Source organism: Gavia stellata, chromosome 3, assembly GCF_030936135.1.
Source record: "Gavia stellata isolate bGavSte3 chromosome 3, bGavSte3.hap2, whole genome shotgun sequence".
Classification (NCBI taxonomy): domain Eukaryota; kingdom Metazoa; phylum Chordata; class Aves; order Gaviiformes; family Gaviidae; genus Gavia; species Gavia stellata.
The window spans coordinates 15173501-15317679 of record NC_082596.1 but is presented as its reverse complement, the minus strand read 5'-3'; the positions used below and the strand labels follow the sequence as shown (position 1 = coordinate 15317679).

The following is a 144179-nucleotide window of genomic DNA, read 5'->3' as shown; positions in this document are numbered from 1 at the left end:
GATCATTTGCTAACTGGTACGACAAGTGAAAATGTGAATTTAAAAGACACAAGAAGGCAATGAAGAACCACATTTTCTAGTGACAATTCAAAAGCCACTTACATGGTTGTTGGTGCATGGATCACGATTACTTTTAATTTAAGACTACAGGATGGCAGTCCCGAATCTCCTCTTCAACACAGCAGACTCCTCATCCCAGCCTCTGTCCGGCACACAGAGTCAGACAGAAATGGGAATTGTGCAGGAATCCACGCTCAGGATCCTCTGAAAAACTCTGTGTGAATGGAAGAAGGTTCAGATTTAAATCTGTACTTGTAGACAATTTTGGGGCGGGAAGGAAATGCACATACACCAGAGTGCTAATAAAAATATAACAGCTGTAAACTGCTGGCATACGTAGAAAGTTGTTCTTCCACAGCTCTTTAAATATAAGAGCCACTTCTGCTCATGCAGGGATTATCATTGGTATATATAAGCAGAGATAGGAGCCTTTTATGATTTGCACCACAGTATGAAATAATATTTTCCTTTCCCTTTTCAAAGAATTTCTTTTCCACTTCTATGACTATAAATGCATGAAAATCATTAAAAACCTGCAGGCTAAACCACCCTTGTGGGGGACAAGAAAAGAAACCTCTCTACTGTAGAGGTACGGACAGGGGGCTGGCAGCATGGCCAGGTGAAAAAAGCGCAGCTACCTCGGTCACCGGTGGAGCATACGCTGAGCTTTCCATGCAGCACTTCTATTTCTAGTTGCTTTTAAAAAAATAGCAAGTTACAAAATGTTAATTATGGTAGTCATGGAGGAATGTGAAAAGGTTCAGCTTCAGCTTGCGTAGACCTGCCGAAGAGTGGTCACTTCTCACCCTTCAGACTAGCGTCGCACTGTTTTCAGTCGGCTTTTCTCCCTCATGGCTATTCAGGAGGCCAGATCAGAAGATAATAATTCTTCTCTCTACCTTAAAAAGACAGCAGCAAAATCAGTGGGCTAGATCATATTGCCTTTACCTCCACTTGGTAAAAGCAAGCCTTCTTGAGGGCCTTTCTGTATGCAGAGGGCCAAATGAGGATGACTTGAGACAGCGTGGCAGGGGTCAGAGCTAGGACAGAGCCTTGTGGTGTACCCAGCTCCTTCCCTCACGGGTGAAATTTTGGCTTCCCTCAAGTCCTATTGATTTCAGAGAGGTTTTCTTTCCTCGGCTCCCTTTCCCACATCGCCCGTCGCAAGCTGCTTGCCTTATCCTGCTGAGAACTTGGGACCTGCTCTCAGTCCTACAGCTTTTTGAAGGTGCATCTCCACGCTTTGCAGGGGCTGGGGAAAGCAAGTCCAGGCAGCATGCTCCAAGCCACTTCAGCAGCTCAGGGACAGGTTTGGCCTGTCCAGCTACAGAAACACAGTGTGCTCTCCAATGCACGGAGACAGCCAATGCAATTAGCAACCGTACATAGTTGTTTTGGTTTTTTGCTGACATTGAAACGCTGAGAAGGAAAGAATGACTCTTGAAATAAGCATGTTTTGAAGGCACAGCACCTAAAAAGTGGACAAATTTGGACTGCTTTTATTTTGAAATAGTCATGATAGTGTTACTTCTACTGATTTTTTTCTTAACATCCTGAAGTAGTTCTGATTAAAGTCTTGCTCAAACTAATTTTCTTTCCTTCTACCCTCCACTACCTGCAAAGATAGCAAAAGTCAGGCCACCATTAGGATACTGAACACTGAGTTCCGGCAGCAAAATAAAGGTCCTTTTCCCCCACAGATGGTCTGGAAGCAAAGCAAGATTATATGGCTATTGCTGTATCTCCTGTTCTCAGGGTTGGTTGATGCAGAGCAAGACTTACTTACATTTGGATCAGAGATGCAGGTTAATGAAAAGAGAATGGAAAATGGACATTTGCACTACCACTGGTAGACAGAAATCTGAACTGATTTTATCATATATGTTTGGGAAAAAAACTGTGAGTATAAGAACTGGAAAAGAAACATCAATGTGGGCATAAAAGAAATCATTACTCTAGACCTAGAATCAAAGCCTGTAGTGCCCTACCTGGGACCTGATTTGCATTACGAAAGGTTCAGAGGGTGACCTCGTGAGCTGCTCTTCTACAGTGGGGAAGGTAAAATCTTTTTCTAAGTTTGAGATATGCTACTAAGATCTAATGTTGGGGGCCCCAACACAGGAAAGACACTGGCAAACTGGAGTGTGTTCAGTTGAGAGCCACTGAGATGTTTGAGGCAGGAGCACTTGTCCTTGAGGAGGGGTTGACGGAGCTGGGGTGGTTCAGCCTGGAGAAAGGATGGCTTTGTGGGGTACCTAACAGCAGCCCCCAGCTGGTTCCCATGAGGAGGCCATGAAGAACACAGGGAGCCAGGCTCTTTACAGCTGTGCCTGGTGGGTGGGTGAGAGACTCTGGGCATAAGCTGAAAGAGGAGAGGTTCGGACCTCTGGACTGTTCCCCCCCCGGGGGCAGACGGGCACTGGAGCAGGTTACCCCCAGGCTGTGCAGTCTCTATCTGCGGTGGGGGCAGGGGGGTTAACCCCAACTGGGCTTGCTCAAAACCTTGAGCAATCCGGTCTGACCTCAGAGCTGACCCTGCTTTGAGCAGATTGTCCTAGAGAGAGACCTCCTGAGTTCCCTTGCAATGTGAATTTTCCTATGATCTTATAACATTTTTCCCAAGGGTCTTCCCAGAGAACAGATAACAGTTATACCTAATCTTTTTAAACTCTGTTTCCAGAAACAAATTTCACCTACTGTGTCCAGCAAATTCCTTCCCCTGACTGCTGAAATTTGCTGATAAGTGTGTCCTTTATTACGGTGATTTTTATGATTTGGCACCACTTTCACAAAAACCATTCAGAAGCCATTTCATATCAAAGCGGGCAATCATACACAGTCATTTCAAATGGAAACCACAGGTCATGATGAGCTGGGCTATTCTCTGATTTTTGTGAATGAAAAATGAAAATTTAAATAGTCACCACCAAGTATTTAGTCTCCACATCCAATTAAATAGCACTTCTGTTTGATCGAGTATAGCTTACTTGACTATATTCAAGAGTTTTAAACTAACTTTTCAAAGACAAGTGGACAATTTATCATTAGAAATATGGGCAAGCACAATGATGCCAAGAAATGCTCCCAAAGTATTAAGCTGTTCTGAATAATATTTCAATACAATTGAAGCTGCTGTTTTCATGTCCCTGAAACAGCAAAACCAGAAATATTTGCAAGCTGTTTTGACATTCTTGAACACACCATTAAGCAACAATAAAAGAGGTTGTCATAGCTGCTGTGCCATAACGGAACGAGTTTGTCTCTCTTCAAGCTGGTAGCGGCATTTTTCTAGTCAGAACATCAGGAAAATATGTTAAAATCAGAGCCAGAAAAAAAAAAAAAAGACTCACAAGACAGTATAAATCATCTTTTGTTTTATCTTAGTTCAAGATTTATCCCCTTTTTCTTTCAATTTTTTAATCAATCTTTGAAATAAAAGCAGGGAAATGAAATCTAAACAAACCAAGATTAGTCACACAACTAGAAGAAAATGATTGTAGCCATTATTTCTCTGTCTTGTACAGCTTGTCAAGAGAAAGTTGGTAAAGCAAAGTTTTCTTTCAGTACTTTGCAACTGAGTTTGCATCCTGTACATTACCTGCCTCTCTTTTTGGACCCCACCAGAAGCACCTCACATGCATTGGCCTCTGTGGCCTTAAATTGCAAGTACCTTGTGCCCCCTTCTCTTTATGGGTTATGCATATCTAGAGATTAAATACTCAGAACTAAAATATAAACATATAGCAGGGAATGATTTTGATTAAATTATTGATGCAATGTTGTTTAGCACTGGATTTCTCACTAGAATTTGCTAAACAGTAAATTGTATTGAAAGTTAATCCCAAGAACAAGATTATGTCTGATATTAATAAGCAGTGATATGGAAGCAGCTAAAAATATGCATCCTTAGCATCCTTAATCACACATATCTTCATCACTAAGATTCTTATTTGACTGTCATGATTTCTGCTATCGTAATTCTATAACCAACATGGAATGAAATTGTTTTGCAGAAGTTACTATGCACTGAAGGTAATCCCCTTGCAGAAATAGGTTTCTTAGGAAAACAACGTCTTCTACGCATAATATTTATGCAATAATGTTAGAATTTTATGATCAGCAGCACACCTATAAGCATACCTGTTGCTAGAGAGACGTCTGGCAGACAGAGCAGAAAAAGGTACAAGATTTATCTTTTGGTTATATCAGAAGACAAGTTCTAATACATTAAATATAAAACAAGAGAGAAAATCCTAGCTTAGAAATCGAGTTTGAGGTACTAGACTGTTATTAGTTATGTATAAAATATAAAATATGCATGCTCAGAGTTGTACAAACACAGAAGAAGTTGTCCCTGTCTTGCTCCTTCCAGCTTGTGGACAGATCATAAGAAGCAGTGAGGAGAAACATCCTTTGAATTCAATAAGCATATTGATGTGATGAGAATTCTCCTAAATATGCCCTCAAATGGGCATTGGCTCTGTCATCTATCATAATACAGAGAACAGACAAACCTACCATGAAATTCTCTAAAAAATACACTCTCTTTGTTTTCATCCAACACTGAGTAAGATCTACAGCATTTACAGCATTCAGGATGAAGTTATTCAACAGGCAGCATTTTGGCCAAAACTGGGGAGAGAAGCAGGGACCACAAAAGTTGAGAGCATGGATCAGTACTCTGAGCGAGAGGCAGACATAGTGATTGCAGGTATGACAACTCAAGGCTTAGTACTTGGAGGCAGTGTCATGTCCTCTTGAGTAAATGTCAATAAGTACAAGATTTCCTAACTTCATCTTATATTTCCAAGTATCTCTGCCACAGAGCACAACATTTGTGGACAAATATCAGTTGCTTATACCTCAGCTGCAAGAAAAAATCTCCCTCTCTCAAGTCCCTTTCTTTTCCTGGACTCTCACTTCAGTGATGTTACAGATCCTCTCTCCTTTACTCTTTCACGCTTTGGGCATTAAAGGTGTTAGAAAAAATATGCAACAACCTAATATTTATCCTCATTTGATTTTCTGGTATTTCCCCACTTTACTTTCTATTAAATTTCTGCACTTAACCTGCCACAACTCTTTAAGAATTCATTGCAGTGAATGAGAAATTCTTTCTCTGGTTACAACTTCAAAAATATGATCAAGCTGTAAGGAAGGCAGTGTCTGAGCACAAGGTGGAAAGGGTTGAGGAGGTAAATGCCTATTATGGCTTGTTTCTTAAAGACCACCACTGACTGCAATTTCACAGTTTGCTCAGGCAATCTGTCCCAATGCTTCACAGTCCTCCCTGTTAAAAAGTTTATACCACTGTTAAGCCAGAATATTTCTTGCTGTGATTTAGGCTGATCATTTCTTGCCCTATTCACTAGAGATACTACTTTAGTCTTTGAAACTAATTTTTACATACTTGGAAGACCGTTAACCTACCTCCATGCTCAGCCTTGTCTGTCTTCAGTTAAAGAATCCCAAATAAGTCATCCTATCCTCGTACATCTTTGTTTCTAGCCCTCCAAGAAATCCTTGCTGCTCTGAACTTCCTCCAGTTATCTACACATTTCTTCAAAGGCAGTGCCCAACACCAGACACTGTATGCCCCTTGCTGAACAGAGTACCTGGATTATTGTATTTTGGAGGCCACACCCTTGTTTATACATCTCAGAATGAGGTTTGTCTTCTTCTCAACATCATGGCACTTTTGGGTCATGTTCATGTTGAACCTCTATTCCTTTTTTTAAAGATCAGTCACCTATCCAGCTGTTCCTACCCTGGGTTCATGCAATTGGTTGTTCCTGGTGATGACCTACATTGATTCCATTTAATTTCAGACCATCATTTTGACAATTTCTCCAATTTTTCACAATTTCTTTGAATCTTTATCCTGTCCTCCAGCATTCCTGAAGGATTTTCTCCCAGGTGCTTATCTTTGGCAAGCTTAATACTACAGTTCTCTGCTCCATCACTAAGTCAGTCATTTATTCCAGTATCGAAGATTTCACTCAACATATTGATATCTTCTCTTTGGGTTCCAACTCTGTTCTGTATGTGGGCATAACAGTTTCAGCAAGATTACATCTTCCAAGCTTGCTTGTCATTAATACAATTCAAATTGTCTCAGAATTAACCTATGTTATCTTTTGCTTCACTCATCCAGAATGACTTCTTTGTTATAGAAGGAAATTTGATGAGCTTGATATGGACCTTCCTTGACAAAACACATTGCTCATCCTCTTGTTATCTTCCAAATGCCTACGGATGGTTTCTTTAATTATCGATTTGTTCTAGAACACTTCAGCTTAACTGGAATTTCCCAGCTCTTTACATTCCAAGACAAGTACTGTATTTGCTGTTTTCATAGATCCAGCATTAAACTTGATCTCCACAGATTCTCAATGATAACTGCTAATTTTTTCTGAGCTTACTTCAGCAAGCTCTTTAGGCACCCATGGATGAATTTTGTCAAGCTCAGATGATTTCAAAACACCCAGCTCACCTAAGGATTCTCTAGTTTGTTTTAAGTTTGTTCTAGACTGAGGCCTTACTCAGTATTGGATTAGTTACCAGCTGATCTTTTAAATTATAATAGATGCGGAAAACACTTGAATCTTCTTGGTATCATCTTTTGCTAGCTCTCCTTCTCTTTAATGAACAGCAAACTGGAAATGCCATTGTGCTTCCTGTTAGTATTAGTGGATACATATAGAAATTAATATTAATGTATAATATAATATTAATAATATTAACTTAAAATAGAATACCTTCTTGTTGCTCTGCTGTCCCTAGCCAAGTATATTGGGTTTTGCACTTTGGCTAGTGCTATTGATTTAACATTAATTTATATGCAGACCAATTTAAATCCCATTTCCTATGTAATTCCTTCTAGAGTTAGATGTCAGTGAAGAGCTAAACATGTAACCAGAACTTCTTCAAACTTTTTACTCTTTCACCATTTTTGGACAGTTTGTACTTGTTCCTTTAGAACATTTTATTTGAAGACTTTGTGTATTTCCTTAACTCCATTTACCTTGGGTTATATCTTTATGAAATCTTACTTATGAGTCCTGAGTTTATTGATTCCTGCTCTCAGGAAGCCTCTCCTTTTCCTAAGAACAGGGAACTGACCATGTCCTTGCCACGCCTGCTGCCTCTCTCCTTCACATTCATAACCAGCTCCTCTGCTTTTGATTAGAATCAAAACCACAAGAGCATCTCCTATGGATGATTTAATTCCCTTCTGTCGTGAGAACCTACTCTCTTGAACAGTTGTTAATTGTGGATATCATAATGTTAAAGCTCCACTCGTTTCTATAGAACCGTTAGTGGGAACATCTAGTCTAGTTAACTATCCACTCCACGTGTATGTACTAAAATGTCAGACATAATAGTAAAAGGTGACATTCCGATAATGCTGTAATTGTATAGGTATTGTATTTATACTCTAATGTTCAGGATTGCTTCCCTGTTCTTGCATTTTTTAAACAACTATTAAAATAATATAAGATGCTTTATCTGTCTAATCAGAGCCCTCTATCAAGCTTTGATACTTCCTTTGAAAGTCTTTCAAGGGGTCAGTTTTAACAAAGTGGAGCCAGTTCTCATTTCTTTTAATCCTTTGCGAAAAGTGGTGCTTCTGCTGTTTTTACACCAGGTTAATTTGTAAAGAAATAACCTAGGACAAACAAAGACTTGATAGGAAAATTTCTACAGGAAATGGCCATATTAAAAAACCCCAATCTCTAAACAGGCTGGCATAACATATGCTGGACTTTAACAGCAACATCCCAAAAGTAAAGACTACATCTTTAGCCTTACCTAACTACAGTCATCCTCATCTTCAGTGGCTTCCAATTTCTCACTTCATCAGGTTCAAGCTCTTCCTCTTCCCCCTTCACTAAAATGGGTTTGTCAGTGCTGGGGTCCGACTGGTGGAGAAGGGGAAGAGCACAGTCAATAGAGAGGCTAGAGAGACAGGAGAGGTAGAAAAGGTATTTCTTGTCTTCTCTCCCTGAAAGGAGAGATGGTATTAACCTCATAGTCTTTGTCTAAATTGCAGGTCAGGTGAATATCACAGGGTAGATGAGGTCTCCCGCCCATTCAAGCCAAGGGGTTTGCTGGAGCACAAGCTTCTGGCCCAGAAGCCTGGATTTTCTCCCACTAGAAACAAAAGAAAAGGGGAGAAAAGTGTCATTCCTACACGTCGCCAAGGCATGGCTGAGATGTGCGCACAAACCAAAGCAGGTAAGTAGCACCATCCAGGCCCACAGCCTAGGTTTGGCAATGAGGAAAGCAATAAGAGAAACACATCTCCCTCTTCCTATTAGTACACTGGCTTATTTGTATTCTTAACCTCTTTATCAAACAGGTCTCTGCAAACCTGTTCCACCTAAAAGGAAACCAGTAATCCTACGCTGCCTGCACTCTCCTATCCACATAATATAGTTTAAGATTGAAAGACCAAAAAAGTTCTCAGTTAGATCCACTAAAAAGCTGAGGTAGAAGGAAGTGTCTTCAAAAACTTTGGGTTTGTATTAACACAGAGGTTAATGAATCTAGTTTAAGGCACCAAAAAGTCTTTTTTCAACTGACAGAAGCAACTTGAAGGAAAATTAGATAAATGCTATAGACAGGTGCCAAAATAGTTTTAAATGCAACTTGCAATGGACTTCCTGAAAAGGATTATTTAGCAGAAAAAGAGGTAGGATTTCATCCCTGCCTTTTTTCATGTCCTATTCTAAACATTTCCATAAAAATACTATAATCCAGTTCTTCAGGCCTGAGAAAGGGTTTTATATCTGCACTGTCTGACTTTCAGAGGCCTTTTAAATATTTTGGCAGTTGGAGGCATCATTACAGATTGGAAGTCTGTTGAAAAGATACCTTAGAGACTTTTGGCTTTACTTTGCATTCTTACAGAAAGAAACCATTCTGAAGAAAAAAGGGAAAGAAAATAAAAAGAACTTTACTGTCCTGCTGAGAGTCACTTTACCTGTTTTTCCCCTGACCAGGAATCCTATTGGAAAAGCATTGCAATGGATACCTGGACTCCAGTGATATCTCTTGAGCAGCAAATGGATTTTGGCATTTTCTTGTCAAAGTCTTGCTTTTTTCTTTTGCCACCTTCTGATAATGTCATTATAGAACAGACCCTTCTCTGAACAATTGGACACCCAAAGGTCCATGAGGGGTTTTCTCCTTGAATTGAGAACATTCTGCTGGGGAAAACAAGGAGATGGTGCCAGGTTTACATGGAAGATCCAGTAGATTGAGAAGTGGATTGATCCAGAGATCAACTCCTTCCAGCTCCAGAGCTATCTTGGGGAGGTCTGTGCAGCCCTGTAAGCCATGGTGTGATACACCTCTATCCCACAATCACCTCCATAGGGAAAAGAGTAACTCCTTGATTTCTTACCCGAAGTTGCTGCATAAGTTGCCTCTAAACCACTAACAACCTTTTTTTGTCTTCATGTTCTGCCTAATTTGCTATCTGATATTACCCTGGGACATCTGTCAGCACTGCTCCTCACTCCCTTCCACTCACTGATATCAGACTGCTTTCCCCTAGAGCAGAGGCTCTTGAATTTTTGGAAGGCCATCAACTTGGACTTCAGCTAAGTGTTGTATAATGACTAATTTGAAAAGCAATACAGCGCACCAACTTTTAAAAAGTCTTCTGTGGTCCACCTAAGAGTTGAGAAACTTCCAGTTTCCTAGGCCATGCTATGGGACTATCCTCAGGTGGAATAATATTGCCCACAAACTGTTTTTATCTGTATTTATACTTTTTATAATTGCTTTATATTGGTGAGTATCATCATTAGTACAAAAGATGGAGGAGTTCAGTGTGCCAAGATTTTAAGTGGTTTGCTTGGGATCACAGGAAGTCTGGAAAAGTCAGGATTTTCCCCTTGTTCTAACAGTTGTGCTCCATGCTTGTGCCTCCTACCTGCTGTTATTTAATACCCTAGAGAACAAGCCTGCCCCAAATCTGCTGATTTTGATGGAATTTTTTTCTATTAACATCAACAGGTATTGGATGAGACTCAGAGTGGGAGTGAAGACAGGACTGCTATGAAGCAGAAAAAGCAGAAAGTCAAAGAATTCAGGAAAGCAATATTTTTGAATGAAATATGAAATGACTGAAATGTCAGTCAAGAAAGAGAAAACATGAAGAGAGGTCATGAAGTTAATCAAAGAATTAAAAAACAACTGAATCCTGAGAAGTAAAAAAAACTAATGAAGAGATTCCTAGGCTTAATTACCTTAAATTAGTTAATTAAGAAACATGGTAAAAGGATATGAACTATACTCTCCACTGTTCGTGAGGAGAGTGTCTGATTTTCCCCAGATCAGCAAATGTGCTGGGCTTGCCATCTGTCAGGTAAGAACCTCAAAGCCCAATCCAGACATTATTTGTAAATGCTTTGGGATGTTTTTGTTTTAATTCCATGACCTTCTTTTGGAAACGGGATTGAGTTTTACAAAATATGTAGATCTCTTTTTTGCTGACATTTATATGGAAAACTCAGACAGCTGCATCCCAGTATTTGGCATCTCCATCTCTTTCCCTCATCTACACTTCAGTGGTTTGGCTCACACAGAAACAAGTCAGCCAGCCGAGGGACATGCTCAACGGAGCCCTGTGCTGGAAGTAGTTTTCATGCCAACTCCAGGAAAGGGCTTCCCAGCTGCACCCAAGTATTTGCACATAAGCAAAACAATGGATGAACTAGGTTAATTCTCCCCACCACCCTTCTTTTTGTCCTCCCTTATTTTTAACCTCCTTTTCCTCACTTTCCTCCTCCTCCTTCCTCTAGGCTCAAATATCTCATCCTTTTGTTTTCAAAAAAGCCTGTCTCTCCCTCTGATGCAGAGATCTCCTTGTTAATGTGGGTTACCAAGGTGTGAAGCTCCACAGGTTGGGCTAATTCTGGATGTATTGGCATGAGCACTCACACTGAAACTGGGAACAGGACCAGTACTGACTTCATTGGGAGCAGCGCTAAATCCACAGGACAGCTACAGAGGATTTCCATATCTAAAATTTTCCAATGGCTTTGAGACTTAGAGTGAGATTTGGATAACTAAAACATTCACAGTAAGATATAATACTTGATCCATTCTTTGCCCCGAAACTACTTGAATAGAAGTACTCTGAGAAAAATGTCTATTTTGGTAAAGTTAAAATCTGAAAAGTAGAAAGAACAAAAGTAGGTTGGGAAAAATTTTGGTTAACTTGGAAATCTACAATGTGGAGACCTTAAAACCACTAGTCTTTAAAGCAGAGTATTCTGGGTTTTGGAAATCATATGGGAAAAAGTAGAAATTAATTCATTAAAAAGAAAAATATTTTCCCCAATAACTGCATGCTAAAGAAGCAATTTCAAGCATGGTGTATTTATATTCTTGCTGTTCAGACTTTTAAAAACTGGCAGTTGTTACAAAACAGGATACTCTAAAGCTTTTTCAATTTTAAGTCAATATAGCTTCATCAAGATCCTGCTACTTGAAAAGCAGGTTCTTTCATTTCACAGAAAAATTTTCTCTTGTATGAAATCAAGCACTGGCATTTTAAAAAGCAATCAAAATATTCAAGCCATCACATACTTTGTGTGAGAAACAAACATATTTTTATTCGGAGAAAAAAACCCCACGTTTTTGGGCTCTACTCAATGCAAAATCAAAAGCTGAGCTGACAGAATAGAACTAAGACACTGATCGCATGATTGTATAACATTATCATATAAAAATTCCCTGAACAGAAGAATAATTATGGGAAATTCTGTCTCTTGTTCCTGGAATTCCTAGGCAGCTGGGCAGCCCGGGCACTACAACATCTGAGGCAGTGAAAATCATCAGGTAGATCTAGTTTTGGATCATTGTGTACATTTAAAGAAAGCCACACGACATCAGTGTCCTAACCCATTCTGCTAGATTTGGGGAGATATAGACTAGAAATCTATATCATCCAGTATCTTCTCTTTGTCTCCAAGAGCAAGTTCACCTTGTTTCAGTGATGAAACAAAGTGTCTTTACTAAACAAAAGGCATCTTTTCAGTATAGTGAACTGATGAAATCTAGACAGACATTTTCAGGCTTTGCCTGCACTGCTTTCTTCCCTGACTGTTTCATCTCCTCTGTTTCTTTAACATATTCAAAGCTTGCTTTCCAGGTACTAAAGACCAAGAAAACCAAGACAGACTATATATAAGCAAAATCTAATAGTAAGAAAAATCTCCCCAAGGAGATCAAGTGGTGTTATAGCAGGTTAACAGTTCAGCTAGTGGGTTGCTCCTATTAAGCTGTGGATCTCTGAAGCCTAGTGGACCTTGTCAGCTTTCCACCCATACCACAGTACAGAAACATCTGGGTGAAATAGCATTGAGCTTTCTCACTATGAAAACACACAGATGAACACTCACATAGCTCCTTTCTGATGTCCATGGCTGAAAGTTGAGCTGAAGTGTGAAACGGATTAAGCAAGCCACTGGTTTTGAACCACTCTGGGGAGCTGTTTTTCACTCTTCTGCAAGACAAACTCCTTATTGGTTGATGATGAGATGTTTTTCCATTCATATTTAACATGTTCATAAATGGTTTAATACCTTGTTTTTAAGGCTTTTAATACCTTGTATTAGAAAACAAGAGGGCACAGAGAATCCATGAGAGGAGCTTCTCCCCCCTCCTTTATTATAAGTCATAATTTGAATGTTCCTGAATAATCACTGTATCAGAGAGAGCACAAAGTTTTCACTGCTACTCAGCCCACGTAATTAGTTCCTTCCGCTGCCTCCCACTCCTTTGATCCCTGGTCTCTTTTCCTGACACTGCTAGCCGTGATACCTTTCATCATAATGGTATCTGTGATATTGTTACTTGTTCCATGGATGCTGAACTAGAGGTTTGTCTACATCACAAAAATAATATGTTCCTTCATAATCATTATAATTGGCTAAGCAAGACCATCAGACATGACCAAAACTTAGTTTTGAATTACATCTGCTAATCATACGTAGAATGGTTAATGCCTACATTTTTCTGTTAAACATTAGCAGCATAAAAATGACTACACATTTTTCTTCCAAATTGCTGCTCCATTAAGCCTCTTTACAAGTAATCTGTTTAATTGCCAGTAGAATCCTTATTTACTAAAGAAGACATTTTAGTTATTAATTGGCTTATTAATTTTTAAATGTAAAATTTACATAACCTAGGCTACTAATTTTTATAAAACCTGGCACCACCTTGCCACTTCTTCACTGGAACTAGTGCTATCTCTTCAGTAAATGTTTTAGAGCCAAGTTTGACCATTTTTGACAAACATGTTTTTGAGAAAAAGTATTGTCTTTAAAATGCTGCCAGTTTATTTCTGTTCACATGGAAGTTTAATTTATACTTTATATTAAAAACTCTCACTCTTACATGTATATTAAATGTCCTCAATTACGTTAACAGGAGATATAATCAAATCACTCAAATGAAAATATTTTAAGTCACAAAAACTGAATCAGTGTAGAAAAGCAAGAAATCACGTTATACAGGGAAGAGAGCATATAGTTTTGTCAAAAAGAGGAAAAGAAAATAGAGCATCTACACAACAAAGAACTCACAATCATTTAAAACAAGCTGATATTGCTGAGACTATGTTTGGATGAACAATATTTGGATGGTGCAGTACACACACTTTTTTTTATCTTATGCTATGAAACCTGGAGTCATGAATACATCAGTTTAGGAATGTCTTGCAGAAAATATTTGGTATCATCATAGATACTATAAATTCTGCTTTCAGTTTCCACTAATACCCATATGATGAAATAAGCTTAATTTTATTCAGGTTCAAAGCTGTCAGGATCAGGGATTGTGTCTTTTTCTATATCTATATTGTGCCTACCACATAGTATTCTAGGAAACTGCAATATTATCTATTAAAAACATTTAATACAGCACAAAGTTTCAAAGTTTGCTTTACTGAACTTTCTAAGTTCCCAAATTAGCCTCTAGTTTTGTCACGACTATTTTTGGAGGTAAGTTTTGAATGCCATCACAGTTGATTAAAAAGTTGCATTATTCTTTTTATTCAATATATGGGGTTTTTTCTGCCTGTATTTCTAGAACTTCTGTTTTCCTTTCTCCTGGTTTGTCCCCAGCCTCCTTTTATTTCTGTTTCCAGTTTATAGAAATTTTCCTCTCTTCCTGGCAAGAGGAACAAACTTGCAGCCTAGAGACTTTAAAACATACTTTTGTAGCCATGGATTTCACATACCTAGCCTGCTGTCTGCGCAGCATTTCAACTGAAAAGCTATAGTGAAGAAAATATTTCTGGAAATTTTTATGAACTAAAAGAACTTTACAGCCATTTATAATTGCCTGGCATTGGTACTGAAGGACGAACGGGTGTCAGTAGGCAGGACACACCAATGGCCTTTGCCAGTCTTGTTAACACCTATATGAGCTGCTGCAGAGATTAAAGAGCAGAGCAACGAAATGAAAGGAAATGGATCACAGCACAGCTCTGCTTTGCTTTACTATCCTCCCTTCCTCTCTCCTCGCTTTTTTTTTTGACTGCTGCACAGGAAAATCCAGTTGTGCTCAGATGGCAAGCAGACTGGAAGGAATGCTTTTCCTTTCATTAAACAAGCAAGGGAATGGCTACTTGTTGACCAAACGTTTCAGCCTTCCTCACTAGGCAGAGGTTTCTTAACTCTTGGTCAGCTGTCTTCACAGCGTGCTGGTGCTACACTGCAGTAATTAAGCAGCTACACTTGCTCCATATAAAGACTTCATGTATTGAAGCCTGAGTATCAGTTGTGAACGTACCCTGCTGCATCCAATTACAGTACCCTCCCTTCACCATCTCTCACTTTTCACCTTTGCAGCTGTTGTAATATTTTGGATTTCATCTAGATTCATGTTTGTTGAAGAACCATCATTCACCAAAGTCAATAGATATTAAGGACAAGTAGTATCATCCATTTGTAGATCTGAAGTTCCACACTTTTCTAAGAGTAAGGAAATCTACATTCACATTGCTGTGGTGATGACTACATCCCTATGTGTGGTGGGTTGACCATGGCTGGATGCCAGGTGCCCACCAAAGCTGCTCTGTCACTCCCGTCCTCAACTGGACAGGGGAGAGAAAATATAACTAAAGGCTCATGGGTCGCGATAAGGACAGGGAGATCACTCACCATTACCGTCATGGGTGAAACAGACTTGGCTTGGGAAAATTAATTTCATTTATTACCAATCAAATCAGAGTATGATAATGAGAAATAAACCCAAATCCTAAAACACCTTCCCCCCACCCCTCCCTTCTTCCCAGGTGCAACTTCACTCCTGATTTTCTCTACCTTCTCCTGCTCAGTGGCGCAGGGGGACGGGGAATGGGGGTTGTGGTCAGTTCATCATATGTCGTTTCTGCTGCTCCTTCCTTCTTGGGGGAGGGCTCCTCACACTCTTCCCCTGCTCCAGCGAGAGACAGTCCTCCATGAACTTCTCCAACATGAGTCCTTTCCATGGGCTGCAGTTCTTCATGAACTGCTTCAGCGTGGGTCCCTTCTATGGGGTGCAGTCCTTCAGGAACAGACTGCTCCAGCGTGGGTCCCCAACAGAGTCACAAGTCCTGCTAGCAAACCTGCTCCAGCATGGGCTCCTCTCTCCACGGGTCCACAGGTCCTGCCAGGAGCTTGCACCAGCACAGGCTTCCCATGGGGTCACAGCCTCCTTCGGGCATCCACCTGCTTCAGCGTGGCGTCCTCCAGGGGCTGCAGGTGGATATCTGCTCCACCGTGGACCTCCATGGGCTGCAGGGGCACAGCCTGCCTCACCATGGTCTTCACCAGGGGCTGCAGGGGAATCTCTGCTCCGGTGCCTGGAGCACCTCCTCCCCCTCCTTCTTCACTGAGCTGTGTGTCTGCAGAGTTGGTTCTCACATATTCTCACTCCTCTCTCCAGCTGTAGTTGTGCAGGGGTTTTCTTCCCCCTTCTTAACTCTGTTATCCCAGAGGCACTACCACTGTCGCTGATGGGCTCGGCCTTGGCCAGCGGCGGGTCCGTCTTGGAGCCAGCTGGCATTGGCTCTGTCGGACACAGGGGAAGCTTCTAGCAGCTTTTCATAGAAGCCACCCCTGTAGCCCCCCCACTACCAAAACCTTGTCATACAAGCCCAATATACTATAGCTCAAGTTCCGAATTACTATTTAATTGTGGCAGTGGGACAGTACAGAAAGCAGTTGCTGACAATCTGGTTTTATATATAGGGTATGATTTTCCATTCTTGGATCTTGTGACACCATCTACACTTTAGAGTTCCTAATTTCCTCCAACAAAACTGCCATGGGATGCCCAGCACAGTACTTGTCATGGGTCTAAGATCTTCATCCCAATCTCACCTATTATAGAGGTATGAAGTCATCAAATTACTGTCTTGCTAATATTAATTTGGAGATTTCCACCTTTTTTTGCTTGCAATCTGGATTTATTGATAATCTGGGCATTAAACAGCCAGTCACTGAAACTCACAATGGGACTCCTATTCTGCAGTTTTCTAAGCATTGCTTGCACATCACCATAAAAGTTCTAGCTGCTTTGTACATTACATGAATAGTCATGTGACCTTTTCAATGTGGCAGAAAGATACGATTATAGTGCAAATGCCCATGAATTCAAATGTATATGAATACTAATGCGGGGTGCTCCAGCTTCTGTAAATTTTCTTGCCGATGCTTCACACAAATGTTCAAAAATCGTGAAACGTGGTAATGTGTCAGTAATGAAAATCAATGCAAAATATCAGGAATGCTTTTCAATCTACTTCCTCAGCTGTGTGGACTGTCAGAAGATAATGGCTGGTAATGTTTCCAGCACATCACAAAATTTGCCTTTATATGCAGTAATAATCTAGAAAACTTCACATTCGTATTTGCTTAACATTTGCTTTTATTTATAGCGATCTGTTTAACAAACTTATTAAGCAAATGGGGTGATGTTCAATTTCAGAAGTGATATATCTTACACCATGTGCCTCTGCAAAAATGTTATGGTTGTAGTGTTCCAAAATAGAGGGTTTTGTGTGTCTAGCACTTAGTCTGTTAGGATACCAGTTTCTTTCAAGGCTAGAAGAAGTTGCTAAATTCTCACAAGACCCAACGTTATGTGCCAGACCAGGTGGCTACCACCTGTACAGTCCTTTCACCTTGGTAGATTCCCTCCAGTACTCTCTCCAGCTTTGGCAGAAGCAGTGATTTGAAGTTAGAAACACTACCCTGGAGCTTCTTGTCACACCATCTCCAGAAATGAACTTATGAAATAATCAGCTGAGTTGGAATTTTCCCCTAGTAGCTACACCAGCCTGTTCGCAAACGCTCCGCAGCTGCACAAGCCGTAGTAGTGCATGGTATCAGGTTGAGCCCTGCCCAGGAATGGAGCTTCCCTCTCATGTGGGGCATGACCGCTCTTCTTCCAGGACCTCCTGCGTCCCTCCCAAATCTTGTCTTTGAAGAGAAGACTAAAAAGTAATCCCAAATTTTACCCATAGACTTCTGGATCTTCTTTCCATTCATCAAATTTGGGAATGTTTACAGAGCAAGAGAATGTCCTGCTAACCTCGGTGAATATTTGCAGTGAGTTTATTTCGAATTTGGAAACATATGTATCAGCAAGCACATGTGTCCTAAGGAAAAAGCATGTGGAAAAAAAAGTTATTTGAATTCATATCCAGCTTCCATTTCCACAAAAGTGAAAACAGAGGGAGTCTGTCCTGGAAGCTTTTAGAGAGACCAAAGAAAGGAAAATGGGAAAAGGCAATGAATTGTGTTAAAGCACTATCTATAAACAAGCCCCTGACTTTGATTTAGAAAAAATGGCATGCTGGTCTGAATAGACTTTTTCTGCTCTATGGATTTCAGTAGGAAAACCTGGGTAGAATTTAGAAAAAAAAAACAGAAAAAAGCCTGAACGGATCATTTACAAGGAATATTGAAAGTATTAAATTATTTGAGCTTGGCTAAACAATGACACAATAGCATTTTCAGTCCACCAGTATTTTTAAACTTTATTTTTAAATGCTGTTTTTACAATGAGGCAGCTTATAAGTGAAGCGAGTATGTGGACCACTCCTTTTAATACAGTATCTCCCTGGCAACCAGACCAGCAAAAACAGAAAAAGAGATTAGATGACCAATCATTTCTTCCATCTCTCATGTCTTCGATTTCTTTGCTGGATGGCTGATAAAGTGCTCGGACTCTGTGACTCCTCTGGGTTGGTGAAGCTCAATTCAGTATGTTTCCTTTGGCGAGAATCAGTACATGCAGTTAGATGGTATGCTATGCTGATATCATATGGCTGTCTAAAGGAGAAAAAATCTCTTTGGAGTGCCAGCAGTAAAGTCTTGGCTACCACAACAAGACCAAAATTTCAGTATTTCCTCACGAGTATTTTTAAGCCCTAACTTACGGAAACAGCAAGGAGATTTTGGGAACATCAGACAATTGGTCCAGGAACTATGGCTACAATTGGTCCAGGAACTATGGCTGGGAATGGTTCCCTGGAAGGGCATCGAGCTTGCCAGCCCAAAAATTGTTACACACGGACAGTGCAGGAACTCAGAACAGACGGTGAAGAAAATGCAGACGTATTAATGACTGAGATAAATGATAGATGCGCATGTCTGAATTGAAATGTATTGTCTTCAAAATTATTCCAGCTAGAAGAAAGGAACACCTCATGCCAGGTTATGTCCCTGATAGAACCCTCTTTATGTGTACTCACTGTCCCCGCACTTCTCACTCTGAGACAGCATGGCTGTCATGCACTCTTAGGACCCCTCACGGAGTGCAGCTGCTACACAATGGGTCAGACAGCTTGTTATGGGATATTCCTCTGTAGGGAACGTATAATTCTTGTGCTGTTCTGTCTTCACTGGTTAGTCATTTGCTCTATGAGCAAAAGCCAGTTTTAACCTTAAAAACCTTAAATGGTAAGAACTAATTCTGAGACTGCCTCTACATATGTGGCACAAAGCAACAACAGAGATTATAAAAAGTGCTCAAGCTAAGAGGGTCCAATTTAATTGTACTGCATTTGTTTTCCTTGCCTTGCATTCTCAGTAGTTTACAGTTTCTAATTCAGAGCTCTCCCAATTCAAAACTTCTGGAACTGCTTGTTCCCAGGACACACTGTAAGATTTTGTTTATTCTCCCAAGTTTTTTCTTTTTCAATTACAGCCACAAAAGAATATGACAAAAGCATATTGGAAAATGAAATGAAAACTATAAAATATGTTTTCATTACTTACGGCCAGATTATTCAGCACTTGGCAGACACCAATGAAGATAGGGGAAACAGGCACAAAGGACAGCCCTAAATCATGCCATTTGGTAACAACACTTAATTGGAAATGTCAGGAACTGTCAATTAGCTGAATTAGGCTCTCACTAGCCATACCCCTTTCTCTCAGACATGCCCCGAAGAACGGCTACTCTTTAGAGAGGAAAAAAGATAGGGAAACCCCACTCTGCTGAACTAACTTTCTGATTGCAGAACACCCATTTTACCACCATTAGGTTCTTCAAACTGCCAGCCTCTTCTTCCCGCCCTTACTCACACAGGTATTATTATTCTCAAAAGCAATCCGAGAGGCAACAATGTAATAGATGTTTCATCCAGGAAGAGCCAAAAAACCCCCATATGTTCCTCATGACCTGTCCACATATCTCTTATTGAAGCTCTTGAAATAGAAATTAGGTGATCCGTTCCTCAAGGATCTTATTGGCCGTCTGCACCAAAACGAGTTTCACCCAGTGAATAAAGAAAGGAAAATTTCCCCAATTCTCTTTATCCATTATCATCTCATGCAGTAAAATGGACCCAATTTAGATTCTCAGTAATGTCAGTCTGGTAATTTCAGATACAAAGCATTATTATACATTTAGGATTAACAAACTTCAAAATCAAATTAAATAAGCAAATAAAGACTATCTCATTTCTTCTGAGAGCAAATATTAATGACCCTTTTCTGGCACAAGTCTCATCCCTTTGCTTCCCAACATAGTAGAAATCAGCACTACAGAACATGAGTATATGTTACTGAATATACACACTGCCACCCCGAACAGGAGCAGGCATCCATACCACATCCCATGGTATGCAACACCTACCCTCAGATTCCTTGCATAAAAACATCATTTTGGTGAGCTGCAGCAAAGCCCTTATGTTACTTCAAGCACTTTGCTCAGTCACCCCACCCTCCCCAAAATAATAGTTATGTTTTATGGCCATAAGGGAACAGAGAAGCCCAGGGAGGTGAAAAATTAAAAGCTAGTTAGTGTCTACAAAGAGTATCTGCTCTAAAGAATGACAGCCAACAGTGTGGACATGAGCCATTCCTACCCTACTATTTGTAACAGTATAGATACCATGTTTATGCTTCTTGGCTCTCTTTTCTAAAAACCTCTGCCCACACAAAACCACAGCAAACACTTCCACCTGCACTCTTCTGACTACAAAGGGCAAATTTTCTTGCTGCACACCATAGCTTTTTTGACATTAGAACCAATTATAAATGAGCAAATAATAATAGAAACGTTCTTAAAAACCTACAATTCCTCATATGTTCCCCAAAATAACAAAGCCATCATGTAGTAACTTCACCAAGTGAATTGTGCTATAAGTATTCCCAGCAGGCTCTATAGCTGAAATAGGTCTGGAGGAAAGAAATTGATGGAACTCTTTTGGTGGAACATGCAGATTGGAATAAACTGGAACATCTTGTGAATTTCTTTTAAGATCATAGAATTGTCTGAAGTCAAAGGTAATGATGCAACCCCCCCATCCCCACATAATTCATTTTGACATTTTCTAAATGATGTTTCAATTTTAAATGAAATGTTATTTCATTCCAAAGTTTTCTTCAACTGTATGTAAAAATATTTTTTAAAAAAAAAACCCTCTAAAGTATTTTGCTTCCATGCATTTTTTCCAAATTTCTAATTTGCCAAAACTCTTCTTTTTTGGATGACACAGGAGGCATATCTCAAAAAAAAAGAAAAAGTCCAAATCACTGTCACTTGCACAACTCCTAAGTATTGCAAAATCGATGGTATCATTGCATAGGCCCAATGGAATTGTAAAACATGACACGAAACACTGAATAAAAAGTAGTAGAATTCTTCTATAGGCAAAGGGATAATTAATTTTTAATCTCAACTCAAAAACACTACCATGATTAAGTCTGGGGTATTGATTCTGACAATATTGCCATTAAAAAACAATTACACCTTAAATCCTACTTAAAATAATGACACAGTTAAAAGTGGTAATCATTGAACAAACCAGCTGCTTTCCTGGAATATCCATCGTTCAGCTAAAGCAGAATGTCTTTTGAAGAGAGAAGTCATTGGGTTCAGTGCATGCACTAGTGGGGAAAATTCACTGGCCTGGTTTACTTGGCAAGGGCATGCCTGATCATATTGATCTCCAATGGCCAGCAATATCTTCATCATCCCTATCGTGGTATATGCAACAGGATTAGCAGTAAACTGTCTCAGCATGAACAGATCTTTTCAGAAACAGATTGTCTTACTCACGGTGAACTACTATTGCTCCTTTGACAATTTTCAAGCGGACTAGTCTTTTTTGGTTCAGGACCATTTTCCTTCTTAGAATCTTTCTAGTGGTGTAGTCAGGGTATTGATGGATATTCTGGGTATTGGTGCTATCCACTTGATCCTGCTGAAAAGGATATATACATCAAAATATAGAACCTCTTCTATGAACACAGTTCTGCTGGCTTATAGGAACAGGTGTCCTACTATGAATAGGAAACAATGAGCCTTGATCCAAAGCTGCCACAACCACTCGCAAATTTGCATAGATCTTCACAGGAAACAATCTTCTCATTTTTTCTCAATAGCTTGATGAGAAATAAAACAGTTCATTAATGCTGACATCAGAAGTAATGTTGCCAGCATCTGAGCCTCGTATTTGTAGTTCAGGTACCATTTTCAAGATTAATCACACCATTCATCAATATTAAAGCCCCAAATGTTGAGGATTAACTCAAAAGCCCAGTTAAATGCTCGTGTCTGGATTAGATCTTCTTGTAGCACGTATGGAAGTCAAGGAGGCAGAAGGCTAAAACCTCATGAAGTCAAACAGCAACTTCAAAACTCCACAGTACTTATAGTCTAGTCACATAAGCAGAGACAAATGTAGTACAGTCCATGTGAACTTTGGACAGGTCTATTCTGAACCACGATGACTATGGTACATACCTCAAAGCATGGCTGTAGTCAGGGAGGGTTGATTTGAATGGCTCAGGCTAGGTGAGAATTACCATCAGGATGACCCTAAATATTACTTTAGGTACCCAGTCATCCAAGTGAACAACACAGTTCACATCTCACAAATCTTCTTCCAGCAACTCCACCAGCTCAGACAGATAGGACTGTTTTAGTTACAGCGATTTAATCTGTGGCTGAAGAACCTCTTATGCTGCTACCATACGTTGAGGGAGGAACCAATGCAGTTTGCTGCCACGTCTGACGGCTTGATATTGATATGTCATAGAATCACTTAGTTTGGAAAAGACCTTTAAGATCATCGAGTCCAACTATTAACCCACCACTGCCAAGTCCACCACTAAACCATGTCCCTAAGTGCCACATCTACACGTCTTTTAAGTACCTCCAGGGATGGTGACTCAACCACCTCCCTGGGCAGCCTGTTCCAATGCTTGACAACCCTTTCAGTGAAGAAATTTTTCCTAATATCCAATCTAAACCTCCCCTGATGCAACTTGTGGCCATTTCCTCTTGTCTTATCACTTGTTACTTGAGAGAAGAGACTGACACCCACCTCACTACAACCTCCTTTCAATGTGTATGGAAAGCTGATAATATCACTGATATTATGAATTTACTGGGGTGTTTATATAATTTTTGTTTGTTCCACATTTAGGTCATGTACAACATTAACAGCCCCAAAAGATGTTAGGAATTTACAGCTGTCATCTAGGCTGAGAAGGGCTAGCTAAAAACCCAAAACTACAATATTTTCAAGAAAAATATTTTCAAGAAAAATATTGTGATTTGTGAGGTAGACTACCAGAGAGTGCATAAATTTATGAGGCAGTGCAAAGCAAGGGATGAGTCATCCACCTTACACTTGGTAAGAAATGGTAGGACAAAAGAGCAGAAAGAGAAAGAGAAGGATGTGGTATTTATGACAATTTTACTCTCTAAAAATTGCATCACTTACCATACACTAAGAACAGAAGAGAATTCTGTGGGGCTGCTTGTTGTGAAGCTAAAAGTTAAGCCAGTTTTATTTGTAACCTCCGCTTCCAGTCTTTCAGATAGAGCTTCCTTCGGCATTTCAATGGTAAAACTTACATAACCCATCTGGTGGTATGGAAATAAACAGGATGGGTAAAACTGACACATTTAGGGTTACTAGGTCTATGGAGGTAAAGATCTGAATAAAGATCATATCCAGACGACCATGCCAGAGATTCAGCCCAGGGCAGACTTATGGAACTCCAGGGTGAGAAATCTTTGACTGCAAAGGCTGATATTGGCCCAAGCAGGAGCTCATACCAGCTACTGCTGACTTTGGGCATACGTTGTCTGCAGTAAGTACAAAGCTGCATCCCTTCCAAAAAGAAAAGATATCTGAAAAGCACTTTGTGTCTTGACAATACTTAAATACAGCATTAGACACATTACCTGGCCTTCTTAACCATTCACAGCAACTCGAAGCTGAATTTTAAAGCTGATTAGAGATCACTTCAGTGTTTGTTCTCCTCTACAGCCCCTAGTAAGTATTTTATATACCTATACAAACTACGTCCCTAATGGTCAGAAATTACAGATAACTGAGCTGTTTTCCTCTTACTGGCTACCATGCAACACATTCCTTGGCTGCGACCCTGGTGTAGGAAAGCCGTTAAGTATATTCTTAATCCTGGGACTCTGCTGCTGGACTCTGTTCCTGAACTCACACCTCGACATTGTTCTCCGGCTGTGTCTTCCTGCAGAGTGAAGAGCAGAGGTTAATTTATTTACATATTAGGAGGGATTACTCTTTGCAACAGCTAGAGCCAAGGTGTTGACCCAAATATTAACTCACTTAAATACAGTTCTTTAAAAAAAGCAAACCCAGAGAAACTAAAATATTTATTTGTACCTACTAATTTTATATCATGAATAAACGTTATTCATCACCAGCTGAGTCAGAAAGAAACCCCTCCACCTGATCATATTTTACTCTGTGAGGAGTAACAAAGGGTATTTTCATATGATAAGAAAAGTATGTCGCCCTTAAAAAAGTTGTAAAACAAGTACAGACAAAAAGATTCACTGTTAGGAAGGTGAAGCAGCATCCTAGAACTGGTAGTTCTAATGGATTCCAAACTATGCATGCTTTGGAGGGACTGAAATGTCCAGGAAAAGGTATTTGTCCCTATTGTACTAAACCGCAGTATCACCTTATTTTCATAACTAGTATTTTATAAAGAAATAGCAACTTACTGAAGTTATTAAATGCATGTAACCCAGTTATTTTTTCCAAATTAAGTATGCTGGTAAATATTCTTTTCATTTCTTTGATTCTCTCTGCAGTTTTCTGTGGTGAAACCTTTCTTATACACCAGAAGATATTTAAAAGTGGTGTGAAGTAATCTCACTGAAAGAGAAGGTAACTTTCAGTGGCTGTGAATGATTATTGGCCCAGAAAACATCATCAGATTCACGTAGGGAGGGACAGGCAAAACCAGATCTTGTATGTGCCCCTCTAGTTTACAGTCTTGCTTCTGGGAAAACTACAGGATCAGCCTTGCTTCTCTTTAGCAAATCTTAACGCTTGGTCAATAGCATTGGTCATTCTGTTCACAAGCAGGACACCGCAAAAAGTGGCTTTGTGCTGACTGCCTAAATCAGAGGCAAGAGGCAAAGAAGCAAGGGGGAAAAAAAAGAAAGGAGATAAGGAAAGTGAAATGACATGTAAGGCAGTGGATGACTGGAATAACCTCAAACCCATGCCCAAGCTGGTAGTAAGGTTTGAACAACCCAGTGTTTGCCTTGCCTGGTCCTCCTGTTTGTGAATGAGAAAACGAAGGGCCAACATATGACCAAAGATAACGTGTTTCTGCGCCGGTGAATTCTGCTTTGGCCAGAATGACAGGCTTCTTCAGAAACCCACTGTTGTCATTCAGCATCAAGAAAGGAATGGTGACTTTTATCCAAAATGAAACTTGTATCTGGTGATTTGTTTTTGTGCTGAGTATTGCTTTGGCTTAGAGCTACAGCAGCCTTGTAAATTCATGAGTATCAATTGTGTCATGTCTTAAGCTTAAAAGGCATCTTGTTTTCACTAGTCTGTCTACAACTCCTGTTTATTTTTCAAATATTTTCTCTTTAACAAGCCACAACAGAATCCAGTGCGTATTATCTGTCCCAGACAACCGGGGATAGAGAATATCTGTATCCCAGCAAGACCCAAGAAGGCCTGCCTTGGGCAGAAGGCAATTCCGGACAAGTAAAACCTGTTAACAGATTTAGTCTCCCTTACACTTGGCCTAAACCCATCCTGCACACACAAAAATAACTGCACAACACAGGCCACTGGAGTTAGTTCCCCAAAGCATTCCTGAAGCCTGACATGTCGGCTCTGGATCTTCCACAGTTGCATACGCCATGCGAGCCTGGGGAATCTGTTACGGTTTCAACACACCACGTTGTGCAGAGCACAGAGGGCTCCTTGTGCAACTTCTCTTTCCCACCCGCCAATATACTCGAGGCTCTCTGGTAACAAACAGTGCCTGCGACTTGAAACTGAAGAGTTTCCTGAGGTGCACACATCACCCCCACAGCCCCTTATCTTCATGGGGCCTATTTGTGGCCTCCATAATGCCTGCAAAGCTCAAGAAGCCTCACTCCAGGGACAGAAGTGGTGTAGTCCTGCGAGGTGCTTGTGTTTGGGGCAGCCAGTCTCGAACACCAAGCCCTGCCCAACCATGCCGCTTGTACCAGAGACCGTGGCGGAGCCCCTCAGCAGCAGAGGCAGCATCGCGCTTCTCCACAATTTACAACCGGCAGCGTAGCTCGCGTGGGAGATGCCTGCGGGCAAACGGGGTGGGTATGGGGGTTGTAGGGCCGGGCTGAGGGCGGCAGCTCCCGCCCGCGGGAGCCCCTGGCGTGCGGCGCCCGACCGGCCCGGCCCTTGGGAAGGGGCCGGCTCTGCCCTCGGGGCTTCAGTCTCCTCTCCAGTAACGCCTCCAGGGAGAGGGCTCCCGCCTGTGTCGCCCGGAGCCGGGCAGGGCAGGGCCGCGCGGGCCCGGCGGGCCTGGGGCAGCGGCTGGGCGCCGCAGGGGCAGGTGGCGGAAGGAGCGGGGGGAGCGGAGCGCCCGGCCCGGCTCCAGCTCCCCGCCTCCGGCCCGCGCTGCCCGCCGCGGGGCGGGGGTGGTGGAGGGGGGTCCCCAACGGCTTCTATATAAGCGGCTGCAATGGCTCTGCCGGCAGAGCCGAGCGCCGCGGCGGGGAGGCGGTGGCCGGGACCATGGCGACGGGCGGCGGGCAGGGCCTGCTCGCCGTGCTGCTCCTCCTCCGGCTGTGCGAGGCAAGTGCGGGGCGCCCGGCGGGGCCGGCGGGTAGGGGGAACCGGCGCCGGCGGCCGGGCCGGCCCCGTGACCCGGCCCTGGGGGCCGCTTTGTCCCCGCAGGTGAGCGGCCGGGAGCCGGCGTGTTCCCGGCCCTGCGGCGGGCGCTGCCCGGCCGAGCCGCCGCGCTGCGCCCCGGGGGTGCCCGCCGTGCTGGACGGCTGCTCCTGCTGCCTGGTGTGCGCCCGGCAGCGCGGCGAGAGCTGCTCGCCGCTGCTGCCCTGCGACGAGAGCAGCGGCCTCTACTGCGACCGCGGCCCCGAGGACAGCGGCGGGGCCGCCGGCATCTGCATGGGTAGGTGGCGACAGGCGGGCGGGAGACGCCGGTGCTGGAAGGCCGTCCCCCGCCTGCGGCAGCCCTCCCCGGAGCGGTGGGGAGACCCGCCCCGGGCCGGGGCCGGCTGCAGTGTCCGCTGGAGGGTGTCGCTGTCCCGCTCTTCTCCCGCCTTCCCTCAGGTGAAGGGGCTCTTCCTCGGGACGGCGGCGGGCCGAGGGCTCTCTCGCGGCTGCGGGAGGGGTGTCAAGTGTGGCCCGCTCCGGGACTGGGAGGGACGCCCGCCGCAGTGTTTTGGGAGGCATGGGGAGGGTGCGGGGTGCCCTGTCTGAGGGAAGTGCATTCACTTTTCTCACCAGTGCTGGAGGGAGACAACTGTGTGTTTGATGGGATGATTTATCGCAACGGGGAAACATTCCAGCCCAGCTGCAAGTACCAGTGCACCTGCCGAGACGGACAGATCGGCTGTCTGCCCCGCTGTAACCTGGACCTGCTGCTCCCCGGCCCCGACTGTCCTTTCCCCAGGAAAATTGAAGTCCCTGGAGAGTGCTGTGAGAAGTGGATCTGTGACCCTAAAGATGAAGTGATTTTGGGAGGTTTTGCTATGGCTGGTGAGGAAACTGTAACTAATTATCACAGTCATTGTGAGGATGAGGTGGTATCGTACTGGAAATACCCATGGGGTTGCCAAATCTAAGACATATTGCTTTGTGTCGTCGTTTTTTTCTGATCTTTTTTCTCATCTAGAGTCACCAGTAAGTATAGCAGTGGTTACGAATAAAGGCAGAGCTCAGTAGGTAAAAGAAAAGATATTCAGAGGATGAATGTGTATAGCAGTTTTAAAAGGTAGTTAACTTGAGTTAGTTCCCAGTTCTGAAATTGCTGTTTATCTGGTACAGGGTAGTTCTGTGGGTGGAATAAAACAGGGGCAAGCTCACAAATCTCCAAACATTTCCCTCCCCCCCGCCAAAATCAAAGCCGCAGTCTTGCTAATTGCTGTGGAAGAATATGTTACATCATAAATACTATTCTAACAGCTTAGTCTACAGGAGGCTTTTTTCCCCCTAAATTCCACAGTTATTACAAGTGGTCAGCATGGTAGCTAAAATGCCAACAAATTCCTGCCTGTCTGTGCTAGAGCTCTCATCATTATTGTTGGCATCAAAAGCATTACAAAGTACTTGGAGAAGCAGTGGTTATAAACACAGTGAGTAGATCTGAAAAAAAAAAATCCCATTCCAAAACACAGAACTCATGCCGTGCTTTTGTAATTGAATAATATAAAGCTACATAATATTTTCCCTCTGTTTTCTTACTGAATTATGTCTCCATCCCCTTTAAATTAGACTATTAGTTCAATTTTCATAAGCTACTTTTACTGAGAGTTGAGAGCACTGCATTCTCTTCCAGTCACTGCTCTTTGTGGTCTTAAGCAGTTATGCTCAGCTAATCCATTTGAAAAACAAGTAAGGAAGGATCCAGGAAGAAAAGCTCTGGTAACTTTTCAGAGTGCTATGAAGTGTCAGTTGTAAGGCACATTAGGTATAAGCAAAAAGCTTGCCACCTTTCTACTATTTTTTCTTTTCTTTGATTTGTTTGACAGTGACAGGCTAATCTGTAAAATGCCTCCAGATGGATTATCTGCATTCTTTCTAGCAATGGCCATCCCTCTTGGGAGGCCACCTTTTTGGAGCTTTACCATGCAGAAGGCAAAAATGCTGTTGTAGAGGAGCTTAACAGCAAGAGCTGTGACTGACATCTCAGTTGTGTTGCCTCATTCTGTTTACTCCTGTGATAACCGCTGAACCAAACGATACAGTTAGCAATATTTGCGTAACACAGCTTAACACTGTCATGAGGGCAGGACGATGATCAGAGTTGGCTATGACTTTGAGTAGCTGTGATAACTCCTGGAAATTACTTCCTTCCTCCCTCCCCCCCATCACCCTGGCTATAATCTGTCAATAATTGACAAGATTGGGTGACTTTATGACTCTCGGAATAAAGGACTTTACATCCATGCTGTTTATTAGTTTAGATGAATCATTCAGCCTCTCTCAAATCATATCCAATATAAATATTTTTATGACATAGCTTTAAAACAAATTTGTGATGTATTTCCATTGGAAAGAATGAGGAATAAAAGGTTATTAAAGTAGAGCTCTAAATTGGTTAAAAAATTGGCAATAATTCTTCCAGCTGTGGACTTGAGTGAACTGAATCTAAATGCTTTGCTGATTACACCGATATGCACCTTTTTGTTATTTTTAGATGGAGGAAGTTGCCATCCAGGGCTCCTAAAAAGGCAGCTTTTAAAATTCCTAAATCCTGTCAAAAGTATGGATTTTGGACCTTGTTTTTCTCTCACCTGTTTCTTCCCAGATGTGGTAGAGTTCAGTTAGAAAATGGGTTTTCACATGAGTTTTTCTTATAATAAAGTTCTGTGGGCTTTTGTCTCCAGCCTACAGACAAGAGGCCACACTCGGGATCGATGTGTCAGATTCAAGTGCCAATTGTATTGAGCAGACAACAGAATGGAGTGCTTGTTCCAAAAGCTGTGGAATGGGCTTTTCCACCCGTGTTACCAACAGAAATCAACAGTGTGAGATGGTGAAGCAGACACGGCTTTGCATGATAAGACCTTGTGAAAATGAAGAGCCATCTGATAAGGTACGCTGCAAAGAGTGGCAAAGGAACAGAGTCTCTTCAGCTGTAATTCCAAGGTTGCAATATTATGATCTAGAATGCTCCAGATAAAAGTGTACATAAATACACCTTTTAGCATATGTGCAGCAAGCCCAGTGTTTTTGGTAAGAATTAGATTTGCCATGTTTGCTCAGTAGCTTTGTGCTGCACCTCCAGCAGGTCAAGGGAGGTGATTCTGTCCCTCCACTCCGCTCTCATGATACCCCACCTGGAGTACTGTACCTAGCTTTGGAGTCCTCAGTACAGGAAAGACATGGACCTGTTGGAGCTGGTCCAGAGGAGGGCCACAAAAATGATCAGAGGGATGGAACATGTCTCCTATGAAGAAAGGCTGAGAGAGTTGGGGTTGTTCAGCCTGGAGAAGACAAGGCTCTGGGGAGACCTTGTTGCAGCCTTTCAGTACTTAAAGGGGGCTTAGAAGAAAGATGGGGACAGACTTTTCAGCAGGGCCTGTTGCAGTAGGACAAGGGGTAATGGTTTTAAACTAAAAGTTGTAGATTCAGACTAGATATAAGGAAGAAATTTTTTACAATGAGGGTGGTGAAACACTGGATCAGGCTGCCCAGAGAAGCTGTGGATGCCCCATCACTGGAAGTGTTCACAGTCAGGTTGGACAGGGCTCTGAGTAGCCTGATCTAGTTGAAGATGTCCCTGCTTATTGCAGGGGCGTTGGACTAGATGACCTTTAAAGGTCCCTTCCAGCCCAAACCATTCTATGATTCTACAATTGTATGATAATTTGAGCCATGCCAAACAGATTAGATATATTGCATGTGCAGTCTAACTTCTCCCACAAATGCAATTGTACTACTTGTATGTATATGTATGTACTACCCGTATGTCTAGTTCAGAGCTGCTCCAATCATGCAGATGGGTTTGTCAGATTTCTAGTCTGTTGAGCATCTGGAACTGCAGAGAAATGTGTGAAATCCTACAAAATCTGCCTGGGTAAATTAAACCTTATCTTAATCCTGATGATGCTTTTTCCAAAAGCAAATCCAACACTGACACTTCAGGTGCAATAAATGTGTATCTAAGGGAGCCGACTTTTCTGCTGCTTCTACACATTATACAAGTATTACTATCAGGGAGAATAACATGCAGCTAGGTAAAAGGACCATCACTTTATGTCACGTTCTGAGTGTTGGAAAGCATTGCTAAGGCCTTTGCTGAATACTCCATGCAGTTTTAAATACTGTGTTTTGAAAAGGATATGAAATATTTGGGAAGAGTTGGGGAAACTAACAAGAATGATCAAAGGTCTAGAAAACGTGTTGTGCTAGGGAAAAATTGATTGAATTGAACTTGTTCCAAATGCAAGAGAATGGATATGCGTTCTAAATGTGTTCAGATACTGCAGCCTGTTGTGAGTCCATGGGGGACACAACAAGAAATAGTGAGTTTAGACTGCATAAAAATTAAGACATGAGTGAAAACCTTCCAAGCGGTAAGAATAGTGAACTGTTAGGATTGTCTGGGGCGGATGTGGAGTCTCTCTCACTGAAGGCTTCCAACTGTCTGTTAAGAATATCATGGATAAAGCTGATTCTGCCTTGGGTCACAAGAATTGGCAATGACTTTTGAGGTTCGTTTTAACCCTCTTTTTTATCCCTGAATCTACTCCTGTAACTTGCTCATTTGGCTTCCTCATTCTCTGATGAAACTACACTAGCCTGAGAAGTTTTCCAGTAGACTATAGTTTCATAATGAATTTTGGTTTGGTTTGTCTCAGATGATAAGAGTGGGCTTTAATTTTTTACCATTTATTACTGGCTCAATAACACACTGGTGGCAAAGGGCAGATCTTGCAGGAGTTACCTGTAAGTAACTACTGAAGTAGCTGCAGAGCCTTATTGCTGTTGAACGAGCAAAGACAACAAATCTAAATTTTCAGAGTAGACCTATATCCTTCCATGTCAATTTTTAATTGCTTTCTGTCTTATGCAATGATGTATCTAATGTGTCTTCACATTTCTCTTAGAAAGGGAAGAAATGTATCCGAACAAAGAAGTCCCTGAAAGCTGTTCACTTTGAATACAAGAACTGCACTAGTGTGCAGACATACAAACCTCGTTACTGTGGCCTCTGCAATGACGGGCGATGCTGTACCCCACACAACACCAAAACTATTCAAGTTGAGTTCCGCTGTCCTCACAGCAAAGTCCTAAAAAAGCCAATGATGTTGATCAACACCTGTGTCTGTCATAACAACTGTCCTCAGAGTAACAATGCTTTCTTCCAGCCATTAGATCCGACGTCTAGTGAGGCAAAAATATGAAAAGCATAAATTAGGTAGTGCAAAAGGTATAAATAGTTTATATACAAAACTTGACCCACAATCAGGTGAATGTAACAATTACAAATGTTTTTCAAAATGCAGATGTTTTTCAAAACAGTCTAGGTGCTTTCTTTTTTCCCGTAGTTTATTAAATACCTCATCTTACTTTTCCCCCTCCAAATGTTTTTTATTCACTTGAAGGAAATTTTGTACCTTGGACAGAGCCTTCTTTTTTTCTTGACGGTGGCATAAAGATTACAAAGCAAACAGCTAGTCTTTCTCCTTGAGTTGAGGGGATCATGCCACAAGCTTCAGAAGCTGTAAGACTGGGCTCTTTAAAAGTAAATGGATTCCTTGGGGAATGCATGATACAATTTCGCATAAGCTTCCAGGTTCTTAACTTCACTTTGCATAATGTGTATAAACACTTAAGCAGTGTTCTTTTTCCATTCTAATGAAACTGTTTCTGATGACAGTAAAAATCTTACTGATGAAAGTGTTGCATTCTTGTGTGTTATAAAATACCTTCTATCTGTACCTCTGACTTTCTGTGAGGATTAAGTTTGCACATAGCCCCAGAAATGACATAGCTAAGATCTCATATCCTGAAGCACGGCAGATTGATAGCTGACAGCAATTAAATTCCTCTTTGGTAACTTCACTACCAGTCTAATCCAAACCCCACCTAAGTCAGCATCTTAGGAGAACTTAGTTCTAACCAATGTGTTTCTGTAGATATAAATATTTGGATGCAAAAATAAGATTTCTGTAAATTCCTCTAAAATCCTAACTGTATCATATGGTGCTTCATTTCTTAGAAAGGTGTATATGTAAATAGAAACTGTATATATTGTAATATAACTTTACTGAGTAAATAAACTTTATGTGATTCAAAATATTTTTTCCTAAAGTTTTTCTTAAACTACCAACTTTTCACAGCTAAAAGCAATGGGAAGAAAAAGGGTCTGCAGACTCCTAAAATCAAAAGACCCTATCTTTTGATGTTCTTAGCGTACCTTATCCTAATCACTGCCCTAACAGGTATGCAGTGTCTTGGTACAGGAGAGGATGAATAATTTGTGAGGCACACATTAGAAGGGAGGTTTCTTTCAGAGTAAGTTAGCCTGGGAGATAGGATGATGTAAATAAAGTTAGGTTTGGATGCCGTGTGCCCTGAAACATAGTGGTTGTGGGGAAGAATAATTACGTGATCTGGAGTTTGGGTTGGGGTCTAATGAAGTATTTAATTGTGTATTGCAGCATTTCTGCCTCATAAAAGCAGGCTGTGACCCTGCTTTTGCTGGATATTTTATGGTAATATCCTCAAGGAATATAGAGCCTGAGGGTGGCAGTTTCACATATGTTAAATCATGTATGTAACAGGATTGTGCAAACAGGTCATAAGTACAATTGTGCATACATTCAGCTGCCTAGACTGTGGGCCCAAGCTTAGCTCAGTGTGTGTCTCTCTCTGCTAGAGATAGCAGAGTAGTCCTTATGCCACAACTGTTCTATAACTATGTGGTAGGAAACAGGTCTCTCTTGAGAAAAGGGGCAGAAGGCCAAATCTCAGCATATTTGGCCTAGCGTCCTCCTACTCTGGAGAAGCTAGCAACCTCCAGTTTGGTAATTCCTGAGATACACGCAGGTTGGAATTCAGCTCTAGGTTAAGTCTCCTAAATTTGGTGTCTACATGTAGACATCTAAATGCCCATTTTAGCCAATGAAACCTAAAGTAAAGTTAACTGTAAACAAGCATCAACAGCTGAAGTTTTTTAGTTAAGTCATTCTTGAAAGTATGAGGCCCTGGTGCTAAAACCCATTCTGGTTCAGTTAAGGTTAGATAGATCTTGGGTCCCCACCTGGACTCTTGCATGGCTTTCCCCACTAACTGTGCCAACGATCAATTTCTTTGTAGTCATTGCTATTGTTATCAACACATGCCTGCCTGCTTTATGCTGTTCAAACAGCTGGAACAAGACTAGTCTTGTCCCTCACCAGGCACATGCTGATGCATACATGCACACTCCTTGCCCTTGCACTGGTTAATTCCTAATCATAGAACCATAGAATGGTTTGGGCTGGAAGGGACCTTTAAAGGTCATCTAGCCCAACGCCCCTGCAATAAGCAGGGACATCTTCAACTAGATCAGGCTGCTCAGAGCCCCGTCCAACCTGACCGTGAACACTTCCAGTGATGGGGCATCCACAACTTCTCTGGGCAACCTGATCCAGTGTTTCACCACCCTCATTGTAAAAAATTTCTTCCTTATATCTAGTCTGAATCTACCATCTTTTAGTTTAAAACCATTACCCCTTGTCCTACTGCAACAGGCCCTGCTGAAACGTCTGTCCCCATCTTTCTTCTAAGCCCCCTTTAAGTACTGAAAGGCTGCAACAAGGTCTCCCCAGAGCCTTGTCTTCTCCAGGCTGAACAACCCCAACTCTCTCAGCCTTTCTTCATAGGAGACGTGTTCCATCCCTCTGATCATTTTTGTGGCCCTCCTCTGGACCAGCTCCGACAGGTCCGCGTCTCTCTAATGTAGAGAGTTTGTAAAGTTCTTCCTGGTTTTGCATCCCAGCAACCTTATGTGCTAGGAAATGCTGAGTGCTGGAGAGCAGGAGGCCAGGACTCCTCTAGGTGGCTGAGGAGTTGTTAAAGAGCTGGTTAGAATATAGGAGAGACGGAAGAAGGATTATTTAAAACTACTTTCACCCCACATGTCTGTCTGCCCCACCCTGAGAATCACGCTGGTTTGTGCAATGCTTTTCTAATACAACACAAGCTATCGAGTATTTCTGAGGATCATCTTGCAAATTACATGCATCTTGATTTGCACGAGATGCATCAACTACTGAGCAATGCAGCATTTGACTGCCTGGACAAACGTAAACGGTCTTTGGATTAGTAAAACCCAGCTAATCCTGAGCCAGGTGTAATTAGGGAGGAATGCAGTTAACCACTAATTTCCTAAGAAACAAAATGGTTCACTCAATCACTTTATTTTGACAGTTCATCTACTCCGTTCACACCCAAAGTAATTTATACTTGTGCATCAGTTTGTCATTGTTGCATTGCTTCTCCTTCTCCTTTGCTTCCCTTCAAGTTGTCTGGATTTTCACATAATTCCTCATGTTTTCCTTTTATTGGATCTTATAAGCAAAGCACAGGCACCAGGGGGAAGCTCTTCAATAGGTAGCTTCCCCTTTGCAGGTAAATTGAAGAGCTTATTTGGGATATGAACCCACAATCCCTTGTACATTAAGTTCATCCGCTACTCTTAAGTTTGTGGGGTTTTCCCCTCCAAAGGCAGGAGTTTAATTTCTGATATTTTTGAAAAGACATAAACCCAGCTTCCTGCTGAGACACTTATTGTGGCTTGTCCATCACTTCCTTTGAAGAGAGGACTATGTGCACTATGGCATATGAGTTTAATTCTAACTCGAGTAACTCCTTTTGTCTATAGACATTTCCCCAACACTTTAAACTACGGTCTCCACTTCAGCACATCCAGTGCCAAAATGCCCCCAGTACCCTTCCTTAGTGCTGCTCTACATGATCCCCACGTCTTCAACCCATTTTGTGAGAAGGGAGTTGCACTGTTATGAGCACTATAACCTTCATGAAAGAAAAGTGCTACAGTGTTCAAATCCTTACTAGCTATTTTTATTAACACCAGAACTACTGCAATCTCAATGTCTTCTTCCAATGCTGTAGCATTTCAGCAGGAAAAATATCTTTTAGAAAGGAACACAAATGTTTCCTCTGGAAAAAAGGAGCCAAAGTTCTCCACTGTCTTTTAGACTATATACATAAAACAAATTCAGCGTCTATTTTTACCTCAACTCAGTTGATACAACTTTTCATCTGGAATCAGCTTTGTTATATTAATTTAGATTTGTTTTACTTTAATATGGACAATTACTAGCTTAGACTTTGGGCCAATTTCAGCATGTTCCTGCAAAAGGTCATGGCACTGATTTAATTAAAACACAACAGTGGTGTGTCAAACCTGTGACATTTGTATAAGTGAACTCCAATGATAAAATCCTGAACTTTCCTGGTTTAGGGCTGCGATTTTCCCAAACAAAGCTAAATTATTCAGATTGAGCAACATGAATTTGTTCAACTGTCAGCAATATATCCCAGGATTCCCAGCTGAGGATTTCAGGGAATATCACCTGACTTTCAATGTATAGGTCCATACTGAGATACATACTGAGCATGATATGTTGATGGAACAAGCACAAAATATGCTGGTTGACTTGTTCACCCCATACTGTCTGAACAAATATACCTTTCCTTTGCTACTACCAGTCAAGGACTGTCCCAAAAATAAGCTAGTTAGAAACCTTATTTAATTATTTATTTATTCATTCAATTTAACAGCTTCTGGTGTTAGCAACTGGTAGGCCAAGTGCACCTTTAGTAAGTGTTGTTGATGATAGCCATTGTTACCCGCTACAGCAACAAATACCCAGTAGCGATATTTGTAGCTACTTCCAGGACTGTTTCACCTTGCATTTAATCTGCTTTGAATTTGTCTAATGTAGCAGTCAAAGATATATTGCAAATATGTCTTTTTTTTTCCTTCACTGACTATGTTGTCAACCTCGTCAACTGGATGCCTGATACTAGAGTGAAGAACTCACAGTGAGTAAAATTCTACAATTGATTTCAGTAAGATCATGGCTTCACCTTTTCTGTTTTCCAGTATAATTCCAGTATAATTCCAGGAGTAGTACAATAAAAAGTCCAGGAAAAATAGAATATCCCTATTTTTTTCTTTCTAGTCCAGGCTATAATTTGTCTTCACTCTTTTTTTTATTGATTTATAGGTGTGTGGGGAGATGGATGGGAAGGAATTTAGTTACTATTCCTAGGCCTAATATTTATATCTTATGACACATCTGAACTTCATGAAATAGGATTTTATTTCTCTCCTCTGACAATTTACTACATTGGAACTTATTTTTATTCTTAATTTTTGAAGGAATAATAAACTATTTTTTTTGTACCAAAGCCCTCTGCATTAACAGAATTTTCAAAAGCCATTCTAGTTATGTCCCCCATGTAAATCTTGTAATATGAGCTCTCTAGTGCAGCCATCAAATTTAGCATGACCTGTGGGAAAATTCCACTCTGATTTTCCCATTACCAATCCCAGTTTATGCATTACACAGGTATGAACACCTGTTTTATGACCAGAGACACAACACTGATATCAGTCAAGAGACCTACCATGCAGCTGTGAGAGGAACAGTTTACTTGCAAATATCTAGTAAATATGGTTTATATTTGTTTAAATCCCTGCAGTTAACACTGTTATTCCTATAAATGCGTAAAGTTAGAGCTAACAGCCTGTTTCTTTATGATTAAGCACATCTTTAAAATCTCATGTTCTCTCCATGGACTGTAGAGGGAGCCCAGAAGATTGCCAGAGTGAGCTTGCTGGAATAACATGAAATTAGTCTCATACTAAGCCTTTCGACTCAGAGAAACAGTAGGGAATAGCCATTGCTGTTCAATTGATTTAATTGAACGATTTGCAGTTTAGCAAACAGGAAAAAATACTTATTTATATCACAAGAAGTAGATTTATCTGTCCTGGACATGCAAATGGTCGCATTAAAATAGTGAAGAAAAGTGACCCACTGACATAAAACACTTCAGTGTTCATGGGTATCAACCTGATCGTTGTTATTCTCAATGTTAGAATAAAGTATTGCCCCCAAAATACAGGAAGACGCTGTATCTCTGTTCTCCTAGGTTGTCTCTCCTCTTCTCTAGCCTCTCATTCTATCAGCATGTGCTGAGTCTGTTTTCCACCCTCTTCCACATTATTCCCATGCTTTCCTCTACAAAACACTCTTTTTATCCCAGTTCTCAAAGTCCAGTCCTTATTATTCACTTCTACAGTGCCCTCAGGTGGTAAATTAAACATGCATATCCCGTTGCCGGAGGCCTTCCTCATGTACCCCATGCACCCCATGTCCTGCCTTCTCCCTTTCTCCACGAGTCTTGCAGCCCTCAGGGTAAGTTATGTCCATTGTGGTTGCAAAAACATTTGCTTGGAGCTAATCAGAGCTTTTTGAAGCACATCAAAATGAATTTTTCTGAAGGTAAAGGATAAAGGATATTTTAAAGGATATAATAAAGGATATTCTAAAGAGGAAAAGATGTGTTAAGGCAGGGAGATTTGCTCTCCTGCACCACTGGGTCTGGCTCATTAGAAACCTGGGCTCAGCACCTCATGCTGCCTGATTCAGAGAAATTCAGAAAGAATCTATCCATTAGGCCAAACAGAGACTTGAGCCTGCACATAACACAGGACTGTGCTCTGGCAACCAGGACAGAAGAATAAGCACGTTAGCCCCTGTGGGAGGATTGCTGGTTTGCGTTGTTTTGCCTTTTTTCCCCTCCTCTGTTTTTAATTAAAGTATTGCACTTCAATAGGAAACTGGTTTTTTTGTGCAAAAAGAAGCAAACCCCAGAAATCCTTGCATAGATTGAGGTGGAATTACATCCTCTGAACTGCCTTCATAAACAACTACAATCATTGAAATGCTTGAAAAGTTGTACCCTCACCACTTTGCAAGAACTGTCTCTTCAGACTGTAACATGTTAGGCTGGCTGATTCACAAACATACCTCTTTGGGGAAAAGAATCAGACTTCCATCATTTTGAAAGTATATACCTTTAGGCACTCTGCAGTTAATGTTCTCACTCTGTGGGATACGCGTTTGTGACTGTACGTTAAACTCTGTCATTCTCATACCTGGACCATGCTAAGGGCTGCCTTTGCCACCACTGCATTGCTTGGAGGGAAGATGAAAGAACCCATCACTTGGGGCCAGAATTGCAAGTGGCACTTCATTTCAACTTTACAGCAAGATCTGGGTTTGGGTGGGCTGGCCCTGGTCTCCTCCAAACCATGGAGAAGGGGGACACCTGGTGGCTACCGGCCATTTTGTCTTGTCAACAATGGTAACCTTTGGGCCTGGAAGTAGGGATGCGTCTGGAAGGATGAGGCCAACTGATGTTACTTGTGACAACTGTCACTGGTTATGGGGACATTAACAGCGAGGTAAGGCAGAAGCCTGGGTAGCTGTTCCATTTTTAAATGTATTCAAATCGTTATTAGCATTATGGCAGACCCTGCAGGCCCCAGCCTCACTGGGGACCTCCTTTGGGTTGGTGTAGATCACAGAATCACACAGAATCACAGAATCACTACGGTTGGAAAAGACCTGTAAGATCATCAAGTCCAACCATCAACTAACACCACCATGCCCACTAAACCATGTGCCACAATGCCACGTCTGCACATTCCTTGAACACCTCCAGTGATGGTGATGCCACCACCTCCCAGGGCAGCCTGTTCCAATGCTTCACCACTCTCTCAGTAAACAAATTTTTCCTAATATCCAGCCTGAACCTCCCCTGGCACAACTTGAGGCCATTTCCTCTCGTTCTATCGCTATTTACATGGGAGAAGAGACCCACCTCACCACAACCCCCCTTTCAGATAATTTCAGGTAATCAGGTAAAAAGATGTTCAATGCAGAAGAAAGTTTCTTATCCCAGAGACTTGCCAGTTAAGTGGGAAAGACACAAAGAGTGAAGGGAAGGAAAGGCCCTCTTCTCTGGTTAGCATACAAGGCACTAAAAGCTCAGAATATATGAGCAGCTTCCTCCCCACCGCACGCAATTTGTGGTAAAACCAGGAAATGAGCCCATTTCTCTTAAGTGACCATCTACAGCCTTAACCGCAAAGGCTGTCCTCCTCCTCTTAGCTTTATCCTTTCAAGTCCATCCTGCACTTCAGAGGATCATGTTGCAGAGGAAATGAAGCAATATGCTTTCTTTTTGGAGAACCGGAGCAGTCTCAGGCACCACATAAGACCTTTACAGACTAGAAGGACAACGAGCGCAGGGAAAATGACAGTCAGAGGAATGGTGACTGTTCGCTCCATGGCAAAACAGCTGTTCTCTGTGTATGTTACAGATATACTTGAGACTGTCTTACTTCATTTTATTGCAAACTACCATGTTTTGGTTTACACACTGCCTGGTGGATTATGGCTTTGCATCTCTCTTCCTTGGGTTGCTTGTGGACGAAACGCTCATGTCACATTTGCACTGATCATTAGTCAACGTGACTGACCATTAGTCAACATGGTGGCCGAACCTTTCCTCTTCCAGGCTGTAGTGAACATTTTAGTTTCCGTATCAGTGTGAAAACCCACAAAGCCTAGGTATCAGTATTTGCAGCCCACATACAGCAGCAGAACCATGACTCTGGAGAGAGACAAGGAAGACCAGGAGCCCCAGGGCTTGGGAGTGAGCCCTTGCCCTGTTCCCTGGGCACGTGGCACACGAAAAGGAAGAGAGGAGAAGTTTCTGCTGCAACCTTCAGGCCTGCCTGAAGTGGGAGGGGAGATGGAAGAGCAAGAGCATGGTTTTGAGAGCTAGAAAAAGCCTCAAGCCAGTAGCAGCTGTGACACCAAGTTCTCTGAGGTATCTGTGCTCTTTTATTTAAGCTGACTTGGATTTTTGGTTCCTGGAAAGAGCTGATATGTTCTTGCCTTAATTCACATATGTTCAGCATTTTAAAGCCCCCGCCCCCCACCCCCACCCCCCCCCCAAAAAAAAAAAACCACCAAAAAAACCAACTGTTGAAATGCAAGTGCTGAGCTTTGCCCAGCTTTTCAGTATTTCCTTGAAAAGAGTTTTTTTCAGATTTACCACGAGGGGGAGGCAGCTGAAAAATTATCAGACACCTATTCTTAGAACTCTGGGGGTTTTTGTGAAAAACACAGGGACATCCACAAAAAGAGGGTAAGCAAATCTGCCTTCAGGCTTAGAGAAAATATTAACCTTTTCATGGCTGTTATCAATTCATATCCTTTTAGGTAAGGTTTATTTTTTTAAATATTGTTAATTGCAATTAGAAGAAAATTCAGCATTTCCCAGAGGAAGGAAATATGTTGATGGAAATTATGCTCTTACTTTTATATATGGACTGAAAGAATAGAAACAGTTTCTCCGGAATTTAAATCAACCAGCAAACACATGCTGCATGTTTAATATGATGTAGATCAAAGAAAAAAAATCTTTCTAAATTTCAGGTGTGTTTTACTACACATTGAATCAAAAAAGTACATACTTGTACTAAAAAAGCAGCTGTTTTCTCTTTCTAATAGAGTATTCTACACACTCCAAATCTGTTCCCCACCCTAATTTTGCTGTGTGTCTGAAACAGAATTTTTAAGGACATAACTACAAAAACCTAAGAACATGAAAAGTCTTAGAGCAACAACTAAAAAGTGACCAAAAACCTTACACTGCCCACAGCATCAGCAGACAAGGCAGAGAAAAAAGCCAGATGAGGCAGAGAGAGGTCAAGTCCCTTCCCAGTGGTTTCCAGCAGATCAGTGACAGATGCAAAAATAGAAGGTACTAGCAAGGTATCTCTTGGATGGCTTTTCTTTTTTAAGTGATGAAAATAAAAGGAGGTTTCTCTCTCAGTCTCTCTCTCTCTGATGACTGTACTTCAGCAAGCCATGGAGCATTGAAAGTCCAAGGTCAACATGAGTGTAGAGCTATGAAAAGCAGCTGGGGAACCCTTTGGGAACACTAATTATGAGCGTATGAGAAATGGTGTTCTCCCCTGTGTGAGACACCAGTCTATCAAAGATTGGCATTCAATAGCAAGCCTGCAGAATAGGCCACCTTTGAAAGCTATAATGAATAACCTCAAAAGAAACCCTTATAAAATCTTAAACATGTGCAAGATACTAGCCAACGGCTTAATAAAATACACAAGCCCCACACACAAAAAAGTAGACAAAACAAACAGAAACCTATGGCAACTCCAAACATAACAAGATGGACCTCATAAGGAGGAATTAACAGTAAATCTCTCAATAACTTGCCTTTCGTGGCCAGAGGTCTGCTATCTCCCCAGGGTATGGAGCACAGAGAAGCCAAATTAAACTGTGGTTATCTGATGTCTCTGGTGAGATTCACTTCGTCCCACGTCAGAGCTCAGTGGGTAGCTAAAGCCTAGGACTGGGAGTCAGAAAGTCTGCATTCGGTTCCCAGCTCTGCCACAGGCTTGCTGTGTAGCACTGGTCTACTTACTCAGCCTTTGTTTGCCTCAGTTTCCAAGGTGTAAAAAGTCAGGGACTGCAACAGCGCTGCAGCACAGGACGATGCTGCAAAGCCCAAAGCAGTGCTGCTCGCACAGCCGCCAGGTCAAGGGGGGTAACCACTGTCAAAAGTGCTAGTTTCTGGATGTTCACCATCACATATTTGAGTTCCTAGGATTCCTGGCAGGGAAGGACATCTTTCAGACCAGCCTCGCTCTACGGACGGTGGATTAAGCGATTGCTGGAAGATGTGGCACTTTTTAATTGCAGGAGGATGGTGTGCCTGCATGCTGAGCAGTGTGGTGAGGGGAGAATACACAGTGGCACCCAGTCCTGGGAGCCTGAGGCCGCATTGCATAGCACAGCACTAACAGGGTTGGACGAGGGGCTGTGCTCCCTCAGTACCCTGCTGAGGTGCCTGACAGTGTTTTCCACCTATTAGTGACCATGAGTTGCTCAAGCCGCAGCTGTAGGAGCAGCCTGCTGAGCTGCAGAGAACCTGGTCCATATCATATGGCAGCTGCAATGGGGAACTGTCTACCCTTTGTAATATGTCGCCACTGAAAAGGTATCTTCAACCCCACAGTTACGTGACATGGTCCACAGCAAAGCCAACCCCAGACAATGCACATTTCATGCCCCTTGTGATTTGTGTAGTTTACAGATGGTGTCTCACAGCCTGGAGTAAACTCAATCTCATAGAAAAGAAATCTTGGAAGAAATTCTCAGACCTTAGTACAGATCTATAATGCCACTTGGCAAGGTCTCATCCTATTACGCACAGTCGTTTCCCATATTACCACAAAATGGTAGTCACAGAATCACAGAGAATCACAGAATCACAGAATCATTAAGGTTGGAAAAGACCTGTAAGATCATCAAGTCCAACCATCAACCCAACCCCACCATGCCCACTAAAGCATGTCCCACAATGCCACGTCCACACGTTCCTTGAACACCTCCAGTGATGGTGACGCCACCACCTCCCTGGGCAGCTTATTCCAGTGCTTCACCACTCTCTCAGTAAAGAAATTTTTCCTAATATCCAGCCTGAACCTCCCCTGGTGCAACTTGAGGCCATTTCCTCTTGTCCTGTCACTTGTCACTTGGGAGAAGAGACCAACACCCACCTCTCTGCAACCCCCTTTCACGTAGTTGTAGAGAGCGATAAGGTCTCCCCTCAGCCTCCTCTTCTGCAGACTGAACAACCCCAGTTCCCTCAGCCACTCCTCATCAGACTTGTGTTCCAGACCCCTCACCAGCTTCGTCGCCCTTCTCTGGACACGCTCCAGCACCTCAATGTCCTTCTTGTAGTGAGGGGCCCAAAACTGAACACAGGATTCGAGGTGCGGCCTCACCAGCGCCGAGTACAGGGTCATGACAATCCCACATCCAGCCCGATTTCTGATGGAGGTATGCATAACCACACAGAGAGGAATTTGCAGGAAACCTGTGGGATAGAGCAGGCTGCAGCCAAGGACAAAGGGCGTGCAGATGGCGTGTAGGAACGTGGGGCAACAGTGAGCTAGATCCTGGCACAACACTTGGACTTATCCTGATTGAATTTTACTTCAAATCACATGGAGGAAAGCCAACAGAGCCTCTCCAATGCACAGGAGATCAGGCAATCAGCCAGCAAAAATGACTGCCACAGAAAGAAATACCTGTATTAAAAATTAAATCCATTTTAAAAGAGAACAATTAACCTTATTGCAATTTCAAGCCCTCCCAATATAGGAGTGCCACCAATAAAGCTACCTGTGCGAGGTGTGATTCAAAAGGCTTCCCTCATCAGTCTCACTCCTTATTTGCTTTGAGAGTTGAATCTTGAAGGTATAATCCCCACAGCAGAAAGTAACCAGGAACTCACATCTTACCTGGGATCTGTGGTCAAAGCAACTATTGTGAACCCCAAGAGCCCCTCTCTGAAGATACTGGGCATACTGGATATTAAAGATGAGATCCAAAATAGCAGCTGGAGGAGGCTGCATGATGGCAAACCGAGATGACAGAGCCCAAGGCAGTAGGAGCTGGTTTTCCCTTGCAGACAGATGGGGAAGTAAAATGTGTGATCCAATCAATCTATGCTACCTCTGAAATCAGCCAGTCAGGAGATGGAATGGCTGTAGTGGAGGTGTCCTTCTTGACTACAGACCAAATATAGTAAAGGTCAGTGGATGCCACAGCTGCTTTGAGTGATCGTAGGAACACCATCCTCATTCCTCTGGGCATTTTCTCTCTGCCAGGTCCACATTTTGTATCTCCAAGGTCTTCACTTTCTACTAACCCCAGCAGAGAGAAGTTAAAGGAAAGGAGCAACTCATTTACAATGTTCTCCTCATCATCCTCAACACGGGACTCATACACGGACCTTAGCTGGTTCAAAGCACCTCTAGTTTCTACAGCTTTGGGACATAAGTTCTCTCATGGAAGTATGAATTAAGGCTTGAATTTGTCCCTTTGGAAAAATGAATGAATTAAGTAACTTCAGACAGTTTTACTGCATTTAAATAGCCAAAATTACTTTCAAAGATTGACAATCATTAAAATAGGCAGTGGTTATATGGATTGTAATCCGACAGCTTGTGTTACAGGAAGTGCTTTCTGTTGCTTGTAACGTCAGTCACATCTTAGCTCCTATCTTCCCTCATAGCCTCTTTTTACCCTCTTGCTTTTTCTGACATGAGCTCTTCATAGGACCTGCCATAGGTCCTTTGCTTTTACAAGGCAAATTTTAGATGTTTCTATGTTTCAGATGAGGATGTAATTTACATTTCACTTCTAGAAATACAACAGGGCACCATAAGACAAGAATAGGAGGCTGGGAAGCTAGAAGTGATTGAAATGTGTTAAAAAGTTATCTGGGTCATCACCCAGCAGAAAGGATCCCAAGAACCACAGGAATCTTCACAAATGGTCTTATATGCATAGAGGAGCTCTGCACAGGTGACACTTCCCGTAAACGACTTTGGCAGCTGAGATGCAAGTAGCGAGGACAGTCCTCCAGCCTTCAGGGCTCTCTCTGTTGTGTGCCATTTGCAGGTCTGTTTTGCACTATTTGATTTCATGTTTTTGAAGTTGTTCGATATTTGCATCCAGAAAATCATTACAAGAGAATTGTATCAAGATGCGTTTTAATACACTTTATTTTTCCAGGCAGTCCTTCTGTCCGCCTCTCAAGTCCCAGAATCATACTGCATACATAAATAAGAAATAAGGTTGTGAAATCACCTCCAACATGATGTAGTCCAGGCCCAGCCTCTAAAGACTGTCTCGTTCAGTCTGACTGATATCAAAAGGCAATGCAAATCTTGATTTGTGATGCCCACACAGTGCTGTGGGTAGCGAGCCAGCCTGAGCACAACCCTGTGACTGCATCTTACAATCTCTCTGCAGAGCAGTACTGTTTTGATCTGCTTCCTGTAGATCTCAAGAGCTCTGCATAAAAGCCAGTTGTACAAAAAAATATTTGTTTCTTCACAGAAAAAGTCAATATTTTAATTGTGGAAGGGGTAAAGATAACAGCATGAAAAAAACCCCAACAAAATTCTGTGTTCTGTTAAAATATATCTGTAAGATTTAGCCAAAATAGAGATCCGTAGCATCTCACAGACTGTGATGAAGTTGTCACCAGAAGAAAATTGCCCGTAATATATCCATGTTGCAGACACTTCTAAACTTTGAACCATTTTGGCTCTGAGTTTTGCTGTTTCAGTTTCCAGTTTTACTGTTTCTGTTCTGAGTTTTACTGTTTCAGCCCCCTCTGTCAAGAAACAGTACCAGGTGGCACACACAAAGCAGGTGCTTAGCTGAGAAGAACATTGTAAGACTCATGGAAAACCCTTTCTAAATAAGAGAGAGATGAAAATCTCACCATAAACTTACTCCAGGTATTTTTCAAATATTCATATCACCACTTGGAAACAAACCTAACTACCTGTGCCTAGCATGATGGTGCTTATACTTACAGCTCTGATGCAATATAGGTCATCATAAATTATAATAATAATAGATCAGATGTGGAATTAATCTCCACACAAACACCTGGAGCTTTTGTAACTGGGATAGTACTTGTGCCTAACCAAAAACTGAAGCCATACGACCTCTGGCAGTTCAAAAGTTGCAAAGCCATTTAGATCCAGCAAGAAAACCATTGTTTATTGGTCAAGCCTTCATCTTCTTGGCTAACCAAAGAGCATTCTGGTTTGGGCCAAAATAAAACAGGGTAAGTCTGCATGGGGAGTCCCTATAAAGTGATTTCATATTGCCTTGCTTTACTATCCCCAAATACTAGTATTGTTAGGACATGTCACTCTTTTTGTCACAGTAAGATGCAGATGCTCAGTGCCTCTGGGCCTGGCTCACCCCAGTGTGGGAGTCTGCCAGCGAGCCTGGCTGATGGCTCGGAGGTAGCAGCCCTCATAACCTACAGGAACAGCAAAGCAGTACCAAGGGAGACTTGGATGAACCTGGGGGCTGGAGGAGCAGAAACAGGATGAAACTTAATGGTGTATAACGCGAAGCTGTGCATTTTGGGAACTAAGAAGAATATTTGATAGAAAACAAGGGATTGTGACTTGAGAGTATCAGAGGAGCATGACTGACACGTATCCTAGCTGTCACAGTGAGACAGCCAGGGATGTGTCATGGCATATACAAGGAGAGATATTTCTGTGAGTACAGAATATACTTGATGTTCCAGGATTTACCAGGAACGAGTAAAGGATTTTTTGTGAGGAGCAGTATTTGATATGCATTTTTTTTCTTAAATACCTATTTTCAGTAAAGGTGATTTTAAGCTAGAGTAGCTAGGGAGAAAACAGGGGAGGGGAATGCCTGCCTTACAAGAGACTATTAGAAGAGACTGGATTAGCCTGAAGCAAACACTCATGGAGAAAAGCTGTGATTACTCTCTATAAACACAGAAAAGCAGACCAAAAACAGAGAAGGAAAAGAGCTAATAAAGTAAACTAGAAAAGCTTGTCCAAGTACACGTAGGCACAGAGTGGCAATGAAGAAATTTATGCTGAAAATTTAAAAAGGGCTCCTAACGGAGAAAGTCAGCAGCATATTCCAGTAGGAAGCGAAAAAGCACAAAACCCAACTTATTTCTAGGACAGTGCTTGTTAAATTCATTTGAACCATCATCTGTTTTACTGGAGTAGCAAAGGACTTGAGTTTGAGGTTGGATTACTTTGCAGACAGAGACATTGCACAGTCCCGGATATGCACAGTCTTACCAGAGGAAGCAGCTGGGCAGTTCACTGACACCTGGACTTAACTGGGATGCCAGTTAATTGGTCTTTTGCTCCTCCTAAACCAGTTCAGAGGTTCAGGCGGAGGTACCAGCTTTGCTCTGGGACCACCAGCCAGCAGTATCAGCCACCTATACACACACAAGGGCAATTCTGCTTTCTTTGAGGTGACAACAGCAGGGGTGCTGCTCTCCCGTGTGTTACATCTTAGCAGTGAAAATATTTGTTTGGGAAATGGGATACATGGACCTGGTGGGAACTCACCCTGACCTGTGTTCAGCAGGGGATAAGGACCAAATGGCTCAGCAAGTCAGAGAAGGCAAGAGGAGGTCAGAAGCCTGTGGGCAGAAGGAGCCGTAGGTCCTGTCCCTTCTCCCAGGAGTCTCTCTGTAATGTTACCAGACTTTGCATAAGATGAAAACAGCTCTGGGAGCAGAGAGGAGAAGCCAGGCCACTTTCTTGCCAGCTAAATGCCCTGTGCCCTGAACTAAAAGGTCATGTTTGTGTTCTTCCTCTCCTCCAATGCATCCTGAATTCTTCCCTGCAGTTTCCCCAAGAGCAATGGAGCTTGCCCAGTCTAGAATAGTCTAGAGCTGGTGACTAAGAGTCTGCTGTTTGAGGGGAGTCATGGTTTCGAATGATGGACAACTGTTGTAACCACCAAGAGCAAGCATGGATATACTCCCTCCCACCCTTTCTTTATCAGTAAATGTATGCTGTGGGATATGTAATGCAGTCAGGCCATGTCCTGCAGCATCTCTACAAGTCATACCATGGCCATCTCCACCTGGGTGGAGGTGAGCCACGCTGGTCTCAGCGAAAACAGTCTTTGCGAAGGTTTTTATGCTGAGGATCACAAATGAGCTGGAAAGTTTTTCCAGGATAACCCTCAGGGAGGAGTGGGATTTCTGACATGCCCCTGTCCTCAGCACATCCTACTGGTTGCCATGGATGGGATGTACTCATCTGAAGTGACACTGCTGCATGAGGGTAAAAGTCACTGTCCCCTGCAGTACACGGGGAACTCAACAGGATCTTCTGCTGCAGTAGCATTCAGAAACCCAATGTGGAAGAGCCAAGCAATGAAGCAGCCTGTCCCACCTAAATCTAGCTCTGCTGGCTAAATGATGGCCACAGGTGTCTTGTCCATAATGCTCCTGTGGTGCTCCTGGAGCTTGCCTCCAGGTATGGGAGGGGAACCGGCCTTTATATAGCCTCGGGTTGCTCCTACTTGCTAGCTGACAAATCTGTAAACAACTTTCTTTAAAAGCTGTAAGACTCTAGCCAGAGCTTATAAAGATCAAACAAACCTTACGAACAGACTCTGTCCTTTGCCTAATCCTAAATATCCAGTCTAAACTGAGATATTTTCCCTTTTAGAGAATATCCCAGTTTTTAACCTAAGGAAGCAATAAAAGGACCAACATAACTTCCCAAAGAAAATAAAGTTCATCTCCTTATTTACTTATCTCAGCTTAATCTCCGGGAACAGACTGCAATGACTGTCTCTCTGAAGTCTCTCTGCTACTCAGCTCTACCCCCACATCTGCCCAACTCCCACTTCAGTGAATGAAACATGAAAAACACCCCCCCCCTTGTTTTCCTCCAAAAATACAAGTATGAAATTATTAGCTAAATAAATCATAAACTGGAAAGACCAGACCACTAAGTATTTTTTGTCACTACTTCACAATAATTTTATTTTTAAAACTTACAAGCGGAGCAGGCAATGCAGCTCCTAACACATGAAAGGAGAGGGCATGGTGTAACATTTAATGTCAAACAGCATAACACAAATAGACTGTTGATCTGCATCATTGTTTAAGCCAGCGTTTCCAAACTTTCAGGGTAATGGGACCACCATTAATGCTAAGACCCTCTTGTGGACCACCATATACCCTGTATCATCAAACTTTTAATTGAAAACACGACTGAAAGCTGTTCAGTTTGGTCCTGCAGCCTCGCTGTGGACCACTTACCATAAGTTCGTGGACCACCAGTGGTCTGCAAACCACAATTTGGTAACTATCGGTCCAAGAGACTCAAGGCTAGAAATGTGCCAGAAAAAGCAATGGTGGGGTACTAATGTCATTACAAAGACATTACACATAACTAGTCATATGGATACAGAACTTTTTATACCACCCGCAGCTTTCCATGTGGGAACACAATTCCAGCTCCTGATTGTCTTCTTGCTAATGCCTCCCATACAGTGTATTTTTTGCAGCACATCCTGGGACTTGTTTATACGCACGAGTTTTGTGCCACAGCCAGTAGCTACAATTAAGGCATAATTATATGTGGTAGGGCCGGGAGGAAAACTTGGCTACCAGTAAATTTCACAACCGGTGATTCTCCTACATCTAATAAAATAGTTTAATTGGGCTCCTTCTTGTTTGCCTCATTCTTTAACTAGTTATGGGCCTAGGCTGCTTTTTCAAAAAGTCTCTGAGTCTTGTGGGTCTGTATTTTAAGGCCTGGTTCTCCTCCTCATATACAGGAGGTGGAGCAGTGAAAACCAGAGATCTCTAGCCACAAATGACTACTTCGAGTCTTGCCCAAATACAGTTTTCTTATATGTTTTGGGCATTCTTGAATTCTTGGTTTATGTTTTTAGGTCCATCCAAACTCTAAATACACATTGATCTTTGAATAGCAGATACTTGTTTAATCTGCTGCAATATACATGTACACACACATACACATACACAGAGGGTTTATCTACAGGACACAGTGAGGTGCTGTGCAGAAATGCCTTAACTATCTCTAAATGACCTTGCTGAGGACTGCACAGCACTGCACAGTGCCATGCTCAGAAACCTGGCGGACCTTAAAGGCCGGCCTTTTCGTTTCTGGTGTCAGTGGATACCACAAGGTAGAGAAGCCCAAGTTGTCTCTGAACAAGCTTACTCAGATACTATAAATAGTGTAGCCATGACAGCATGGAGCAATGAAGGTATATTGTAAGTGACATATTTTTTACTACTAACACGCTTACAGGCTTCTGTGGTGCCTTTGGAAAGGAAAATTCACATTCAATCCTCACTCTCTCGTGAAGACCTAAATAAGCACCATGAAGCTGCAAAGTCCCCAGGTAGCAACAGGCTTCTTACAATATGTGAAGTCCAAGAAAGCATGAAGGGAGGATTTGAAGCTGCCAGAAGGGATGAGTGAGCCTCTTTGGAGGTCCTATACCATTCCTAAGGTGAACCCTTGCAAATGCATTTAAAGACTCAGAAGACATTTTATGCAAAATTCATCTTTGGCACTTTCTGATTTGGACAGTATTTATGGCTGCTTGGGAAGCAAATGGCACGTTATCATTTGGATACAAAAAGTTTGTGTTAGTTGCTCTAAACTGCACAGCAAATAAGTGGCAGGGCCAAAAACCAAAGCGAGGAGTGCTTATTACATGTTCTGTTCTCTTGACCCTATGCCTTCATCCCACTGCTGTAAAAGGCATCTTTCACTTAGGCAAACACAGAAGAGGGAGGGAGAAAGAGAAGAGTAAGATTAAAAAATCTGGAAAAAAGATTGCAGAGAGGAAGACGTTGCATACCACCCCTAAAAAGCTGTTTGTCACATGGAAACAGCAGCAGTTCTCCCAGGCCACGCCTGTGGAGACAAATTTATCTCTTGTGCAACATTAGTGAAGGAAAGAGACAAAGTTACTTCAAGAATGGACTTGAGCCAGTAAATCAACTCAATTTTGCTTGGTTCTAACAGAAACTTGCCTTATTCTTCTTTATCCCTGACCTTTTATTGTGAAAAAATGAAAGTAGAGCTGGGCAAAGCTGTAGTCTGGGAAAAAATATATCAGCAGCACACGGCTTCATGAGCTGGAAGAGCCATGGAGATTTGTTTTTTTTATACAGGGAAGATCATGTAGATATACTAGGTTTATACAAACACTATGCTGATGCTAATGTTTGCCCTTGCCCATGGCACCCCACCATGATGTGCTGTTCCAACACTGCTCAGCCTCCATGACTGAGAAATGAGTGTGACATCTAATGAAACAATCCTAAGTCCCTCCGGAAAAAAGGAGAATTTCTCTTCTTTTGCTTCCAGTGCAAGCACATGTGAACCTATGCTGCTCAGAGGCATGCACAAGCCCCGCTTCCCACGCTCAGAGCCAGAGTGTGGCAAGCTGCTCGAGCAAGCGTGGAGCTGTGTTAGCACATGTGGCACAGCGCAGGAGCACGTGCCTCACCGCTCGCCAGCTCCCACACGCGGGGCTGGCACACCTCCGGGGGGGAGCTGAAGGCAAGGCAGCTCAGCTTCCAGGGAGGGAATGGCTCTGTGTCCTTCTGCAGCTTTGCAGCTCTCCGGGAGGAGATAGCCAGCTCTTCTCTTCCTGACAGGGGTATACATGTGAGCTAGCATTTATACATATATTTTTTTTCATGTTTTTCACAGACTGTTTTTGGAATCTGGGAGCTTATGGGTCTGAAATAACCCAAAGTCTGTTTTTCTCATGATACCTCAGATCCTGCTTGGAGGAAGTACGGCAAGAAGACCAGACCTAATCTCATCTCATTTCATCGTGGAAGCTCCTTGAGGAATTTGAAAAGCCTGTGAAAAATCAAAAACAAACAGAGAAAGAAAAGAGAAGAAACCCACAGACAAAGAAATCCAGCTTTATTTGGGTTTTCCCTAAACACGTTTCTCAAGTGCATAGCACTGCTCACTGAGATGATATTTCCTCAAATGGCTTATGACTCACAGAGCTACATAAACTATTTTTGCCGTTTGTTAGGGCACTAAGTGGTGCATATTTAGTTCATGTCTATCCCTTCGCATTCTTCTCCTTATTTACTTTTCCCAACTGCCTGACCAGTAACTCCTTCCATCTCTGACTATGCCCATTGTGGCCTTTCAGGATAAGGAAACTTACAAACTAGTTTTTTGCTCTGTGTCTTTATCTCCTCCTTTCAGGTCAGGTTTTGGATGCACGTGTTTGCTCTGTTTGCCAAAAGAAAGTATAAGTTTCCATTCCCTTATTTTTTCAAACGACCAAAGTCAAGCAAAAGGTACTGATATTGTTCTTGACAATGTAAAGCAAATGATCCCGCTGTTGTTTTCATCCTTTCACTAAGCCTGTTATCGCTACCCACTTTCTAATGCAAACTTCTTGTGTTCCAGTGCATTTAATGGACATATCTGAAGCTGTATTATTAGTGCATTAGAAAGTCATATGCCCATAAAATAATAGTGGCATCATCCAGTCACAGCACATCTGGAGGTTCAGCTGCTGAAAAAGTGTACAGTGAGGTCTCCCCACATGAACAGTGCCTCTGAGGCCTGCCACAAATTTTCACAGCAGTTTCCTCTTGAATTAATTTTAATCATAAAAGATAGAATAAATTTCAGAAGAAGAAAGAGATTGAACTCCCAAGGTGCAGTTAGTTTTCACTCCACCGGGGAGCTACCAAAGAAATCTTCTTTTTAAAGTCCCTCTGTGGGACTTATCTGTCGCCATCAGTGTAGAAAGGGGTCTTCAGATACACCTCCTGCCCCTAACACTAGAACAATACCAAGGAGATGCTCATATAGGGGACAGCATATCGTCCCGAGTCCCCATCTCTCTGCTCCCTGGGGCACAGCACGCCTGTGAGGTGGGGAAATACCGATCCCCACTCCGCAGGACAACTGAAAAGCGAAGGCCATCTATAAGTCTCCTCATAGAAGTCTCCCTTCTAGGCAGAGAGACTTCTGGGCCTTAAATCCAAACCCCCAATTTGAATAACTCCTTGAGTCAGCAGCTTTCCTGTTTGGTGAGGGAGCTGCCCAGGCTCTGCCACTTGTCACCTCAGAGGTCTGCTCGCTCAACACCAAGTCACCAAGCTCCTGCGTAAATCCTGCGGGGAACCAACACCCACAATCACCCGGATGGGACAGCTCTTTCTGAGGCCCCTTCAGCAGGGACGCCTGGGCTCTGACGCACACCAGCCGGATCAGGCCTTTCGCAAGATGCAGCTACAGCCACTTTTTGTGAAGAGGCAGCGGGAGCATGGAGTGCAATCACAACCCTCCCTCTCTGTCTAGAGGACAAGGCATGTGTCCAGGAAGTGGGAACTGAGGCTGGTGACCTTCCTCAACCTGAAGTGATGCAAACCCAGAGCTCCTACTAAAAAGCAGTCAGCCTGACATCAACCTAAAAACAAAGACAACTTCCTGAGGTCACCTTTGCTCACCATCAGCACGATAGGTTTGAATGGACAGAAAGACCAACCTCGCCAGGTCTCGGTTCAGGAGACAGGCCTCATCCAGTGTCAGACCCAGAATGGTGCTCTGCTCTTCAAGGGCTGGCTCAAGGCAGCTCCCCACTCCACAGGTTGTTTGGACTGAGCTCCTGAGGTGATTTCCCTCCACTGATGAGGGAGCTTGAACACTCCTCTGGGTTTTCCTCGTCAGTCTTGGGCAAGTCGCTTGGCCTGGCCACGGCTTGCTGTAACCTCAGCGGATGTGCTGAGGGTCACACATGAGGCCTGTGGAAGAGCAGGAGGCTGAAGGTGGGGTGCAATGTGGTCTTCTTCATCAAGCTGCAGCCCTCACACCCACAGTCCTGTGAAGCGCGATGGCACGCAGCGACCGCTGTGACTAGAGACCAGACCAGAACATAGTATCATATGTTATGATGTATGGCAGACTATGACATGCTATATGGGCCAGGCACCTGGCTCAGATAAGCACGGCATCATGAGTCTTCATTTAATTGGCTGGGAGCTGAGGGCAGTCTGTTCTTTGCAGGATCCGAACCAGTGACCTAAAAGTGAAAGGCTCTTTTTCCCATGCTAAAACTATTATTTTTTCCTATCCATGAGTTTTCATATTGGCTTCAGATCAACTTCTGCTTCAAAAAACCAACATTTCATTTGAATATTTTGAGGTTTAGAGAGGAGGGGTTTGGCTAAATGTTCTAAAAAATAAAAGCCTAAAACAATTAATTGCTGAGAAATAGCAGTAAGCTTCAGCTGAATTTTTTCTAATAAAAAACGAAATAATCCTGAGGAGGATGGAATCAAAACAACACACTACTGTCTTGCCATTTCTCTTATGAAAACAGGTTATGGTAAATATGAAAAAACAGTCTGATATTACAATAATTAAAGAGAATTGGTGTAAACTGTAATGTACAGCCATGTAAAGAAGTGCCTAGTTCAAGGGATGTTTTGACATCTGGAAATCAGTTTTCTTTCCATATTATATAAAAAAAATAGCCAATATTTACATTTAAAAATTACTTTTAAAAAGTCATTCTGGAATCATAAGATATTTCTTTTCAAGAAAATCACCTTGCTTCATTTCATTGATAATGGCATACCACATTTTAAAAACATGGTATCAATGTTAAAGCAGTCTTTTTTAAACTAAAAAGTGAAACATTCCCTTCCAAGAAGCTCAAGCAATACATTTCAAGCTTTATCTAAATGGCTTAATTTATATTTCCCCAAAGCAAAACTTTTTCAAGACAGTCACATTCTGGGGGAACATTTTTTATTTTGAAATTTGGAAAAATGATGAAAGTCTTTTGCTGGAAAGGTTTCAACCCATTCTTCTGATTTACTTAAGGCAGACTGAGGCACACCACCCATGCAAAACAGCCAGGAAAACCTACTGAGGTTAAAACACCTTGCTGCATGTACTGCTCAGGCCTTGCTTACACTTACCTCCTCCTGTGTATTAAATTGCATAAATAGCCTTCAACCCATGTGTCCAGGAGAGATGCTGCAGCTGAACGAGCACCTTGGGGAATCAACAGCCCTTGGGCTGGGCCCACCAGGCAAAGCCGCGAGCAGCAGCTCCAGGGCAGGTTGCCCCCAGGCTGCCCCTGCTCTCTTGCGTTTGTGCTCACCTTGCATCTCACCTTGGGCCTGTGGCAGCCCAAGGCAGCAGGGGAGGACCTTGGACACCACCGAGGACCCACCCCTCCATGCCTTCTCCAGAAATAGCAGGGGTATCCTGCCTCTCTAGGCCAGGCAGAAGAGTTCAGCAGCTCCTGCTACGGGCAGTGTGGCTTAGCAGCCAGTCAGGGACTCAAAAGCCAAGATTCAGCCCCTGCAGCTGCTGTGGTTAAACCATCTTCTTAATCACACAGGAAAATGTGCTTGGAACCACAATTTACGTTGGTTCAGCTCACCCCTGCCTGCAACCAGAGTAAACTGGGAGGAGGAAATCACAGCTCATAGCAGATTTTGCCTATCTGCACCAGCTTTATCAGGACACGGGGACATTTGGTTACTGGGAACCAAAGGCTTTTTCTGAAACAGAGATGGTCATAACTGAGACATTTCTTAAACCACACAGATTCATAGTTCCCTTTATCGTGGTTCATATTAGCCGTTGCTTATTTAAACCACTCTCTAAGAAGCTAGTGCTGCCGATATTTGTGTTTAGCAAGCACTGAAGGTTTCCCTAGCATGTGCTCAAGTGATTATTTATATGTTTTTACTTGTCATAGGCAGCTATGTCCAGAAACTCAAAACCAAGAACAAATTCTGAGACAGATCAGCTTGCAACTATTACGACAATTGCCCTTGCTGTGTGATGATGTTTAAACCATACAAATTCATCTTTGCAAATGTAGGATAGATTGCTTCAGCAGCTGTGCTTTTAAAGACATTGTGGACTTTTTACTCCAAGCAGATTGAAAATTACTTTCATCATACAGTTTGGAAAAAATAGCCAAACCTCAGGGATTACTAATGATGGGTAAATAAACCAAAGCTGGCATTCTGGGGAAGGAGTAAACAGTAGCAGTGCTTGAGATCTGATGTGGTGACCCAGGCAATGATACTGATCAATGCCTTCCCGGAGGAGGAAAAATTAGAGAGTGTGGAATTAGACACACCATTCAGGTTAAAATGAATAGAGCCTTAAGCGAAACAGAAGGGAACAACCTTATAATGTTGTAAAAGGGCTTTCTGTTCACCCTGTACCATACCTCCTTTCATTGTGCAAGGCTGTTATCATCTTTCATTAGTGGCCCTTTTGGCATAAAATTTTTCTCCCATGAAACATGAAGATTTTTATGGACCAAATAAGGACCATTATATTAAAAGTCCTGGATGCTTGGCAATGAAATATGGCTGAGGAGAGAAGTTTGAAAGCACACAAGAAACAATCAAATCACTTGGCAAAAAAGAATAAGCAAATAAATACTTTATGGCTGGATAAATGTTATGTTGTGTTAGGCTTCAGGAACATCCAGGGACATAAGCCCAAGACAGGCATAGGAGAAGCAATTTAAATTCCCTTCTACCTCAGAGGCAACCACATGGAGCTCTAGAATGGGGTCTCATCTTTTCTTTAAAAATGTGCCAATTTAATTTACTGCAATACTCACTACGTCTGGAACCCAAGTAACCACAACTACTAAGCTGGGGAATGACTATTGCTTCCGCTCGCTGCAGAAATCCTGTAGGACTGCCTGCGGTTGGAGCACAGGGGACATCCCAGAGTGGTCTGCCCACACCACGAGGGCTGGTGTATATGCCTGGAGAGAGACACCTACACAGAGGAGGTACAGACCTCCTCAAGTGGCACAGTGAACTGAATGTGGTTACTCACAACCTCTACAGGTGTCCCCACCGCCAATCCATGGGGACAGGTTCCCATATTGACCCCTTTCCTGCCTCATGTTGGTGTGTCCTTCCAGACCGCACTTTCTGTGGTTCCTCTTTGTGCTAGATGCTCAAAATGGGTGTGGGGAGAAGGTTCAGCCCCAAAATCAAACCAGGTTAGTGGATTGAAGAATAATGATAATAATCACTCTGGTGACTCTCATGGCAGACCCTGCTTTCCTGCAGGAAAGGGCTGTGCAAAACTGGAGCTCTCTTATGAAAAGCAGAGAGTCACAAATTCCCAATTCCTCTTCTACTTTGACCACAGTAAGGCAAGGAGAAACATTAATTTGGCTTTTATCACAGATTATCCATTCTTCTCACAGTGCTCCCTACTGTCAGTGGAAAAAAGGCAGGAGGAAGGGTATCTCTTACCCACTTGATCAGGGTAGAGAGCATCAAGAAACACCTTCAGCTTGAGAAGGAAGAAGGGGAATCCCCAAGGACAAGTAGGAAAATATGATGTGAAGGACTAGAGAACACACAGTTTTTACAGGAATGGACATGTAACAACACCTACAGAAATTCTTACATAAGAAATATGTCACCCCACTCGAGGTACTACTAGTATTAGACTTGTCTTGACAGTTACAAAGGAAGGAATCAGAGAATCTGGTTTACATTAATTGCATGCAACCAGAATGAAATCCAAACCAGCAATTCCATATACTTAGTGCTTTCAAGAAGTCAAATTACACAAAGCTGAAAACAATTATGAGCCAAATTATTTCAGAGAAAGAATTTAACAGGAAAAATGTGAGTGATAATTGGGAACTATTTAGACACAGTTTACTAAGTGCCCCAAAAGGCACATTCTCACATTGCACAAAAGAGGTCAAGTGGAGCTAAAAACAAAAGCAAAACAAAACAAAAACACAAGCTGGCTTAGAGAGGAAATTAAATCAGCTTTTGTAAAAACCTCCACAAACAATCCCCCTCCACCATTCTCCCAGCAACAAAATATTAAACAAACCAAAAACACATATATCATATTGAATAAGGAAGGAACTGCTGATAACAACTCTGTATCAGACACCAGCAAAGGTAGGTGACAGGAATGGGAAGCAATGGGATACAAAGGGAGGTGTATGGCCATCGGAATGACAATGGGAAGGGACTTTTTCTCTTAAGTGTATCAGAGGAAAAAGGCCTCACAAGAGTAGTAATTACTCACTGTTAGATGGTAAAAGTGGAAGAACTATGGATCACAGTTTTAGGATTTTTTTTCTTTTTTTCTTATTTGTAGGAAAAAAAAATTCTTAGTTTAGTTCTGTACTGTGCTGAGTGGGGTGCTGGTGAAATGTAATAACAACATGGTTATGAAAAATAGACTTAAATACAGTGGCAAGCCCACATCACTTTCAATCAAGTGTCTCACCCAGAAGTTAAGTTTTTAAATAGTGATCTTCAGTCTGTTAGAGTATCAAGAAACATACAGGACAGTAAGAAGGTTAAAGTTTGGCCAATTTTCAGAGGTGACCAAGGGCAACTGAAGGGATTACAGTCTTACCTGTCTAGTACTGAGCACAGGCAAAATAACAGAATAGCTGTGATGGGGCTGAGTTAGCAAAGAACTGGGAGCGAAGGGGAGGGAGAAAACGAAGTTGGTGGTGGTAGATGCATGAGAAATAGACCTTGTCAAACAAACACACATCTTTCCATCGAGGTTACAAATGCTGTTGTTAAAGGTCATAATGCTGTCACTATGTACTTAAATCTCCCTAAGGAGATTTTTATTTAGAACTGAAGAACAGGGAAAAAGTAATGCAACAGGAGAAATTCAATTTGGTGCACGTTAAATATGTTCAAAAAAGCCTACCCAAAGTAGCACTATTCAGTGCCTCTGTGACAGGCTGTAGGATCCAGGGGACAGTGCATGGCAGGGAAGGTGTGAAGATGGACCTTTTCTGGCTGCGTGCACAGATGCCAAGTCAGGCATGCAGTGCCCCTGGGGTCTCGGAGGATGCGTGTTAGGAGGAAAAGGCCACACTACTCAGCTTTGCAAGGTTACGGAGATTTCTGCAGGAGATCTTTGTGCACCTTTACGCACCATACCTACAGCAGCACAGACTGTGTACTTAGTTAAAAGCTGGTCGCTGAGTACCTCAGGGGCCCCAAAAGCAACCTAAGTATGATCTATCTACCCACGGTCGTATGTGTTAAACACTGAATCCAGGCCTCTGAATTGCATGCAATGCCTGGTCCCCACAGCCAGTAGCAGTGGATCGGGCAGAGGTGGACAGCATGAGTGGGGTCAGCACAAAGAGTCCTTCGCCCTCCATGTCCAGCTCCCACAGTATCCGACTTGGCAGGGCCTGGGACCTTACACAGGCACACGATCTCTTGGGTTTTGTAGGCTTTCTGCCAGTTCATTTAGGCTCTAATACAGCCTGACACCCCACCCTTGAAAGATTATTGACGTCAGTGTTAGTGCTCACTGGAAATACGCTCATCTCCCTTACAAGAGGCATCCTTAAAGCGACTGCAAAGTCCAGACCCCTATGCTAACTTGATCCATGGCATTTATGATGACTTCCAAGAAGTCAGACCATGAGAACAGTGGTTTTAAATTGCTGTGACAGATGGTATGTGTTTTGCTCACAGCTGGTTGTATGTGAATACATTACATTCTTTTGAAAGGATTTGGCTGAGCAACAGAGGAACGCTACCAGTTTGCCTCATCCTGGCTGCTGCCCTGTGGGTCAGGCAGAGCTGTCTGCGGGGAAGGGAGATGGCGTCTTCCCTGAAATCCTGGGAAGGCAAGAAAACTGTCAGGCAGGAGGATGCTGTGAGCAGAGGGAACAACTTTGGCAAAGGGGGAGCTCTTCGACAGAGCAGAAAGCGGGACATGCAGCGAGGTGCTTCTCCCAGGTGCCCAGAGGGGACTGTGAGGGCTGGATGGAATTGGAGAAGCAGGTACGAGGGGGCAGGACTAAGGCCAGATTTGAAGGAAAGGACCTGTCTGTAAAGACACAATGAGCAGGAGCAAGATTTGTTTACAAACCTTCTTAATTTAATCCCAAGTTTCCTTGAAGCTTTCTTGCTGCAATTTCTCTTCCAGTAAAGCCTGGCCGTGGAGTTCACAAGCTCCTCCTGTGTTCAGGCACGCTCACTCTCAGGAAAAGGCACAGATCCTCCCAAGAGCGCTGGGTATCACCCGCTCTTCTCACAGCCAACATCACCCAGAGCCAAGGCTCAAACCCAGACAAGACACTGAAGGCTTCTAGCCTGTTGCCTCAATTCCACCTTCTTCAGACAAGTTTTTTGCATTGAATATTATTCAAAAGACACCAAAAAAAACCCCAAACCCAAAAAATAAGTATTACATAGTTCCATGACAAGACTTAAAACAACATTTTTTGTGGCCCATCCTCCTCAGGAACAAAAATAGAGATGAACAACCAAAGGAGCATTAAGATAGTTACTGGCTAGAAAAGAAAGAATTGCAGCCACAGACACATTTCTGCAAAATGGGGCTCTGCTGCCTGTTTCTGCCACATTTAAGGGACAGCACAAAGAAGAAAGAGCTACTGGGAAATAACCCCACGATACTGGGCTGAGGCTGTGGCCAAGGCTGTGGCTGGCTGGAGCACCTGCCCTGGCTCTCCATCACAGAAACACCCTTAGGCAATCCCGGTTGGGAGCTGTGGATCTCATACAGGTCAGATGTGAGGTCCCCCTTTTTTTTTTTTTTGTATACAAGATGGGATTCCCAAACTGTGGTACAAGTACCCATAGAAATAAACTGTAAACACATACGTGAGCATTGCTTGATCCACCTTGTCCCTGCCTTGGTGCCCCTGGTCAGGGATCTGGGGCTGCTCCCACCACTGCCACCCCAGCGAGGGCACATGAGCCAGCTCCCATGGGGACCCTTGGACAGTAGTGGGGCAAACTGCTCAGAGGGGCATGCGAGCCCTGGAAACAAAGGGGACTGGAAATATAGCCCTATTTCCATATAATTCTACATAGAAACAGAGGCTGGAGGAAAAGCTCACTGAGCTTTTAATTGCAACCACTGTGTTGCTTCAAGGAGTGATGCTGGTGGGGGCTACTGCAGGGGCTTCCCTCACCTCTTGGGATTTTCTTCCCTTCTTAGATTATTTGATGACCGGTCTCTTCTGTGAGCTCTCTCATCTCACCCTCTTACCTTGCTAAGAGGGCTGCAACAGCATTTTCCAGAGAAAGACGATGAGATGGGGGAGGAAAGTAGTTGGGCATCTCACTGGAAACTCTTCAGACAAGCTCCCAGGTTTAAGTCCTATACAGGCATACAATTATCTCCCGCTCTAGCAGTTATTTGAAGGAACATTGCTCAATGAAAATTTACTGCCTTAAATTATGCCCTGCATTGCTTAAGAAAATTTTAGCTGGGAGAATTTGTCTACTAAAAAGTTTAGAAAAAACTAAGGATTTTTGTCTTCTGAATTCATCTTTTAACCGGAGAAAAAAAATTGGACTTGATTTGAGCCTCCCCACTAAGAAAAAAACCCCATGAGATGCTGCTTGATTTTTCATGTTTTGACATCATCTGGTTTTCTTAACACCTTAGCTTTACTGATATATTTGAACAGATTTAACACAGCAGGTCAAAAATAGACTGAGCTGTAGATGTAGAACAGGTTAATTGGTATATAAAAAGGTGCTAGCTTGGTATTTTTATATATATGTATTGGCCTAGATGTTACTTAACATTTTGCAACTTTCATACCTGTTACACATCTATTTCATCTTTTATCTCATTGTAAACAGAGATTTTAATTCAACATTTAAAAATTATTTAAGAACTACTTTGAGTGTTAAGTGCTTACAAATCTTCCATGGTTCCACATTAAAAGTTTCATCTATACTGAGAAGAAATCAGTTGAGATGAATGTACCACTTAAAAATACAAGGAAAAAACAGATTTTGAAAGGCATTTGCAAGTTAAGTGTGTGTTTTTAGAGGGGTTAAATAGATTCTTTATTAAGGTTTGAAACTTGTGAGCTAAACCAGCACCAGCACAAACACTACAGGGTAGTCAATGGCCCATATCAGGACAGTAGTCAAAATGCCAAAATCTATTTTGTCTCCCCCCCCCCCCCCCCCAAACTTTGCAGAAACACTTTTCTCAACTTCCCAGACAACCTCAGGCCAAGGCACTTTATCTAACCAAACTAAAAGGCCATTTTTACATTGTTCAATAATTTATAATACCAAACATCTCATCAACAAAGATTGCTTTCTTCATTTGTTTTTACTGAAAGCTCACTACCTGGTAGGCCTTGAAATACTAAGCTCACTGCACACTAATCACCCTTTTAATCACTGCTGTTTTGCAGGCACTCTTAGAGATATGTCATTATTTTCTCATTTCCTTTTATATGCTATTTTGCATAATCAATGAATATAAGAATTTACTGCAGTTCAGCATACTTAAAGAACAACAAAATAAACAAACAAGAAGCCCCGTAAACCCATGCATTTTGGAATAAACTCAAGCTAATGGAGCAAACATTTATTATTCCAGCATGCAGAAGTTATACAGAAATGCAATGGGCAAGCAAATTTATACATATAATTTGTAGATGACAGACATAATACTTACTTACAAAGATCAAGGTTGTTTTCAACCATACATTACCATTTCTGGAAAATCAATCTACATTATTTTTAGTACAGGTTAGGAACTGGAGTAATGATTGAGTGATTTGCCAAGGACATGGTTAGACAGACTTGGAATACTGGAAACTCTGATTTCTTTCCAAAGGGAATGTGTATCATAGTCACAGCTGGTATCGCTATGTAGAAGAGTTCAGTTCTATAATTCATGGTGTAGGAGACCAAACATATTTTAATACAAAGCCTCCTACTACCCCGGTAACAGGAATTATCCTTGAGCAGACTTCAGTCGAGTCTGGGACCTACACTGGGTCCACAGTAAGACATAGCATTTTACACTTAGAAAGTGCAGTGTAGCACTGTCTAATCCTCACGATGCTCTAGCAAATGTACATAAGATTATTACTCTGTTTTGCAGAGGGGCAGACACAGCAGGCAAGCCAAAAGACATGAAAGGAGTGAAGGAGTGACAGTATGTAAATATTTTTTTCTGATACCCCAATGTATTTCTCCCCCAAAGTAAAACCCAATGTAGAAAAATGCTTTACAACTTTAAACACATGCTCAAGTGCCCTTGAAAATCAAAGGGATTTAAGTATACAGATGTGAACTAAACACATTTAAGTATCCTGCTGGATTACACACTGACACAGATTTGACATGACTGAGTGAATCCACAGTCCAGTAACAGGCGTGTGTTTCAAGCAGCTGCATGGTACAACATATCAATTGTACGATACCGCAGTATTTCACCTAGGAGCTGTTCTGCGAAGGGGCAGGTGTCTATGCAAAAGAGTTAGGAAGGAGTTAAGCACATTTTGAAGAAGAGATCCTGCATACACCTCCCTTGCAGTGAAGTGCTGCAAAAACGGTTTCTCCTGTTCTTTCAGCTTTGCAAATATACCCACTGAAAAGGTAAAAAAGTGAACAGAAAAAAATGGCATTGCCTAAAAGAGGCCTGGGAGGGTTCAGTGAGAGGATCTTCAGCTGGAAGCAAGGTGTGAAACAGTGAAGAAAATGTTGGATGCAGGAAAAAAGTCCCAACAAGGAGGCCTGTGGGGAAGGGGAACAGACTGCCAGTGAAGTGGTTAAACCCCAGCCCTTGGGTCATTTGAAGTGAAGCGAGAACACACTGCAGGGAACATTTGCACAGGCAAGAATAAGATAATCTGACAGGGGTTTTCCAGGAACAGTGTCTGGTACATTCAAACAGGCTGAAATTGCATCTTATCAGACCCATTTCTCATGGCTGGTTGTTTCCTTTCAGAAAAGTGGCATATACAGGACATACAAAGATGTATAGATGCCAAACCCCCCCAAGCGTTTGCATCTTCTGCTTCCTCCTGACTAGCAGGTCTGTGATCCACCAGTTTATGCGTGTTAATTTGCAAAGGTCCCCTCCCAAGGGGAGCACTGGGTGGACCATCACTCATATTTATGACACCTGTTGGACCCAGATTTTTCAGACCTCTACCCAATGGTTATATTGGTTGAAATAGGTCCACAGGGAGAAAGGTTGTTGAACAGAGGAGATCACACAAGGGGTGTGATCACATTACCAGGCCAGAAGTACTTGGCATTCCAGAGAGGAGTGTATTTTCCCAGCAGCTGCATCAAACACTGACACGTACATGGACTTTGGCAGCTCCTGAAATGCTTTGCTGAACAGAGAACACAGCAAAGTCAGGGCCTTATGAGCAAAGAATGAATCCTACTGGAGTCAATGGAAACTGCCAGCACCATTAAAAATCAAGTCGTGTGGCTACTCGAGCAAATAGGTAGTTAGGCAGCTACCTTAAAACACTGTAAAATAATGACCTCAGCACAGGCCATGTCTTCGTACTTTGGACTGAAGTTCTCTTAAGCAAGAGATAGTTAGAATCATAGAATCGTAAAGTGGTTTGGGTTGGAAGGGAGCTTTAAAGGTCATCTAGTCCAACCCCCCTGCAATGGAAAGGGACATAGCTAGGTAGAAGAAAGCATGGCAAAAAAAATTTGCCTAGCTCTGCCCCACTGCAGCTAAGGACATACTCTTGGACACAGGGATATACTCTGCAGACGTACTCGTTTTACTTATCATGAACAGCAGTAGAGGTTTATTCTGTTAACACCTGACAGCCCCTCAGCTAGGTCCCCAGTTATTGCTTTTGAGAGCAGCCCCAGGATGAGGTGCCAGGAGCGGGGCTGAGCTGAGAGCATGCAGAAGCTTAAGGTTGGTAAGGCCATACCTTTGGGTAGCAATGTGTTTGTTTAACGGGCTCAGCTGCCTCGTAGCACTATAGGACAAGCCTGCACCAACATGGGTAACTGGATTAGTTTGAACCATTAGTAAAGGTGATTTAAAATAATCAGGCTGCTTTGTGTCTGAAGCAGACAAGGGCTGTGAAGAATCATCTCTCCCAATTCCAGCTGTCCCCGATACAAATATCTATAGCCCTCACTAGATCAACTCAGTCCCTCCATCACTAATTACCGCTCTTTTTGGTTTTCTAACTAGGTATAGCCTATGTTGTTTCCCAACCCATTTCCAAATAAAGTGAGCCACATGTGTAGATCTCTAGCTTTTAAACTGTTCAGTGAAATAATCTGTTACTCCAACTGGAGTGGGCTAGTGGGGAGCAATTCTGCAAGCAATAAGGAAGCAATAACCTTTGCAGGGAGAGGAGGCAATAATTTCTCCACTCTTAATGCAGCTGAAAGAGTCCATGTCCAAAGCCCAGGAACATCACACGATCCACTTCCGCAATGCCAAGAAATTTAACCTTCTGCCGGAGGTGGTAACTTGTTAAACCATTCCAGAAAGTCCCACAAGAATATATCCTTAGGCAAAACCCAACACTAAATTATGTAGGGATGGACTAAGTGGCTGCTCGAGAATTATTATTTTTGTGCAAGCTTTTTTTGCTGGTGTACATTTAATTATGAGAATGGAAAATACAATCCTCTCCATGACATCCATACTGTAAAACTAGAATTAAGCAAACGTACACAGGGCATAGAATGCAGGCATGTACTCCCATAAATCTAAATCAATAAAATAAATACAAAAATTAAACAAGCCTCTTTTCCAGGAATCAGTTGCAACAGTTTCTTTTCTTATTCAGAAGAGATATGTTTAAAAAAAAAAAAAAAAAAACAAACCCAAACCATTTTGGGAAGGAATGGGTGGATTATTTAAATACCAGTGAGGAAGGCAAGCTTGTTGAGATAAGAATGATGTTGACACAAAAGGGATAAGAAGATATAATCTGACCATGAACACATTTAGGCTTGTCGGTTTTTATCATTACAGTTCTTGATCTAGCTTCCAGTTAGACTGGTGAGGCCAACAGCTTAACTCCACCAGTCCTACAACTTGTTGCAGTTCTTACGAGTGGTTTCTTAGACCAGTTGCCTTCAGTGTCAAACTGGAATGCAGTGATCTGAAAAAGTCTCACCACTGAAAGTATTTGTGCACTCTTTTGGGTGAAATCCAGAAGTGCAGACTCTAAGACTGTGGAATTTTGGATACTTCTTTGTCTGTCAGGTAATGCTTACAATACAAGTAAAGCTCCAAACTCTGCCCCATCTTAGGCTAGCCTTGTAAGACCTATTCAATTCATACTTGATGCTGAAATTTTGGGTGGGATTTTCCATGCTCCTCCATATCTTGAAAAATTGTAACAGTCATACAGGCTAGAAGCTTCAAACCCTTTTCAAGCCCTTGCAGTATGTGCTGTAGCATGTTACAAACGACAAGCCTTGAAGTATTTACGCTCATGAATACCCACCTGCCTTTACATATTCCAGGGCAGCAAGAGTACTGAAAAGAGCTGAGGGTCTCAGCCCTTCTCTGCCAGTCATTCTGTGTGGTGAATCCAACATCTTCAATGGAACATCCTGGGATCTGGGATGAAGACCACAAACAGCCATGATGCCACAGGTGTTAGATAGCACAACTGTGTGGCTGTTCCCCTCTTTAGTTATATAGCAGGGAAAAAACATACAGCATGAGCCCCATTGAAGGCAAAAGCAAAGGGGCTGTTACTCCTCTTGCCCTTCCCAATTTTGACCTCATCTTTCCTACTCCCTCATAAAGCTGCCCCAGATAACTGACAGTTTTGCTTCTCATGTACAGTGAAACACTGTTAAAAAGTAAGCAAATGCCCATGCGGAAAGAGAATTTTCCGGGAGGGCTGGACAAAGACTGCAAAATTAACTCCCTGAGGAACCATAAACCCTTTTCTCCAATTTCAACACAACGTGAAAATTAAGTACACCACAGCCCTTTGAATCACATACTTCTCCAACTTGGAAGACAATGAGACAATAAACATGGAATATATCTTAATTACATTATTTAATGCACAACTGGAAGGTCCTCATACAGTCTGGTAGAGAGAACCTGGCTAGATCAGAGCAGAACAGGAGAAGCCTACTCAGGACAGTGGACAGGGGAGGCAAGAAAGATGAAGTAACAGGCAGATTGTCAGGCACTCCCCCCAACCTTGGAAAACAGATGGGGACAGCATCAGATAAGGGCCAAGGGGAGTGAGATGTAATAAGGTCATCCCCCAAAGACCCAGGAAACCATGTAAACTACTTTTTTTTTTTTTTTTTAATTGATTGAAACTTTTCTCAATGAATATTCCAAGGATAAAGTTTAAAACTGGATTAAGAACTACATCAGATTTGGGGTAACTAGAAGAATAGCTCATGATTTTGACCACAGGAGGGCTCCCAGGTTTCATGAATGCATATGGAAACCTTTTGAGAAAGCCTAGAACTAGATCGTGAGGCATGGAAGATGAAAACCATGGAGTTGCACCCTTAGTTTAGACTGGACGCCTGCTAGGGCAGCTGAGCACACTACATATAATAGCTTTCTTCTTCAAAAAAATAAAGAAACAAAAGGAACTATTTTTCTGCAAACTTCTTTTTCTCTATTGCAATACAAGAATCATTAGGAAAATGTCAGGTTTTAGATCCCTGAGGCAGCAGTGTTTCTTCTGGTGTTACCAGTAAGGAGAACCTTTTAAATTAAAGGGGTTTTTCCTAGTAACTAATGTTTGAGTATTCAGTTTTTCTCACATGGGAAAGGACTATCAACATCTGAACAGCTTACAGCCCACAGAGATTAGATACAGCCTGCCAGAAGATAACATATCAGCTGTGACCTGCTTCCTACTGTCTTTTTCTCTAGGCTCTGCAGATGCGGCCAGTAAGTGGACTACAGACCATAAGTTCAGCCAGGAGTCCTTAGGCACGGAGAGGCAGTGGTGGTCAAGGCAGATGAGCGTCTGATTAAGAGAGGCGGGTAGGGACAGCTGTTCATGTGGTTGTACAATGAAGGAGGAATAAGAGAACAACATGTCCACGCACCCCAAAACACATCCCATCAGCCAGCTAGAAACATGGAAAAGACTAAAAGTACAAATGACAATGTGCATCAGGAAGAAAGCAGGTGAAACTACAGCCATCACCAATGCACTAGGGACTTTGTTAGATGGAAAGGGCAGATGAGCAGAGAAGATGGTCTGCCACAATTCCCACTGAAGTCAATGCTGAGACAGATCCTGACCTCTTATGCCTGGATTGGGTCTGAACTTCCCAGTCCCAGAGGAGAAAATACTGACATTGTTAATAGTTAATTTTCTCAGTTGTTAGTAATGGTCTAGTTGGTCATAGCCTGTGTGGAGAATTTCTGGTTGATACATCAGACCTTTGATGTCCTACCCTCAATGACATTAAATGCCTCCATACGAAGCCACGCACAAGGGTAAAGGTCACCACCTTAAATACTCTGAAGAGGGTTTTTACCTGCAAAAGCTGGCCCTGAGGTTTTAACTGTACTAGAGAAGAAACCAGGAATGTATCAGGATCTTCTATGTCTTCTCTTCTGCAGGAGGAGTGTGTAAGACCTGACAGAGCTAAGAGCTGGGAGGGCTAGTGGCAGTGCGCATTATAGAGATACACATGTGCACAGGAATTGCACTGGCTAGGCTAACCTAGAGATATTTGGAGATGATGAACAGATCAAAGCTAGAAGAAAACAGGGAGGCCAGCAAAAAAAAATAAATAGCAGTGATAAAGAGATAAGAGAGGAAGTTTCCCACTTCAGGAGACAGAAGAGGCTGAACAGGTTGAAGGTCCAGGAGATGCTGCCAGAAGGGAATCGGGGCTGGAGAAGATTTGACAGGTTTATGAAATCCTTGTTTCCCCAGCATCCAGCCTCTTCTGATAGATCAGGTCTTCACATACAACAGGTGAAATAGCTCCCTATTTTCTGCACACAGCCAGGAAACAAAAAACTTCTCAGGAAAATATCCCCTGAGAAGGATTTCATCCTTTTCCTTTGAGGGTTTATGATGACAAATAATCCCACCTCTTTTCCGGTAAATTCCAGTTTTAGGGTCAATCAGTTACGGCTGTGCTAATCCACAATTGCTAACTTTGCCTGTTGATCTCCCCTGTGGTGAAACCAGCAGGTGACCTCCATCTGCATTTCCGTACCATATTTAGAAAACAGTGAGTAAGGTAAGGCTCCAGAACAACTTTGCACATACTGTGGATGTTATAGCAGGGCAGGGATTTTTCTTTGTGAGGGCAGGTCTGATTAGGTTACATCCCAAACTTTTGACTTGTAAATGCAAAGAAACCTGTGGTTTTGTTTACCGCAGTTGACTGCAGCAATGCTGCTTTTTATGTCAACATACATTTTAGTAAATGTTAGCTTGTACTCTGTAGTGATGGGCTGTTTGCAGTAACCTTGGGAATACTGCTCTTATCTTATATTTACACAACAAGTGCAAAGAAAGGAGATTAGGTATTTTTCCACAATGTTTAAAATGCCTTTTTTCTCCTGTCTTGAACAAAGGCTGAACTTTAAACATTTCAAACACGTACGGCCCCACTTGGGAGATGTACAGTTAACACGGTACTAATCATTTGCTGGCAGGTCTATCCTGATGGGAGTATACTTGTATTACCATGGCTATACCATGTATCTCGGGTCAAGTGCAACGGTTGTCTGAAACTGCAATGAGGGAAATGGAAACCAGAGTCACAAAACTGAGCTGGACTAGGACTACAGACAGGATGGATAGACACGTAGTATGGCACACCTCTGATAAGAAACCAGGCCTATCACAAGCATTTTGATGGATGGGATTGATAGAAAACTAATTCAGCATAATTTATTGTCCCCAAAGAAAGGGAGTTTTGCTTTTATAGCCCTGTATTCCAATTTTATTTCAGCCATGTGATCTTGAGGTTTCTGCTTAACAAAACTTATCCTGTGCCCTCCCACCAGTGGTAGCGCTACCAGAAGCATTTTAAAAATACCACCTATCAAACCCTATGCAGGAGTGCTGTGACCAGCTTTCTTAGGCTTACCATACACACGTCCTTAGACGCATTATTCAATCCGTCCATGCCACAGTTTCATCCATGGCTGTGATAACAGCTGCTTCCCAGGAAGGCTGTGAAGTTTCGTTTGACCTCTGTGCCAAAACAGCAGAATAAATCCCACTGCCATAAGTGCAAAATGTGTTTGAAGAGCACCGTACCAAAGCAGAGGGGAGGTGGCAGGTCTGCAGCACCACACGCTCCCCTGCCCCGGGAGAGCCTGGTTTTCTTCCATCTCTCTTGCAGGGCAGAACAAGTGCATTTGCCCTCCTGTGGGTAGGGGGCTTGCTGTTTGGTTTTTTGGTTGGGTTTTTTTGTTTTTTTTTTTAAAAAAAAAAGGGGTGTGTGTGGAATTTTCTCATGCTGCTTAGCACCATGAGCAATAATCTCCTCTGCCTCCAGTAGAGAGCAGCTGAAATAAGCTACACAGCTCTGTAATGCAAATTTAAAGTTAAAGATGTTTGAGGTGGACATGAGACTGAAGGGAAGGGTTGCTGGAAGGTCAGTTCCAGCTGCTACAAATTTGTTTCTTTCAGGTCAGATCCTGCACTCTGTCCTCACTGTACGGGCTCTTCCAGAGTTCATGTGCTGCTCCTGCAACCAACAACACCTTCAGAGGGGAACTCCTTCGACTTCCCTGAGAAGTTTTCTGCTTCCTGGCTGTGTGCAGAAATTAAGGAGCTATTTCATCTGTTGTATGTGAAGGACTGATCTATCAGAAGAAGCCGGATGCAGGGGGAACAGGGACTTCATAAACCTGTCAAATAAATCTTCTTCAGCCCTGGTTCCCTTCTGGCATCATCTCCTGGACCTTCAACCTGTTCAGCCTCTTCTGTCTCCTGAAGTGGGAAACTTCCTCTCTTATCTCTTTATCACTGCTTTTGTTTTCTGGCCTCCCCTACAAGAAGCGTGTGTTTTCATGTGTTTTCATTTGTTAAAAACTTTGGCACAATCAGCTGACCGACCGTTTGCATATAAAGTACTGAGAAGCTGGGGACTATAGGAGGATTGTTTTGGAGCAGGCCTCCAGGAACACAGCAAGACGGGCCTAATTAAACATGGGTATTTAAATTTACTCACATATCTCTGTGAATACTGGAAAACCTTCACAAGACGACAGAGACCTGACCAACATATTTTTTAATTTTCTTGTTCATCCGGAGCTGAAAGTGCTTTATAACACAATACTAACTGATCCGCTATTACCAAAACAGTGCCAGTGTCCAAGCGAGTGCAGAAACTGTTGAACGCTGCACCTAAAACCATAAAGGGACTAAAGGCTGGAAATTAAGAACAGGGAAGTAGCAGCAAGCAGAAAGTATCAATCTAATTAAACTGTTAGCTGACCAGGACAGAATATGTGGTAATTAAGTATGTCAGTACTGCCAGTATAGGATAGTGACTTTTGCTATAATTTTGCCATCAAAACCATGCTGTTGGTCGGGTTACTTGATCTGCTTTCAGTACTTATCTATTAAGGATACGTGACTGTGAAAAAGGGGTTAAAAAAAGTAATAGTTTCCGGTAGCAGGGATATTCCAGTTGCATAACTACCTCTGGAGGATTTTTCCCAGAGCAAAAGCACTTCGTTAAGTGTGCAGGACACCTATGGCTTTTGTTGCCTTGACAATTGCTCAACTGAACTGCCTTTAACTTATTAAACATGCCTCAAATTTACATCACCAATTGCAAACAGTAATTACCCAAACCCTCAAAACTAGTGTTTGCTCGACAGAAAAACTCTGTGCTTGTTCTCAGTGAACCTCTTGCAGAAGCCAGAGTAATATCAAGAAAAGGAAACATGTAACAGAAGCAAGTGGTAGTTCATATTTTCAAAATGACCTAACAGGAATGGAAAGCAGAGGGGTTCCTTCCTACACACTGCCTTAAGCTAACATTCACCCTGATGAATACCAAAGGGAAATTACAAGTTTCCTTTAAAATATCTGTTGCTCCTGTAGAGCTCATGTTGCTTAGAGGGATTTACAAGGCTTCAGCTTTGCACTGGAGCTTTTGTGTTGATAAAGCATCTTGCAACAGGGAAAAAACCCCATGCAGTTCACAGAAGTCACCACAAACATTCCCCAGCACAGCTACTTCTGCCAGCACAGTAAAATAAAGCAGCAATACCATACAAGAGCACAGGGCCGAGGGCTGAAGAGAAGTAAGTAGAACAGAAGTAAATTACTAGTATTTATTCTCACATCAAGCAATTGAGTAAAAAAAAAAAAAAAAAAATCACATTTCCCTACACACTAATTGTCATTCTTTAGTGAAACCAAGATAGAGTTAAACCGTCTCTCCCAATAACCATCATTTACTCTATTTCAAAAGCAAACTTCTCCGAATACAAGAAGAGTACCTTTCAGAGCTTAAATGTTCCTTTGGTATAAATGTCATCTTATTTTGGGAGAAAATAAAATAATTATATCATTTGTTAGATTGTATTAAAAAAACCATACAAACAAAGCAACAGATGAATGTCAAAGCAACACAGTAGCAGTGGTCTTTAGTTTAGTTTATGAACAACCACATTATATCATCGCTAAGGTCGGTGTTGGAGGAATTAAGTCTTAACTGAAAACTGTTTTAAATCCAGAGGAAATAGCCTTTGTAGCACATGTAAGAATGTAAAGTTTATCATGGCAGGAAGCCCTGCCAAAAGCTTACAGAAAAATATTTCTGTGCTGCCAGACAACCACAAGAGACAATTTTTAAGTTGCAAGAATAGGATGTTTCCCAGAGCTTTGTGCAGTTATTAGAATTTCCATCCTAACATTTTTGGGACATTTTAAAGCATTCAAGTTTTGTGCTCTTCTAATTTAAACAGAATTTGGCACCTAGAATAATAAAATTTTGTCTACTGGTCACAAGAACTTTATCATCAGTGTTAACATGATTAATTCTGGTCTATTACTGTCTCTTAGATGGATGCTACGGGGATGCAAAAGAGAAGATAGACACAAACCACTTTGATAGTGAGAGGGAAATCTGTAACCCCAAATGATGGCTTTGTAATAGTGCCACTAGTAGGTTCAGCCTCAAGAGGCATTCTAAACAATAATTTATCTTTTACATCATCTAACTACACTAACACTAATGCTGCATACCATATGCCTTCCATAAAAGCTGTCCAAGACAAATCAGGCCATTATCTAGATACCAGCATACAACAACTTATCTACCATTGGCTTAGGACTGTACCATCAATGTCACTCGTACAGGCTTGACAGTATTATGAGACTGTGACTGCACAGACGTAGCCAACAAACACTTGACCAAGTAGGTGATGGTTGTATATCACGTACACTGTATGGTGCTCACAGTACCAGAAATTACATGGTGCAATCAGGCCAAGGGGCTTCCTCGAGAATGAGGGCTGGCATTAAGCCTCAGACTCAGATTAGGGGCAAACTCTGCAAATTCTGGCCATTAGAACAAGATGATGAAAATCAGATTTTCTCCTCCCCGGTAAGAGCCCACTGCTGAATATTTAGCAATGTCACCTCTGTCAACATCTGCTTTATCTCAGCTTCCCTCAAAGTCAAAGCAAAAGATGATGTCACAGGTATTCCCAGGAACCAGCCCAGAGCAGCAGCGGTGGAGAAGGGATGTGACACAGCCTGACTGGCCACAGTAGACACTGCTCCTCCCCACGGCTCCAGAGCAGGGCCAAGTGGCCTCAAGTGTGGGGTACCCCTGGTAGCTTATAACACCAACTAACCTCCTCTCCCAGTTTTGCCCCTATGGCAAAACCTAACCAGTAATTACTACTGTGGGTGTCTGGTTTATGGTTTCTCTGCTGAGTACCATGGCAGGACACCTGGGCTCCTGGCAGTCATCTTACCAGCAAACCTAAGCTCTTGAGAAGGGCTCTGCCCGGTGAGTAAGAGAGATCTGGCAGCACTCAGCTGCCCGCAAGTCCCTCTGAATGTCCCTGTGAAAGGAAATCAACACACATTAAAAAAAATGAATGTGTGGTTTATTATATTTAAGATGCTATTTGTCTATAGGGTTTAAATATGTCTGTCACATAGTTAACAGTAAACGAACGTAATTTTACATGTTCAGTATTTTGATACACAGTACAGAACTACAAGTGTGGTAAAGGAACATGGAAAATTAGTATTTCCTTGATGCATGTATCAAATCCTGCAGCACCACTTAAAAGCTCAGAGTAAGGACTCAAGCTGCAGTATTACAAGCGCTACTAAATAAACCAAGAGACATACCTATATTAAACATTAGAGAAACAAAACAAATGACACAAGGGTTTAATATTTAAGATTTGATACAGGATTAAAATACTAATATTTTTAATGTCCTGGTTTCAAATTAATAAATATAAAAACAATATAAAAATATACACCAGTTGATAAAAGGATGCACTGAGTAAGGTTAGAAAGCTAAATTTCACTTTCAAACGTATGCAAGTATGTTTTTAGGGAGAGGATTTCTGTGTAGCTGCGACTGGTCTTTCGGAAGAAGTCCAAACTTGTGAGCTGTTCAATGTCACGCACACGTGCAGTGTGCATCTTAAGAAGATCTTCAACCCACTTTGATTCATCCTCCAAGCTCTGAAATGTAAAAAATAAAAAAAAAGTTTCATAACATGCCATGTCAAAAGTCAGTCCAAAAGCAAATGCAACTTTTCTGAAGATTGGGTCCATCTGAACAATCTCTGTACCCTACTCCAGAATGACTAAGGTAGACAAGTTCCAAGAAAACAGATCTGAAACTTCACATGCAAGATGATTCCTACAGTTTTATTTCAGGACCCATTTTAGGGTGGGCTTGAGACAATGACCATAGTCATCTGGGAAAATCTGGTCCCATGTTACAGGTGTTTCAGAAGAACAGCCATATGCTTTTAGAAGATCCATTGGTCATTACATATTTTTTTATCTCACAGAAAGAGCTCCATATTAATCAGTAGTGTATTACCAAAGCCCAAAGTCTAGGCTGTTTAGCTTTGAACCCTACCCCTACACATTATTCTCATCTGACCAGCACCTTATCTAACACAATATTATTTTAATCTTTCCAATTTACTGTTAGGAGACCATTATGATTCATTACACAGTTGGGACTATTGTTTATGTTGGTACCTGTAAAATCCAGTTATTAGAACATACATATTATCCACCAATGGAAAAAACATTTTCACTAAGCATTTCCCTATACAAAAAAAAAAAAAAAAAAGAGGAAATTGATGCTGCCAGAATGATCGGGGTCAGGTTGCGTGGGTGTAATCTCTCTTAGGGGACTGCTCCTGCTGCATGCCTTGTGCCAGCTTCAGTGCTTGTTGGAGCCATCCGCAAACTAATGTCACTCACTAACACATCAGAAAATCAGCCCTGCAAAACGCTGCAGTTAGAGGCTGTTTGAGTGCGTTAACCAGCCCAGCGACATGTCCCATGATCATTGCAGCCAGCCCCGGGGACTGTACGGTGGGGAGTGATGGGGAGCAGACATGGGAAAAGGACAGAGCAAACAGCGCTTTTCCCCCCATTGTCCTCTCAGGCTGGTACATCTACACCACTGTCGGGGAAGCAAGTTAGGAAAGGAGGGTTGTGCCTCCAGGCATTTGGACCCCATGTGTCTTGGAAATCTTGCTGATAAAACTCTGTTTCTGAGCTTACTCCTGAAAATAAGCCACTTTCTGACTGTCTCAGCCAGGTCCTCCTATGAAGTGATCCTCTCACTGTTCAAGACTAAACTTCAGCAATGCCAAAGTCTACCCAATGCAGTAGATGTGCCACAAACCAGGCTGTGGGTCACCCTGCAAAGGCCAGGAGGGTAGGCATGATCGTTTGCACAGAGAGGACATGAAGTACCAGCTAGGTCACAGCCAGCTGCTGTAAAGCAAACGTCCATGACCCAGTCAGCACTTGTCTGTTTTGAAGCTTTTCAGCTCCAAACCAACTTTCCTCTCCATGTCGCTAGTAACCCGTCGCTAGCGAGGCCCAAAACCAGATCTGGAACATGAAGAGAAAGATGCAAATTAAGAAGGAAGAGAAGGGAGCGTGTCCTGCTCACTCCCCTTCACCTGTGGTGCCATTCTCCAGCAAAGCTGCCCGGCAGCACACGGCTTCAGGAAGCCCCCTGCTCAGCCTTCAGCCTGGTGATCAGGTTGCTGGTCTGCAAATGGGCCTCAACAGGGTTATTACTGAAAATGCAATCACTGTGACATTTTCGTTGTCTTCAAGCCTTCCTTCTGAGCAGGAAATCTGCATTTTACAGAGCTCAGAGGGAAGTTCCATTGCTACAAAGCTCACTTTTTTGAATACAAAGAGGATTCCTAAGAGTTTGCAAAAGATCTGCAATATGAATAAATCACAGGACTGTGAGGTTGGTTTTAAACCAAGTCCAGCAAGACAGCATTTGCATGACCCCAGAAAAAAAATCAATCAACTGATTAGGTTTTAGTTTTTCCCTTCTACAACTGGCCCATGAAACTTCAGGTACAGCAGCAAGGATTTTAAACACAGTGATCAGCTAACATGGTATTATATTACTGCAGAAAAACGAATGAAGTGTATACATTTAAAGTTATAGTTTTCTCCATCTGTGCTGGTTAGTCTTACCTCAATAATACAGTGAGTCTTAGAAGGAAAAAATGAAAAAACATGGAGGTAAACAGAAATAGGGAATCAATTAGGAAGACAACCTAATATCTACTGGAAAAGACACAAGATATTCTGGACAAAAGATTCTCTCTGGATATCACATTATTAGCTGGAAAGCTGAACATGATCAGTCTGTAGACAGGTGGGTGAGGAGCTCACTTATTAAAAGAGAAATTTAAAGGTTTTGCTGAAAGGGAAAATAGTCGCCCAAAGGAAATTTCTAATAGGGTTCCTCCAGTCTTGGAAAGGATTTTGTGTGATGTTTTCATACATGCTTTTTTGTGTCAAGGTCATCACTGTGCTAGTAAAAAAAAATAAAAAAATCCCAAAACAATTGGGAGTTCCTGCCAATGCAAAGAAGGACTGGAATAGCATACTGGAGGATGTAGATGGAGGAGTCCCTGGTATAGTATGAAACTGGGTTATCCACACTGACGACAAAAATTTCTGCTAAGCTGGGACCCTCTCAGGTGAAATAGCAGACAGAAGAGAAGGACCTGGGTGTACTGGTTGTGCATGACTGTGAGCCATCATTATAACACAGCTATGGAAAAAGCAAATCCTAGATAGTCTCAGAGGAGTTGTGTCCAGTGGAAAGAAAAGCATTTTCATTTTGAGATCTGAGCTGGAGTACTTTATCTCATTCATGTTCGAGGAAGAACAAAACAAACAAACAAAAAATCAGACTGAAACAGCATAGGAAGGCTACTAATGTGTTCATGCTGTCTTACAAGAAGAGCAAAAAAGATCCTGGGTCTCTCATGAATAGATAGAAGTATATGCCTTGAGAATCATCATAAATCATCACCAGGGTAAATCCCAAAGAAGCCCAGTGAAGGGCTATTTAAGCCATAGAAAAATGTTGACACAAGAATAAATGGGTATAACCTCACCATGAATAAACACAGTTTGGAAATGGAACAAATTCAAATAAGAAGAGTAGTGGTGTTCTCCAACGGCTGTGTGAAGAAAAAGTGTGTGCAACAAGAGCAGAGTGGGGGGAAAGCGAATATTTCTTCAGATCTTAAAGAAAGCTGTGGAGAGGTTAAGGAAAAATTCTTATATTATCCCATGCATTTCACCCATGAAGTATGTGAGGTTTTACACAATCACTTCTTTGAACAAATTAAATGGAACACCATATGTAAAAGTAAGACTGACACTGTATTTGAATGGCAAAATTTTGCCTGACTGTATTTTCATTCAAAAGCTACATTTAAATATTTTTGGAGTGGTTCTTTGCTGTGTAAAAAGCATAGACCAATATCTGCTAATGACCTTGTAGTAGCACTGAAGTTCGTCCCCAAACTGCAAATACATACACCATAAGTAGCATGACACACAGAGAAAAGAAGTCTGGGTTGGAATATAAGAAACCAAAGAGTAAAAGAAGCCATTATTCTAAATAGTTCATAAAAAAGTTTTCAGCAATTTAAGAGGACCATGATACACACTATAAGGAGGAAAAAAAATTGACTGTCATAAAATTACATATGGGCAGAGATACAAGGACAGAGGCACTAATAACTGCCAGATTAGTAACTTCCAGATCACCAACTGGACCTTGATTCAGAGGAAAGCAGTCCAGAGGAAAACCAGAATGAAATATAAGTAGGACTTTCCGAAACTTCTGGTCGAAGACAACTCTGCCCAAAGCTGTTAAGAGTCTAAACAGGGGGAAGCCAGACCTGCTCAAGAGAGAGGGATACTGCTCCAAAAGCGTGGTTTTAAAAAGAGGGACCTGAAAGCAGGCGATGTTTGATGAATGAGAAAGAGACAGTGTTCCAGGTAAATTGTGTACAGAGTTGGAATGACTATTTCTGCCTGTAGCTGGAATAGGAGCCTTAACTTTTTGTGCCAGTACAAAATTCATAACATTAATGTGTTCATTCAGGAAATGGTCTCCTGGCAGCCTATAGTGAAGCGTCTGTGTGCAGGAATCCACACAGCTGTGTAATGGGAGAACAAGTTCAGGCGGAAGGACAAGTCTAAATACAGCTGCCTGGGAGGACTGCTCTCCTTGCAGAGCACCGGAGCCCGTGGGGACCTGACTGCTCTCCTGCCGCACGATCAGCTGCTGAGTGTGCGTGTTACTTTCTGCAGTGCTGACCAGACCGAAGCCTTTGTACTTCACCAAGATTCTTACACTATAGGATCTTGCATCCTAAAGGAAGATAGGAAAGGAACCAGGAGGGTGTCTGGTCATCTCTGCTAATAAGAATCCAAACTTTTCCCTTGAATGAAGGCATGTTCTGGAAACGGCAAGAGCTGGCACTCTACCCTCTGCAGGTTTTAGCATAGAGTTTTAATACTGTGTGGGTTGGATGTAATCATGCTGTCTGATGCACCCAGACTGCCATAGCAGACAGACTATATTGTACCTGCATATGGAAACAGACCTCAATAAAAACATCAGGCTAGCTGCCAGCACAATACATCTGCACACACAACCTCCCCCCAGCTTGCTCCGAAGTTACACTGTCAGTGTCGGCCAAAACCTGTAGAAGCCTACAGGTTGTTTACTGCCAATCTACTGTATGCCGGTTCTTCCAGACAACTTTAGGTGCAGTAATAGTTCCATGTTTTCCGAAATATCATGGAGGAGGGCTTTTGTCTAATGAGTTGAACATGACGCTTAATATAGTCACTACCCTATGCTTTCATTTAAGACATCATTGAGAACTAGCATCTAACATTAATGGGGTTTCACATGTCCCAGAGATATATTTACCACGGGGGTACAGCAGTGCAGCAGAACTTACATTGCAGCTCTCATCATTGTCAGGCCGGTGGGGAAGGATGTATGAGAGAACGGAGAGTGGCCCATCACACTTGTCAGCTGGCTGAGTGAAATCTAAGCAGCTGGTTATGATGGTATAGTAATGAGTAGGAACAGGGATGGTGCTGCCTTCCACAAACCTGGGGGAATAAATAAAATATTTATCCACAAAGGGTAAACCTGTTTGGAAGAAGGTTACACAAACAGCATGGTCTTTCCTCCCCTGCGTGTGAAGGCACACATACATTGTTAAGATGTGTTTTATTTCTAAAGACTATCTGAAAATGGGCATTCAATTAGCTCATGTTTTGATACTGTGCTATAGAAATACCACACGCCAGTGCTGAAAGACTTCTTCAGTTCAGGGACATAGAAAGCATTACTGAATTAACAAAAGACTTGAGTATCTAACTCAATAGCACTGCTATGTTTTGCTCTGGTATCCAGTTGTTAACTCTTAAGTTCTGAAGAATTTTAGAGAAAATACATTATTTGGAACATAATTCAGTTTCGTCTCAAGGATGAATGAACACATAATTTCAAAGTCAAGGTGAACAGTTACCTGCTGAATTGCCATTTCCTTATTTTTACCACTGTCCTACCTACAGGGGCATTTAATCTTGATGAACAATAATTTTAGAATAAGATAAAAAATTATGTTTCCTCCCAAAAATCAAACAATGTGCAGATAATGAACTGTTTAAGATAAAGCCATCATTAAGAGAAGCAACAGCAAACCAATTTAAAGACAAACTCTTACTGTTTTATTTTGTCAGGTGTGTCATGTAAACCATCATAGTCATAGTCAAAGATTGGTCCACTTATAACATTGACTCCATTTCTTTCAGTGGCATATCTCTTCACCAACACCCTTTGGAAATAGTTCCATACCTCTGGGGGGGGGGGGGAACAATAAAATATAAAACACACCAAAATTTGGATAAGTCAAAACATGTCAAGATTATAAACAATTTTTTTTCCTGAAAATAAAAATCCAGTGGACATCATTCACACGATGGTAGGAGAAATCAAAGACTAAGCATTACAGATTTACTGCAGCTTAATTCGGTTTGGTCAATAAAGCCTATTCAGACTTCTTTGTTCTCTGATGACTTTTTTTCCCCCATCAGTGATAAAGGAAATGCACGGTACCACTCCCAGGCTGGCATTGCCACAGACATTGCACAGAGAGCTTGCTGTTCCCTCACCAAGCAGTACAAACAGCTATTCATACACTTTTGATGTCACTGTAAACACTTCCTTTGCCTTTCTTATCTAGTTACAGGGAATGGTGATGTGTTTTTTTTAATTCTAGAAAGGAAACAGCACCGTGATTAAAAGCAAAACCCAAACATTTTAAAAGAAAGGGAAATACAAAGGTCATATTCTTCCAGTTAAATTCTCCTTGGATACAAACTGTCTGTTTTAAATTAGGTGCTGTCAAGGATGACCAAATTATGGCACGACATCTCAATTCCAGCAACTTTAGGGAAGAGTATGACACTTTCTCCCACCATGCCCTCCTCAACCTTAACAAGTTAAGATGCTTGCAGAGGTGGGAAACACACTGGAATCTCCAGCTACACCATTCTTTTCCTTCTTTTTTCCTTTTTATTTTAACACTAACAGAAGTGTGTGTAAACAAAACGTCTCAGACTTGTAAAAGTTTGTCTTGCCAGCTCAGACTGCTAACTCCATGGTTCCCTGGTGCTGAACGCAATGCCAGCCTCAGCAAGTTCCCCAGTACGCCTTGTCCTAAGACTGCTCAGTGCCACATGAACTCCCTGCCCGGGCTGATGTAGAGGCCCCCACAAGCAATAGTCTAACAAGAACCTCAGCTGCAGTAACCACTTGGCAGCACCACTCCTCCAGCTGCTTGCTCCTCCAATGCATCAGCCTTAACAATAAAAATAGCCCAAAAAGAAAAGCTTTTTTTTTCCCCCCCTTGAGTTTTCCAGCTGAATCAATTCCCCGTTTGGGTTCCCACTGCAGCCACATAGACAGCAACACCAGTGCAATGGGGGGCCAAGCCAGGGGCCTCATCTTGCAGCTCCAGCAAAGCAGGAGCTGCTTAAGCCAGATTCACTACAGAAAAGATGGATACAGAATTATTGCTCGGGGTGGATGGGATGGGACAGTGAATTAAAAAAACAAAGCAGAGGAGGGGGCCTCTGCAGCCAGCACTACCACTGAAGCCAGCATAGCATAAAACTGCCACCTTGTATTTTCCCAGTTGTGGAAAAAGCTCCATATGAGCTTATAATCAGCTCTCTACATTACAACCTGCACACATGTAGTGTTTCCTAACTCCCCAAGAATTATATTAATTCCAGCATTTGTTCTCATTTGTTCCAGCATTTGTTCTTCACCCCTTTGTGATGAAGAGGAAGGCCACTAGACAAAATGAGCTGGTGGTGGAGGGTTGTTCTCCTATGATTAGCATCTCAGCTAATTTGCTTAGACTGACATTAGCATAAAGAGCATTTTTATGAAGTGATTTGAGAGTGGGAAATCCCCAATAATTTTGCACTCTGTAATCAGTTAAGTGCCTTTGCTCAAATTTCCAGCAAACATCACCACTTGTTCCTACTCAGAGGTTTTTCAATTAAAAACACTCTCTTCTGGTTAAAAAGAAAAAGCCTCCCATAGGCTTTAATGTTTATCCAAACCTCTCTGGCCTAAAATCTGAATTGGAAATCTCACAAGAACAGGCTCTTGAGATTCTTCCAAGGCTTCTCAATTCCTGCCAAGCCAAAAATGCCACCAGAATAGTCTGATGGTTTTCCCACCTCTTGGCAAAACTAGAGAGAAAAGGGATGTGCAGACAAGAGAAATGTTAATACTATATCCATGCAGCACTAAAAAGTTTCAGCCAGGTTTAAGTCATTCCTCATTTTCCATAAATTGGTTTCCTCTTCCTTTTCCTTTAGAGGTGATAAATATGTTTGGTCTCCCTCTAAGGGCATGGATAGAAAATAAAAAATAATCACTTGTCCCTGAACTACAGCAACATACTAAGTGCACACTCTCAGGCTTGTGCACACACCCAGGTGGCTGCAGTTGAGAAGTAAAAACATGTTACCTAAGTATGTTCTGCATTAGCTTGGGCTGCACACAAGAAAATCTCAACGGTCTTACACAAACTGAATTACTGTGGCATGAAGCAGAATTGCTGAACTACAGCACGTCTGTGCTCTTACCTTAGCCCAGCACCAAGGAAAATAAACCTTTCTTAAAGTTGAAACTTTTCTTGTGGTATTTTGCCTGCCCATGCCTAGAACTATACAGGTGCCCGCACGTATTATCTGCTGGCTACAGGTAACTGATCTTTCTGTTCTAAACTTCTTCCATCAATTTATTCCATAGTCCAACACACGTATCATAAAATAAAAAAAGTTGGGAAAGAGAAGTAAAGCCATGGAAAAGGCACTTACTTTTGAAGGCAGGATACATTGGAATGATATTTGTTATTAGAAAAGCATCATATTTTGCTTCTGCAGAGGAACTTAATTCTGAAAACAATAAAACAAAAAAATTAATAAGATGAAATATCAGAAATTCAAGGAACATAAAAATGTTATGAAAAATGGCTTCAGGGATTAACCAAAGAAAATACTGTCCTCTAATCAGCAATCTGAATGCTGTATTCAGAAGTGCATATTATATGCATAAAATTTGTCTTTAATGTGACTGCTGAACATGGAAATTAAGGATTTTATCTTTGTTTCAACTATCAACCAGTTCAAAATATTTTTATAGCTCATCTATTTTTACAGTCTCAAAAGTCAGATTGCTGCTCTGCAGGCTTTTACAAAAGAGGCAGACAATTTCCAGGGAGAGGAGTGTGGGATTATCTTCTAGTTCTGAGCAAGCCTCTGCACCAGTAATTCCATATTAGAAATCCATGATAAAATATTTCTGCCACTGAGTGAGGAAGACAAAGCAATGAAATTCACAACTGTGAGACAGTTGAGTCCCTCAAACATTTACTAATCCCAGAAGATCATTGCTTCAAGACTGAACCAATGTAACTACAACAGGAGAATCCAGGACACTAATTTACTCAGGTTTTATACTAGCACTATTTCTATAAGATGGTAGAAATTTTTAGGGTATGCAAGAGTCTAATACGCATTTATAAATTAAATAGATGTTTATGTTTTTGCTGTTTGAATTCAAAATTAAAAACTCTGACTAGATACCCAGTTCATATAAGCTGGTATCTATCCACTGACGTTAAAGGGCCAGTTTTTGAAGATTGTCTTCTAGCTTGTGCGCCTGTGCAATTCTTTATTTACCTTTATTTTTATTAACTAAACTGGGACACTTCACTGTTTTGGTGCACAAAGCTGGGCACCAGTTTGGAGCATCTTTCATGGAGTTGAGGGATTACAGCCATGATGGCAACTTGTGGCATTGGGCCCTTGGTCCCCTGCAAGTGCAGCAAGAATAATGTATCCATCCCATCGGGCCCCATGTGATGCTGGTGCAGGAGCAGCTTCTCTGAAGAGGAGACATCACAGAGGAAGAAATCACCCTGGAGCGGGGGTAAATGAAACCATTCCTACCTATATTCTTTCCCAATAATCTCAAAAAAACCCCTTAGTCTGTTTGTATCTGGTGGGTTTGGGGTTTTTTTTCCATACCTAATGTTTTCCCTAGCAAAAAAAAGAAAATTACAAAATCTCTAGGTATTAAAAAGCTATCTGAACTTACGAGGAGGGAAAAGGAAGCCATAGGAGAGCTGTTTGTCGCCTCTGTAGGCTGTGCAGCTCTGGCTGTTTCCTGGAGAAATGCGGAGGTCGGGTCTCACACAGCTGGCCAGGTGCTCTGGGACACCCGATACCTCTGCCTGCATCAAGCAACATGGACAGAAAAAACAAGAAAGATAATTCCAGCATTTATAGCTAAAAGAAAATTATTTCATATAGTCAACAGATTAGATGGAAGACCTTGTGTGGAGTAAAATAAACCAGCCAGCTGTACAACCAAGTCCTGCTCCCGTACCTGCCGCAGAGCCCCTCCTTCAGGTAGCAGAAATCACCATAGGAAATAATTCAAATTAAGCCACTGATCACACTATCATAATAAAACAAACCCCCACTGAGTAAATCTTAGAAAGAACATGAAAACAGGAAAAGAAATACACAGCCATTCTGCTTTAAAACTCTTTTGTCCCGAAGGAAAAAAAGTATTTTGGCATTGTTTTCAATGGTATTTGACATAATTTCTGGTGGGAAACTCTACTTGGGGCAGGGGAATTTTAGGACTTCAAGAATAAAGGTACCGAACAGATTTCCCCAGGATTTTTTTAGGCACTTTCCAAGAGCAAAGTCAGCACTGACCTGTTTGGAAATAGTGTAGGATGTCCAAAGAGGCATCAGGAATGTTTCACTGTAACCACTTTCAAAGTCATGGTGATGCAAGATATTGTATTTTGTGCGGTACAGTACTGCAGGGCGCCCGTATAAGAGATGTTTTTCTACAGATCAGAAGAAATTACATTTATTACTGAAAACCTTAAAGATGAAAAAAAAAAAAGGGTTGGCTTTCCAACACATGCTGATTTTACAGTGATCTTTAATAGGATACTGGCCCTGAATAACTGCTAAGGAAATCTTGTAACAGAGAGAGCAGTAGTTCCTCAACAGTTTTGGTTGGGAACCCCTTTCCAGGCTCACAAACCACTTTGAGGTTACAAGTCCCTTCTGCACTTGAAAGCTTGTTGGGGTCATAGCATGGAGAGGGTGTGTTTCTCCAAACACAGGAGACTCCACAAGGATCTTCGTGTCCACATTTCAGTCACAAATGAGTTGAAAAGCACTTTTTTGTACCTTTAAATCTACCCCTATCCTATCACTCCTGCCACTCTTCTCCAGACTTTCTCTCCTTCTTATGTTTTTGTAAAGGCCCTTGAAAAAAGGAGGCAAAGGTGCTCAATTCATTAAAACAGTATTTTTTTCCTCTTGGCTGATACGAATGATGTTCTGAAGATTGATATTACTGACAGAAAATAGCACATAAAGAAACCCAACCAAACAAAAAACCCTTTTCCTAACTTTGGCTACAAAAACCACCTCCAACTCTGCAAAACTTGGTTTTCTTCTATCTTGGTCATATGTTATGGTTAAACATCAATAGGTACTTCTGATAAGCTTGCTTATAAAAAGACAAAAGCATTGCTGAAAGTCATAGACGAAAAATAAATTTCCTGGCTAATCTTGCATTGTGCTGCACAGTTCATCGATTTTGATAACCATTTGGCAAACAAGCTTAGCTCGCTTTTGGAAATCAAAACATAGAAACAAGGAAAGTGGCCTAGCACTGTTCATAGATAAGCATTTAACCTGAAAGAAAAGGGCATGGTTTATTACTGTTTGCGTCCAAATAGAGGATATTTTTATAGGACACAAGAAAGAAAAGTAGGAAAAGCCTTGTCTAAGGACAAATATGATAAACTAGCTTTATTCAAGAGAAGCTGAAGGAATCTTTGTTCTGCATGTGAATAACAACATCAGCTAAATATGCATGGTGCACCATGCGAGAGAAGGGAATTACCAACTAAACACAGGAAGATTCCTGAACAGGTACCACAACCTGTCATAAAATACAACAAAATGACTTGCAAGTAGCAGAACTGTTTGTTGTGTAAATAAGGGGCACTTCATTCCACTTAACAGGCAACTTTCAAATGAGCAAGTGAAATTGATTTAAATGCTTATATATTAAAATACATCAAAGATACTATTTTTATACTACTGAAGTGAAGAAGCATCAAAACCTTAAACCAAAATAAAGATGTTGAGATATCTAGGAGTACAATGATGAGGGTATTTTTCCCTGATGCCAGAAATTGCCACAGCAGCAATATGATTTGAAATATCTCAAAAGTCCATGTCTAAACTCAAAGTTCCAGAATTTGCTAATTTGGACAACTGTTATGGTGAGGAGAATGCTGTGAATTGTTATGCTGAACTGGATCACAGCTGTGAGAAGGAAAGCTCTGCCTTGTCGTGCCTTTCAGTCAACATTGCTTCTCAGAAAAGCTGTTCCCATCCCCTTCCCTTTGGTCTTATTGCTACATTTTAACCTGGACCACAGCCCTGACGCAGCTGAGAGCGCAGCCACACAAAAGTCAGTGCTGGCATACAGCAGGGAGGGTACAGGAACTAGTGACCAGGAGACCAGGGCATGCTTTCTCCTGGGAGTAACATTGACTTGAATGCTGATGAGGGACGGATTTGCACTGAGCATCCCTGAACTAGCAGAGCATTTCGGCACTTGTTTCAGTGGATGACCTGCACCCTAAAAACCAAGCATTAAAGACCCAGTCAGGGATTGTCAAAGCAGCTGTACCATCCTTTCTAACACTGACCTGGTGAAACCTAAGCCTGAACAATACTGGTAAAACACAGTGTGCAGATGTGGTCTATGTTTTTTACTCCATTTATCGCTTATGGTTGAGTGGAGCTCCAGCTTATGCTCCCCCTCCTTTCCTCATCTCTCTGCTTCTACAGTGGAGATTAGACCTTTTAACAGCGATGGAAAGGAAGAGCTAAAACTCCTATCACTTTGAGCAATACTTTAGTCCTGGTTACGGCAAAAGATAGGGTGCACTTCCTCACATAAGCAGCACTTAATCTTGCCCACGTATCTCATGTATGTCTATGTGCTATTTTGACAGTTACTTGAAGAGACAGTTTACTACACATTAACTAAACCAAAGCAGGAGTTTGTCTGGTATCAATGATGCAAACTAACTTGCAAAAAAACCCCAAAATAGCTTTTATTAAGTGAGGCACGAGGCTCTTACCTTCTGTTCCCTTGACAAGAAAGCGCTTGTTGAGTTCATCCAACTTGTTCTTCTCAAGAACAGAAAAAAGGAACAAGATTAAGATCACTGGAGCATTCTGACATCTCGTTTTACTAGGCATCTAGCAAAACAAAACTAGTGCTATAAAACATTAAAACTTTTTTTGTTTCCTGTTTTACAAAAAGCCATAACTGTTCCAAAAGGGCACAAAAACTTCACAGGAAGTATCTGGGAAATTCTTACAGATCAAACCCTCTCAAAACAGATAAAATGGCTACAACTTTACCAGGCAACTACTGCTAATCGGGGAAGCATCAGCAGATCCTAAACACCTACCTTATCATCACATGTACATCCTATATCAAAATCTGATGCAGAAGGTAGAGCAACAGGATAGAGTGGTTTAGCAACTTCATCTGGCACAGTTGGTTTATAAACATTGGCTCTCAGCAGGTGATTTAAACTTCCATGGGTGCCATTATTGGGAGCAGGCTTTAATCCAAGCAAATCTATGAAAACACCAAATATAAATGAATTATGGTTAGATTGCAAATGTGTATGCAACAGTATCTCTTCTGAGCTAAGACATTTATTTGCAATACTGTTTACACCCATGACATGTTAATGAATGCTTTTAATGTAATAAAAATACTAACCTTTTGTCCAAATCATAAAATTCCAAATGCTGTCTGAATAGTATGGTGGCCTTTATGACAAGAAGGTTAATTTGCATCAAGACACTGGAAAACAGTTTTAGTACGACTACTCCAGAAGCTTCCAGTGCAAACCTACAGTCAATATGTTGAGCTTACACCAACCACCCGTAATGCAGTGTTATTAGTCATCTGCTTTAGAGATAAGGGATGATTACCTTTTTGGTATTTCATGTTTGAGAAAAGAAATAAGTGAATTAATTACACCTTCAGCTAGAAAGCTTTTTTACCCTGGAAAATCAGTATTAAAGAAAAGATCATAACGAGTATCTGTATACAAAGTCAGATTCTGCTTCATGGCTACAGTAGGAATGTAGGAAACAATCATACCAGGAGATGCCTAGAAAACTAAGTGATGTCCCTGAGCTGCTCCATGAGACATGCAGGTGCAGAAGCAGTCTCTGAACAGAAACCTCTTTCGTGCACGGCTGAGGTGTGGACACCACGCACTGCAGTGGTGTGTATTTGATCTCTGCCAAGCTGTACACAGCAAAACTATGGCAACCCCACTTTCTTGGCCAGTCGCTAGAGTAGAGCAAACTGAGCCCCCTGAGAAGTGCCTTCAGCCCTCCTGGCCAAAAGGCAAATTCTTGGGAATTGGGGTCTGGGGAAGGGACACTGGGAGGGAGTCAGGGCATGAGCTCATGGGTGCCTAAGTGGAGCCCCTGTTAACTAAACCAGTGTGTTTCTCTTGCAATTTCTCAGGCACGTAGCTTACCACACATGACGTTGTAAAGTTCAATATTTTCAAAAGGAGGTACTTTGGTCTTGTATTTGAATGTAGGGCCATAACCTATAAAAACAGTCTTAAAAAAAAAAAGAGACAAATACAAAAGAAGAGCATTAAAACATAGGGTATTTTTCAGTGAATATTTACATTTTAGAGACCTCCAAATTCTTCTTCCTTCAATGACCCTCCTGCAAAGGTTACTGCATTGCTCATACCTGCATGCTGTTAATCTTGTTGTCATAGCCATGGTCTCCATGGAAGAAACATTTTCCCGTTGGTTTCTTGTAAACATCCACAGCTTTCCTAAATTGAAAAATTATTAGAAAATTTCCTTGAAGGTGTAGGTATGGTGGTTGACCTGACAACATACTTTGAGGGTAGGAGTGATAGGGCTATAAGGCAGTGCATTGCTCATCTTTCTTGAATAGCAGTACTGGGGACTGTAGGCTCATCCAACAACCCCAGGGTTTCTCCCTCTGCTCCCACTATAAGAGGGTGCAATCCTAAGAGCTAACTCTTACTCATTGATAACAACCTTAGTATTTATTTACTTATTTTCTCAGACTTTCTTATATCACATCATCTCCTACAGACTGGAGGTATTTTGTACCATACTCTTCCAATCCTCAAAAGGCCGACAGAGGCTTCTAAGAAAGCACTTTTGCGATGTTGCAATGCTGCAAATGTCATACAATGCTGTAAAGTGCTTTCACCTGTTTGCCTTCCACCCAATAAACAAAAATGGGGAGCAGAAAAAGCTGGAGGGAAAAGAGAAAGATTGTAATGAAGATAAATAGCTGAGAAAATAAGTAAGTGCTATATCATAGGAATGCTAATTATCAGTTTGTTACTAAGGGGTTGGGGGTTTTTTTGTTTTGTTTTTTTTTTTTTGTTGTTGTTGTTGTTGTTTTTGGTTTTTTTTATTTACAAAATACGTGGAAAAATAAATATTGTGTCATAGGAATTATAATTACCATCTTGTTCCAGAGTACTTTTTTTACAGTGTTTTGAGGGCCACATGCAGGCAATACATGCAGTGGACCAGATTATCCTACAAATAAATTTCTTCATCTGCAATAAAAGGATGCTCAGCCAAAGTTTGATTTTTGGCCTTGTAAATTACTAGAGTTACAGCAAATAGGTCTGTAACTACCATTTGCCTGGCTGTGAGTACACAATGAATTACAGTTACATTAACAAATGAATTATTGGATAAAGAGATTTCAGAAAATCTAATGAATAAATAAGCCAAAGAAACTCTGATGTAATTAATAAGAAATTACTAAATGTAAATCAACTTGGGCCATCCCATCAGTTCCAGTAAAATTCTTAAAACTAAAACTTTTATAGGCCTGAAACTCAGAGTATGATTCTTTGCAAAGTACATAAACCCTAGGCACAGAAACTACAGGGCAACCAGCCAGCCAGCTAGTGGAGTTATGCAAGAAAGCAACTGGGGTTTCTCATTCACTGCTTCAGCAGAGTGATCCTTGCATAATTCACAGAAAGATAAGCACAGATGTCAAAAGGCACTTACAACACACCGTGTGTTTGCCTGGCAGCTATACAGGCAAAAAACCCTACCATAATTTAAAGCTCATAACAGACTACCATGAGCCAAAATCTGTGTCATCTTCCAAGAACCACTGAGTCAGCTTTATGCATAAAGACCCAGCCGTTCTCGTACTGTAATATACAACATGTGTCAAAAGATCAAAGCAAGAAAAAAAATATATATTAAACCAGAAAGGGGTGCACAATTCATAAACAAAGACTACTCCTCTCCTGTTTACTCTACACATGTGCCAACTTGTTTACCCTCGCTCAATTTTTAACTAAGTATATTAAAAATTGCCCATATTTTATAACTGAAAATTCAGAGGTGTATGGGGAAGAACAAGCCAAAACAGGGTTTTCTCTGACCTAAAGCATCCTGGTTTTCTGTGGATTTGTTTTGCAACACAATATGCTGCTGACACTTTGATGGCCACCCTGTCATACCCTTCCAGATGTTCTCAGGCATTCACCCACTCTGCCACTATCTCCATTTTCTTTTCATTCACCCATTGCATCTGCTCAGCTTCTTGTTCCCTAACATCCCCTTGGTCACATATGCCTTCCCCTGCCTCCCATATTCCCTGCTTCCTGGTTGGACTAAGCTTGCACCTCATTAAAAAGCTTATCAGCTCCTATACGTGAGCTAATCAGTCAAAACCAGCACAGCTGCTTGAGGAAACCAATCTGGGTTTCTACTCTCTATCCAGCTACTGATTTTCCCAAATTTTAAAACAATTTTATGTTCTGAGCCACAACTCCCTGAACCTCACCAGGGGTTCAAAACTCCTCTTGCAGGTACAGGAGTGGGATGCTGACAGACAGGGCAATCCCAAGTGTTTCATTTCCTCAGAAAAAAAGGCTGAAAATCAGGATGGAAGCAAAAACAAGAGTTTACCTTGCCACATGCCATTTGCGATCCACCAGTAAATGGACATCCTCAATTCTTCGGTTGTAAGCATAGTGCAATCGTTTAGGCAGGTGCTGTTTCAAGTAAGGCTTGAAGTGCTGGTCTGGATTTCTACACTGAAAAATAAATGCTTACAAATGACACTGCTGTCAGTTAGCTTAGACGCGCATAAAACCTCGAACTACAGAAATCGAGCTGTTAAGGTCATTATTGATGTTGTCTTGAAAACAAAGTATGCATCTACAGTACATGATCCAGCACTTTCTGTGCAGTATTTACTTAAGACCAGGGCCCAGGGAGTCATTCAAAGATGTATTTGGAAAGCTTCATTCTCCTGACAGTCTTTCTGAAAGCATCATGCAAAACATCCCACTGACTTAGCTCACAGATGAAGAGTTTTATTCTAACTGGACCAAAGCTTAAGTTTCAGAGGAAAGCTGAATGCTCAGAATACAACTTGTCTGCAGATATATTTGAAGCCATCTGGTTACAAAATTTGATTTTTTTTTTTTTAATCAGCTTTTATTTTAAACACTTTTTTTCCATTAAAAGCAAGCTATAGTTGAAGGCTATCAAATGAACTTTTTCAGTGTCTTTGAAGTGCTAGTGAAATATTTACCCTAAAAGATTACTTTCCATTTCTGAAGGAATGAATAAATAGACTCAATTCAGGGAGTCAAGACAGTGAGGAAGATTCTGGCTCTGCACTGCCCAAAAAGGTTGTAAAAGCTACTACAGCAGCAAACAGTGGAATTTATGACAAACATTAATCTGTACTCATGAAGGGCACCATTTAACACTCTTTATTCATGTTAATGGTTGGTTTTCCTGCCTAAAGAGTGAGGAGAGAATGCTCAGTAATGTCCCAAATTAAGATGTGAAGTGAGCAGTGCAGTAGAGATACCTCCCAGTCCTAAATACTTACTGTAAGGTTGGCAACAATCACTTTAGGGTCATCTGTTAGGCAAAGGAAAAAAAAAAAGACAAAAATATGAAAGAAGTACAAATTGCAGAAGAAATATAATGTAATAATGTAGTTTTACAGAAGCGTTCTTAAAAGTTGGCTGATCTTTACTAAAAGTACACTGTATATATCAGATAAGATCCCTTAAAAACTAAAGCTTAACTGTATACCCTTTACTTAGTGATATTTTAGTTTCTTAGGTAATGTTGCTCACTGTTTTATGGTTTGGGCCTTAGCTTAATATTTATTCTATTTTCTGAAAACATACAATTTCAAGTCTCTTGACTGCTTTCCTTTAAAATAAAAAATCATCCCCAAACACAAAGAATTGAAAAATTTTGAAAGCACATTTGAATGCAACAATGAACTTCCTTAGAAACAGTAAGATAAATATGTAGCATTTTTGTCTCTTTTAACATTTTACATATTTCATAGGCTACTATAGAGTAAGCAAAAAGCCACAGTAAAATATTCTAGATACATCTTTGGACTATTAAAGGGACATACAAGATGTAGAAAGCCCAAAACCAGCAACAGTCAACACTAACTCTGTCTTCTTCCAGAGTTGGGGAGGTGGGGGGGGAGGGGGGGAACCATTTTTCAGTCCTGAAAGAAAAAACAGACTAAGAGAAAATCTTAGGAATTGAAAATCTCTCACTTAACTATTACTGTTTGGTTGCTTAAGACGTGATCTTGCTGAGCTTGAAATGAGCTCTACTGAATCTCAAAACACAAGCTATACAGGCTTATCCATTGCAAAGGTGTGTCTGCAGGCCTTAAGGCAGTGTTATCAACAGGTAAGTGGAGAAGGAATAAACAAGCTGGTAATTTGCCATTTAATGGGGCAAACCCCAGTTCTAAAACTAAGGAATCTGCTTCCTTGTTCTATGTTCAAACTGCTGATTTATAAGCAATCACAAATATTCAAACAAGGAAGCTGTGGACAGAGGCCAAAGGAGGAAAATGGTATTGCGGGAACGTGAGTACTATGACTCAGAGGTCAGTCAGACTAGCTGATCTTTTTGGAAGATACTGCCATTCATCCTCCAAAGAAAACTGATTTTTCTCAGCAATTTAGAATTCAAGGGTTGAAAGATCTTTAAAAATATCTTCTCAGAACTGAAATACAAGTTTTCAGTGGAATGTGAAGCACAGGAATTCAATCTTTATACTAGTCTAATAAGTTGTATCAATATACACACTATTTTCAACAGATCTTTACACATTCATCCCATATTCCTAGAGCATAAATACCCAGATAAATTAGTTTATAGTAAAATAAATACATACATAAATCGGTATCTAAGAAAATTTTATCACACTCTTGTGATTTCTGCTACTATTCTGAAAATCTTTAATCTTCAAAGATCAATTTTTTGTGAAATCTGCCTTCAACCAAAGTATATCTGAAGCATTATGAGGGCTGTTCCAGCTATCTGATCTTCCCCTCTGCCAGAAGTTATCAGGCTTGTAGCATATATTGCAAAAACATAGGTACTTATGATTAGTTTATGAGTTTCGCAGTTTGCATGGTAGCTTAAACTGCTGGCAAAGACAGGTTTGCCCTGCTACACTGAACCAGAGCAGCCACGGTGCTGGCACAAGCCCTGTCCTGGTACTGCTGCCCTGGAGGTGGTAGTCCTCAGCAGAGCAGTAGGGGGGCAGCTGGGTCTGTAATGCTTTAAATCACAGAGTTAGCTTCACCAGAGGACTCCTGCCTTAGCCCCAAGTGCTCTCATTGGAGATCAGCTAATCTCAAAGACCAAGTCAGGGTGGGTTTCTAACAGCATGGTACAAAAATAGCAGCAAGTTTTACTGTCACCACTGGCCCTGTATGCATGCTCTACAGCTCCCTCATCTCCTTCAACATCACCAGCCTGTTGCTATTTAGCAACCCACGCTGCTTCTCATCTGTGCCAAAAGTATGAAGAAGATATTGAATTCAAAATTAACAATATTTTTTTTTTTTCCATTAGTTCAGCAGAGGTACCAGACACTTTTTTTATATGCAATCTCTGGGGTGCTGAACTCCCTCAAGTCTCATTTTCATTGACAGAGGGGAGAAGTGTGTGAATAAACTCATGAAAAGTATGCTGCCATGCGTAACTAGCTTCAAGAGTTCCCACTTCTCCTTGCCATAAAAGGGTGGGTTTCAACCCAGAACATTTCAGCTATCCACCTGACACAGCTCTGCCACTGTGGGTCTGTGAACTACAGACTGGGAAGGGGATGAGCAGCTGATCTTTACTGGGCTTCCCTCTGAATGTCCCACCAATACACACTGCGAACTTACACCCTTCGTACATCAGTCCAAGGAAGGGATGGAGTCTAGTTCTCAGGACATAACAGGTACAATTAAATTAACTTACATTTCAGGTTATTGCTAGACCTAGGGCGAATTCGCCCTAAAGATCCAGGCAGCAAAATGATATCTTCCACATTAGTCAGATAGTTGCTCAAAAATTCAGTTCTTTCACAAGTAGTGTCTTCCATCCCTGCAGAAGGAAAATGAAAAATTAATCCAGCTTGAAAATAAACATGTTTTCCAAAACAGCACAGAAAAGAGACCCCAAACAGCTCATGTATTCTTTTCTTTTGGATGACTAATCTTATTCTTGTTCTTTCCAGTCATCTAATTCCAACATCAGACACTGGTAGGAGCCAAACTAGGGGTGATGTTAGCACTTGCCCAACACAAGAGAAGTGCCAGTCTCGACATTGTAGAAACAGTCACCACATATACCATGCATGCACTGACACATCTCCAAACTAAGCTTATGGAAAAATCGAAGTCTGTTTCTAGTTTAGTGTACTACTTTGGGATTATTTTATTTAAACAAAGGATTTTAAGAGAAATTGCACACAAAAGGTATTGTCTGTTGGTGGTCTCTTCTAAGGCAGCTGCAGATAAACAATTCTCTCCTACAGCCATTTGTGGCGTATTGCCAGTCACAGGCAGTTCTCGGCACAAAACTGTCTCCCCTGGAAATCCTTCCTGCCCCTTACCTTTCTCTCCCCACAGCCAGAAAGGAGGCATATTCCATGTTATTACTACTGTAGCAGTTCTTGTGAGACTTTCATAAACAAAGATCTAAACAGAACAGGATCTTTGGCAGCATGGCTAAAAAGTTATGCAAAAATAGGTTTATCTCAAACATGGTTACATTTTTCTTTAGTAAAACTTTCTTTTTGTCTTTGCTAGTATTTACTATTTCTTTTATTGTAAAGTTTCTTCTGATGTCTGAAAGAATGAGACCTACCAAATAGTATCTCTGCTTTTGGGTGACTCTCCATCTGACCCTGAAATATCTTTTTACCATTTTCCTCCTTCCTCCATTATTTTGATGACATTTTCCATCCAAGTTGGACAAAGTCCCTTACAGATATTCCACTCTTTCTCCTAGCAGGATAACTTGACCCACCAATTGCCACGGAAATGTCTCGCTCTAAAGTCATACTCCTCTCCTCAGGAAAAGGAGAACAGTGCTACTAAATTGTTTCCTTTCATGAAAACTGCCAAAAAGATTACTCTAGGCACATTACAGCCTTCCAACACATGCAAGAAGAGATGCGCTTGGATGTGATATCAAAAATGCCAAGCTTTGAAAAACAGTGGACATGTAAATACTCAGATCACTGTTATGAAAGAGAATTAACAGGCGAGCTGAGTGGCCAGTCTACACTGACTGGCTGGTTTTGGAGATTGAAACTACCAGAAAAAATCACCACAAAAATATCTTAAATGGAACTTTCATTTAAGCCATCTATTATATGTACAGCTACATTGCTCAAGCATTGATATGCTGATAAAGAATATTGTTTATTTTACCATGATCACCAACAAAGATGACATTGACACATCGATGTAGTTTCAACTGTTTCAGTCCATCCATTAGTTGTCCTACTGTCTTGTCAATCTCTCTCAGGGGATTCACCATCATCTGTATAAATATGCAGAAAGGAAAGAAGTTAATTCTGTCATTGCAATGTTCCCTTTGTTCTACAAATGGAGGTCCTTTGGCAAAACTCTGATAGGATAACCATCCAGGTCAAGAGGCAAAGCCTTGGCTGAGGGCTGAGCTGTTACACCTACAATTATCATAGCATCCCCCTTCCTATATCCACACTGTGATTTCATAATGAGAAAGCCCTGTCGAGATACTAACACAAGAGAGCGAAAGATCTTTATTGCTAATCCTAGGCCTCCCATGGACATGTGTACATTTGGTAAAACAAAGTATAGCTATTAGAAAACCACACGTGACTGGAGTTCAGTTTGTTTCTTATAAATAAATAGCAGTACTTTAAAAGGCTATTTTATGTGAATTGTTTAGGTAAAACATGAATGTGAAATGAAGCTTTTGACTTGGGATTCATATGCCAAGTCACTTAATGAAATTCACTTCATAGGACATCTGATATTAGGATGACAAGATGCAAGTCACTTGAGTAGCACATGGGGTTCAGAGGGAGCATTCTTCAGCTTCAAAGCCAAGAGTTTCCAACATCTCAGATAACAGTTACGGCAAAATTGTCAGCAGGCCCTAGAAGACATGGATACAGTACTGCGATTTCTTCATTTAAGTTTCCTTTTCATGAAGAAACACAACAGAAAACATCAAGACATGTTCACAGGATTGTGTTTTCAGCTGTAAGAAAATGAAACATTTTTTACCAGATGACACAGAGAAGGGAAACATTTTAAAGTAAGATTTTAGGCAGAGGACTCAGGGTTTTTTGTTTGTTTGTTTGTTTTTTGGTTTTTTTTTGTTTTGAGAAGAAAACATTTCTTGTCTCTATATGCCAATTTCCTCCTCGCTTGTCTGTTTGATTTGGCTGGTCCAAGCATTCACAACAAAACATCCTCCCAGTGACAAACAGAATGCTAACAAATTCTGGATGAGAAAAAACCCTAGATTTTGGCAGAATTTTCTAAGAAGAAAAAATAAACACCACATTACTGTGATCCAGAAAGAGACAGTTCAGAAATTCTCCCTCTGCCTGAGTCATTAAGGAATGGATGTTAAACAAGTCTGATAGGTTATAAGATGAGACAGAAAATGTCATCTCCCATGTGGCACTATAAATACATGGAGACGTGGCTCATGAGAGATGGAATCACGGTGGGGAACAGGAGGAACAGTTTCTGCAACATATGGAAGTGGTTCAGGCAAAGGGTGAAATTTTGAAATATTATATTTTAATTCAGGAAAGCTTAAGTAGCCAGTTTAGTTAAAACTTTGAAACATTTTGAGTTTAGAAAAAACAGAAAATTGTCTGTTTCAGCATTCTTCCACTCTCAAATACAAAGAATTTCTTCAACAAATGGGAATTCCATTTTTATGAAACTCTATTTGTATAACATCAATCATATAAGGAAATACAACTTTTACTTAGAATCTAACACTTTTTCAAGGAAGCTGGAAATCCAGATGGATTTCCCATTGATGTTTACTTTTGTCAGCAGGCTTGAGGCTTCTTTTAAATAAAATTAAATTAAATTTTAAAAAAAGCAACAATACTTCCAGAGGTTTCAAGGATTCATGAGTAATGGTAATTTTGTTTAGCTATCCTCTTCACCAATTTCATCTGTAAACCTGCAGACATTTCTGAAACTGTAAGAAAGTCAACATAAATGAAAAATCCTGTTTTTAAAAGAAATAAAAAACTCACACAGAAAAACACAAAAAACCTCCTTCAACTTTGCAGTTTTCACAACTTGACTGTGTTCAAAGCAGCTCTTAGAAAGGCCCTCACCAATATTTCTTCATCTCATTGCATTCTGTCTCTCTTCAATTTTTAAATTCTGCTATCTTTTGTTATTCTATACAACGCTCAAGTTTTTCCCCAAATGGTCTTTGCACAGTTTCACAGTTGACTTATCAAGAAGAGTTCTTTAGGAATAAGTTTGGATGACCTTTTCATCCACAGAAAGAAAGGGGGGGGGGGGAGGGGAAGAGAGTCACATATGCTCACATCAGTAGAAATGTTATAAGCTATATACTATACTTCATGCCAGAAGGGTATAACTTGGAATAAGTAATATCATCCATAGCAGTTATCAGTTCTCCTCTCAGGTTAGTCTGTATTAAAAGTTCTCTGGAAAATTCCTTTTTTCTTCTACCTGATAATTTTTTGCATGTCTTTACACTTAAAGAATTGGTCTCGAAATAACTGTTTTAAGTTGAATCATACAACAAGTCAAAAAACATCCCCACAAAAAAGCTATTGAGAAGAGTGTTTATAGCCTCTTGTAGGATACAGGGGAATATTCAAGACTTTTGTTTAAAACCTAAAGGAGAAATATTTAGGTTGCTTATTTGCAGACTTTTTAAATTATTTAGTCAAATTTCTGAAAGGAAAATAATACTGAAGTGGTCTATAAACCCTCCCAGTGTGTTAGTTAGTGCCAGGTGGAAAAAGACAGCACACTAAGGAATACCCTTTTCCTCCTCTTACATCTTTTCCTAGTAAAGCAATTTCTATTTGATCTTTGTCTTGTGAAAACAGACTGCACCACTTCTATTGCAAATTCAGAGATCACATCATCAAGAATCCTCTACCCTCCAAAGTCACAAACTGGCTTTAAAATATAAATTTTTTTTACAACAACTTGTTAAAGTTCTTTCCCTTTTAGATTTTTATGAGTCACATTTTCACGACTTCTCCACAACCATGACGACTAGACACAGAATCTCAAATAATCACCAAGCTCTCAAGAGTTAAGGGAGTTAAGGAAACTACAACATATTGCAGAATTTGTAATAGCTCACAAGGGTTAGCCACACAGGTAGCATCTTCCCAGGGACTTATGTGACATTGCCTCCAGCTGATGGCTAGATTTAAAAATACAGAGATTATAAAGATGACTTTCCCTAACACAAACAGACTCTGAAACAAGAAAAACATAGCTCCCGGAAGACTTGGTCTGGTTTGGCTGCTTTCCTTTGGGTCCTTCAGTACATTTATAGAAGATATGTCTGCAAAATCCCAACCTGAAGCACGGAGTGAACTCCCAAGTTGAAAAAAATAAAGCTAGAGTAGTGCCTAAAAAGTGGCACTGCCGTCATAAAATTTTGGAACATACGTAAACTTACTTTCTTCCGACGAGCTTCCGTAGCATATTGATCCACTCTATGTACTTTTCTTCTTCTTTTCTTTGGAGCTGCAACTGGTCTTTCCTGTCTCCTCTTAGGAGGAAGCTTTCTCTTAGGTCTCTTGGGCGGAGTAAGAGGGGAGCCATAACTACTCTCCTGTACTGGCGGGGAGAGATGTCTGGACTCAGAAAAAAAGCCTGTCTCGACTCACATCAGATAGTAAAGCTACCTGTGCCAGCTAATTCTGAAGCACAAATACTGTGGCCTTTTCAAATATTTAGGCATTTAGATAATTTAGGATCTGTCTCTCTTTAAGGAGGAATCCACCAAATTGTACTGAAAGCAAAACAGCAGTTACGAGAGCGGACAGCATAAAAGCAAATGAAATTGGTGTTTCAGAAGATAGGTGGGGCTTCTGGTTTTGAAAATATATAGTTAAGTGGGGTTTTTTATTGACCAAATATTAATCCATTAATATTATCAAAATTTAAGTAAATGTAATTTTGATTTATGTAAAACTCATTGCATACAATTTAATGAGTGTCCGGAGTAGAGTGCTGGTGGAAACGCAACACCTCGCTTGGATGATGGTTCAGGTATGAGTACTAGAGCTTGTCCAGTCCACATGGCTTTCTGCAAGGTTTCCTACACCCACTTTTTGGCTGAATCAGTGACACTAGGTACCCTCATCAGTATCATGAGCAGGTGCCACCATTGTGTGCCAGGCCACACACCCCACTGAAATCACCAGAACCCCACTAGCCACTCTTTGGGGACTGCAGGTCTGCAGGACAGAGCTACAAAGATGAGATTCAGTTAGCATGGAGCTTGAATCCTTCAAATCAGCTAGGCAGGGCATATTTATTAGTGACAGTGCATCAGAAAGCTGCACTACTACCTGCCTTATTACCAGCTTTATGGGCAATTTGAGAATTTAATTTCCTAGCACTTTCAGTATGGTGTGTTATTGGGTAATATTATTGTTCATAAATGCACAAATACTACCTGAGATAGGCTTAGAGAAGGGAAAAACATTTTTAAGACATAACTGGAAAAACTACTATCCCATTAATCAACTTGCTCTTAATTTTAAACTGTACCACTCTCACTGCCTTGAACACAAGTTGCAGGCTCTTGGCACTGCTCGGGATTGCGTGTGAAGTACCGATAGGCAACGCCTGCTGGGAGATAGTAACTACGATATGCTGCGTATAATGGAGCACACTGAGTGGGCTTGAGAGAGTTGGAGATTTATGATGATATTTAACTTCTATGTAGTTAGGCAGCTTCTCACAGTTGTTCAGTTACAGAGCTATGTAAACAGGGAAGGGAAGGAAGGGGATGTTACCATCTGCCATGCTGTTTCATTGCTTCCAAGGCAAGCAGCTGGAAAGGAGATTCTAGTCCAGTCTCATTCGTCTCTCTCCAGAAAGGCACTTAATAAAGCAGCACCAGAGTTTTCTGTTTTTAAAACGCTTCAAGCTTTGTGCAGTCCTGATGAGAGGAGCAGCAGGGAAAGGAAGGATTCTCATTTTATTGTCTCTGAATCCGCTCAGACAGAGCTCCACAATGCCAGAAAACACGCGAGTGCGGAAGACCCAGGTCTGAACACTGAAAACAGCCGTCTCAAGACAGCATGTTAGAGGAGCAGCAGGAATGGCTTAGCAGTGCCAGATTTCAATGTGTTTTAGAGCTCTTATGGTAGCATATTTCTAGAATTTATTTAAAAAAAAAAAAGATAGCTTGGAGGAAAAAAAAAAAGCTAAGTTCTTATTAACCAGCCAAATCTTAGTCTTGCTTGAGAAGAGTCAGAACAGAGTTATGGAGGAGGGAAATTAATCCCTCCCTGCTTACAGAAGGGAACTGTAACATCACAAGGGTAACTAGCCAGCCAAAGCTCTGCTTCTTGACCCAGACGGACCAACCTACCAGAGTTCAACTGCAAAAGCACAGAGGGAAAGAAAAAAAAATATGCAGAAGTAAATCAAGAGCAAGCACATATTTGATAACTCCCATAACTACTCCTGGAAATGTAGTGGAACCCACTGAAATACTTGCTAAGAAGTTTATTCATGTCCCACAAAAAAAGCCCGAATCCAAAGCCAAAAAAAGCCCGAATCCAAAGCCAAAAAAACCCCTCAAACCTAGACAACCAACTCATTTACACTGAAATTCATAATGTTAAAGGACATCCAAAGTTACACTAGTGGACACTGGCCGTAATCTGTATTCCATTTATATCGATAACACTGGCAATTCACCAATAAAGTTTAAGGGCATCTAAGTCCCTTTATTTCTAGTTTTTAAGACACTCTGCACATAGGCTGTTGTGCATGTCCTGTGAAGCTCTGAGTGCCATCCGCTGAAGTCTAGAAGCTGAAAATGATCAGTCATGGACGCCATTAGACCTTAAAGGGAATACATTTAAAATACATTTAGAACACTATTTGGCATAAGAAGTTCTAGTAAAGACCCACTTTACTCTAATGGACATTTGTAGGATTTGGAGGTTTTCAAGGTATATTCCTCAAGCTACAAAATGCAGCAAGAAAAACTCAGCTTAAAATCTTCACTCTTCAGAAGAATAAATAAGAAGCCCGTCTTAAATGTAACACAGAATTGTTAAGAGCTTGTTTTCAAACATTATTGTTTGGATGATTTGCCTCTGCATGACACAAAATGAAGTGGTCAGAACTACTCCAACTAACTGCTGCCTAACTGCTGCCAGCTGTATACAAGAAAAGAATGATTTCACAGGGAGGTCATGCTCTCCGTATCAAGGAAGCAGCTCAAAGGGATCCCTTTGAGGACTTTCTTCTCAGCTGATTTTTTTTTCATAGTTCCTAAAAATTAGATTGAAAACAGTGTCAAGAGAAACAATATAAAACACTTCCTAGCTTTTCTATCCTGAAACCAGGCCACTAGCAAATCTCAGCATCTGTATACTTACACAGCTGTATTCATTTATTTAAATTTTCATTCACAAAGTTATGGCCACTGTTTGAACTGCAAACCCATGCACGCTCATCTGCTAACTGGTCTGTTCTCAATTTGCTAAAAATCAGTTTCATGCTTTTCTTGTGTTTAACACAAATGGTATAAATCAATGTATTTTTTAAAGTTTCATAAGCTGTTAATTCACACTTTTTAAGAGCCTAAGCTTTGCCTTGCAATTAGAGGTCAACCTTCAGATAACCATCCAGAAGAACCCACAAACTTTAAGAGCCTTTGGGGGCTTTTTGCTTTTACAATGACTTTTCCTATGATGATACAATTACACTTCAATTTTTAGACATTTATCATTAACCTGGAACTAGATTACCACACTGTTGCTAAACCGGTTTGTTAAAGACTACAGTTTAAAGAACAAATTCAATGTCATCATCTTCATATTCTCCTTTAAGTCCATGGAAAGAGCCTCACAACTCTGTTCAGAAGGAAGTGGTTGTCTACAGATAAATGAAATTACAGTTGTCACTCATAAGCCACACATACTATTTGTAACACTTCAATAAGAGGAACTATAAAGCATCATTGAGTAACATATCCGTAAATCAGAGAGCTCTCATTACTGATACCTTGCTTGACCAAGTCAGACATCTCTCCTGTTTTGAGCCAGATGACAACATGAAGACATATCAATGCCTGTCAATTTAGCAAGAATGTTGGCAGATTTTAACCACCGCTTATCCAAAAAAAAGAAGAAATGACTACTTCCTAACCAGTATGGTGTTTCAGTGCTGGTTTGGAATAATTCCTCACACCCGCTGCTCTGGGACCATGGCTCAAACTGCTCCAACAGGGATGCTACCCACAGCAAGTTCATAACTGCTGCAAACTTATTTAAACAGCCCAAATAACTCACACATATTAAAAAAAGATTAATGCTGCTTCTCTTTGCTCTTTTCTCCAGTAGAGAACAGCTATCAGATATATACCAAACAAGTAAGAAACTACTGCTGGTTACCTGGCTGCTTGGGGAGATTTGTATTACCTTCCAAAGGGTAGGTATCTGAAACACTCCCCAGTTTTCAGCAGATTTGCAAACATTTGTTTACCCTTTAAAAAGCAGGTATAAAAACTCCTAAAGTCTTGTGATGGCAATCTGCAGGCATAGATTTGCACTGAAACTGGGGGACCTTTGCCAGATGTCAGAGATCATCAGAGATGCTAGATCCCAGCCACCTGAAGTAGCAGGATATTTGGGTGCAGAATTTACTTTCCCTCCCCACAAATTCCAGACAAGTGCACAGTCTTTAAGTTTTTGTCACCTCGTCAGTGTTGACAGGGAAGCGGTACTCATCAGTCCCAGCCAGCTACTGAAAGCCCAAACAAGGGGTTAAACTACTGTAGTGTTTTGCACATAATTTTTCATTAAAATACCTTACGGTGCTTCAAAACTTTTTCCAAACTCAACAGTCTGGTCCTGAGGGAACAGTACTGGCAAAGCTTTCTGAACCCCTGTAGGGCCTGTATGAAACTGGAAATAGCAGCTTTTTACAGTTCACGACAGACTGAAAATGTTACTTTGGCTACTGCAGGCTGTCAGCTTTAAAGAAAGCTTTTTCTTCTCTGCATTTTTCCTCAATATTTTCTGTATTATATTTTTATTACTTTTAAGAAGGATAAATTGTTAGAGGAAAGTTAAATTACGCTGTTGCACCCAAATATACTCCTGTCTTTGCCAAATCTATTTTTCCATTTGTATTATCATATCACGCAGAGAAATAGCCTCCTGAAAGGCACGGGCAGTTCCTTCTCTCAGAAGTGAATCTCGCATGATAAATCCTTTAGACAGTAACTTTGTTTTCTCTGGAATAGGGGAAGCATACTGCAGAAACAGGTGAAAAGAAGTTGCTAAAAACGTTACTCCTGAGAGCGGCAATTATTCCAAAAATTTGAGACACATGCTTTTTCTACAGAAGAAAATCTGTACTAACCTCTGAGTTGAAAGGACCATATCTGTGGCCAGCAGCATCTGGTTGCTCAGAGTAGAAAGCATAAACATAAGGCCTGAAAGAAAGAAAGGTCTTGTTCAGGATAGCTTTCCTTCAACAACAAACCCCAGACCCGTTAGGTCAAGTCAAATCAAGTCAACCTGCCAATGAGAGTTGGTCTTATGGTAAAAGAACTGTTTCTCAGTTATATGTTTCTATAGTATGATTAAGCAATTCTCTTCTACAGTTTTATTAAATCCAAGAACACATGCAGGAAGCACATGGAGTACCATCTGAGGGCACATGCTCTTTCTAAGTCTTGTAGGAGAGATCGCAACAGCAGCTCACCTGAGTTTTGCAGCCAGCAGGATGTGGGAACTTGTGTACTAAAAAATACTTGTAATTAAAATCTTAACATTTTCCCCAGTCCTCAGGGTCCAATTCTGCAACTGCCATTGCCTCTAAGGTTGTTAAACCATATTAGACTCGGTAGGATAAGAACAATCCAAGTTAATCCATGTAACTAAATGCTTCTTGATAAGAAAGAAATTCATACCATACATTTATTGAGAAGAATCAAAATGCTGATGGTTAAAAGCTGAGATAAAAAACCTCAGACAACAACAACAAAAAAACAAATCACAAACCCCCAACAAATCCTTAAATCAATGGTAGTGTGTAACAGACAAAAATAATTTTTAGAATTAAATTTTCCCTTGCTCTTCCAGCTGCTTTCAGGGACAAGACAAGCTAGCAGTTATCCAACAGCAGATGACAATAAGTGAATTACCTTTCATTGTCTGGAAGTGTTAGCCACTGCAGTATTGTTAATATTCTGCGCTCATGGGGGATGACACTGGACCACAAAATACAAAAATATATCTTGTTATCATAGAATACAAAAAGCATCAACAAAGCCTTGCTATGAACTGATTCTAACATGATTAAAGTCAGTCATAATAATATCATTTGCTTTTAGCATGCCATATCTTCTTTTCTTGCTTGATACAGATTATTTTGCAAATAGAATCACTTCAGATCTCCTGGATGTCCACATACTCCAAAAGAAAGATGATTAAAAGTTTGTAACTGGAGTCAGAACTCAAGGCAGTAAATCTAACTGTTCTAAATAGGAGTAAAGAAAGATCCATTCTGATAGCTTTAACCCAGAAGAACTTTTTTAATGCACAATGGTTCTGCCACTGGATAGCTGATGTGAGTGAAAACCATTAAATTGCTCACATCAGTATGGGTTTAAATGACCATCCTGCTCTAGTAGTCTTGAAGACACTGGAAAAGTTCCCATTGACTCAGTAGTAACCAATCTAAGGGCTAGGCTGGTGTAAGTCAAAACAGAGCCATCTGAAACACCAGGCCATCAGCACAGTGACTTACACAGCTTTGACAGCTTCTCACTCTGCAGAACAGACTCATCCTATTCCACTGTTTGTATCCTGAGACTTCTCACTTGGCTGCTGAGGCCAAGTTCATGCTATGAGAATGACTAACCTTATAGACAGCTGTTAAACTTCCAAATATCTCTTCTTAGGAAAGCTCTGCAGGTCAGTGGCCATGCAGTTATTTTAATACAATAGTATAGTCAGTCCAGATTCCATTAGATCAATAGCAGAATCCCAGGGCAGGAATCAAATACAACCATCTTGGATTAACCATGCTGAATTTAATTCAGCATTCTTTGGAAATGTCTGACAGAAAAATAGAGATGCCAACAGCCATTTTGAAATAAGTTCGATTTTAGTGCCTTGTAGAAAAACAGTGGTCCTCAGTCTCCAACCACACAGAGAACTTTCAATTGTAAAACAACTATAAAAATGAGAATTTATGTTAAAATTTGCAAACAAGGCAATATCATGAAGAGGAATAATAATTTGCAGTCTTGCCCCGCTTTGAAATTTTTATTAACTGTGCAATATGAAAAAAAAAATTGTTATTTCAATTAAGTAATTTGTGACTAAGGTGTTTTTAACACTTCTGTTTTCGTAGAAGAGTTTGTCTGAATTCTCCCAAAAACATTATCTGTCCCAAATTAAGTAATACAGTTTTAAGGCTTATATATTTCATTTATACATAAAGTGGCTGTCTCACTGCCTTACTATGGCCATTCATATGACATATCCTTGGTTACTTTACATGACATTTTATATCACCAAGCATGCATTGACCAGGGTGTTTATGGTGACTCTGTAGCTGTAGGGCTTAGGAATCACATTAATTTCTTTGTTTTGTAGAGACCAGACTGGAGGTCTGTCAGATAACTGTCTTGCAAGCCTAAATGTATCATCAACTTTATACGTGGTACATTTTGTTATTCCCTCCATATGTTACTCTAAATATTATATAGCAAAAAGCATTATTCCTAATGGAATCACAAAAAAATAGACAAAATCCATTAGTACTTCATTCTTGACAGTTTGCCCATTTTCTTTGCTCCTACAATCCTGCTGCTGAAACGAAATAGAGAGATTGATCCACATGATTTCCTCAGAATTCAGAAATGATCAAAATTCATTCATTTTCTGTTAGGAAGATACATCTTCGTTGGGACAAGGGAAATAATTTGGAACCATTAAACAAAAGAATAAATATCAAAGATCCTCAAGGCTATCTTTTAGGAAAGGGAAATTGAATCTCTTATTCAAAGGTCGGACTGGATTGTAAAATGAGTTAGTTAGGCTTTTGAGTCAATTAGGTTGTTGATGTCAAATGACATAAGAGGACAATAAACGAGTCTTCCACAAACACTGAGAGGACTAGGAAGCATTGCTAACAATACTAAAGAGGCAAAACAACATACCATGAAATGAAAGAAAGTAATTTTTTTTACATAGTCACACATCTTTTCTTCAGACAACTGCTAAAAAAAAAAAATCAGTGTATGGACTTAAAGCAGCAAACTGCAGCATTAGCTTTAGTTATCAGAAACATTGTACAAATGAAACAAGGGAGGGTTACCAGTACAGTCTCCAAGCTACCAAATGCTTAGAGAAAGGAAAACGACACTTGCATCAAATTAATCCTGAATTATTAGTTACAAATCTCCAGAAAACAGAGGGCACTTACACAGACCAGAAGAACGTGCCAGCTTTCACCCCTTGCTTGGCTGCAGTAATCCAAATCTAATGAGGAAAATACAAGAGGATTAGAATGTGTTCAGATCTTTAATGACCCTCTGAAATCAAAAGAAAACGTTTTCAAGACACATTCTTGTAACCTGAGCCTAGAAGTGAAAATTGCAGTCTTTAGCCTCCATCCCTAATTTGAACACATGGAGTGATAAACCTATGCAAATTCTGTAGCAGTGGATCAGCCGCTGTGCTGTAGACTTTCACCCCTAAATCTCTGTGTTGCTTTTAATGCAAAGCATTAAGATTCATGGCCAGGAATTTCTCCAGTATTCCATTTAATTTTCAAAAACCAGCCATTATTCACCCGAGCTTCTTAGTGTTCAAATTTTGGAGGATGCTCAGTTAGGAAAGAACATGGCTTAACACTAATCAGTGTCTGCATAGATGTCCCTCTTTCCCCATATTCTACTGTCAGTAGCCATCAACAGAAAATGCATTAGGAAGGAGTATCCAAAAAAGGGTGCAGATGAGCGAGCGGGGGTATAAAGAAAGGAGGAAGGGACACGTTCCTCCATAGATGTTGAGGAAGTTTTTGAGCTCACCCGAAATGATTGATGGAAATGACAGAAACAATCTCCATGGATTTTTTCAAACCCTTTTTTCAATCCTTCAAATCCCATATATTTTTCTGGCTATAAATCAGTTTGTAGCAGCAAGTTCCACAATGTAGTCACACACTGCATGAGTGTATTTTTCTTTTTGTTTGGTTTAAACCTGCCAGTTTCACTACAAGTCATGCCTCTCCCAGGCTAACATGAGTCTACACTGTCAGTCAATGTAGGATAGAAAAAAAAGTTAGCTGATGCACTTTCAACCTCGTCCATCCAAAACAATTGAAATTAAGAAGGGAATAAGGTTTATTGTTCCATTTCCTCTCTGTTGGTTAGAGTCACAGTCTTAAAGTTAATTAATCCTAGATGTTCCATTACTGAGCATGTAAATGCAATGCATTATATACACTCTATGGCTGGTTACATCTGTTCAGGTCACTTATCATAAAGTTTGCTGTGTTAGGTGTTGCAAGGTCAGTACCATTTGTGAGCTTATGTAATTTATTTGCCATATGTAAATACACTGGTTTTAACTGTTAATATGTTAGAATTTTATAGTCAGCTGTTTAGCTATGTCAGATGTGCACCCCTAGTTTGCATATGGGACAAGCCTTACTGTATTGCAAGCTATATAAAGGCCATATTTCTGAATTGATTTGCTTAAGCAGAGACGAGAGGAATAAATATTAAAAAAAAAAGAAATCAAAGATTAACCACTCTGTCTTCATACCATGCCACAGGAATTAGAGAATATCTAACTTTTCCAATGCAGAAAGACCTGTTAAATTATGGACCCACAGATTCAACCGTAGGATGCTGGCAAATGTCCAAGAAATAACATACATGCTTTTCTAGATGTACATGAAACATACCCTGTAAGTTGAATTACTGTCATTTTTATATCCTCTGTGTTGAATGACTACAATTCTTCTCCTTTATTTACGGATAAATATAGACAGGCCAAGCAATAGCTTAGGTGGCAATGCCACATGGAACATGGAAGCCCCAAGTTGTCCCTTCTTCTAGCTGCTAGACACGTTTGCACACAGATACTACATACTACACAGAGTTATTCAAGATAGGTGTTGAATTGTCTTTGAAAACCTGCACAGAAAATGGGACACCTCCCTACTTTTAATCTTCCATGAATAAATAAGAGCCCATAACTTTGCAAAGGCTGCCGCGTATTTGTTGCAGTATGAAAGGGCCAGCAGCAGCACATCTCAGGTCAGGGCTGATGGGAGGGACAGCTCTAAAGTCTGGCCCTTGGGCCAAGTTACACAAACACGCTCCCTCTCGCCAACCAGGGAAGGAGATGGTGTCAGGAGCAGAGGAAGCACGTACACCCACTGCAGCAAAGAGTTGGTAATGCACGAATGGGAAATCCCTTCCGCATGCAGGCAAAGGTGGGAAGGTGGAAATCACAGCATTTTCCAGGTAAAGAAACATGTACAAGATTGGTGCAAACATGCAGAATTAATACCAGACTGGTGCCAAATGTTATACTCTTGTACCATTTGCAATTTGTCTTGCCAACAAGGTAAAACATGGAGTAGCCAATTCCACACTCCTTACTCTTTAACAGGACACAAATGATCTCACAACCTTGACAACTAAGCATTGCCTTCTTGCCCAGACAGAAGATTTTGGTACAAGAAGCCTGTTAAATAATTAGACAGACTCAAAGAACCCTGTTGCTTGTTCATGGCTCAAGCTAGACAAAAAGATGTACTTACAAAAAGGCAATTAAAGACATGCCTCCTTCTGCTTCACCCACTTATCAACAAAGTGATTGCAAAATGTGTTCAGGACAAAAAGGCAGAAAACAGCTTTCTGAAGAACCTGGGCTCCTCAGATGTAACCATCCTGCCAATGTTCAGGCTGGCTAGGCAAGAAAATGAAAATAAGTTCCTTCTGTAATCATTAAATAGTCAAAACCAACAAAATTCCAATAAACAGGAGGGTAAAATGGTTTTATCCCAAAGATTGATATAGGATGTGCAAATTAAATAAAATCATATATCCAGTTAAGATTTGTGGTGATGATTCCTAGTGTCTACAGATATACCTTCAAGACTGTAAAGACAACTTCATGACATGCTGTCACTTATCGAGGAATATCATGGCCCATTTAAAGGATTATCTCAGAATCTCAACCCGGGCCCTTTCTGAGGCTTGTATTCCCTTTAAAAGGTTAATAGTGAAAATAAAGCTTCATACAAGGTGCCCTAAACAACCTTCAATACTTTTATAATTAAGATATTTCTGAAGAGGGAGGCATCTCCGGAGCCAAACTCAGATCCAAGCTGGGTTACCTTCTGAAGGAGCCTCTCTGTCTCCATTAACCACAATCAGGCAGTTTTATACCTGTCATCTTCTGACCTTGGGGAGGCCAATGGATTATTTCTAAAGATCATGAAAGATCACTAAAAAAACAATGTATTGTCTGTAGTGTAAGCTTAAGCTCACTACATCAAATCAAGACATGGAAAACTACTGCTTAACAGAAGCCAAAGGCAGCTGGGGGCTAATTTAGTGCTTCAAGTTACTGGGGATGAAAGCAGAGTCTCAGTGTCACGAAAAATTATCAGTAAACTTAGTTTTCCCCTTAGGAAGAAGAGCCCTGACGCTCACCATTTCTGGGAGATGCTGTAGCAATACGAGGAGTAGTTTTACAGCTGTTTCCTGTCAAACAGTTTTGTTTTGAAAACAGGGTGGTTTTAAAGCTTATATAAATCAGAAGACTGGATTTCAGAAAGTCTCACAACCAGCTAGAGCACCTCAAAACACTTCCAAGCTACCTTCTCTATCCTTCTCCTTTTCCTAATGCTCTTAAAATTAATTTATCATAATTCCTTGTGTAGAAATGTTCAGCTACTCATCTGCCAAATCCCACTGATGTCCATGGTAATCTGGCTGTTTCCCAGCAAGATGCTGAGTATTAGAACAAGTAATTAAAAAAAAACCACCACCAAAACCCCCACATTTTAATTAAGCTATATACAATAGGCCAGTTTCCAGGAGCACGAAAAGATTTCAGAAATTATCAACATTAAATGACATTCTCTTCTGGGCAGTTTTATAGCCATAATACAAGGCTGGGGGTCCCAGACACTTTTCCTGCCTTCCTGGGCGGAAAAATATTAATTCCCAATTCTGTGCAAACCAAGTACCACCCTGCAGTTATTTAAGTAGTCCAGTTTGAGACCCAAGACCTAAAAAGAACCAGATAAACATGTGATATGACAGACAAGATTTCTGTGATATGCAGACCAGATTTCCTTTCCTCCCCCCTTAATTCTACTGTCTTGTCTTTCAATACCCAGCTACTTTTGGCAGTCTATGTCAATGTGATATTTAGAGAAAATTATAAAAAGAGGTTAGAAAAGAACTTTACCTAATCAAAATATAGATGAATATAATTTTTTCTGTGATCAAAATCTGCAATTCTCTTATCAAGACCTTTCTTAAAGGTCTTTTCCAACCTAATGATTCTATGAAATGTGCGATTCTTCCAAGTGCAGAGAGAGTATCATTTATATCATATTTCTGCAAGAGATCTACCACCTCCTTACCCAACCACTGTGGCCACTCTATCAGGTTTGCCAAACTTACAGGTTTCCCTCATATTAAGTGTGTGGGGATTGAATTATAGCCCTTCCTCTATGCATTTGTTTCCAATTCTCCAAAGACATTTCCAGTTTATTACATTATTTGTGTGTTTTTCCTTTTCAACACTTCTTCAAATCAGCTGGTTTACTTTAACATCCTTACTTGTGTATGCAACACTCCCCCCATCCTCTGAGGATTTCATCCAGTGTACGGTCATCCACTGTTGTGTAACTTTCTTGAACTCTTCTCAACTGATATTTTTCATGACCCTTGTTTACAATCCAGAGTGACTTTTATTCTCTGGAGCAGCATAGGTGTTTCTAGTGGATAGATGTGGGAATTACCAGTATTCCCCACTCAACACAGCAGGTGATGAAGTATTTACAGACTTACATTTTACTTCAAAAATATTGCAGTTTAAAAAGAGAGACATTTGGACAGTCCCCAAAAGTTAGTTTCCCACTACTCCTACCTAATTGTGATTAAGGTAAGATGCACAATCAAATTTACAATGCATAATTAAATTACAGCTGCTTAACGAGTTGTCATACAGCAACTGAACCCCAATATTGTCTATGAACTTGATACCTGACCACAGCAGGCACAATTTTTTAGCCGTGTGTCTCTGGCTATAGCTGAGATGGAGGAAGAGGCTACCCACTGCTGCCCTTTCACTGCTCCTAGTTTTGATCCTGTTTCTTTGCTTACATCTAGGGGCATAATAGCCAGGCATGTTCCTCACCCTCTCCTCTCCACACAACCCGTGCTAAAAGCTAACCTGGGTCATAGCTGGGTGAGGGAGTGACTACACTCGCTATTATGCTGACAGATTTTACAAGAGCACAAATACCTCATTCTGGTTCAGCTACAGCCAGACGCATCTGCCTGTCACACATCTGCCTGCAGCTCTAAATTGTCTTGTCTAGCATTTGTTGCTGACTAAAACCACACGCAGACAAATAACACACACACTTGTTAAGCCTAAAACCATCTGAATAACCTCCTTTAGTATCTTGGGATATTTCTGTCCTAAGAGATTTGGGGGATGACACTGATCACTTTAGCAAACAGCAATGACAGATTATGGTGTTCCCAAACCCTTTCCAATTTCTCCACCTCTATCATCCCACTGTTTTGTGGGGTTAACTGGTGAGGGAGCTGTTAAACGATACTTCCCTAAGCAATCAGAGCAATGAAATGTGCATGCACGTTGGCTTCTTGCACATAAAACTTATTAGTTTAAGTTAAACCCACTTCCGTTGGCAAAGCAAGCCACCACAGCATACACTAATAGGGGAAAGTGCAGCAGAAGCAAGGGGACCTTCTTAGCTGTAGTAAAGCAGAATACTTTGAAGGAGGCTATTTCCTTGCCCAGAATAAGGATTCAGAGCTAGAGAAACCATCAAGTCCAACACTAATCTAAGAGAGAAGGCCTAGTTCAGCCACTGCTGCTGTGCTCAAGGCAGAAATTAATTCACAAACTTCTACGGCCTCTGCAGCAGGTCAGGTAACAGCAATCGCTTGTGGACTTAACAAATAATAATTATGAAGTTGCACCATGCTATGCTGATGGAACATTAATACTAAGATTGCCACGAGAACATTACTAGGATGAAAACCTGAGAAACCCATAATGAAAAGGAAACATTATGCCACGGTGACGAAAATACAGTAATGCATGTTAAACTGCTGTTTTTTTCCCTAGCCACATCTAATTTATACTTATCAATGTAACCACCTTTCCATAATCAATGCCTTTATTATTCTGAAAAGCAAAAGCCAATTCAAAATGTTACATTAAATTGATAGACACAGGGCTAGCCGGGGAGGGGGACGGAGCAGGGGGAGATTAGGTACAAATTGTTCACAGCTGTATTTTTTTAATTATTATTATTGGCTATGTTCCACAGCACAGAGGGAGGGGAAGAGAAGGAGGAGGGAAAGAGGAGGAGGGAATCTGAAACTTACTGGTTGACCTCCCCACCATCTGTGATTGAATTTCTCTCGCCCTCGAAGACTGAAGCTGGCATCAAACACTGGGTCATACATCGAATTGCCAACGATTCCATGTGATTCAGGATAGAGTCCCTTTGTGCAGAAGTAGATTAATTAGTAAAACCCTAATGCACACAAATCCAGTTCTTCATAGCTATCTGCAAATACTACTAAATTATTTTAAAATAGGTATCTTTGTAACTACACACCAGAAAAGTTTGTAACTTTAAGACAAGCACATTTAAAACTGACTGTAGTAATGAAAGCAGTAGGAGATGACTGAATTGTGCTAAAAAGCACCAAAACTCCTGTTACTTGATACTTCAAAGTATTTTCACACTGGTTAAAAGTTAGTTTGAGGCCATCTAAAGTAAGCAAAAATTTATGAAAAGAAGATTGATTTGGACTTTCAGTTCCTCTTCATGAATTCCCTTTCTGGAAACAGTAATTCATTCTCTGGTTGCAAGAGTAACATTTAGCATTTCCATTTTATAATGTTTTATCTTCACCAGAGCCTCTGTGAGATAAGAGTTAGTTATTTCCAAGAAAAAAAATGAGGCAAGTCACCCAAAACCATGGCTTTATATCACAATTTGTCCAGCAGTAAATGCAATTTAAGACATTTCTGCTCTTCTGCCTTTCTTTTGGCCCTCTCCCACCCCCAGCTATTCATTTCTCCATCCCCTCCTGTCTCTTCCATTTAACATTTGTGCAGAGGCTACAGGAAAAAAGGAAGGGGAAAAAAATGCAGTTGCAGGTAGGAAGGCCTTTAGACCAGCTTTAGGAGCACTGTCACTGTCATGCAGCAGTGTTTGCATCCCAGGGTGGGGACAGTGTGGCCACCAGCCATGCAACCGGCATGCCAAAGCGATGGTTCGTTTTGCTGCAGAGCCAACACAGCATCCAGGCACGCTCAGCAGCTGTAAATGGTAATTCAGGTACTAAGTCAGCCCCGCTGACTTTAGCTACTCCAATAAAGGAGCAACTGCTGGTTGTATTCTGGGTAGGATTTCAGAGGTGTTTTTTTCCCCCCTAGAAAAACTGTGACCTGTAATTACACAGCAGTACAAATAACTGCAAAAGCAGGCGTAAGAAATCACAGGAAAGCTGTAACACAGTGTAAAATGGTGAGATAAAGTGTATCTCAGAACTTCAAAATACTGAAGAAAATACTTAACATAACTGAAGGCTGAAAAAGATGTACAGCAAAGCAGTTTTATTTTAAAAAAACATCTTGCTTCCCACATCCCACATTTCTACTGCAATGCAACATTTTATGATCAAAAAGTCCTTCCCAGGGACTTACAGTAGCAAGGGTGTACAAATTGGGGAAGGTTTTTGTAGGGTAGACAGGTCTCATGTAAGGAGAATGTGTTCCACAAGATCCTGAAAAATCAATAGGGAATGCAAATATTAGGAAGTGAAGCTCTCAGACATGGAAAACTAAAACAGAGGAAGTCATTTGCTGTGACTCAAAATGCTGCAGAAACTGGTTAAATTTTAACTAATTTAAATGAACATTCTGCAGCTTAACATTGGCAAGTCTGGTTGGACTTGATGATCTTACAGGTCTTTTCCAATCTTAGTGATTCTGTGAAATACACTCACACGCTTTTTGTATTTCACGATAAACAACTGAAATAATGCAGCCAGAGGACTACAGAACCAGCTACATTTCCACAGACTGTTGTCCTTTCTGAGCTAGCCTCCTTCCAGAGTCCAGAGTCATTGGAAGTATCTTGCTAAGTAAAACAACATGAGAAAACGCAGGCTAATTTTAAGTGACAAATATACTAAAGCTGCAGTCTCACAATGGGCTTTGGCCACAGCTCCCCAGATAGCTACACAAATACGAGGGCCAGCACACACACAGGGTAAAAAAACCCGAATAAACAAAACCACCTTTTATGGGTATGGGTACACACACAAACTACCATGCTATACTGAGAAGCTCAAATATGCGTTGTGTCCAGTACTCCACAAACCCAGATTGGGTGCCTGCTCCCCCAGAGGTGAGTGGAGGGCTGCTTATCGCTGGGGCATGTCCCCAGGCAGTTATCACACATTCACTGCAGCTCCTGCACCCACTTACCCGTATCTTTAACATTTCTGAATCAAGTGGACAATTTTGTGAGCACCTCCCAACTAGCCTATAAGAGTGCGTGATACATATCATGTACTGAAGATGCATTTCTTTGCTGACAAAACCATATGAAGGTCATCAATTCTGAGCAGCATTCCCCAAAGCAGCAGCTCTCTCCCCAGCCTCTGATTGCTGTGCACTGCTTTAGCCAGGGTGCTTTCAAGCCACCAGTTGATACCATCTGAACCAAAGGGGACTTCTGCCATTTCACTTTTGTGGAAAAAAAGACTTAATCTTTGTCAGCCCTTTCAGTCAGAGGAGCCCTGCATTTGGCACAGCCCTTCTACCCGCCAGCTCCACGCTGACTTCTGTTGCTCAGTGAACAATGAAAACAACTGGGCTGCAAGAGATTGTTTTTCCTTTATTGTAAGAAAGCAGATGTACTCACTCAGTTTTTCAATATTGGGCATGACCTTGTTCCCTTTCTTCATATATGATGCACGGAAACCATCAACAGAGAAGATGATCAAAGGAGGACGAACAAAGCTAAAAGCAAAAGCAGTGGGAGTGTAAGGCAGCATTTCAAAATTACTTTTTTTGCTTACTTAATGGATCAGCACAAACTGATAATCTTCACGCTTAGTAATATCTAGTGTTCACTCACAGTCAATGAAATAGCTGAGCTCCAACATTAAAAACATCTTCCCTGAGCAGCTAAAAGCATATAGCCCAAAAAGGCAAGTGCTTATAGAAGGAGGCGGAAAAAAAAATAGTATGCATGAGTACCCACCCTAGCATACAATCTGTAGTTAAAAACCACATGTCTCATGGCAGCTGGTCTTTTCACAAACAAAAGTCCATGTGGCATTTTGAGTGAGCTTTGTGAAGCAAAGCTCATTCTCGCATACTAATGATGACAGTATTTTTTGTTATTTTATTACATTTTTATTTACTACTGCTACTAGGAGTTGACCCTAAGCAGGCAGAGGTGTGTCCTGGACAGACACACCTGGCTTTTAATGTTAGTCACCTGCTGAAGGAGTAAGCAGCCATCACTGTCACCAGGAGAAGCAGGGACTCCTATCTCCTCCAAACTATCCTCCTACAGCACAGACCGAGCTGCAACCCAATGCAGCACCCAAGTGGACACTTACCTTCAAGGATAATAGTGAGCCAACTGTTTTCCAAAGTGCTTACTTTCTCGATGTTATTCATGTGCTCAAATACCTCACTAAGTCAAGCCTGTATCCCATTGCAATTTAGAAATACTTTCATTTAGGAAGATAACACTAAAAGTACAATATCAAATTTAAAAAAAAATGGCCTGAACTGAGTTCACGTATGGCTCAACCTGAATTTTATTGAAATCAGAAAATCCTAAACCTTTCCACTGACTTCAAGGGAGTTTGGTTACCTTCCCTATGTGGGTAAGTGAAGCAGGCAAACCCATCAGCAGGTGACAAAAGATCAAGAGTTCAAGCCCACATGTCATACACCACTACTCATCAAGAGTTCAAAGGTAAATGCGTTACATTATCAGCCTAATTGTACAAATGGTGAAGCACAGGAAAGCATCCAACCCACAGCCATTCAGCCTGCATGACAGGGCCAGTGCAGAAATGTGGTGTTCAGAGGTCCAGGGTAGAGCCAGGGACCATTGGCCTTGCTGCATTTGACTTTGCAGTTGCGTGCAAAACACTTACCCTGCTGGGCATTCAGGAGCCTTTATCTCTTCACAGTCATCATCCACCCAGTGGGTTTCTCCTACCAGAAAAGCCACATAGGAGTTTCAAAAAAAAAAAAAAAAAAATCTGTGGACACAGCTACAGGTTTCACAGAAAATGTCAAATAGCTGTAGTTAATGGACTGTCTTGTCATACTTCCCATGAATAATGAGCAGGTCTTTTCACAAAGCTGAACAAATGATCTGGTTATATTCTATTCAACAAGAATATCCAAACCAGCACACCTAGAAGTAGCTGTTAAAACTGGAGTTAAAAGTGTCTTTTTGACCGCAGGAGACAGTGGTAACGCTTTAGGCACAGTGCTCATCAATTTTCATTTTTTTATTTTCGATCTGTCAAAAACAGGTAGTGCTGCTTCTGACTGTGAATTCCCACCCTCCTCCCCACCAGCTCTGATGTCTCCATGAGCTGATTCAGCTGGCTAAAGACACAAAACAAAATTCATTCTGGGGAAGAAAAACAACCCTAAATAGTTTCCATCTGGTTTAGAGAGCTGATAGGCTCATGGATCAGGTGAGACTCAGACACAGCTAAAAAAAGCATTAATACTCTTTCAGAGCTAGATTAGTTAAAATTACTGCATGTAATCAACTGTTTTCTTAAGGTTTTCACTGCTGAATGCTGACTATAGAGTGGCTCATGACTTGCACTTTCACAGGTCAATTGAAAAACAAATTATTACTAATGAGGCTAACTTCCTGAACCTGGCACTAGAAAAGGAACTGCAGTTCAATTAAAAGAACAAAACAAAAAGCACCACAGAAAAGATCTGCAGGAAATGTGTCCTGCAGCAATTCCAACTGACCATGACAGGAGGTGGAGGGACAATTTCCAAGAAAAAAAAAAACAACAACAACACACTCTCCTCAGATAGGCAAAGGCATGAATAAAGAGGAAACACTGTTCTCACATAAGGCTTACTCCTGTCAGAGTGCCAGGGTCATTGAGATAATTTGTTATTAGCCAATTAAACACAGATTATGTACATTAAAGCTGGAGACATGTAAATTCCTCTGTCTTGATCCTTGTAAGAGGGAGTTCACAAAAAAGGCAGGAACTGAAAACTATACCAGTATTTAAGCAGTCTCAGCCTTGTGTTTCTTGGGGAAGGGGAAGAATGTAATCTATAGGGACTTGCTGGAAGATACATATTTCATTTGGATTCCCAACAGCAAGACTCAAGTCAAGAAGAAAAGCCCATTTTCAATGTATGGATCTGGACTGTTATCATTTTCTGAAGATATGCAGTTGGCCAAAATGGTGTGGAAGAAAAAATTTCAAACTGTAACCCTTCTACCAGGTAAAGTTAGTGAATGAAAAAACTAAGAACTAGGTGAGATACAAAAGTGAGAACCTGTAGAGCTCATTACCAAAGATCAGAAGACCTGCTCTGAATGGGAGACACATTACACAAGGTAGGACATGCTCCAAAAGGTCGGGGTAGAGAATGAAAATTAAGCCTTCACAGTCCATTCACCCACCAACCAGTGCAGGCTGTACTGCAGCCACGGTCTGTCTAGAAGGTGGTATGGTTGTCTGAAGCCCATGCCACTCATCTGCGAATTACAGCCCTTGTATTCTCACAACTCCTCTCGCACAAGAAACAAAGCCTGCAGGTGTTAGGCCAAGTAGTTTGAGCAGGAGCTTTTGTGATGGGGGTGAGGAGAGGTCTCTGAGACAGAGATAACATATCTAGGAATGCTCCATTCCTTCTGAGACCATCAAATATCCCTGCTTTCCCTGTGATGCAGACAAATGTGTCTGAACACTTCTGTGTTTTGCTTTAAACTCTTCTTCATCCACCTATGCCTCTTCTCTTCCTATCAGTATCTCTACAGACAAAGACAATGACCTTCTACCATCAACAAATTAGAGGTATTCACCTCTGCTAGTGCCCAAAAAATTACAAATCCAATTCCCCATTCTTCCCCCTCCTCCAAAAAATCAGAACAAAACAAGGAGAGGGTTCCTCCTTCAGAAGAAAACTCTTTACCCACAGGGCTGCCATCTATCGGGTTTAGAAAGATAAGAGGTAGAAAGACCGAAGATGTACCTTTGCAAACGACTTGGTAATTAGTACAACAATCTCCTCTACTTAAGCAGTCTTCAGAGCAGTGACAAGCATTGTCATCATTCCTGGTTTCTCCACAGCGGTCTTTGGTACATTCCCAGCCCCGAGCTAAAATATTCAGGAGGTAAGCAAGAATGAGAGATTATAATCAAAACAAAAAGTACTCACTCAAGCCATAATGACAACACTCTAGTCGTTAAAGTTGGATGTAAAGTTTATGGCCCCATTTTAGTGATTTCAAAACCTCTTGAAGTAGGCATGTCAACCAGAAACAAAAAGGACCCTTGTGTCCTTCAAGTGCAGGAGGCCTCCTCCACCCACACAGAAGTGCTTCTGTTACCCTCAGGTGTTGTACTCCAGGCTTTGTACAACCTGAATGCTGGAAAAAGTGTGGAAAGGAGAAGACAAGAAAGGATCTTGAAAGAGAAACGGTGTGAGGCCTGGAGCACAAACTAAGAATTCTGATGCTTCTTGGGTAATCCATTCTTTTTCTCCCAACTATCCGAGTCCCCAGTTCAATGCACAGGAAATAAGAGAACGTTGAAAAGAGACTGTGTAGATACCAAATGATGCTTTACTCTCATCAGTTCCTCACCCACAGCGTGAGATTCAGCACCAACTGCAAAGTTATGAGAACAAGAGCTGCTCTTCAAACAAAAGCATGGCATGGCTGCTATAAAACACTCCAGCTCTTCTCGTCTTGAAAATGAAGTTAGGATCTAAGGGTCTGCCTAAATTAGGGCACTCTCTCAAGGGCAGTACATTGCTACACTTTGGAATAGAGCCTGAGGATGTAAGCATATGGTTTTCCACATATCCTGGCCCAACAAACAAAAAACTTTAAAAATCACTTTCGACAACATGCACCCAGTAAAAACCACACCATATCAGAGCAATGTCTTTTACCCCCTTTTTTCCTTCATTTGGGTCTTTTTTCTATAAATATGTAATATTTACAGATTGTACATGTGATAAATGCCTTAATAAATGTCTATGGGAGTATATGACAATTCACACAACAGTCCCAAGGGCTATGCAGGTATCCATACCCATATGTGGACATGGCGCACTGTGAACAGGAGGATGAAGAACTGAAAATCTGCCCTTTGGTATCAAATATCTTGTATTGTGCTGAAAGTCTTCAAAAAGAGCCTCTCATTCTACAGTCATTTACACCATGGGCAAACCAGTGTCAGCCTAAAATCCAGATGGTTTTGGCCTGGAACCAAAGTAGTTTTTCATAATAGATTAGCTCATCATTTTTTGGTACCAGGCTATTGAAATGATATCATTATAAACAGAACTGAGGAAGTCAGACTCTCAAGCATGGCACATCCATGGGCAATGATATTTTGACTCATTAGACTTCTCTTCTGGCTGCTTAGTAAGCGTAATTCTTTGATAAAGCAAGAAAATGTTTGATGGCAAAAGTAGAAGGCACCTGTGTCAACTGTGACCACTGTGCAAACACTCAAGGAGATAGGTACAACTAATAATTTAAATGCACTATGCTAAGAAGTAAAACATAACTCATGGCCCTCTTTGAAGTTTTCCTTGGCTATGACTCATAAGGAGGAAAAAAAAAAAAGGAAAAAAAAAGAAAATTAACCCAGTGCTGTATTTCCATTCCCCGGGGTCCAATGAATTGAAGCCAAACATTTCTACCAGTGTGTTATATGCATCCTGACATCTGGAAATCGGAGTCTGGGGCAAGGGTAACAAGCCCAGCCTGTCACCTGCAGCTCGCTCTGAGGACCCGCGCCGCTTCAACGCTCCCAGCTTCAGAGGCGCCTTCACAAGTAACCGCAATGCACAGTCCACAGTGAGCATGAATTGCTCCAATATTAAGTTATCACTTGGGAGAAAAAAGGATGGCTGACACGCAGTGACCAACCTCCAGCCTTTACCATGACTCTTTTCATTGTAACTGGAGGTCAAACTGGTGCCTGAACACTGATTATTGCTTTTAATTGAGTATCAGAAGATCTACTTTTCATATAGTATGAATAGTACCCTGCTTTTTCTGCCCTGGAAACCATGGCCAAAGCCCAGCAGTGAGGAGCGGTAGGTGCGCATCCCTACTGCTCCTTGCAAGGAAACATGGGCTGCATTTTAGACTGAGCCAAGCCTGCCTGGCAAGGCAAGGTGAAGTGCAGAGGAGATGCAGGTTATGGAAGGGAGCATTGGTTTATCGTGGCAGGTTCCGACCACTGGCATAAGCCAAGCATCAGCAGTGCCTGGCAGTGCAGGACAGGAGACCCATCGTACCTGTCTTTAAGCACAGCTCATCAAAGTCGAAGCAGCAGCTGTTGTAGCTCTTGCACAGGTTGTCACAGCGGCAGCCAGGAGGCTCTGCCTCTTGAAGTTCAAAGCATCTGTTTTTGCAGGAGCCAGAGGTACTGATCCAGGGGGAATCTGACAGGACTGTGTGGAACAAGAAACAGGGCAACATCTGTCAGGCCGGCAGCGGTGTGACGGGCGGCTCAGCCCTGAGCCACTCAGATGAGCAAAACCTCGGCTGCCTGCTATGGGGAAGGCAGCAGGGAGACAAGGGTTGCTTGAAGAAACAAAACCAAACAAACAAAAAAATAAAAGAACAAATTCCAAAAAGGTTGCTCTTTCTGGGGAGAAAAATAAAAAATAAAAAGGAAAAAAAAAAAAGGAGGAAGCAGCGTGCTGCAATAACGTCCTTCAAAGAAACAGCCCTGGCTTTACCTCTGTAACAATCAAGAGATCATTAGCAGAAATATATTGAAGTCTCCAAGGCCCCATTCCAGGAGCTGCAGCTATTCCTCAGAAGCAGGCCTTTGTTTTCAGAAACCAAGTGACATTTTCATGGCTGGCTGGGCAGTTTGCATAGGAAAGGACTGCAATTAATCTACACGCAGTCAGCAGGACTTGGTTTGCTATAATGGAAGGCACCAAATCGATGTCAAGCATGAAAGAAAACTGTAAGATGCTCTATACATTAATGGAGAGACAAAACAAGGCTTTTTCGTGAGCTTCTGCAGAGCATGAAATTATTAAAACTTAATAAAATACAAAAGGATGTAAGAACTCAATATATTTGATGTGTATAACTAAATGCAGGACTGACAGTCTGAAAACCATGGGTAATGTATCATACTTCAATAATCTATTTATTAGTAAGGACCCTTACTGTCAAAGCTGATGTATACTTCTCTGCCTTTTTCTCAAAACTTAGTATTTTTTACACTTGATATATTTTATACAATTTTCCTATAAGAGAATCCTACATAGCAGCTTATATAAAGCAGGAAAATTATATGCTACTCTCCAGGGTTAGTCGTATTTTACGAAATAAAATAACAAATGCATGTTATTCTTTAAAAACAGAGGTGTTCCAAGGAAAATTTCACAATACCTTTTGTTGCTTGATAGACCTATTAAAATTAAGTCTTTGAAATTGTCTTGGGGTTTGTTTTCTTTTAGGCCACGGTTTGGTTTTGGCAAACCTCACCATGATTACCGGTATGATTTTAAGAGGACTGATGCAATGGCACTTTTGGGAAACAGTTGCTCTGATCTTTTCTTATAGATTTTTCCCCTACTCTTTTACATAGCTGAAAGTTTAGTCTCCACATAAACTGAGGGAAAAATCTCTTCCCAAACAAGATGGCATTATCCCAACACTGTGAAAATGAATGGAAAAGAAGATGAAGGGGGAATTTGGAGGTGACATTGTAGTAGCTGATGTCCCACCAGCTCCCATCCCCAGCACTAGTTCTCCACAGCTTCCCTTGGAGTGACACTGGCATTGGTTGGACACCAGCATAAACCACTTCTGGGAACAAACCTGGCAGCAAATCAACCCTACAGCAAGATAATGGGTAAGAAAACCATGTTTGCATGTCATGCATCACAGCAATGGCAAGGCATATTCATATGACTGCTGGAAAAGGTAGTAGTAGACCACTATGTGTCTCTCTGTGTTTGCATTTTTTTCAATCAGGTCAGTAATGATCAGAGCAAGTAACATCATACAGACAGTGAAGTTTCATTCTATAGGTACATACGCTGCAATCATGCTTGTAATGAGCCATCAATATCTTGGCTATCTGGAGTTCCAAGGAGCTAAAGGTCATGTATCTATGCTGGCAACACACAGATCAGTATTTTCTTTGCTCACATAAATAACAAAGCTATGTTAGAAATTAATCACATGCTAACGTGCAGATTTTCAGAGATACGAAGTCTTTTCATTATTCTTAATGACAGCTGCGTCCTGCCAAATGCTTCTGAAAATCTGTTACTAAAGAGTATTTCCATGTTATTTAACTACTTCTACTACTTTCCTTTTTGGAAGCTAGATAATATATAATCACAGATCCAGTAAGCTGCAAATCAAAGGTATTATGGACTCAAAGGTATTACATACTAGTGTACACTATATATCCTTTACACTGGCATTGCCCTTCTCATTTCAAAGGGATGAGAGGGAGATCATTTCAGAGGGTCAAAAAACACGTGTCAACATGCGTTTAGGAAAGAGAAGGTGTAAATCTGAGTGCAGATTACATAAGGGACAGAGTCAACTGCAGCTGAAGGAATGTCTAGCTGTTGTAAAGAGCAGCTCATTTATCAGGCAACCACTGGAACAAATTGCCCACAGAGGCTGTGCAATCTCTGATCTTGGAGATTTTGAAGAACAGGTTAGACCAAGATCTGTCAGGAGCACTTCAGTAATAACTGACCACGTCTTGGGATATAGAGAAGGTCTACATAGCTGTTCAATGTCCCCTCTAGCTCCATGTTCTATAACTGCAAGTAGGGTTTCTGTTTCACATACTAAAGGTTTAGCCCAGCTACCTTGTCTGTTATTTTTTCATATCGGTTGACAATCGCTTTATTACTGATGCAACAAATTATCCCAAATTACTTAGCAAATTCAAGTCACACCTCCTGAGTCAATGTAGGACACTTTCCATATAGCAACACAAAAGAGGAACTGGTTTAATTCCTCTGATCTCTGAATACATTAAGATCGTTCCTTTGTTTATCATGCTTGACCTTGCCTTTGCAGCCAGACCATGATTTTCAGGTCGTGCACAATGCCATGGCATGGGTACTGGTGCATGCAGAATAGTTTGAAGATATATCATCAGGAGCTCCATCCCTGGTGAACATTTTCAAATTAACAGAAGCCCCGGTACAGAACAAACTTACAAAATCCTTTTCAAAATTCCCGTATCCCCCCACAGCTCCTGCAATCAGACCATGCAGCACGCAGAGGGACCTCAGCATGAAGATCTCCCATCCTTATTTAATACATAAAGCTTTTCACATCTTTTTCCATGCATTTATTTTTTGGCTGACCAAGCCCAAAACAAGCATCTAAGGATTGTCTCTTACATCATAGGTTAGAGAGAGAAGTTACATAGGTTAATAGTGCCTTCCTGATTCAGTCCATGGAGGTTATTACATTTCCATTGTAAATGTGTTATATTTACCTTGGAAAGTGCCATATCAAACTACTTGCTCTGATTCTGTCTGATTACAGTATTTTTTAAAAAAATCAAATCCATTTACTTCCAGTAGTATTTCAATCACAGGACTACACAATATAGACATGCTTACACAGTCATTACAGGAAGGAGACTACCTGGTAAGAATTTGCCATTTGGGATCCTATGGATCCTATATGGAGCCTATATGGATCAACCAAAACATCTGAAACACCAGTTCTGCTAGATAATACTCATATTATGAACTTGCATTTCTTTTTTGCAGAATGCCATTCCAATGAGTAAAACTTGAATGAAAAGTCACATAAAGTAAAAAATACATCCTAACTGTTCCAATACAAGATAGATATGACTCCATTTTTAATGACATGCTTAAAAATCCAGTGAGAAGGGATAGAAAAACTTCAGTGTTTCTTCTTCCAAAATTTAAGCTATCATCCTATCGTGACCAAGGAACATGCTTCAAGAGACTACTAAGGCCATTTTCCCTGAAAATGCTTACAAAGATGTCTAGAAAGCTCATAAAGCAAATAACTTACACAGGCAAAGTTATGAAAAAATGGGAGCCTTTGTTCTCTAATGTCTTTTAGAAATTTTGAGTCAAAAAATTATTTCAATGAAATAATTTGTTGGGTACAAATATTAAACATCTCAAATATATAAAAGCATATATATCTGTACACTGCAAAAAGAGAACAAGAGGGGTCTTTAGGCATTATGATACTTCTTTGACATGCATTTATAAGGGACTAGGAAAAATAAACATGTTGGCTTTGACTCACAAGGAGTTCTATGCTAGATGAAAACTGAAATTTGCTTACAATCACGGCATACGTCTGGAGAAATAACAAATCAGTCTACACAGCAATGGTTGGTAAAGAGTGTGTGTTTTGTCAATCCAAAATAATTAAGTCTAAACACCAAGAAACTCGGAATTAAATAAGCCAAGGCAGAGTGAAGTTGAAAAAGAATTTATATTAATCTTTTATTCTGGACATTTCATTGCATTGGACTTCTGATGAAGTACAACTGGAAGTCATGCAATTAGGAAAGCCGAAAAAGGTTCTTTGATCACAGTGCTTTTACTTTGTAAAGAAAAGCACCTCTCCAGTGTAACTTTTTATATTCTCCTTTAAACAAATGTGACTATAATACTTTATTCTTTGTTATCACATCCTTTCATTTTACTGCAATAAAAGTAACAAAGCTGTGAAAACACAGAAGGGACAAAACCCTCCTTTACTTTTCTGTCTCTCATTGTTGCACCCGGGAGGGGACTACTTCAATGCCAGGTGCTGGTCAATCCCACCTGTAAGCAAATTCTCAACAGAGTGCCAAAAGTACCCCATCTCCTGCCCTCTTGCAAGAGATCCTGTATTTCTTCCTATTTTCCTGGAATGCTGAGCTAAGCCTCCTGCTATTGGAAACAGCCGGCAGCTACTGATCCCAGCCCTGGAGGTGTTGAACAGTGCTGGTTGGCTCAGCAGAGTGGGCACTGATGAGCTGTGATGGGTCCGCGATATCAGACCTTTGGGACTTCAGTAAAAATCAACTGAGCAGCCCTGCCCTAAAGCCTAGATGGTCACCAGTGAAAGAAAAGCAACTGGCAGTCAGGTGTTGAAGACATGAAATGCAAATCCTTCACATCACTATTACACCCACTATGCAACTGCTCTATAGTTAGCGTACTAGAAGATAAAAATAAAAATATATCTGGTTTTCAAGCAAATTTTTTTGCTGTTATATAAAGATCAAAAGCAAGAGCCACTGTCTTTTTGATTACCTAAAATGCCTGTGCTCAGTGATCAGCAGCTCTGATTGTGGCTGTGATTAGACACCAATTCCTGTGAGACAGGGAGAGAAGGACACGGATACATTACACCAGGAACACAACAAACTCTGGCCACGGTAAACAATTTTATAATTAAAATTCACAAGCTATCATTACAGACGGGCATTGCAAAAGAAACCCTTTCACTTCAGTTATATTAACTAGCTCTAAGTCAGTGACCACAGGTTTCCTTTCTCCTGCCAAAGGGAGGAACAGAGACACAAGTCAAGCCTACTTCTTTTTTTAAAAGAAAAAAGTTTAGTTTTCCATTTTATATATTTTTCCACTTGGACTATGCCTGAGCTCACAAAACCCTGTACTGCCCCAGAGCACAAACAACAGTCCCTTCTGTGGCATGTTCTTGCTTTCCTCCAAAGAAAAAACTAGGAGACGAAAGAAAACCAGGCAACTCGGTGACAGCACATCTGCACAAACACCTGCTCTCCTCTCCCCGGCCCTCTCCGCCGTCAGATGTCTGCCGTCTACTGTTCACAAACCAGCATGACCTCAGGAGCCACAGAAATCCCAAAAGCTTTTCTCACCAGCGCCTCTTGAAAGAATTAATCAAGTTTCTAGAAACCGCTTCAATAGCTACCAAAATAAAACCAGTACCCTTAAACCCGTCGGGGAGTTTCTCTTAGCTCTAGAGGGAAACCGTGTGGAGCACAAAGCATGGCAAATGCTATGTAGGAGCTGATGAGACCAGTCTCTGTGAGACTGACAGTGCTCAGTCCTAAAATAAGCTAGATTTTCCATAGTCACATGCACACAGAGCAAAAGTTTAAGTAAATAGGAGACCTATAGGTGAGTCCCAAAGGTCAACTGACTTGGGCTCAGCAAGTTATTTATTCTTCTCTATATCCTAGAGGGAAAAGGAACAAGCAAACTACTGTTTCAGAGCAGGAGTGGTTTCTAATCACAGTATATAACATAAGGGTATTGCGATGTACAATTTATGTCCATTACTGTACCTGAGACCGGGCCCTCATCCCATTCTTCAGATCTCCTAAATCGATTTGCTGTAAATCCCATGCAGACATTTACTCCAAAGGCAAAAGCAAATAAAGATATAACCTGCAAAAGTAAAACAGCAAAGTGAGCAAACTGTGCAAAAAGCAGGACTTTGGAGCTAAGAGCATTACGATTAAAGGGGCAGAGATGGTCCTCTGTACATTCAAGCTCCCCAGCACTGCAGTTCCCATCACTGGAGCAGCAGCTGACAGCGTCACCGTTGGAGAGTAACACAAACCAGAAGGGGTTTATGAATAAAACATCTCTTTCCGAAGCTGAAATGCTCCTTTTTGTAGGAACTTATTCAGGAGAGACGGGCTACTCCTCCTCTAAAAGCAAACACGCTCCTCTCCTCCCCTACCTGGTGTAAGCGGACGCAGCCCGTCTTAGCCATACTAGAGAATTCTTGAAAAGCCTGCGCGGCACCGTCGCCTTTTCTTTATAGTGAGCGCAGAGCTCTGTTTGCTCTGGGAGTTCGGGCTATTAGCTACAAGTAATCCCACCTGGTGAGGTTGACAGGCTCGTGTGATTTGTCCAGGGGGTGATTTCATCATGTTTCACTCACAAATCGCAGCTCCGAGTGCAAGAAGCTCCAGGCATCATCCCTCGCTGTGCCCTCCCCCCAAACACACACACGCTTTTATGTGGTTTCCTCTGGCAGAGTAGGGCTTTCTTATGTTGCTGTGGCCAATAGCTGTTCCTGCTCATTTTATTCTCCTCGCAAAAGTAACATGGTTAAAAGAGAAACCAAATGCATCTCCATCTGGCTCAGAGAAGAAGGGGGGAGCTCACTCGGGGCTGCGAAATGAAAATATCCTAATGCCACCCTCAAATATCACCCCACGTTGCAGGCATTGCTCACAGTGGGCTCTGCGCACAGGGCGAGCACGCAGCCGCAGCTGCTGACCTTGTGATGGCCGGGTGGGTTTTGGGAGCTCAGGCACCCATCTCATTCTCCAGGGGTGTTCCTGAAGTTTCTAACTGGGTTACGGAGCAGAGACCCCCCAAACCGGGGACACCTTCAGAGCGGGGGGTTATTTTTCAACACTGTTCTCCCACGCTGCTGTGGCGTTGCAAGGCTCGGATCAATGGAAACGCAAGCAGTTTTATCTGAATAGCTGGAAACCACAGACTTCCAGAAAGGAAGGGAAGCGACACGTTCCCTCTGCCCCACATTTTCCCATTTTCATCAACAACAACAGAAAGTTCAGCTGTTTGGATAAGCACTTCTATTTACAAAGCAAATGATAATGCTGAGCAGAATTACAGTTCAAATCGGTGACTTAAATATTATTTGCCAAGGCAAATTATTTACCAGTGTAGTTTGCCACTTTTTTCTTTGATGAAAGCTTCTTTCATTGAAGTGTTTACTAACAATTACATTTAAAGGGACATAGTCAAGGTTCATAAGCCCTTGGATGGACTGAGCTTCCCTTGGGACCTGTCCCATATTCTACACTGGCGTTAAGAAACAGTACAGTTTTCTTTAAACTATCTTGCAATATTAAACACGTACAATTATGAGCTTTGTTTAGATGTACCTTTTACCTGCTGCAACATCCGTCCTTCCCCACGATGTAGCTTTACAGGGCAGTGGCTAAAAAGCCCTCCTCTTTGCTACCCACATCTTACCAGCCTGCCAGCCTTTGCTTGGACCTGATCCTGTTTTTTTGCAGTTTCTTAACCAAAAGTGGCTCCATTGTGCAGCTACATCTTTGCACTGCAAGCCTTAGGGAAATGTAATTAGCCTGAGAAGACCTACGTCTTAGCTGCACCAGGACATCGTATTCCTCTCCCTTGCACAGACCGGGACTGTGAAATCAAGACCCATCTTCTAATGTTCACTTCATCGCTAGCTGGGTTGAAAATTAAATAGGTTGCAATAGGCAATCTTTTTCTAGCAAAAAAACTGTGCCCAGTAATCACCAAAATTTTTACTAGCTGTTCCTATAAAATTCTTCACCCTTAGCCTCTGGTATATCCAAAAAAATACAGCATCATTGATGTCTTCTACTGATTGAAAATACGTATTTCATTTTTCCGTTCATGCAACCTCTCTGGAGCTTGTATGCTGCACAATTTCACATAAATGGAGGAGTTCATTTTATGTTTCCTGGTCCATGGTACAAGTATATTGTATTAATTAACCTCCTTTGTAATATCCTTTAGAACTATAGATGATGATGACTCTGAAACTGCTAATCTTTTTCGTATGTGTTATGTAAGACACATTTCCCAGTAGCTCTGAACCGACCGCATACTCAGATGCACAATCATCTTTTTGTCACAAGGATTCTGCCTGAAGCCACACCACAGATGCACAAGGAACTTACTAACGTAAACAAGGTCTAATGATTTTGTTCAGGCAAAATTTCACTGCTGGGATCCCTGGCAATTAACTTTTTTAGCAATTAATTGCCATTTTACTCATCAGAATATGGAAGACTAAAGCTGATATAATGTATTCCTGGCCCAAGAATGCAGTGGTTCAGTGCAAGTTTTAGGGTTTAAATGAAATACGTTAAAAAGGAATTCTAACAACATCAACAGAATATCAAATGCTTCTTCATCAATTATTGTGCATAAGAATTGGCTTAGGCTTTTATGGCTTATATGATCATACTGATTATTATTTAACTCCGGATGCAAAACTTCCAACCAGCCACTAGGTGACACTTTAAATGAGAAGTTCATATTGCAACATTTCCACAGTTACAAGCATTCCTGTTCTGCTATTGCACAGAGTTAATGTAAGAAAGGCAGTATCTACAGTCTTATATAAAACCGACTTTTCTTGAGCAGTTTTTTTAATGAGAAAAGAAAATGCAGGGAAATCAAGTATTTTGGCTGAGTCAGATGTTGGGGATGGAGTGGGCTCTAGAGAAATGAGCCTTTTTAGCTACTCATCTCCACTTTGCACTGCTGGGTGCCGCCACATCAGGTGAAAGGGGGGCCAGGGTGAAAGCTTCCCGTATGCTTGACAGCAGCATGAAAGGCAGAAAGGTGAAGGACTTCTCCAAATTTTCCCCCAAACACAGCTTCCACATATAGTTGTGGCCAAGAAAAACAGTTAGTCAGGTACATGAAATAGCAATTTCAAAGAACAAAACCTTTTGATAAACTATAGAAATTCAAGCAGTGTCCACACTGAGTCTCCTCAGATACAAGCACTGTGAAACCAAATAAGCTTCCAGCAGCTGAAGTGAACATGGGAAGATGTGGGTACATCACTGAAAACACCCTGAGGCTTTTTAGCAAAACCAAAGAGACACAACTTAACAAGAGCTGATTCCTGTGTATAAAGGACTTTAAACTATATTTTTATAGGACTTTATAGATCAAAACCAAATATCTTCGGCACTTAGCCAGCGCAGAGACTGATAAACAAGACGGAGAGGGAAGGGAAGGCAAGCGTGTGAGGGCGGGGACAGCAAAAGGACAGCAAAGCCAGCCAGGGTCAGCAGTCTGATGACAAAAGGAGAAGCAAGAAGAGTAAGAGTCAGTGCAGGAGGGTGATGACCTATGATGAGCAGTCCCTCAGCTGAGATCAGCCCAGGATCCAGGCTACAGCCACATACAGGAGCCCAGAAACGTGATTGCACAGCCTGGGTACACAGGAAAAAATACACAAGAACTGCTGAAGGACGAGGGACCTGTATCTGCTCAGCTTTTAAGAGTACTAGGGTCACTGAGAAGTCCTCTTTACCTGATGGAGGCGAAACACTCCGGCAGGTGACAGATTTCAAATGGCTGGCAAGCTGGCTTGGAAACAAAAAATTATAATCTGACCATAAAGGACATAGAAGTTCACATGGATTTATTAAGGGGGCAGACAGGGTATAGAGGAAAAGAAGTTATTAGCAGAGACAAGGGTCAGACTGTCCCTTTCTTGGGCTTTGGGACATGTTGTGGGAGTTGCAGAAGCTTCTGCAAGTATCTTTTTTTCTTACACATGTAAAAGCTGCTTTTTGTCAAGGATGTGATTTCGCTGGTAGAGGGCACAGGACTGACTGCCAAGGAGCTGCACCACCATGCTCACTGCTACCCCATGAGACTGAGAAGACCCACAGACCAAGCTGTGCTGATGAAAGTATACCCTCCTCACCACAGTACCTCAGAGCACCACCTGACAGCACCTTGCAGCTTGGTACAGTCACCAATTATCTGTCTGCTCATCACGACCCTGAGGGGAAAGGTATGCAAACCATAGTGACTGGTGCACTAGAGAAGCGTGCTGAGGACAACTTTCTCAACCGACCAGAAAGATCCATAAAGGGGTGCCAGACCCTCAGGGATGTTCTTGGACAAATTAAAGTCTTTAAAACTGCAGTTTGCTACAGCCTAACCCCTAAGGCACCAAGTGCCTTAGGCACCTATAGGCCCATCAACATTTCTGAGCAGCCTACATAACGCCTGCAGGGTTCACAGGGCTGGGAAATGAGTATCTGAATCGGGCCTGAATCTCACTGAGAACAACCAGCAAAGCACGTCGCATTCCTCGTTGCATTCCTCCTCATGTTGCCCTCCCGTAAGTGCCCTCCCAGAACAGCTACCAAACCACATCCTGCACAAAACACAGGTGTATTGGGTGCACACCTGTCCGAAACTGAGCCTACATGCTCTGCCTACCCAGAGCGAGAAGAGGAACCGCCAGCCAAGGGAGGACCTGAGTCCCAGTCTCTCTGCTTTACTCATATAAAACACTTATATACTCACTGGGACAAGGACTGAAACCCCAGTGGGTAGCCTGGTGAAAAAAGGAGGGCATAGTGCAGTACAGGAATAAATAGTCACACACCCCACATCAGATGCAGCAGCTTTGGTGGCTAAATGAGGGCTGTGGATTTGGCAAAAGCACTGCAGCTCCTGAAGCTGCCTCTGACACCTGTGGAGGGGCCTTAGCTCAAGTGCATCCTACACACACAATCACCATTTGTGCCCACACACAAGCAAAGCAAGGTTTATAAGCAAGGTCATGTCTTTTATCAGAGCAGCTAGGTTAGCTGAAAAAAGAAGACAAGTTTTCAGTGATCTGAAGAAAGCTCTGCGTGCCTGAATGACTGTCTCTCCTCCCAGCAGTACTACAGAGAATAGACCAACCGCTCCAGTACAGAGTATTACACCTCTCCCTGTGAACTGCATGCATGACAGCAACAGCATTAATACTAATCCAACATATATACCTTCATCATCTTTAGAGAAACTAACATTTTCCCAGTTCAGTTTCTGGACAATTTTATTATTATGAAGCAGCACAAGTACTTCACTAAAATGCACTGAGTTCAGAACTGTATTTCTTAAGATAATCATATATAAAAAATCTAGCATGCTGCATAATGAAAACTGTTCCATGATAAAAAATAAATTCTTCATGGAGGGGATGAATGAGTGAAACATGAAGCCAAAGAGCCCATATGTGTTTTTAATGCAGCCCATGCGAGGCTAAGTATGTCTTCAGGTCCCCATTCTTGCTTCCCACTGCTTGAGATGGTGACAGGTATCACAGATGCCCATCAATGGCTTTACATCCATCTTTTTAAAAGAGCTGTAGGCTTCAGCAGTGTGAAAATCACCCACCTACCCCCTGACAGTAGTCTGGATGTCTCAAGGGCCTTGCATGCTACCTTGTATGTGCCACACACAATCACTGTTAATTTATCTGGATTTTACAAGCGGTACAACCTATTCTGCCCCACAAAACCCATAGCCCTTTAGAAATAATGAGTTCAAGCCAAAAGAAAAAATAACAACAAAAATCAGAACAAAGATGGGAAAGATACTTAAAGATGCAATAAAGCAGGTTTTCTAGACATCAAATCATGTTCCTCGTTTCTTTGTGTAACTTGTATGTACATCCTTTACCATGTTTGAACATTTCTCAGTAGAATATTAGCTTTGAATTTCCTGGGTATATAAAACTTCTTGTGGGGACTTCCACAATAATCCTGTAACATATCTCTCCTACTTAATCATATTTACCCTTGGCCCAAACTCTATTTTGGCACACTTTTCAAGCTCAAGGCTTGGTTATGATTAAAAAATTTCCAAGTGCTAATCTCTTCCCTACAAGTAAAATGTGGATATAATTAATACTGTTTTGTTTACTTTGAGTTTGTTTTCTTTGCCGAACAAGGGTTTCTGTTTGTTTGTTTTCAATCTCTCTTTTTTTAATGTTTTTGGCACTTGGATCAAAAAAAGAAGTATTTTAATTAATATTTTTCTTCTCATTAATCTAAAAAACCCATGGGTATTTTCTAAATAGCAAAACCTTATTTGATTTCAGTTTAAAGAGATATGTCACTAGGAATATTGCTCTCAACGTGCCTTGCAATTGAGGCTTTGGACATCCATGCTCTGCAGCACCGATACTTCTTCTGGGGAAAAAGCAAAGTGGGATCAGGCTGGAAACAGTGGATTTCCCCACAACAAACAGGGACATGCCCTCACGTGGGCACATTTTCCTCCTATTTCTATGCACAAGGAGGCATCTCAAGACTAAAGAACTGGTTGCTGTTATGGTGACCTATAGACGTCTGTACCTATGAAAGCCTTTTTGGCACTGTAAATGAATGCATGAGCACAGGACAGGCTGTAACAGTGTTGCAGTTAAGAAAAAAAAAAGGCTGTGAGCCTTCTGGGGCTTCAACCTACTTCACATGAACACAAGTCCAATTCAAGCATGGAGCTATTTTATTTGCATAGGGACTGCAAGACTGCACCACTAAATACAATCAGTCCAGCATAAAGAGAAGGAGATCCTCTATTAACAAAAAATCCTGAATAAATCAGGACATCTTTCTCAGGTGTCCCCTGAAAAAGAAAAAAAAACAGTTAGTAAAAGCTGGCTAAACTGCCTGATCTGATTCACTGAGTGACGCCATGAACGCTTTTGTGGAGGAGGGTACAATAGGAACTGCACAGGCTTTTGCTCAAAAAAAATGCATAAAATGAGGACACAGCTAACACTGTCACAGACTTAGTCCCATCTGCAACCCCTTTTTGGGGGTACTGATTTATCTCATTAGTTGAAAGACACTTCTTTATAACTTACACAAGCTTAAGCTATCCCCAGCTTTTGAGAGGGCTGAGGCATTTGATTAACGTGGAAATAACTGGATTTTCTGCCTTCTTCCTTCAGAACAGAAATAAAACCAGCAGGTAGAGTCCAGATACCAAGCCTCTACCAGCAGCCCTGGCAGACTGGCTAGTCCTTGCCATCACTTCCATCCCTCTCACCCCAAACAACCATTCCTAGGCCCACACTGTGAGTCAAAACAGGTTAAAAAATTCCCTTCCTTTGACAGGTTTTGCAGTTGGATGAGTTCCCTGCTCTGGTCCTCAGCCCTGGAAGTAGCGTGCCTGTGAGATACAGTGAGCTGCGAGCTGCTACTGCTTCTGAACCCCAAGCCAGGTACTGTAAATATGCAGCACCCCATGGCCGGAGGAGTGGAAGGCAGAGCACAGAGAAGCTCTTCTCTTCCCCCCCCGCCCGCTGCTGCTCCCAGGGGAGCAGTGTCACCGCAGCATACACTCGGCTCTCCACATTTCTTAACATGCATCTGCTGCTGCCTGTTTTAATGGCAAAGCACAAAAGCGTAAAACAATTGCGTATAACTTTTTAGGTCATTTCAGACAGATGGGCTACTTTCCAAGCATCACAAATTTTCCTAAGTTGAACTGTGTCACCACCACTTTAGTCCAACGCCAGCTTTTTTTTTCTGATTACAGCCGAGTGCAAAGATGACAAATGTAAGTACGAAGGGAAAAACATCCTGTTGGAAGAGTACTCCCTGTTTTCTCCGGGTGAGAAAAGTATAAGCAACATTTCAACAACAAAACAATGTGATCCATTGCTAGAAATTCTTTTTTAAACCCATATCATAATGTGTAACTGAATAAATTTCAAGCTCTGCAGGAAAGCAATGTAAAAAAAATGGAGGAAAGTGCTAGAAATCAAGAATATGCAACTCTGTGCTAGCATGGGTTTGCATAAGATTTTTTTGATGTAAATACTTTTTTCACCTTTTCAGCATAAAACTTTGGAAAGGAATAAAGAATAATTTTTTTAATGGATTAAACAAGCAGGGAAATGCTGCCTACTTAAATATGAAAAGATTTCTTCAATACTTTAAAGCAAATAATCTCACTGAGTTAAGTTTTGTTTAACTCACCTTTTTTTTCATCTAGCAATACAAGATTTTCAGAAAGAATCAGTTCTTCGGTTTAATGATTGCTGGTTGCTGTAAAACAAAAGCAGCTCTGCTTTGCTTAGCCTTCACAGAAGGCTCCCCACCACAGTCAATCTCTTTTTCACAGCAGACAAAACTAAAGTCAGCTTGAAATTATATTTGTTGAAGTTTCTCAGGGCAGAGACAGATGTTCCTGGGCATCCACAGAGAGCCTGTAAAACAGCTGGGGCTATTTAATTTAGCGTCCTTTCACTGTCCATTGCTACCCCTTCTCCAAGACACTCCAACCAAACACCTTTGAAGGCAACATCTGATCCAACCCACGTAAAAAGGACTTGAGTAAACTACCGCTCTGGTGGAGAGACCTCCTTTTCCAGCAATAGCTTTACCAGCTGAAGGAAAGGCCTCCAGTGCCTGCTGTTGCTGCTCAGGTGTGCGAACTCAATGTTTCATCCTTTTGGGTGAGGAGTTTCCCAGCCCAGCTGCTTCTTCCCCTCCCCTGCACCACACTGACCATGGGAGTTTCACTGCTTGGGTGATCTTCCTCCAGCCTGGTGCGGAGGAACACTATGAACAAATCACCTTTAAAAAAAAAAAAACACAAACCACAACACACTGGGTAAAGAAAATAGGACGGATGATGGAAACAGGCAAGGATCAGCAATATCTTTACGTGACAGCTGAAGTCAGCAGAGGAGGAGCACCCCTATCCCTGGGGCAAACCAGGTTCACTTTGCACTGAGAGGGAGCAGGAACACATACAACTTCCCCTGTGGTAGCTTAAGCCATGACAGCTGTTTTGAAAATTAGTATCGGACTATAACCTCATATTCATACCCCTGCTTGTAGGCAGCCTAAGCCTGCTGAAGCATCTGCTTGATTCTGCAGATAATTCAGCAAGTTTTTGGAAGGTATTGGATTAAAAAAGCAACAGTAGGAAAGCTTCTGCTTTCGTTGCTTCCTACTCTGATGCATTATAAATAAAACAAATAAGCCAACCCCAAAGCCCCATTGTATAGGGGCAGGTGGAAGTGCAGTCAGACCACGGGACAGAGGGGACAGGGCAGAGGCTTGGGAGGCTATTGGAGAGGCGTCAGCTTCAGCATATATACCAGGCCTGACACTGCCAGCAGCAACTGCCAGGACAGCATGGTAGATGAAGAGCACCCAATATCCCACGACTGTCATAGCCATTTCCTACCAATCGTGGGGAAATGCTGGGCTGCTGGGCAGAGCAATGGAAAGGCAGAAAAAGGCATCGTAGTGTTGGGGGTGAAAAAAGTGACAAAATATATTAGGAGAACAGAGCTTTGGAGATTCCAAAAGGGAATCTTTCCTTCTTGTTCTCGTTGTTGTGGGGCTTGGGGGGAGTAAACCAACCTTGTGGTCTCTAGTCTGTTGTTAATGTTCTGTTTCAGTTGTACCGCACAAGTCCAACATACATTAAGGGACATTAAAAAATTAGACCCTATTTAGATGCATTGAATTTATGTGGTCAAGCACAAATGACCAAAGTAATGAATCTTTTTGGACTTGGCAGCCAGCTGAGATTGAGACCCTTCAGGTTGTTTCCTTTAAGAGAGGACTTTGATTGTGGCATGAAGTGATTCTTTGGTACGATCTTGTCGTTTACAAAGAATGTACAAAAAAATGCTGTTTCCCCGAGCAGGGAAAGGAATCCTATTGTGTTGGATATCCAAGAGGCACTTAGGGGCTTCTTACATTTATCCTGAATGAAAGGCCATCAGGTCCAAGGGAATTTCACCCAATTTTACAGCAGTGATCCCTTCCCTCTATCCCACCCTGAAGGGGTGACCTTGTCTTGGGGTTTGCCTGTTGTCTTCACTGCCACCTTAGCTGTGCAGCCTCATGGAAAGAAAGGAAAGCAGGCATTTACAGGTGATAGCAACATAATTATTTATGAAGTGTTGTTTCATGAGGACATTTTCTCCTCACACCCCTGTAGTGCCATATTTTCATCCACGGGATGTTTTGGATTGTCCCAGCCGAAATTCCTTTTGGAGGTGCAAAGAGAGCCTTTGAGGAATGCCAAAATGACCGAGGAAGCCACAACTCTCCTGGCCTGAGCCACGCACTCAGGCTGCACAGAGCAGCCATCATCCCCATCTTCCAGATCCCACCACGGTCACCTGCTGCTGGTACCACACTCCAGCCACAAGCTCATACTCTTCTTTCTCCATGGCTGAAACAAGCCATATTTTATCTTTATACAACCTATGAAATCTTTGAAATTAAAGTATTGCACCCAACATTCGTCACTGATCCTGATGTAGATGAAGACGAGGCTGCCTTCGGCCTTTTCCCACCACCCCACTCATGTCTGAGGCCATGCTGACATACTGAACTGCAGACTGAAGCAACCGGAGGGGTTGCAATTTGTTACAGTCCCTGCAGTTGCAATCAGAGTTTCTCTGTCCCAGCTTTGGTAGCCCTGACACTGAATTTGGTGCAGGGCTGATCCCCCAGTCCCTCTGCTGCTGCCACAACACCGGTTCCTCACCACCATCCTGTCCCAGTAATCCCCACCAACCCTTGGCCCGTTCCCCATTCTCCTGCCATGGCCAGAAAACTTTTTCAAACTATCACATTCATCAACAGCACCAGGCACATACAGCTAATATGACTGAAAAGGGTTTTCTCCAAGGGGAAATATACAGCAAATACTCTGCAAGTAGTAACTTCTACCTTGAAATTCACTTTATTCTCTTTGCCCTTTTTACCGCTGTTTGTCAAAAGTGCTGGTGCTTCCTGCTGCACCAAAATCTCATCGTGCCTCAAGGACTTGCACTTAAATAGGGCAGTTTGAAGCAATTCTGCAAGTCATTGAAAACACAGGGTGTGGGATGGAGTGTCCCTAGGCTGTATTCCTCCCCTCTGCTTTGTTATGCTGTTTGCAAAGTGCTGAGGGAAGTATTCAAATCCTGTCCCAGGTTTGCACAGGGCTCTCCGTAAAACCTGGAGCGATTCCCTGTGGAGCCCATTTGGAGATTTCCTGCCTGCACTGACTCAGACAACTTTTGCTACAGCATGGACACAGCAGTAAAATTATCCTTTCTTCAGGTCCATACATTTCCCTCTTGCAAATCGTCCATGTCTGGCAAAAGATTGACCTGGTGGGTTAGTTTGTGTGGATCTGTCTGGGAGCATCTCCTCATGGGTTAGTCCTGGCTAAGCGCACGTGTGGCCCAGCAGCCTAGGAAGCAGGCCCTGCCTTCTGCCTACAGCTACCTGCGTTTTGACAGATGTCAATGCAGAGCCAGAAGCTTGAAATTTGGCATTAGATCAAAAAGCATGTATGAACAAAGCGGTGGTACCCGGGATGGTTAATATATCCCAAGTACTTTGAGCACCACAGGGATGAGAGGAAGGACCTCGGCTGAACATGCTATTTAACAACAAGCAGCAAGAAATAAAGAGGTGTGAAGGGAATAAAAGGGGGAATTGCAGTGATGGGGATGGGAGGTAGCTGCTGTGGGAGCGGGAGAAGAACAACTCTGGCCACGTTCACAAATTATGTGCAGGTTTCCACACTAGATGACCTGGGAGGAAAAAATAAAGTTATGTTCAAGAATGAGTTCCCAAGAATGCCTCAGAAAAAAAAAGTGACAGCCAATGAAGAGGCAAGTGATAGCAAAGCCAGAGATGACTTCCAAAATGAGAAGGTTTTCAGGTTAAAATCTTGAAATAGCCAAAAAATACACGGCAACAGAAGACCAGAGGGTGTGAGTCCAGAAACATGTAAAATTGTGCATTATTTTTGTAGGTATGAGGTCAAGCTTTAAGGCTTCTGTATTGGGTGTCTGTGCCCAGGGGCTGGCAGCGGGGGCTGCAGGATGGCCTCTGTGAGGAGAGGCCGGGGCTGCCCCGTGCCGGACACAGCCGGTTCCAGCCGGCTCCGAGGGACACACCGCAGGGCACAGCTGAGCCTCTCAGCCAAGATGGTGGCGCCTCTGGGAAAATATATTGAAGAAAGGGTAAAAACGCTGTGCAGGTAGTGAGGAATGACGGAAAAATTATGAGAAACAGCCCTGCAGACACCATGGTCATGAAGAAGGCGGGGAGGAGGTGCTCCAGGTGCCGGAGCAGAGATTCCCCTGCAGGCCGTGGAAGAGACCTCAGCAGACTGGATTTATCCTGAAGGACTGCAGCTCGTGGGAAGGGCCGACACTGGGGCAGGGAGACCTGTGAGGAGGAAGGAGCAGCAGAGAGGGGCTGTTATGGACTGATCACAACCCCCCATGCTGCCCAGGGTGGTGGGGAGGAGGTGGAGGAGTCAGGAATGAAGGAGTGAAGTTGAGCCCCGGAAAAGGGGGGTGGGGGCAGGGGAAAAGTGCTGTTTTAATTTTTGTCTTTACTTCTCACTATCTAAATCTATTTTAATTGGCAATAAATTAAATTAATTTTCCCCAAGTTGAGTCTGTTTTGCCCATGATGGTAATTGCTAAGTGATCCTCCTGTCTTCATCTCAACCCACAAGCTTTTCCATCTTATTTTCTCTCCCTGTCCTGTTGAGGAAGGGGAGTGAGAGAGCGACAGGGTGAGCATCCGGCAGCCGGTCAAGGTCAACCCACCACAGCTTCCTATTAAAAATCTCTACAAGATATTATGAAATTAGATAAACAAAGGAGAAATCTTATAGATGAAACTTTTGAGGTACTTCACAACAAAAAGAGTGGAAGGAGAGCATGATGTCTTCCACAGAAATGAAAAGAGAGTGGCTGGACAGGAACTGTATTAGAAGGGGAGGCATCCAAGGACAACATTTATCTCCCAGTCACAGATGTAAGGAAGGTCCACCTGCAATAGCAGAAAAGCTCTGTCTGGCTCAGGGTGAGAAGAGAGGAGCTGAACATACCTGGTATTTGTATTTTTAATCTCTTTTCATGTAATTTTTCATGTACAGCACTAGCAACTGGAACTTCTAAGCAATGGAATTTAAACAGGACACAACAGCAAAATAGTTCTCCAATTCCAATAGAGCCCACAGGTATTTATTTATATATTTACATTTCTTTGTGTATTGAAGTGACAGTGACCCTGTTCTCCTTTACTCTAAATGGGTGGAGAGCACACACAGTTTCATGGGTTTTGAGACAAAGAAAGCCTGTGAGATCATTTGGTCTAATACCCTGCAGACATAGTCATCATTTCACCCAGTGATGAGCTCAAGGGAGGGTGCATCCCAACTGGGCTGGCGCGGGCAGCATGGGGAGAGCAGTGCTGGGAGGTTCAAAAGCCCCCCTCCAGCAAGGTGTGGCAGAGGTCAAAGATTCCTCCAAATTTGCAAGCACATGAAAACCAGTTTGTGTTACTGGTGTGTCAGCAATAACAGGTTTTGCTCCATTTCCATAAGTCACCCATTAATTTGGTGAAGCGCCATAAATGAGCACTTACAATAGCGCATGGGAATTTGGACAAGGTGGTGCTAGCCCCAGCGCTGCCAGGAGCAGTCTCATGCCACCACCTTTCATTCATCTTTCAGAAATATTCATTACCTCTACTTCCAGTTCAACTAATGTCAAATGATTACATTTGGCGTCCTTCAGTAAAGGCTGCTATGCGAGTGCTGTTATTAACAGCTACAGCTTTCAAGAATGATGCTAACATATCTTTAGCTATCTGGCATTCAAACTCAGCCAGCATCCTTGATGAATCATTGGAAACCTCCCCACTGAAATGACTTTAAAGTCATAGTTTAACCATCATATTACATCCTCTGAAATAAGGCAAGATTTTCTAGAACAAATATTGCTACACAAATGGAGCACTGTTTTGTTTTCTTAACATGCTATACAGGCCTGCTCGGAGGAAATATTTCTGCAGCCTTGGACTTCGTGAGAAGCCTTTTCTTAATCTAAAAATGTCTGTAGCCATCCCTGAACAGTTCAGCAGGTCACCTGTGGGCAGCCACTGTTAGGGGCAGAGTCAGCCTCTTCTTTCTTTCAGGTACAGGCAGCCCCCTGCTACCTCTCCCTACCTACCAGGCCTTACTCTGCGGGCCCTCAGCACACCTCCACACCACACCTCTGGTGGGGAGGGCCAGGGCACTCATGTAAGCTGCAGACAGAGACTTGACACTGCTCTGGTAACTCAGTCTTTCAAACAAAGGCAGCAATACCTGCTTTGCAACAGAAATGCTCTATTTTTGAATCCAAGTCAGTGCTCTGCTTCGACTTGCAGAGCTCAGCGTTTCCATCACAGATGTGGTGGCAATAAGGAGCAGCCTGCACAGCTCTAATGCATGCTGACAGGAAGCTTGCGTAGATCAGTAGTAATTAGAAGCAAATCGCAATTAAAATCTAAGCAAATCAGAAGCCAAAGAGATACAAAAGAGGGACCCAATGATTAATACTTCAAAATCAGAGTAATCAAAACCATTATGAGTCCAACCATACGGAGGGGAACTACAAGGAGTGCACTGTTTTATTAACTCCTTATCAACTTGCCTCTCTAATCAGCACTTTACATTTGTGGCATAGGGAGTTATGAAAAAAATTAACAGATCCTTGAGATATTACTGCCCTGATTAAAGACATCCATATATTTTCTCTGGAGGAAAAGGCTTAGGTAGAGGTGCCTGTAATAGGAACCTTATTTAGACAGATTGCCTTTAAGGCCAGGACTTTACCAGTGAAGCTCCAGACACTGGAAATTTTAATATAAATCAAAAGCCAAGTGATGTGGGAGTTTTAAACTCATGATTATGTACTTGCATAATATTAATGTTGTAGAAGGTAAATACAAACAAAACACAAGATACTTTGCTTGTGTCTGTGCTTGATGCCAATTTTAACATTGCTATAAGGTAACAATATATATGAAAGGCAGTTTATATTAAAAAAGTTAAGAGAGAAGACATCTTCAGAAGGCAAAACAAGCTGTAAGAGATCTACTATGATTTTTAAAATACTTTTTCTTCTCTGTGCATTAAATAATACTTTCTACTTTACTTACGAATCAGAGCACTTCCAATAGCACCCCGAACACACATTGAAAGGGCTTCCAACTTGCCAAATACCAATCTAAGTTGCACTTGGCAGAAACATACTCATGCTACTTCATAGTCTGACTTTGCTTGTGATTATATTTATTTAAGACTCCTTTAACAAGCCAGAAAAACACAGGGCACGGAAGTGGAGGGAAGATGCTCCTACCGTACCAGCAGGTCTTTTTTCTCCATGACTGAAGTTTGATGGGGAAACTTTGCTTCGCTCTGGCCCCAGCAGCGGCTCCCAGCAGATGCACTTGCCCGGGAAGGTCGCAGGCTGCCTTGGCCCTGGGCCGCCTCCGGAGGGCCTTCCTGGCCACCCTGGGCCTGGGATCCCGATGCTGCGCAGCTGAAGTCAGGGTGCCAGCTGCCCTGGTGGGACAATGGCTCCATTGGGAGATAGCTGGGGGACAAAGGCGCTGCTTTCGGGAATGATTTTATATGCACACATGTGACCTTTGCCTGAAGTGACTCTATGGAAAGCGTCCCTGTCCTGAAGATCTGCTTTCAAATGCAGCACTCTGAGGCGCTGCTTAATCTGTCCTTTTTTTTCTTTTCTTTTTTTATTTTTGGCCACAGATGCCTCAGGAGAGGTCATGTGCAGATAACAAGGTGGTGCCAAGCCCTTTCTGATGATTTAATAGAGCTCATCAGTAATGGATTGGATTATTTTCTTCACTTTTCAAGGTCTTTCACCAGAGTCTACTAACTGCAGTGCTTTTATCTGCTTTTAGCAATTTAACTACAAAACCAGAGTACCCTAACTTCTAATCCTGTGTCCTGAGCCAGCCTACAAGCCACTTCCAAGCACAGACCACCTTTGCTAGAGTGCATATAGGTTTAAATTTATGCATCCAGATAAGAACAGCAGAACCTTTGGATTTTTAATGGATTGGAGTGTGTCTTATTTATTTATTATAAATTCATTTATTGTAACTGTGATTTTTAAGTATTTTGAAGGCTTCCTACTTGACTGGATATAAAATAGAAGCTCTCAATACATAGCACACATGAAATCTAAATATCGCAATAGCTAGGCTGGGGGAGTAAAGACGGAGTTTATCATCCTTACGTTGGGATACCATAGTGAAGGCTGCAACTGTGGCAGGCGAAAGGAAGGTTCCTTAGAGCGGCCCCCCCCAGGGGGAAGGGTAATAGCAGTGTGCCTTTTTAAGGTTAGCCAACATTTTCCTTCGTAAGATCTTGATTTTTGCTGTGATAAACTAACATTTGCACTGACCATTTTTGTGCTGGAAGGAGTGGGGTTTTTTAACCTATTTTTGATTTAAGGCAAAATATGCCAAACATTTTTGAGATTAAAACAAAGGAT

General features: G+C 41.6%; 2 protein-coding genes across 3 annotated transcripts; one reads left to right on the top strand and one right to left on the bottom strand.

The window, feature by feature from the left end:
- The first annotated feature begins 26614 nt into the window (after window positions 1-26614).
- Window positions 26615-32855, top strand: CCN3 (cellular communication network factor 3). Of its 2 annotated transcripts, XM_059815344.1 has the most exons (5): window positions 26615-26674; window positions 26777-27008; window positions 27347-27598; window positions 29449-29657; window positions 31675-32855. In XM_059815344.1, exons 1-5 carry the CDS (start codon window positions 26615-26617, stop codon window positions 31969-31971), a joined length of 1050 nt encoding a protein of 349 aa, XP_059671327.1. In that variant the 3' UTR covers window positions 31972-32855. The 2 variants fall into 2 exon arrangements, with proteins under 2 accessions (XP_059671327.1, XP_059671326.1); XM_059815343.1 differs by having other exon boundaries at window positions 26615-27008.
- A 41381-nt stretch (window positions 32856-74236) lies between these two features.
- Window positions 74237-143242, bottom strand: ENPP2 (ectonucleotide pyrophosphatase/phosphodiesterase 2). The gene is made up of 25 exons (XM_059836196.1): window positions 143021-143242; window positions 127612-127714; window positions 121592-121747; window positions 119306-119431; window positions 117211-117271; window positions 115956-116053; window positions 114731-114810; window positions 113398-113517; window positions 107202-107257; window positions 104911-104976; window positions 104124-104196; window positions 95916-96027; window positions 94456-94581; window positions 92048-92079; window positions 91111-91238; window positions 88874-88961; window positions 88647-88734; window positions 87552-87724; window positions 87216-87267; window positions 84748-84884; window positions 84119-84254; window positions 82837-82914; window positions 80163-80295; window positions 79386-79542; window positions 74237-74571 (listed from the first exon to the last, which is right to left on the bottom strand). The coding sequence occupies exons 1-25, from the start codon at window positions 143240-143242 to the stop codon at window positions 74401-74403; spliced, it is 2772 nt and encodes a 923-aa protein (XP_059692179.1). The 3' UTR covers window positions 74237-74400.
- Between the last annotated feature and the right edge of the window lie 937 nt (window positions 143243-144179).

Excerpts from the sequence above, each read along its gene's own strand:
- CCN3 (XM_059815343.1), top strand. The coding sequence starts at position 26,615 with ATGGCGACGGGCGGCGGGCAGGGCCTGCTCGCCGTGCTGCTCCTCCTC. Across the intron at positions 27,009-27,346 it reads GGCCGCCGGCATCTGCATGG|TGCTGGAGGGAGACAACTGT; the intron begins GTAGGTGGCGAC and ends TTTTCTCACCAG. Across the intron at positions 29,658-31,674 it reads ATGAAGAGCCATCTGATAAG|AAAGGGAAGAAATGTATCCG; the intron begins GTACGCTGCAAA and ends CATTTCTCTTAG.
- ENPP2 (XM_059836196.1), bottom strand. The coding sequence starts at position 143,242 with ATGGAGCCATTGTCCCACCAGGGCAGCTGGCACCCTGACTTCAGCTGC. Across the intron at positions 117,272-119,305 it reads TTACCAAGTCGTTTGCAAAG|GAGAAACCCACTGGGTGGAT; the intron begins GTACATCTTCGG and ends CTTTTCTGGTAG. Across the intron at positions 116,054-117,210 it reads GCTCCTGAATGCCCAGCAGG|CTTTGTTCGTCCTCCTTTGA; the intron begins GTAAGTGTTTTG and ends TTTTGCTTTTAG.